This window comes from Diospyros lotus, chromosome 2, assembly GCF_014633365.1.
Source record: "Diospyros lotus cultivar Yz01 chromosome 2, ASM1463336v1, whole genome shotgun sequence".
NCBI classification, from domain to species: Eukaryota; Viridiplantae; Streptophyta; class Magnoliopsida; order Ericales; family Ebenaceae; genus Diospyros; species Diospyros lotus.
Genome location: NC_068339.1, coordinates 14,855,193 through 14,999,371, shown reverse-complemented (window position 1 = coordinate 14,999,371; position 144,179 = coordinate 14,855,193). Strand labels below are relative to the sequence as shown.

The window sequence follows — 144,179 nt, the reverse complement described above, 5'->3', positions numbered from 1 at the left end:
CTCTAACCGAACCATAAATAAATCTAAGAAAAACTGTAAATAAACCCAATAAAATCGTAATTAAACCCTCACGTCTAGGAACCTAGTCCCCAAACTGGTTCAGCATCATTCCCGAAAGGAGTGGGGGCGGTACAAACCCCCGTAGGCTCACAACGGATAAAATTATAGAAGCCTCGAATTTAATATAAATTAGAACAAATGAATAATAATTTAACAAATAAGGTTAGGAGCCGAATTAAAGTAAGGGAGAGAATAAAGTACAGGAAATCACGGGGTGTTTCACGGGAATTAAAGATCAAGAAGAGGGGGTTAAGAGCTTGCCTTTACACGGCCGTTCCTTACTTTTCTTACGCACCCGCTGCGAAGTAAAACGTTCGCTGGCAATAAATAAAATCGCGACTTTAATTAAATAAATCTACCGTGTAATATAATTAATTTAACCGTCTAAAATCCCACGTAAGCGCACCACAATTAATATCTCAACGAGTCTCATATTTATTTTAAATTAAATCACGCTAATAAAGTCCTCGAAGCCAGCTTAATAAATTAAATTTAAATCAACGACTCAAAATTCCATAATTAATAAACGAGTCGAAACAGACGAAGGGAGGGTATAAAATACGAGAAATCACAGGGTTTCTCACGGGAATTAAAGAATACGAGGAAAGCATTAGGAACTTGCCTGAAATTAGCTGATTCCGACCTCTCTCAAGCTCCCGAGATAAATTAAATCATTTCCTGGCAAATAACACAATCGGGACTCAAATTAATTAATTTTAATCACGAAAAATTTATAATTTAAACATGACATGCTTCGACTAATTTTTACCCACGTACCTGATCACTTCCTTTGCCAAAAAAATCCCAAAATCCCTTATTTTTCCTCTTCTTTTATTTTCTTCTCCTTTTCTTCTTCTTCTTCTTCTTCTTCTTCTTCTTCTTCCGCGCCCACTGCTCCAGCGCCTTCTCCTTCTCCTTCTTCTCTTCTTCTTTCCTTTCCTCTTCTCTTTCTTCTTCCTTTTCTTCTTTCTTTTCTTCTTCTTCCTTTCTTCTTCTCCTTCTTCTTCCTTTCTTCCCCGCGGCTGCTGCCTTCTTCTTCTTTCGCGCTGCCTCCCCTGCACCTGCGCGCGTTGCGGCCATGGCCGACGCTGCCCCAGCCGCTGCCTCGGCCAGCTCCGCCCTCGCCGCTCGCCTCTGGCCGGACACCGGCTGCCATCGCGCCTGGCTTCCTCCACCGCGCTCGCTGCAACCGCCATAGCCGACGCTGCTGGTTGCTCGGCTGCCATGGCCGAGCGAAGCTCGGCCAGCCTCCCATGGCCGCCATCTCCTTCTCCCTCCCTCGATCGATCTCTCTTTCTCACTCTCTCGGTCTCGATCTCTCCCTCTCAATCTCTCCCTCAGCCGATCTCTCCATCTCACTCTCTGCTCACTGTTCTTCTCTGTTTCCATTTGACAGAAAAGTGGCCACTTTGCTTAACCCCTACGCACACGCGCACAGCCACAAAATTTTAACAAATTAATTAATTTAATTTATTAGTTTATTATTATTTTAGTTATATTATTATTCTTATTATTATTTTTTTTTTTTGGGATATTACAATTCTCCCCTCCTTAATAGAATTTCGTCCTCGAAATTCGCGTTCGATCCTTATCCTCAAGATATGCTCACAACTCTCATGAGATTACCTAACATCTCTTTCAGGATATTCCATATCATCATTTTCCAGTTCTCACAAGTCTGAGTCTACTACTAGACTTAATACACTAGCATATCTCCCATAATCCATCACCTCATTGGGACCACGTTATGACCACTAATATCTTAACCGACGTAAGGAACGTCGTCAACCATAACTCAACATGGTTCTTCTATTACGATATCGTAATCCAACTGTTCCTCAAAGCTATCTCACATATCATCCTGAGGCAAACTCAAAGGTCAGAGATATTAAATCTCAATGATTAACTAGTTTGCAACACAAACCTCAATGCAACTGCAGCTAACTTTAAGTGCATTCGGTAACGATAGGAGTGGGGCCACCCTCGAGAAGCTAATATTCGATAACGCGACCTAAACCTGCCACGTACTTACGACGCACTGGAACACGAAAACGATACGACATCCTCAATCAAGAATTCAGCAGTAATATCCTTTAGTCTGACTTTTGCCAACTGATTCTTAACCAGATACACATCATTTTCTCGGCAGTACTTTCTCCCACAATTTGTCGCGTACGTTCGGGGTCCTGTTAATAAACATGAGTAGCCATTTAATCAGGACTATCAAGGGATATACAGTCTCCACTCATTACATCTTGAGATCTAAATGTCACCAGATCTCCCCTCCTTAAAGGAATTGGCACTCCTCAAAGACTCAATAGGCTAGCTAGAACATAAGCTTTAAAACCAACGTTATCCGCTCTGTAGCCTACTAGGCTGAAAGCACCTCACCGTGTCAGTAACTATCTAATCTCCAAGGCATCTTATAAGTCTCATCAACCACGAAAAGTAACTGAAGTGGGTTAAGCATTCTTTTGGCTGGCATAATAGACCATCTCATGTTTTTGCCGATGTACCACTTGACCAGCACCCAAAGGAGTCTCATCTCCTCTCTCGGTCAATAATCCGACCCTAGGGCATGTGGTCCGTGATTAGCACCGCGCGTACTCATAGCAACTACTATCCTTGCAGCAGAACCCAATAGTTACTTAGACCTGTATCCAATTTCGGCCGTGGCCATACACCGGGGTATCTCCCACAACACCAAACGTAGAGGGGTTTTCCTTACTTCTAATTCACATTATCACGGATGCACCACGATAGCCTAAAACACCTGTTACCACCTTTACTTTACCCTATTTGTTACAGAACCTCACAGCCTTAGCTCTTCGTCACGCCAACCGCGACGTCACCTGTACTCCGCTCCACTTGTGAAAACTAAACACCTACACACCATAGCCAGGTCGTGATGCTAAATCTCCAAACAGCATAACCACTGTAAACTCCAAGTTCATAAGTCCATAATAATCCCTCAATAAATTCTCATCATAGATCTCTCTTGAGACTTCGTATTAATGTTCCAATTTATCCTTCTAGATTCGATTAAACTTAGGGTGGATGCCCTAAACCTCCAAGAAAATGCAAACCCCTCATAACCTCAATTTACCTCCATACCTCATCAAATAACACGTCTCTCGACCAAATAAGTACAGACAATTTAACTGTTACACACGAGTGACCGCACTACCCAACCTTCAGTTTCTCATCTCAGTACACCCTATACACATCTCGGTACCTACGGATCTACCATTTACCATCAGACTCCTATAGCACATTTTCCACCATGTGGGACCTTCCCGTACCACCCCTAGCAAAATCCAATCATGGGCCTCCATCTCACATTTTACCATGACCTCATCTCTCATGACATTGACGCTAGCCTTAATAGGACGTCGACAACACCTAGCGAGACCACGGAACTCCAGACCTCTTTAGAAAACACCTCAGAGTTAGCCCGGCAAATCATCTGCCAAGTAAGCTAAGTCCAACAAGTCCCTCCGGTGGTTATGACGACACCCTCACAGTGGCTCAGACTGACTGAGTGTCAGGTAGTGTTCCAATCCTGGGCACACTCTGTATCAATCCCTAGTAAGGCTCCCATCATTCATCACTACTTTAGTCAGTCGCCTCCACATGTCCTTCATGTGCTCACGGGAAAACAGGACTTGTCTCTCCGATAATCCCCAAAAAATCTCGTGAATCGACTCTTGAAACAATTCATCAAGCTAATACATATAACTCACTAGGTACTCCTCTTCGTCTTGCCCGCCTCCCCATCTAGAAGCAAACTCCTGTTCCCACTGACACCATAAACAATGCAATTCTGAGAGCACATCCGAGTTGGGTAAGGGTACATTGGGAATCTAGGCCTTCGGGTCTTATTGGGAATACTCAAAATCTGCATACAACACTAAACATCCGACAACTTTGGTGTACAGGAACTCGTCCCCAAAATTGACTCAAACTACGCTCTGATACCAACAATGTAAGCACCCCCACCCGGATATCCCAGCCGCCCGGACTACCCGAACGGGAGCGCCTACGGAAGGAGAAAAGTAATAAACACCAGACAAAGACCACCCCGGCATGCATACACGAAAATAAGAACAGCGGAAGCAAAGGTCAAGACATGCATGCACTATGGGTACCCCGCTAACACAGCGGTCACAAGATAAATAAATAAACACAAACTCCTGTGCCGACATACATAAGACTCGAGAAAACACCCGGCACAGTACGAAATAATAGAGTAAATTCTACTTAGACATCAGAGTGGATAGGGATTGACGAGACTGCCTGTACACCACACCGACTCTGCCGCAAAAGCTGACTCCCTTGCTCGGACCTACGCTGGCACTACCTGGAATGATGGAAAGCAAAGTGAGTCGAGAGACTCAGCAAGCATAAAGAAGAAAAGGCTGAAGGCTACACAAAACCAGAAATCTCACCCCAGAATAAACCCCCAGGTACACACAAGCCATGAGACGCTACAACACAACAGCTCAACAGCATAACAAAATAAAAGCACATACCGGTCCTTGGGGCCCACATAAGACACTTGGCACTCAAGTCCCATACCAACCTGCCGCTGCCCTGAAAGGCAACAAATGTCTCCACAAACCTGCGCGCGCTGTCCCAGGCCGGTACTCCCGTCACCTGTATCCGTCGGTACTCCCGACAACCGAGCCATAGGCTCCCTCGGAACGGTACTCCCGTCCGAGAACTAAATACTACTAGTATCCATGCAATGCACATAAAAATGCAATGGCGTAGTGAGCATCAACGTGATACAAGGCGCCCATACATCCAGGCATCAGACCATGCTCCGCCCACATAGTAAACCACACGCCATGCATATGCTCGCGGTGGATGCAACCTAACCAAACTAGAATGTCCGTGTCCAAGCATTCTCAATAAATGGATATCCCAATATGCATCCCGTACCCATGTGCATATCAAATCATGAACAGCAATACAATGTATCTAATCATGCAGTAAATCACATACCGGCAGAGCTAGTCAGCAATGCCCGGCACCGGTCAACGGCCAGTGACTAGGGGTGTCCATCCGACGGTCCACATCAGGGCCGTACCATAGTCTACCCCAACGTCACCAACAACCAACCCCTGCCCTACTGCTCGATAGCTCTAACCGAACCATAAATAAATCTAAGAAAAACTGTAAATAAACCCAATAAAATCGTAATTAAACCCTCACGTCTAGGAACCTAGTCCCCAAACTGGTTCAGCATCATTCCCGAAAGGAGTGGGGGCGGTACAAACCCCCGTAGGCTCACAACGGATAAAATTATAGAAGCCTCGAATTTAATATAAATTAGAACAAATGAATAATAATTTAACAAATAAGGTTAGGAGCCGAATTAAAGTAAGGGAGAGAATAAAGTACAGGAAATCACGGGGTGTTTCACGGGAATTAAAGATCAAGAAGAGGGGTTAAGAGCTTGCCTTTACACGGCCGTTCCTTACTTTTCTTACGCACCCGCTGCGAAGTAAAACGTTCGCTGGCAATAAATAAAATCGCGACTTTAATTAAATAAATCTACCGTGTAATATAATTAATTTAACCGTCTAAAATCCCACGTAAGCGCACCACAATTAATATCTCAACGAGTCTCATATTTATTTTAAATTAAATCACGCTAATAAAGTCCTCGAAGCCAGCTTAATAAATTAAATTTAAATCAACGACTCAAAATTCCATAATTAATAAACGAGTCGAAACAGACGAAGGGAGGGTATAAAATACGAGAAATCACAGGGTTTCTCACGGGAATTAAAGAATACGAGGAAAGCATTAGGAACTTGCCTGAAATTAGCTGATTCCGACCTCTCTCAAGCTCCCGAGATAAATTAAATCATTTCCTGGCAAATAACACAATCGGGACTCAAATTAATTAATTTTAATCACGAAAAATTTATAATTTAAACATGACATGCTTCGACTAATTTTTACCCACGTACCTGATCACTTCCTTTGCCAAAAAAAATCCCAAAATCCCTTATTTTTCCTCTTCTTTTATTTTCTTCTTTTTTCTTCTCCTTTTCTTCTTCTTCTTCTTCTTCTTCTTCCGCTTCCGCGCCCACTGCTCCAGCGCCTTCTCCTTCTCCTTCTTCTCTTCTTCTTTCCTTTCCTCTTCTCTTTCTTCTTCCTTTTCTTCTTTCTTTTCTTCTTCTTCCTTTCTTCTTCTCCTTCTTCTTCCTTTCTTCCCCGCGGCTGCTGCCTTCTTCTTCTTCCGCGCTGCCTCCCCTGCACCTGCGCGCGTTGCGGCCATGGCCGACGCTGCCCCAGCCGCTGCCTCGGCCAGCTCCGCCCTCGCCGCTCGCCTCTGGCCGGACACCGGCTGCCATCGCGCCTGGCTTCCTCCACCGCGCTCGCTGCAACCGCCATAGCCGACGCTGCTGGTTGCTCGGCTGCCATGGCCGAGCGAAGCTCGGCTAGGGGTGGCAATTCGTGTTGGCGGGTCATAATCGTGTCGTGTCGAGACACACGTATAACACGTGTCAGGCTAACCCGAACACGACCCGTTTAATAATCGTGTCAAATTCCTTAAACCCGAACACGACACGTTTATTAAACGTGTAACACGACACGACCCGTTTAACCCGTTTAACTAAACGTGTTGTATCGTGTCGTGTCACCTGTTAACCTGTTTAACCCGTTTAATTTAAATGGGTCATGTTGTGTCACCTGTTAAACGTGTTATTTAGTTTTAAACGTGTTATTTCGTGTATAATCGTGTTAACGTATTCAGATCAACTCACTAACCCTTTTAATTAAACGTGTTATTTCGTATATAATCGTGTTAACGTGTTCGGGTCAACCTGTTAACACGTTTAATTAAACGTGTCATTTCGTGTCTAAACGGGTTAGACGGGTTGACCCACCTAAGACACGAAAATAATCGTGTCATAAACGTGTTGACCCGTTTATGACCCGAACCCGATTAAGCCCAACCCTAACCCGCTTAACTCCGTGTCGTGTCGTGTCGTGTAATCGGGTCGTGTCCAAAATTGCCAGCTCTAAGCTCGGCCAGCCTCCCATGGCCGCCATCTCCTTCTCCCTCCCTCGATCGATCTCTCTTTCTCACTCTCTCGGTCTCGATCTCTCCCTCTCAATCTCTCCCTCAGCCGATCTCTCCATCTCACTCTCTGCTCACTGTTCTTCTCTGTTTCCATTTGACAGAAAAGTGGCCACTTTGCTTAACCCCTACGCACACGCGCACAGCCACAAAATTTTAACAAATTAATTAATTTAATTTATTAGTTTATTATTATTTTAGTTATATTATTATTCTTATTATTATTTTTTTTTTTTTTGGGATATTACAGTGATGGTGAATTTTTATGTATGTTTCAACGCCCTACTGGGATTAAAGATTTAAGTGACATCGAAATTCTTGCAATTCTTAAAGCATAGGAGTTGTCTATCATCTGACCATACAAGAATCGTGGGTGCCAATAATAATTGAATCTGATTAGTATAATAAAGTAAGGTGGTTCTGGGATAATGAACATTTTTCCAACCTTGGGGAATGTGAGACTCCTTAAACAAGATTGGCAGTTTGCATCAGTTCTACAATCACAGCGAGGTTTCAGCATGTATTCCACAAGATCAATTTTGTTGCAGATAATCTAGCAGGACTGCAGTTAAAAGAAAAGAGGACTTTGTGGCTATGTTGTTAGAATTTAGATGTAATCGTACCTGTTCAGCTAGTTTTGGAGTTGGTTTCTTGCAGCAAGGCTGCTGTTAGTTAGAGAGTTCAGATGTTGTGGGGCAAATTCATTGGTTGTGTCTGGTTTTGTTGTCTTCAGCATGGGACCTGTTCTGCTAAAGGTAAATGCATAGAGGTAGCCAAATCTGGTTGTTTGGACTTGAGGGCTATGTACTGGTGCTGTTCTGGTGCTTTACACAGAATTCCTTTTCCCGGTTCTCTTATGTGGCTTGGTTTATGCTTTTGTTCTAGTGTATTCCATATGCTAGTCTTCTGTTCTTAACCTTGCTGCTTTTCATTTTTTTTTTAGTATCTCTCTGTTTTGTTCAAATGGGAGGAACAAGGGTGGGTGCTAATTAGAAGGAAAGGTGCTGCTATTGTGATTTTTACTTATTGCCTCACTGTAGGTTGAAGTGGGATGTTAGGATGTTTGTTGAACTTGTATGTTGGTTTTATATCGATAATATTTTCATCGTTTATCAAAAAAAGATTGTTGAACAAAGTACAAACTTGTTTCATCCATGATTATATGTGACATAACATGTGGATCAAGTTTCAGTTAGATGGCCAGATGCTGACAGAAACACTAGCATAAAATAGTACCACACGAAAAGAATTATCTACTACACTTGTCCCAAAACAAATGTTAATCTTCAAGAGGAAGACACTTTTCTATAGATCATCAAAGTTCTAATGATTGAAAGATGTATATATATATATATTGCTATTTTTACCTTATCAAATAGTCTGCAATCAACATCTCAAAGAAATAAAGATTCAGGCTAAGAATTTAGCTTAAGAATCAATATCCAAATATGTTGTCTTCCAAATATGTTAGCAACAGTCAAATATACTCCAAGTAATCAATATCCATAAGATCTTTGTAACACTATTTTTTTCTTGATGATAGGAGCCTCTGTAAGTCACGGTCATACTGAACCGATTCTAAAAAATAAACACTGTAATATACATACTATCACTTGAAAACCACTTAAAAGTAAGCCAAACTGCTTTTCCCAAATTCAAACACCAGCTGAAACTCTATTCTAATATTACCAAATTATTTCTTGTTGCTTAGAGAGTTATAGCTATAACTGACTTCTAATATACTGCAGCAATCAAGAAAACAAAACAAAATATGCATTTGAAAAAGCACATTACAGAAAACTAATAGATTTTAGTATGATGATTATATCTCTACTAGTTTGACGTTATATTTATTAATAACAAATTCAAGTGTCCATTGTTTCAAATGCCTGCCACTTCTAGCAAGACAACTAACTTCTCAGTTAAGATGGTAGATTCCAAGGAAAAATGAGTCTACAACACAAAGTCTTGTCAAGTTTATGGACAAGAATAAAAGAGGGGAAGCAGATGTCAGTGCACATGTAAATAACAGATGCATCCTGGAATCAAGATCATAATGTCAGAATCATGTGAAACCTGGTTGTTTGATTTAATATATCATGGAGACTAGATGAGTGGTTATACTATGAACCAAAGAAATGACAAAATTCCATTGTTCAAGTCATCAATTTCTCAAATTTTCTATTTTGTAAAATTTTTATTTTGCAGTTACTTTCTCCAGACATGTCTATTTCATAAAAATTCTATGAGTTCTTACTTGATTTTAGGACTTCAAATCAGGGTTTACTGCTAGTGCATTCATTAGAGAAACAATAGTAAAGTGCATCATTTTTTTCACACTTCAACAACATGAATTTGACATGTTAAAGCCATTTATGCCTAATCCCTGCGAAGAACTTTTTTGCTTTTCAAATTTTCTCTTTAACATCTCCAAAACATTGATATTCCTCAATTAGCAGTTATTTTTAAAGAGCGTTTGTTGTTATTTAGTTGAAGCATTCAATAAAAACAAATTCGAGTATTGAGCTTAAAGACTAATAAAATTAGTTTTCTATCTTATATTTCCCATGCAAATCCCAATAATTGTAAGAAAATTTATTTGAGTCAACAAAACCCACAACAAACCTTTAAGATACTGGCTGCACTTTTCTCTTAAAACCTAAGTTAACAGTTTAACTGTTATTAGCCTAAAATTGAAGCAATATAATCCAACCAAGATGCTTTTGTCCTATTATATGCAACATGACAAAAGTAGAAACTCTTCAAAAGATCTCCTACAAAACTAAAGCAACAAGATAAGACAAGCCAAACAATCAATAGCAAGAAATTAAAAGAGCGTCCACAGAGCATGAAACTCCCCACTTTGAGAGGGTTAGGACAGGATTGCCTTTGTACACAGTTTTATCCTTGTTTTATAAAGAGGCTGTTTCACATCTGTAATGATAAATTAAAGAGAAAAATGCTTCCAGTACACCAAACAAACTACTACTATTGATATAAATTTTTTCAAGATTGATATCATCCATAAATTAAGTACTCGTCCCACATCACGGCAAAGGGGAGCATAAAAAAAGGTACTCAAAGCTTTTCCAACTAGGATATGTACTCCAAACAGTGAGGTAGAAAGTTACTCTCTTGCAAGCGCTTTCCAATTTTTCCTGTATTCCTGTCAACTAAGATCTTATCCCCAAATATATACCATCTCCTCTCTAAAAATAAGGCAATCAAAATGAGAAGCAGAGAGTACCAATTAGGATTTTATGGATTAATGGAGGAATTAAATAAGGTAAATACTCAAGACATATCTACTTATAGAAAACCAATTTCCCAGGGCAGAGCAATGCAGACAGGATAGAATTAAAAAAAAAAAAAATACCATGATGAATTGTCAGTTTTTGATGCTCAAAAGAATGTCAAACATTACAAAATTATGTATATCACCTCAAGCATTTTGGATCATTGACAGTCTTCGGTTTCACTGTCATCCCTCTCCAAGCAAATCAGGGACTGAAGAATAACTCAATACTCCATAAGTTCAAATCAGGGACTGAAGAATAACTCAATACTCCATAAGTTCTATCAAGTAAAATTAGGCTTCCCGTGTAAGTATTAACATTCAATGAGGTTGTGCTCTTACGAATTCCAAGATCCTTGACCTGTTCATCATCTGGGTCATAAGAAACTAGTTTGTTATCACTTGTTACCACTAGAAGTTCACCATTCTTCCTGGATCCTAATACTGCGCTCACTCCTTGCAACAATTCTATATTGAAAAGTTTAGTCCAAGAATTATCCATGCCATACTTTTCCATCACCCAAACACCACAACATCTAACCGGTGAACTTAGATTGTAGTGGAACAAAGAAAGCAATTCACCACATGCTGCAATAGACAAATCCGCCGGATACTCATGGGATAAAGTTTTCGGCAACCTCATCTCCTTAAAGACGTCATCACTCAAGTCAAAAGCCACAATCAAACTACGAAGACCATTGATCTTGGTTGGACTATATGCAATCCAGTGCACTGCACCATTCATATTAGCCTGCAACGAATAGTCACACATCTCGTATGGAGGCGCAACAATACTAATCCCCCTCCAAGTACCAGTACTCAGCTCATAAAGCTCGACCTCAGGCGGAACCTTATTGAACCCATTTCTTCCTTGAAGATAAACAATTCTCACCACCTTGTAATCACGCCTCTTGGAATCAAACCCGAATCCCAAAGCAAGCATATATGCACCGTGGGATTTAAAAGTGATTCCAGGCGTTGGAAGGGTCAAAATTCTCCTAATAGAAGGGTTCCATAGAAACAAATCACTTGCACATGAAACCAAATTACATCCCACGCAAATCAACCCATTACAAGAACCCACAATTCGATAGTACCTACTGAGCCTCTCAAAAGGGAATTCAATCTTAGTATCCAATTCAAACGCGTCATTGTCATAGTGTAGAAGAGCACGGAGCTCAGACGGGTAGTAACTAACCAACACGCGAGTGTTGTTGATGTTGTGATTCCTGTGAAGAGTTATGAATTCTGGGCTGCTGATTGTAGAGCGCCATGATTTGGAAACAGACCTGAACCGCAGCAACGATTTCGCGGGCAGTCTCTTCAAGATCTCAACCAGCAGTTCTTGAGGAAGATGGGCTTCGGTCATTCTCTGCATCTGTATAAAAAGATGGACACTATGGATTTGGGGATTTAGGGTTCCGACAAAGCTTGCTATGAGATTTGGAAAATATTTGGAACGAGAAGACAAAGGGAGAGTGTTGAGAGGAAAAACTGATATTTAACCACTTTGATTTTATTTTATATTTTTTTATTTTTTACATTCTCCTTTATAAAATTCAAATAAAAACAAAAGATGTTTGGTTACTTATTTATGAAAAAGGAGCAAAATATTGAATATTTTTACAAATATTTCATAATTAATTAACTTTATATATACTAGATTGTACCTGTGTGATGCACGACTGTAGTGACTCGCGATAGTGATTTTTATAAAAATTTATGAAATTCCGATGATTATAATTAAATTAAATTAAAAATAAATAAATAAATAACATTCTATTAAATATTGATATTGAAACTTTTAAAATCAACATTGCTAATCTAAATTTTGAAAAACTTCTCTAAGATTACATTTGTAGTTGAATTGGTTAGTTGTTCATCTCTATTACAAATTAGAAATTAAACCATACTTTTCTAGATTAAAAACAACATATAGTCCAATCGTAAGTTTTTGACAACGCACTTAAGAATGCAAACACATTTCAAAAGATAATCATACATCAAACACAATAAAACTCAAAAATGTTGTTAATTTACATTTCCCCTCATACTTGATCTTTTTCTTCCTTAACGATCTTCCTTAATTTGTTACTTGACATTTGGGTTGTTAGGTCGCCATTTTCATTTGTCAAAGGATTTGATCTTTTGGTTGGTGTTTTGTTTAGGGTATTGATATCACTGTCAGACACTGAATCCTATCTATCATATGAAAATGATTATGAGTTTAGTATTCTATAGATTGTACAATTATAGCTAAATTTCAAAAAGAAAACCTATCTTCAGATCAATAAAATCAGTTTGCTCAAGTCGTGAAAGCACATCGAAGTCTTGAATTTTTTTTTTTCCCGTAGAAGCATAAAATACATGTTAAACATTGAAAGAATATTATCAAAAAAATAATAACAAATGTATTTTATACTAACTTGACTTTCGATGAACCAACTGATGTTTTGCCTTTGATATAATTTTGATGATGAAAAATAATTACATTTTGATGATGAAATAAAGTTAAGAGAGTTCAATGTTAAAGAATTTTATTATTCAAATATTCTTTTTTCATGTTATCATTTATCGATTCAATTTTTATAAAAAGAATAGTCGACTATGTGTTTATATTCTGTTAACTATGTCTATGGATTGTCGACTATGTGTATTAGTGCTGTTGACTATGCCTGTCAATAGTCGACTATATTTGACTTCTGTCGACTATTTTTCATTCTGTTGACTATCATGTAAGGATAGTCAACTATGATTTTTCTTCTGTCGACTATGTTTGTATATGATTTTCAAAATCTCCTTCATATTTTTATATCTGTCGACTATGTGAGTGTGTTTGTCGACTATGGGTAATTTGTGTTAGAAGATAGTCAATTATGTATTATTTTTTGTCAACTATCTCTTTTGCAGAAAACTTCCAACGGCTAGTTTTTCAAACTCCAACGGTCACAAACGGCTAATTTCCTCTTCAATCTTTATGGATGTCTATATATACAACTCATGGATGATAAAGAAGAGGCTAATGGACGGAAATGAAATGATTTGAGTCTACTGTTATTCTCATTTGTATTTAAAATCGTCTGTGCTTTATTTTTCTCTCTTCAAGGCTGTGATCTTAATCTGTATACATTCATTTAAGCTTTGTATCATTTTTGAGAGACATTGTAACTAAGAGATTCATCTCTTAGATTCTCTCCAATTGTACATTTTTTTTATTTCCTAATTTGTGTAGCTAGAGGGCCTACTTGGTTTAAGTAGGAGGTTGTATTTCCTAACTTGTGTAGCTAGAGGGCCTACTTGTGTAACTAGGAGGTTTTAGTGAATTGGTTTAAAATTCTTAGTAGGAGATAAGGTAGTGGATTAGACTTGGTTTAAGTCGAACCACTATAAATTCTTTGTGTCATTTATCCTTTTTGCTTTTACGTTCATTGAGCTTTATATTTGTCATTTCATATGTTCAATGTTTTAAATCACTAAAACCTCAATTGGGTCAAAAAGATTTAAAGTTCTATCAAGTTTTTAAAATAACCAATTCACCCCTCTTGGTGTGTGCCATAACACCTCTCGGTCTAACAATTGGTATCAGAGCCTCGTTCTCACTGTTTTTCATTGGTTTAACAACCTAGGGAAAAAGATCTTGTCAAATGGCACATATTTTCGGCTCATCAAAAGTTGAGGGTCAAAGCACCACTCGTCCACCTTTCTTTAATGGTACTAACTTTAATTTTTGAAAAACAAAAATGCTCATCTATCTTATGCAGGATACAAGCCTTGTGCAAGTGATTAAGAAAGGGGTTACATCGGTCGATATGGAAAATATGTAGACTTGGACAGTAAAGGAAAGAAGAGATATGGAGATAAATCCAAGAGCCATGAACACTTTGTTTTGTGCTCTTTGCGTCGAAGAGTTCAACCGAGTCTTAGCATGCAAAACGACCAAAGAAATTTGGGACAAATTAGAGGTCACTCATGAAGGCACAAGTCAAATTAAGGAATCAAAGGTAAATCTACTAATTTATGAGTATGAACTTTTTTCTATGAAATCTTGGGAACCTATTAATGAAATGTTTACTAGGTTTAATAATATTGTCACAAATTTAGAGGCCTTAGGAAAAACTTTTTCAAATGGAGAGAAAGTTAGAAAAATCCTTAGAAGTCTACCCAAGAAATGGGACCCCAAAATGACGGCTATTCAAGAGGTTAAAGACTTAGATAACTTATCTCTTGATGATTTGGTTGGATCTCTCATGACTCACGAGATCATGATGAAGAGAGATGATGATGAGATAAATAGAGATAAGAATCTTCTTTTCAAAGTTTCACACTGATCTAGTGATGATGATGATGAAGATGAAGATGATAATGATGATGATTTGATGATAATTACTAGGAAATTCAAAAGGTTCTTTAGTAAAAAAAGGTTGAAAGAAATGGAAAGAAGAAACCTAAGGAAGAAGAAGAATAAGTTTGAGGGGGAGAAATATAGAAATGCAGTTAAATGTTATGGTTGTAATACCCTTAGTTATTGTGATTTATAAATCGAAATTTTGTGTTTTTTAAGACCCTAAAGAAATTATTAGAATTTTAAGATAAGTATAAATTATTTTATTTAGTGTTTAAATAGGATTTTGTTGTGTGTTGCTGTATATAATTTAGTATGTATGTATATAGCTATGAAAAATTATTTTTATTTTGTGTTTAAGTAGGATTTTTTTTGTGTGTTGCTGTATATAATTTAGTATGTATGTATGTATGTAGCTATGAAAATTCGTATGTATATATGATATATAGGTATATATATATGTAAAAAAAAAAAATCCAAAAAATCTGGATTGTACAGAGCAGACACGCAGCCAGAGCATGGCCGTGCCTGCAATCGAACATCTAGGGTTAAGGGAGGGTTTTAATGCTTGCAAGGACGTCGGGTATGGCTTCTAGGGCACGTGGGTGCCTTGATGGGACATTCTGCAGCGGAGTTTTGGCTATAAATAGTAGAGGTCGAGTGAAGCTTCTCATCTGAAAATTTCATGGCTTAGATCGAGCGTTTGGGTAAGTGTTTGAGAGATTTGAGAATAGGGTTTTAGTCCTTACTTCGTGGGCAACATTTCTGGTAACTTTGGTGGCCAACGGAGCAGTGAAGGAGGAATCGAGCTCGCCGGAAAACACGTAACTCGCCGAAGCCGCGCCTTCAATCGACGAATCAAGATATTTTTTATGCTTTTCTCTCGTTTTTAAGGTTGTTTTTGGAATCAGAGGGTCGAATATAAGGGGAAGAGGAGTTTTTTTTTGAAACTCGGAGCAACCGAGGCGTCGTCGGCGGTGAAGTGGCCGCCGGAGAAGACGCCCCCAGTCGAGCGCGTGTAGCCACGCGCCCGCGAGTAGGAAGAAAATGCGTGGCCTTCATGCGCCCGGTAGAAAATAAAATAAGAAAAGAAAAAGAAAGAAAAGAAAATAAATAAAGAAAAAATAAAAATAAAAGAAATAAAATTTTTAAATTTTTTTATTAAATCTGGAATTTTGTTTATGTCATATTTTGTGAAAAATATTTCTGGAAAATGTTAAATTAGCCATTTATTTAAATAGTTCTTTTATTATGGAAATAAGGAAAAATAGGAATTTAATTCAAAAATTTCCAAGAAAATTCCAGAATATTAGAAATATTATTTAAGGAATATTAGTAAGGAGAAAATATATTTTATGAAAGTCTAGATAATTTTTATGCAATATTTGAAGAAATAAGGCTTAAAAATAAATAAAAATTATGGAAAAATAGTAAATGATATTCTAAAAATAAGTTTAAATGTTTTAGGAGTCCTTGGGGGCGAGAAGATTAAGTAATAGCCGCTCGGCATGATTTTCAAGGCCGACACAATTTTTTAGGCAACTTAGCGATAAGTGTACCGTTTCAAGCTTAGTACGATTATATCTTTGAGGAATGTTTACATCATATTGACATACTATGAAATGTACCCATCACGTAGATTGCATCATTGACATGACTATGAAATGCATCAATACACGTTGATGTCATTGATCACTCGCATATGAGGTCGTAGGGAGTACGAACTGGCACCGCTGCCTTACCAAGAGTGCATCCATACACCCTAATTTTGATAGAGGTGGCCGTTAAAATGGTAGGTAGCATGAGGGTGCAGTTGACACCTACGAGGTAAGATATTGCATACACACATGACATAAGCATTATGTACACTTACTTAGATGATTCATCATCTAACTTGGGTTCGCCCCTGGAACATTCAACGTTCCAGTCGGGATTTGCAGTGATGATACAGAGGTTGGAGATGTGTAGTGACGCGAGACGTCAAGAAACGAGTAAATGTATCATGATATGTTGAAGTATTAATAGTTCAAGAATTATGTACGCTTTAATTTATTTTCAATAACTGATGTATCAATTTTGTAATAAAAGTCATGTTCAGCTATTATGTAATGTCATGAGCAAGTTCGATTCAGCTTCCTCTTTGTATTTATTTTCTAGTGTAAATATCTCGTTTAGCACTAGATAGGTCTTAAGAAATTTTGGAAGTAATATATAAAAAAAAAAAAAATAAGACTCAAATTTCCTAAGGCATAACACGTCCTCAACTATGCCTGTCAATAGTCGACTATGTGCTTGAGGATAGTCGACTATATTTGGTTTCTGTCGACTATTTTTCATTCTGTCAACTATCATGTAAGGATAGTCAACTATGGTTTTTTTTCTGTCGACGTGTTTGTATATGATGATTTTCAAAATCTTCTTCATATTTTTGTATATGTCGACTATGTGAATGTGTTTGTCGACTATGGGTAATTTGTGTTAGAAGATAGTCGACTATGCATTATTTTCTGTCGACTATCTCTTTTGCTGAAAGCTTTCAACGGCTAGTTTTTTAAACTCCAACGGTCACAAACGGCTAGTTTCCTCTTCAATCTTTATGAATGTCTATATATACAACTCATGGATGATCAAGAAGAGCCTAATGGACGAAAATGAAATGATTTGAGCCTACTGTTATTCTCATTTGTATTTAAAATCGTCTATGCTTTATTTTTCTCTCTTCAAGGCTGTGATCTTAATCTGTATACATTCATTTAAGCTTTGTATCATTTTTGAGAGACATTGTAATTAAGATATTTATCTTTTAGATTCTCTCCAATTGTACATTTCTTTTATTTCCTAACTTGTGTAGCTAGAGGGCCTACTTGGTTTAAGTAGGAGGTTGTATTTCCTAACTTGTGTAGCTAGAGAGCTTACTTGTGTAAGTAAGAGGTTTTAGTGAATTGGTTTAAAATCCTTAGTAGGAGCTAAGGTAGTGGATTAGACTTGGTTTAAGTCGAACCACTATAAATTCTTTGTGTCATTTATCCTTTTTGCTTTTACGTTCATTAAGCTTTATATTTGTTATTTTATATGTTCAATGTTTTAAATCACTAAAACCTCAATTGGGTAAAAAAAATTTAAAATTTTATCAAGTTTTTAAAATAACCAATTCACCCCCTCTTAGTGTGTGCCATAGCACCTCTCAGTCTAACACCAACTTGGCATGTGTTTCGATATTAAATCACTATTATCAGTCAACCTCATTACTGTGTAGATATCAGAATGCTAGCTAATATTCAAAATTTTAATTTGAATCTTAAATAATATTTTCCTTTCAACCAGATTGTCAATTTTTACAGGATAACATCCATCAACGGACTTTTGAAAATATTTGTTAAGTTATATTTGAAGTCTTGTTTATTAAATTACTTAAATGTAGACAAATCGATACTAAGGATATGTAATTTTACCAAATTATCCCTCAATTCTTGCACATTCCTGCCAATTAGTTGCAAGCATTCACGATCCCACAACAGAAATGATGCAGTGCTAGTCCCATCAATAACTCTTACTTGAACCTTGAATTTAGTAAATCCACCAAATAATCACCAAATACAACAAATATAAAATGTTACTAACAAATATTATGAGTTAGCAAATTATTATAATTTTTCTACCTAGGAGCTCCTGTGATGTCAAATTTCTTACAGTAGAATTGCTTGCCAACATGATTGACTTTCTTTGGAGACTTTGTAATTGACAAATACCACCAATTTTGATCACTCTCAATAGCAATGATTGTAGCAAAAACCCACAAACTGCCAACCTAATAAAAAATAATAAAAAAAGATTATATTTAAAAAAATATTTTAAAGTTAAATATCAATTCACATATGATATAAATAGTTTACCTCAATAGATTTCAACAGTTCTTCAATTATTTTAACTTCAGTATCTTCACTTGCTAGGTATTTGAGATAGAATAAATGGACGAAGATGAAATTTGACTTATCCTTTGAGAATTGCAATCTCCTTCATTCCTAATTCTTTTCAAGATTTTGAATAGTTTGAACCATAGGGAAGGAATCAGTACAAATAAGAACAAACTATTAAAGTGTTGAATGCTGAAGAATGAACATTGTAGCATACTTGTTTCAAAATTCACTAACTTCCTTCAAAACTTCCTTGATTGAAGCGTTAACCAGTAATTTAATAATATAATATGTATTTGAAATCTTAATTTCACCTGTGATTAAATATTGGTTTGAAGTTAGTAGTGTGATTAATCACATTACATGTATATTTAAAAATTATCCCTATAAATACCTTTGAATTTATTTACTCGACACATCTGTAGAATAATTACTACGGGTTTTAGTTTTTCACACTCTAGAATTCTTCCACATAGTCACCCCACAATGTACACTGGAGCTTATTCTTTCTACAATAAACAAATAAAAAATTATTGCATTGGTGTGACTATAATTTTTTATTAATTTTAAAGAAAAAAACAATTATAGAAATGCATACTCCAAGTCTTCAATCACAATATCAATGAGCTTGCTTGACCTCCCACAAGATTCTAGGATTTTAGCTTTGTCTTTGCCAACAACTTCCCCAATTATATCTATAATAGAAGTGCAGATATTACATAAGTTCAAAAATTAATATAAATAATTCAAGTATATTTATTTAACTTACCAAACAATTTACTTTCGTCAAGGTTTGGTGCAGTCAAAATATAAAAAAAGATTGAAAATTAAAATTTCCAACTGGGAAAGCCTCGCCAATTGCATCTACAACACGTGTCTTTGGCATAAAATTTAGTTTGTATTTGTGGCTGGTTATTTTATATTTCATGTTGTTGTAGCTAACGACAAAATTTTTCATAATGTATAATTGTCCTTCACGGATCAATGACTTGAAAGATCGAACCAATAATCGCTTAATTGTGGCATGAATCCCTCCACCCTACAAATAAAATAGAAAAAAAATGTAACATATAAAAAATTTAATATTTATTGTCAAGCAAACATAAATTTATGTATGCTACTAATGTGATCCATCAGGGGTTTTTCATCGTTAGTTCTGCTATATCGTTAGTTCTGAATTGATTAAATAACTTTATCAGATATGATTCAAAAGTTTTATATTTTTTTAATTTTGAGTCTGAATTGAAAATTTTTCTGTCAGATGTTTCATGTTTTTTTAATTTTATCTTAACTGAAAATTTTTCAGTTTAGACTCAATCAGTAGCATCTTAAAAGTTATTCTTTCCATTAATTTTTTATTTTTTGACTTTTTTTTTATTTTACATATTTGAAGCATAGAAGGCTACGTTTATTACAAAAAAAAAAAAAAAAAAAGAATCACTCAAATATCAATTTTTTCAAACTGAAAAGGAAATTTCCATATTAGTCACAGTATTTTTGCTTTATAATTTGTGTGGAAACCCTAGAAAAAATTATTAAAGATACAAAAAATTCTAATTAAAAGTTATTCTTTCCATTATACTTTTCTTTTTTGACTTTATTTTATTTTATTTTATTCAATTATGTCACAGAATATAATAATTCAATTCTAAAGTGTTTTAGAATAAAAATTTAGATTATTATTTCATTATTATTAGTTACATAATACAAAGATAAAGATGGACATAAGTAAACTTGTTGATCGATGAATACCATTTCTATGTCGCTAATCTGATCCTTCTCGTCGTAGCCTAGAACTTCCCATAATCTCACAACACATACCTTGAGCTTCCATTAAGTCTTCGTGGAGTTTTTGTCGTTCATCTGATCAACCATGATTTTTCTTTTCTTTTTTATTTATCTCCTTCTCAAACGGAACTGTTGTGAATATGGGTACATTTTCTGATATATTACACTGTTTCGTTTAGAAGGAAGGAATTGGTGTAGCACAATTATATAACTTCAGTTAGAGTGTTGTAGAATACGAAGAGCAAGCATGCAATTAAAAAAATATGTACATCAATTAATAAGAAGCTCATTTTTCAGATTTTGAATTTTAAAATAATTAACTCTGCGCAACTATAATTATTAATGACTATCTGTCTATTTCAAATATTATCATAATAATAATAATAATGAATATAACAAATAATAATCATTATGAGCCAAATATTATCATATTAAAGTAATATAATAATATTATAACATATAATATAAAATATTTAATATATAATATATAATATAAAATTTTAAAGTGTTGAGAAATCATAATTTTTGTATACGGTTATGAGCTTTTAGAAGATCGTTATTTGAAAAAAAAATGCGCAGTCAATAATTAGCCTTAGAATAACTTTAAGTTTTTAATAAGCTAATCAAAACAAACTAATATAGCACCCAACCAACATAAAGTTTATCCAAAATCTCTCTCTCTCTCTCTCTCTCTCTCTATATATATATATATATATATTAAACTGGGTCAGTCTAACCAAGAAGGTTAGCAGTTTTTCTCACATTTTTTTAGTTTAAATGTGTTCCTGGTTTTCAACCAATTAGTTTTAACTGTGTTTCTGATTTGTCAATGTGAAAAAATTTTGTGTAACTGATTAATTCTTTGGAAGTCATCCTAACATTAAGTTTTCCAGTTAATATTATTTTTTAACTTTTTTTTTTGTTGCTTTCAAAAAAAATTAATCTGTTTTGAATGTGATAATTAATTGCCAGAAGGGATATGCCAAGTCATATATGAATAATCAACCCATTCATCTACCGCCACTTTGAATGTCAAAATTTTCTTGTGAACTGTGTGTTGGATTGTGTGTTGTATTGTATCTAATTGGTTGAAAACACAATTTAAGCCCACTTTTATCACTTCACACATTTGCTTTGACTCATTTCAGTAGAGTTACAGGAGAAAGTTCTGAGTTTGTTCATTTGCATACTTTTTCGTCCAGGTTTGTGACCATATGTATTTGTAATTATGTAATATCTTTATCTTGTTTATAGTGTTGCAATCTGGAATAGTTGCTACGAATGTTTTTCTTATATTGATTTTTAATTTTTTTTCCAATTTGGTCTTCAAATATAACATGGCACCACTATTTAGTCAAGTGAGGGATGTGAACGCAATTAAAAAAAATTGGACCTTAAGGGTTCATGTGGTACGCGTGCATGAGACAATTACACGTGAAAATCTGGAAGAGACGTCTACTCTTGAATACATATTTCAGGATAAAGAGGTTGGTTATTGTTTCTCTTTTTCTTTTTTTTTGTAACTTTTGTATTTTTTTTATGCATTTCTTATTGTATTACATGTTAATTTAGATTTACATGGTTTTGGTATTGAGTTATGTGCTTTTAACTAGTCGATTTTTTTTAAAAATTGTTTTGTGTACATTAGTGTTGTTTGCTTTCTTTCATTATTTTAAGCTTTCTTTTATTATTTTAATTTTCTATTATCGTCCAATTTTTATATTTTCTGTGTTTTTGTTATTTGAATGCATGTTATTTTAGTTTTTTTTTCCCTTTTAAATATTTTCGTGTTTTATATGTGCGCTCTTAATTGTTTCTGTAATTTTTTTTATTTATTTTGTGTGGATTAGTGTTGTTTTTTGTATTACAGAATATTTTCTGTAATTTTTTCAAAAATTGTTTACTTTGATGCAGAATATTTTCTTTAATTTTTTACTTTACAGAATATTTTCTTTAATTTTTATGAATTCTGTTGTTTAGTCTTTATTTAATATAGATTAGTATTATTTATTTACTGTTTTCTAACGTTCCTTTAGGTATGGATTCTGTGGTTTTAGTTGTTCGATGGTGTTTTTTCTTTTTTACTTTATTTAGTTTCTAGAGATTAATGTTGTTTCTTTTGATACATATTTGTTACTATTGTTTTATTTAATTCTATGGATTTTGTAAGTTAATTTTAAGCCCTCCTATTCGGACGCTCTTTCGGGTTTAAGATGTGTGCTTTAAGTTGTTCATTAATTTTTTCTATTTTTTTTATTTAATATTCAGTACACTTTTTGTTTTTGCCTGTTTTCGTTGGGATTTTCTTTTAAATTTTTTAAATGGTTTAGTTAGATTTGAAGTTATTGTTTATCTTTTCATTTGTTAATTAATATTTCTATTATTCGTAAAATTCCTTAATCTATGATTTTTTTGTAGGGTAAGAGGGTTCACGCCACTATTAGGCAAGTGTTGATTCGAACTTTTAAGCCATTGCTCAAGGAAGGAAATCTATATGTTGTGCGCAGCTTCGTTATTGCCTCAAACAAAATGTTGTTCAAGACAACAACTCACAAATACATAATCTTTTTCCAAAATAATACACAAGTTGCTGAATTTTTTGATGACAAATTTCTTAATTAGATATACATGTTTAAGCCTTTTAACGAAATCATTGCATTGACTGAAAAAAACAATACCGAGTTATTTGGTAGGCTTCAACGGTTATTTTACTATAGGGAATCATCTTAATCTATTTTATGTGTGATAATTCGTTTAATTATTGATGATACATTTTTTTTTTTGTTACCAGACCTAATTAGTGAAGTCATTGCCAAGGAGAACCTTAAGACTAAGGAAATATCTGGACAAAAGACTAATTTATTGACATTGTGGTTCAGAATGCCGAGTTAGATTTACGTCTGATTGTTTTGTTCTGGTCGATATAATTATTTTTTTCCTGGTATTTTTTGTTCCTTGATCTAAGTTAATTTTATCTTATAGGAGGAATCGACTATCATGTACCTTATGGGGTGACTACGCATGTGAGATAAGTTTCCATTTGGATATTGCCAATGGAGAGTCAGTTGTGCTTAATATGCAGCTATGTAGTGTGAAAAAATATAATGGTCTTTATACTTTTATATGTACAAGTTATTTTTGTTGATTTGATTTTTTTATGATTTTCAAGTGCATGTTTAAATCACATTTTTTATTGCAGAGATTATGAGGGTTTGCAATACCTTTCACATAACTAAGGTGGTGGTGAATGTGCCGATTGATGAGATCAATGAGTTTCGTAAAGGGTATATTATGTTTCCATTATAAAAGACTTCTTTAATGACAAATATTTTTTTTTTGGTATGAAAATAAAAGAAATGATTAAGGCTAAGTGGATAATTAATATTTTGTTTTTTTTTAAATAGACGTAAGATTGATTATTGATAAGGATGGTAGCTCCCAAAGAATTAGTCATTTATCTTCATCGTCAGTCTACACTATTACTGATAAGTTTGCTAGTGAGAATGGAGTCATAAAAATAATTAATCAACTTACTGAGACTAGGGAGGTAGCCTATGTTGGATTTATATTGCCTTGTCTTTGATAGCTTAATTTGTGTACTGATTTCTTTCCCTTCTCAAAATTTTTAAATATATATATTTTTTATTTCCTAGCTTGGAAGTTTTTGGGTACTTGCCTGTTGAGACCAATCAAGAATAGTGCTACTTATCTTGCAAAAAATGTCCTAAGAAAGTTAACTCTATTGGGAAAAAGTTCTACTATGAGTGTTGTGACTACTACTATAAGACGGGTTATGAAAGATCATCTACATTCAATTGTCATGTTTCAAGTTTTTTTTTACCATGATGAATGAAGTACTAACAAATGTGCCTTGCGTTTAATTGAATTTTATGCTAGGTTCAAGTTCCAACTAAGGGTTGTTGACTGTAGTAGCAATGCACCCTTCTTGGTATGGGATCGTGAGTGTGTGGAATTGTTTGAAAAAATTGTGGCCAATGTAAAGGATGAGTTGTGTAAGGTATTGGTAAATGTGTATAATTTTTTTTCCCCAAACATGTGCTTGATTTTTTTTCATTAAAACAACGTTCCTTTATTGTTTCAGTAAGGGAATGAAAAAGGTATCCTAGTTAAGTTTGAGTCATTGAAAGAGAAAGAAATTTTGTTTAGGATTCAAGTTCGAGCTAAGAATATTTGCAAACGTAGTGAAGCTTTTAGTGTGATGAAGTTGACAGTTAACCTTGTTGCCTAGAAAAATACTCAAAAGGGGGTGAATTGGATTTTTCAAAGAAATTAATAATTTTAACTCTTTTGAAAACTCTTAAATTTGTGATCTTAATATGTGATGATTGCAGTAAGATTAATAACAATAAAATCACACAACCACAAGCAATAAGAGAAATTTATAGAGGTTTGACTCTAAAGAGTCTAATCATTTCTTTCAAAACTTAGGTTGAGATTCCACTAGCGAGAATTAACATTAACTTTTAATTGGAGTTAGAATCAATACTAGCTTTTAATTAGAGCTAAAACCAACATACAATCCCTTGTCTAAGCAAGAACCATTAGCACACTACTAGCAAATACAATCTCCTCACATAACAAGTGAGTAAAAATAACAAACCTACAACTAGAGGCAATTATAAACAAGTCTCCAACGATTGAAAATTCCACCAGTCAGCACATTTCCAGCACTTCGAATCTTCTTAATCTTGTTTGAATGTTTTATCAAGTTTGTTCTATTTTGAGCCTCCATACTTACCTTATATATATATACATCTTCCAAACACACTAGTCATTAAAGAAAAGATTAATATGAAATTTGAAATTTAAAAAATGTTTAGACTTTCTTAAACAATAAGAAAACATGTATCACCTTTAATTTAAAATAAATTTACTTTTTGCATGAGAAATCAATATTTAAAAATTCAAATATAAGCTTTTGAGATATAAATGATTAAAACAAAAAAATATATCTAAAAAGCAATTCTCCTTTAATTGAAAATAAATTTACTTTTTGTATAGAAAACATGTCTAAAAACAGTTCTCATTTAATTCAAGATTTAAAAATTCAAATATAAGCTTTTAAAACATAAATGATTAAAACAAGAAAACATGTCTAAAAATAATTTTTCTTTAATTTAAAATAAATTTATTTTTTACATGAGTAGGAAAAAACATGTCTCAAAACAATTATTCTTTAATTCAAATTAATTACTTTATGCATGAGTAAGAAATGCACTTATCAAGATATAAAAATTTAAACATAAACTTTTGAAACATAAATAATCAAAATAAGGAAACATATCTAAAGACAATCCACATTTAATTCAAAATAAATTTATATTTTACATGAATAAAAAATATATTTATATCATAAAAATATTTTTGTTATCATCAAAATCATATTTACTTACCCTTGAGCTTAACAAACCTTAATTTGATCTCTAAGTGCGCAAGTATGCTAGAAGCAAGTCAGGTTAGTATAGTGTTTAAGGTTTGCAATGTGTTAAGAATTACTATGTCCTAAAACATGTTCTAATGTGTGATGCCCACATTTCTCAATAGCAAGAGTCTGATCGTTATTCAAAGACTGAAAAGATCAAAATCGAGAAGGAAAATGTGCTTCATCAATTTTTAGAATTTATTATCTATATTTGTAAAATAAATTTGGGGTTCCTAATATGTATGATGTAAGTACTAATGAATGGCATTATATTCTAGGTCTCTTCATCTAACGATAAGGTTACTACATCGCTGAAGTTGGGTCGTGAATTATCAAATACATTAAAAAACCATGAAAGGTGTTCTGCCAATAGGGTTCTCCTTGTCGATTTGTATGTTTGTTCATTTCTCATGATTGCAATACGATTATTTTGTTTATTTTTTACTTTTTTTCATTATGATGTCCATTTATTATAACTACTGAATTATACAACTTTCGCTTTAACGATTATTTTTTTCTTGCGATTTCTGTGCATCGCATGGGTGATGCACTAGTAAACTTTCTAAACTATTGCAATCATAACATCAGATTTATTTTATTTATCAATAAATCATATCCTTTGATAATATCACAGAAATGTGTTTTCCTCTGTTATCTTGCCTACAAATTTTCGCGTATCGATGATGTTATTTTTTTTTTTTTGAAACTACAACTTATTTAAATCCATTATGAGGAAACTAAAAAATACCATGGGAAATTAAATCCATTATCATAAGACTACTGCATTATTCTCATAGTTTTTTGTGTATTGATTTTTTTTTTGAATTTGCAACTTATTTAAATTCATTATGGGAAACATAAAAAAAAGGTGGGAAAATTAATTCCACTATTGGAAAACTCTTGCATTATTGCTTACTATTGTTGTGCTTTTATGTTATATTTTTTTGAAGCTGCAACTTATTTAAATTCATTATTATGGGAAACCAAAAAAAAACTATAAAAAATTAAATTCATTATCATAGTACAACTGCATTATTATTCTCCCTTGGAAAACTCTTGCATTTTAATACACATCTTAAAATGTGTATTTTTTTTTTTTGAATTGTCAATTCTTAATATTATTCTTTTCACTGAAAAAATAGATAAAATATGGAAAAACACATTTGATCGGTACATTAATTTTTATTGGAATTTTGATTACTCGTTATCCATTTCCGCTGCATTTTTATACATTAGAAATCTGACTTCTCAAGAGCTAGAATTGGAGAATTAAATTGCCTTAATAAATTCCTAATGTGTATATATGGATGATGTTTTTATATTATAATAGTAATAATGAATGTAACAAATAATAATCATCAGGAGCCAAATATTATTATATTAAAATAATATAATAATATTATAAAATATAATATAAATATATAATATATAATGTAAAATCTATTATTGGAAAACTCTTGCATTTTAATACACATCTTAAAATGTGTATTTTTTTTTGTAATTATCAATTCTTAAAATTTTTCTTTTTATCGAGAATAATAGAAAAGAAAATATGGGAAAACACATCCGGTCGGTACATTAATTTTTATTAAAATTTTGATTACTCATTATCCATTTTTGCTGTATTTTTATACATTGAAAATCTGTTTTCTCATGAGCTAGAGTTGGAGAATTAAATTACTGTAATAAATTTCTAATGTGTATATGTGAATGACGTTTTTGGAGGAAAAAATTGTTGACTTTTTCCTAATGACTACCTTTTTTTTGTATATATTAAGATTAAGATATATTTTAATAATAATTATAATATGAGACACGTTGAAATAAATATCAATCAAATTATTTGAATGATACATTTACACCTTGTAATTATTTTAAGACAATTTTCCGTTCAACCTAAATAGAATTAATGGAATGCTCAAAAAGTGAGAAAGTATAAAGATAAAAGCTAAGGATTAGGAAAATGAAGCAAAAGAAAAATCACGTTTTTAATAAAAAAATAAAAAATCTAATTATTCGCATGAGACATATAACAAGTTTTTCAAGTGTTCATTCATTATAGTTTGGATCAAATTCCAAATTTATTATTGATATGGCTTAAATAAATCTTTTTTGCCAATGACTTCATACCAATCAATAGAATATTAATTAGTACGTAATTGATCGAACACTACCTGAAAATAGTTTTTTTTTACTTAGAAACAAAATCTTTCAAATGTTATTCAAAATTCTTGCTCCCATTGGACTATGTTGTTTCTTTTTTTTTGTTTCCCAATGAGGACCAATGCTATGACGAGGGTTCGAGTTTATCTTCATAAGCTTCGGTCCGTCATTGAAGTATAGTCCAAAAGTACCACCCATTGGTAGCTCATTAAAGAAGTTGGGCCATAACCCTTTTATTAAGCCTTTGGAAGAGAAATGAGCTGAGCCCATTTGCTCAAGGCTTAAGGAAACCCAAGCCCAAGCCCAATAGCCGTCTTGCCTTGCCCTAGCATTGTCATATAAAAGAACTCATTCCCTTTTCTTGTTGTCTTTATTGACGGTCGATTCTCTTTCTCTTTCTCTCTCTCTCTGCTCTCCCGATAGTTTCCTTTGATGGCTGATCTTCGTGAGTCTATTCTTCATTTTTCAACCCAATCTCCCTTTCCATGGTGGTGGTTTTTCCTTTTCTTGGGGATCCCTTAGTCGATCAATGGGTAGTCTCTATTATTTGATTCGGAAGATCTGTCTAAGATAAGCTCTCGACCTACTATTCTTGCTTCCATTTTCTTTGTGAGTGGTGCTTTCTGTTCCTTGGTGGATCGCTTTGGTGAATAACCTTTGGGTGATTTTCTGGGTGAGATCTGTAAATCGGTAAGAGGGTTTCGAGCACTTGAGGGTTTTGGTCCTTGGGATTTTGGGGCTTTTCTATGGTTTGGTGGCCTTATTCATTTGGTGTTACCTAAGTGGTATGATCTGTACAGACTTAGATCTGAGCCTTGAATCGCCTATCAGGGAGTTCTACTTTTACTCTTTTGTGTTCTTGGTTTTCTGATCCTTTGGTTTTGTTTATTATCTATACTAACTCTCTGTTTTGATAAGTGTTCTTCCGCAACAGACCATTTGTATATATATGCATCAGAATCTCGATTCATAGATCTCTCAGTTCAAGAAATAAAAATAAGAAGATCAAACAATTTATTCCAATTCTTTTTCAATAAAGGTTGGTTGATTGTATACTTCATTGCAATTATATAATTTAGAGTATGTTTTCTTATTTGATTCCTCTGAATTTCATATTCGAAGTTGCGATCGAATCGATTCAATACATTTCTTATGTACTCATAGGTGTTATATTTGATTTGAATTAGATTTCGGATAAATCTACATTGATTGGCTGCCTCCATCATGTTATTGCTACCTTTTATAAAATGATTAATTCTCTTCATAAAAATAAAAAATAGAAGGTAGAGCCAATAAAGATTTATTTATCAAAATACATAATGCATATAAATTGATAATATGTATTATAAAGAGTAACATTAAGGAAATGTAAAATAATTTAATTTTATAAGAGATCATTTGCTTCACCAAACAAAAATCTTGTCATTTAAAAACTTTCTCATATAACTAGAATTGAAAATGACTGTTAATAAAATTAATTTACTGCTAATGAAAATCAAGAATCAAAATTATAGGGAACATTCATTTAACAAATACAATTTTTTTATTTTTTATGTTTTGAGAATAAAAAAAGGACAAATAGTAAAAAAAACTCAAACGTTTTCACAAATTTACAAATTTATCTAAGGTTTTAATTTTGACAATTATATCCCAATTGACTCAATTATGTATAATTTTATCAGACACTTGAAATTAATTTGGAAGGCACGTGTCATTGCTAACGTGCCAAATCACCTATTATAAACAAATATATATAAGAGTAGAACTCACTACATGTACAATTTTATTTTTTATTTTTTTCATATGTGTACATGTGACTTACTCATAGTTTTTTTATGATAGGTGACGTGCCGCATTAACAATGACACATGCATCCTAAATTATTTTCAAGTGTTGGAAAAAATTATATCCAGTTGAGATAAGATTATCAAAATTAAAATTTTTGGATAAATTTACAAATTCGCGAAATTATTTGAGTTTTTTTTGTTATTTGCCCTAAAAAAAATACAAAGTAGGAGAATAATACCATCTAATATGCCAATACTAGTGAGTGTTGGTTGGTACCCTTGATATCAGCTGACGAGGTAATTTTTGTTAACCAAGATATAGGTAAAAAAAAGTGAAATATGAAAATCATTTCAAACACAAATATTTTTTATTGTATTTGTTAAATTTATCTGAAAAAAATCATATGACTTCTTATTTTGAACTTTTCAAATAAATTTATCTCTCCCTTCATTCAAATAAATTATCTTAATCTTAGATCTTACAGATAAATTATCTTGATATATTCTTATCTTACTCATTTTAATAAATATTATCTCAACAAGAATGATATATAGGCCTCAAAGTACTGAAATTAAACCGGTACCGTCTAATAGAGAATGGTATTATTTATAGGTTATACCTTATCAGTTAATCTAGAACATCACAAGATTAGACACCCAATACAAATTTGCGCATACGGCATACCAAATGGAGTATTTGGAACTTCTCATCAAATGGTGCAAAGAAAGAACAAAAAGGCAATCATAAAGTTGATTCACATAACGTCACTGTAACATTCTTCAAAAGATCAATACAGAACTGACCGACATCTTCAACCATTACAGGCTAAACTTCAAGTTTTTTTAAACAGCCAGCCAACATACAAAAAAGCTACCCATACAAGCATTTTCAATATTATTGTGGTCTTGCAAAACTGAGCCTGCCGCCTTCATTTTCCCTGCCATTGTCAACAAATCTTCTCCAAAATCAGCAAGCAGATCACAGATTCAACCTGGAATGGAGATTGTAACCTAAGAATCATGTGAAATCTGATGGTTTGATTTAGCATATCAGGGAGACTTGATGAATGGCTATACTATGAACGGCATAAATTGACAAAATTCCGTTGTTCCAAGGAATCAATTTCACAAATTTTCAATTTCTTAAAACATTTTATGATAGAAACAACAGTTACAACACCATGCACCCTCTTTGCTAGAAACAAAAGATATTAGCACCATGTTAGATGCAAATCATTATTATAAGTCCTAGCTTATACCTTTTAAAGAAAAATGGAGAAGTATGCAATTTGTTTTACTGGCAAGAAGGCACTTTTTTTATGCCCCCAAATACATATGTTATTGGGTTAATAGTAAACAAAGTAAAACAGAGTAGCAAACATAAAGTGACTGCAGGCTTCAGGTTAAATACGGATTATCCAATGCCTTCACCTTATCGGAAAAAAGGATAGTCAAAGGTGTCTCGAACTACTCAACCCTTTCCTTAACACCTTGCCACAAGAAAAGGATAAAAATGATAATTCCATTTCAAATGTCCCAGAAAAGATTTCACCAAGATTAGTTCAACAAGATACAAACTTGCTTGGTCCATGACCATAGGTCATCGAAGTTATAATGATCGAAAGCAGTTACTAGACATGTAACTTGATATTTTTTACCTTTATAGAATAGCCCACAATCAACATGTCAAAGAGATAATAACTCAGGCAGGGAATTTAGCTTAAAAGTTTTCAGTGAAAGTTGTCTTAAAAAATGTTACTAACATTAAAAGAAATTCCAACAAATCAATACCCAAAAGATCATTGTAAGACTATTTCTTTTGTGAGGATGGGAACCTCTCCAAAGCATGGTTATACTGAACCAATCCTACAGAGGAAAAATCAGGTACATATAATCACAAGAAAACAACTCAAAACTAATTTTCCCAAATTATAACTGTATTATAATATTACCAAATTATTTATTTGTTGCTCAGCAAGTTATAGCTATAATTCTCTTATAATATACTGTAGCAATGAAAAAAAAACAAAATATGCAATTGGAATAGCACATTTAAGGCATCAACTATTAGTTTTCAGTATGATGATGATTATTATTTTTTTACTTGTTAAACTTTACATTTATTAACAACAAATTCAAGTATCCATAGTTACAAACACATGCCACTTCCAGTGGCCCAACTAACTGCCCAGTTAAGATAGCAGATTCCACATCAAAATGAGCCTACAGCACAAAGTCATGTCATGCTTATGGACAAGAATAAAAAAGGGGAGTTAAAACTCCATAAACAAGTAAATAACAGATGCATCTTGGAATCAAGATCATAATCTCAGAACCATGTGAAACATGGAGGGTTGATTTAATATAATTAATGAACCTATAACACAAAATTCACGCTTGCCTTTTGCTCCAGACAGAGATTGACAAAACTCTATTGTAAAAGGAATTAATTTCACAATTTTTCTATTGGGTAAATTACTAAAAAAATAGTTAATTTTTATCGTGTTCACAAATTTAGAATGATTTTTTAATTTTTTCAATAGCCACAATTAACTCCTTAAACTGTTGCAATTAACAATATAGACCACTATCAGTATAAATCACTCTCAAGTCATAACCATTTGCATGAAAACTGCATTTAGTTTGGTATGACTACTCACCTCAAATTTATCTCAGAATATCTTAATTCTCGTATTAGGCTTCTAATGTACTCAATTCAGAACCTTAACATACCTTTGACTTAGCTTCTCAGGTTTTCTCGACTTGTGTGCCCTAATCTCGAAATGCTCATTGACCTCGATAGACGTGTCGAGACCTGAAATCCCATTCTTGACCAAATCTTAATGCATCAATGATCCCTGGTTATTACATTTAATTTAGAACTTCAATATTCTATGTTTTCTAAATTTCTCATAATTTTTCTCTAATTTTGTCCCTTTTTTCTAGGTAAATCCAAACTAAATATTTCTCAAATATTTTTTCAAATATTTCTCTATAAAAATTCATAAAATAATTTTACTGATGTTCTGAAATTTTCTAGGAAATTTTACTCACCTCGATGTAGCCCCTTCTGTAACGCCCGTAAATATTAATTAATTTAATTTTTGAGGTAATTTAAATTAAAAGAAATAGTAAAATAATTGGTTGTGGTTAAATAAAAATTTAATTATATGACTTTATGGAAATAAGAAATTAAGATAATTAATTTTGTTATTTAGGAATTTTTGGAAAGAGAAAAAAATTAAAATAAATTAATTTGTGTGATTTTTAGAAAGTTCAGGCATTTCTGTAATTATTATAGGGGGTGATTGTGTGATTAATTGAAGTTGTGGGGTGCTGGCGTGAATCGCGAAAAAGGGCAAAAATCACATAAAATATAACCTAAGTCATATATAGATTAGATGCGAGCGTGGGCGCGGGCGGTTCGCGCGCGAGGGCGACCAGGCTGCGGACGCGGGATTGAATCCTCGGGCAGGCGCGCGAGGCTAAGGAATTTTGGCTGATTTAATTCAGCCCTTGACGTCAAAACGACGTCGTTTTGTCAAGGAGGCGGTGGCCTCCCCAACCGCCTGCCGCACGCTGCCACGTGGCGCCTCCCTCCTCACTCGTTTTTGGCTGCTATTTAACTCGATTTCGGGCGTGAAATTTGTGTAGTGATCAGCTAATATTTTTTCAGAAAGAACAGCAGCTCGCGGAGGAAAATTTCAGAAATTTGGGCTTCAAAATTCAAATTAAATCCCGTTTAATCCCTGATTTAATTATCCAGGTATGTAATTAACTTAGTAATTAATAATTTCTACGGTTGAAATTTCATTTGGGGCCCAATTTTATTAGTTTTGTCTATAAATGGAATATTGTAGTTGGTATAACGTTGACCGTGTTTTGTCAAATTGAGCCTAAGGTTATCTCCGAAAAGGCAAGTTCTATATACCCTCATTGTCGATTCTTTCGATGTCAATTTATTTGGCCTCCCTTCGTTAGATTTGGTTGTTAATAAATTATGGAATTTAAACGGTGTGTTTAATAATTTAATTTATTAACCTGGTTTCGAGGGTATTAATCGTTGGTTGCCTACGGGGGTTTGTATCACCCCCAATTCTATGGGAATGATGTCGTACTCACCCGGGGCTAGGTTCTTAGCTGTTGGGTATTATTATGGATTTTCGGTTATTTATTGGCTAGAGCGGTTGGGCAGTGGGGGCAAGGGTTAGCCGTTCGGTGACGGTGAAACTGTTGTATGGTCTATTTTAGGCCGTCAGATGGTCTCTCCTGGTCACTAACCGCTGACCGGTGTCAGGCACTGCTAACCTACTCTACCGTTATGTAATTATAGCATGCCTGATTATTTCATTTTTGTTGCGTGGTTTGGTATGCACATGGGTTCGGGCTGCATGATGGGATCATCATGATTTGGTTATGCTTGATCACGGACATTCTAGATTGGTCAGGTTGCATCCAGCACGGGCATATGCATCGCGTGTGATTTACTACGTGGGCGGAGCATGGCTTGATGCCTGGATGTATGGGCGCCTTGTATCACGTTGGTGCTCATTACGCCTTGCATTTTATATGCATTGCATGGTTACTGGTAGTTATTAGTTCTCGGACGGGAGTACCGTTCCGAGGGAGCCTTTGCCTCGGCTGTCGGGAGTACCGGCATGGATACGGGTGACGGGAGTACCGACCCGGGACAGTGCGCACAGGTTTGTGGTAATTTATGTTGCCTTTCAGGGCAGCGGCAGGTCGGTATGGGACTTGGGTGCCAGGTGTTCTATGTGGGCCCCAAGGACCGGTATATGTTTTATTATGCGACACTGTTGCGTTGTTGCGTCACATGACTTGTGTGTACGTGTGGGTTTATATTTGGGGTGATCTTCTCTTCTGTTTCGTTTACAGCCTTCCTTATTATATAAACTTGCTGAGTCTTGCGACTCACCTTGCTTTCCATCATTCCAGGTAAGGGTAAGGCTAAAGTCGAGGGCGAGGACCGTGCCACCTAGCAGCCAGCCGTGTCGGTAGGGTGTACAGTTAGCTGCCCCCGTTTTCTCTGATGTTTTGTTAGGAGTCCTGACTCTTATTTTTTTACTGTGCCGGGTTGTCCCTCGTTTTTCCTACTTATTGGCACAGGGTTTGTATATATTTTTATGTACCCCATGACCGCTGTTCCAGCGGGGTACTTGTAGGCGTGCATGTATATCGTTTTGCTTCCGCTGTTGTATTTTTATATGTATGCATGCCAGGGTATTTTTGTCTTGTGTTTGTTTCTCTTCTCTCATGTAGGCGCTCTCGTTCGGATAGACCGGGCGGTTGGGATATCCGGGCGGGGTTGCCTACAATGTTGGTATCAGAGCGTCATTGAGTCAATTTGGGGGACAAGTAACTGTACACCAAGGCTGTTAGGTAGAGTTAGAGTGTCAGGTGTGGGCGGGGCTGGACGGGGGCAAAGGGACAGGTGGCTTGCCGGGGGGGACACGTGGGTGGGGGATATTTTTTTAAAATAATAAAATATAAATAATAACAAAATGTTATATTTTATAATACAATATAAAATATTACATTATAAAATTAAATAATAAAATATAAATATTATTTAATTTAATATTTTATTTTAAAAATTAAAATATAATACAATATAAATAATAATAAAATATAAAATATAAAATATTTTTAAAAATAATAAAATATAAATACATAAATAAATAAATTATATAATTAAAAATTACACTTCTCATTGATTAACATTATTCCATTAAATCTCTATCTCTCTTTATTTATGTTTTTTAATTTACACTATAAATATTGGAGGCACTTGATATTAATTGTTTGATTTTTAATTTTATGTTTTAGTTTATATGACATGTCAAGTACTGTCAAATGTACAATTTCTAGTTGTGCTGATATTGGGGTTTTTCATAAATCTTGATCAATTTATTCATATATATAGAATTATAGATTATTACAAATAAAAACAATCCTAATATGGATGTTACTCAAAAAATTTGGGGCTAAAGGCATCCAGTCCCTTCACCTTTCACCATTTAACCATTTTGCCTCCTTAACTTAAACAAGGACCTATTAGCCCCCTTAACTTCCAATTTTAAACCTATTACGTATCTTAACTACTAATTTTGTAATAGTTACATACCTGAGTGCAGTAGCATTGCTACGTGAGTTGCACATGCTGTCTGATGTGGGCCCCATATCGATCAAGTCAATTGAAGTATGCCACCTGTCTCGATCTGCAAGAGAGGAAGAAGGCCGGCGACCGGCGGCGGCTGATAGCCGCCTGAAACGAGAGATATAGAGAGAAAGAGAGCGAGAGATAGATACAGAGAGAGAGAGCGAGAGATACAGACAGAGAGAAAGCGAGAGATACAGACAGAGAGATATGCGAGAGCAAGAGAGACCGACAGAGAGAAAGCGAGAGCGAGAGAGAGGAAGAAGACAACCGCGGAAGAGGAAGACGCCATCACCGCCTCCCGACCCCAATCGACACCCAACGCCCAGATCTGCCCGCGACCCACCTCTCACGCCGCCCCCCGACCCCAATCGACGCCATCGCCCAGATCTGCCCGCCCACACCTGGTCACTGCTATCGACGGCCCCCCAACCTCTGTCGACGCCTTGGACGCTGCTGGCGACCACCGACAAAGAGAGCGAGACCGAGAGAGAGGCAGCGGGCAGGAGGAGAGAGGCAGCGAGCGGAAGGAGGTCGCCGGAGACAAGAAGGAAGAAGGAGGTGACGTGCTCAACGCGCCTCAATCGCGTGTGTAATACACGCTTTGACCCAGGTGTGTGTAAGATTCAAAATTGAAAGTTGAGGGGGTTAATAGGTCCTTGTTTAAGTTAAGGGGACAAAATGGTTAAATAGTGAAAGGTGAGGGGGCTCGATATGCCTTTAGCCAAAAATTTTGTGCATCTATTCCAATGATAGAATAAATTTCTTTTAGGAATTTCTATATATTTTTTGAGAAGTACTTCTTGATTTGTATAGAGAGCATATATTAAAATTACTTGAGTAATATTATGTCCTTTTGGATGCATTTGTCTATATGAGCATTGATCAACACATTAATTTGATTTTTTTTCATGTGTGTATATATTTTTTTTTTCTAGGACGTGAATGATCATTGATCTCTGCAATCTTATTTAAAATTTAAAATAATAAAAAAATTACTTTGAGATAATAATATAATCCAAATGTTTACGATAGATTTTTTGTGTTGAATCTCTATTTATAAATTATTGTAACGTTTGTTGTTTAGATGACTGAGAATTTATTCTTATTTTAAAAAATATTTACTTGTAGTGTTTGTTAGATCTATCGTTGAACTTACCTGAACCAACAAAAAATAATAATAATAAGATTAATAAGAAGAAAAACTTACAAGCTTACTTGAAGCAACATAAAAGATAATAATAAGATTAATAAGAAGAAAAACTTACATGAGATATATAATGCATAGCATGCATGCTTATATTAAATTAAAAAAGTGTTATATGCAATATTCTTCAAAAAAAAAAATTAGTTTCATTCAATCACATTAGTCTTTTTATCATGAGTATGTGTTCATTTATCAAATGTATTGAAGATAAACAAATTGAAGAGAAATCAAAAAACTTAATTAAGAAATATGCCTAATTGGATCCAAACAATTAAATAAGTATTATTAAATATTAATTTATTATCAAGAAAATTAATGATACTTCAATAGATGAGTGAGAAAAATTTTATAAGATACATGATTTCATTTGGACCATAAACCATTCAATGGAAAATTGTTATATGAAAACTTGTATTTAATTATATATAATCTTTTTATCACTTAATCATATTTTGATTAGATGGCGACCCCAACCCACATGAATAATGTAGTGAGAGTTTTCTTCATGCTACGGGTTGCATGCCCATATCTTCTTCGACACTTGTTTTATTTAGAGTGGATAAGATTTTTGAATTATATAACTTATCAAATTGACATATATATATATATTCAGCACACAATTTGTTTTATTTAATTTTTTTAGTGACGAAATGTTACGTCACAAATTTTTTTTTTATATAGCGACGGAATTTTTTGTTGTTAAATATTTTTTATTTTTATTTAATTTTTTTATTATTTAGCGACGAAAGTGTTCAGTCGTTAAATAATTTTTATTTTTATTTAATTTTTTATTATTTAGCTACGAAATTTTTTGCCACTAAATAATTTTATTTTTATTTAATTTTTTTATTATTTAGTGATGAATGTTTCGATCACTAAATAATATTTATTTTTTTAATTTTTTTATTTAACGACAAAATTTTTCGTTGCTAAATGATTTTATTTATTATTATTTTTTTATTATTTAATGATGAAAGTTATCTGTCACTAAATTATTTTATTTTTTATTATTTAGCGATGAAAATTTCATCGCTAAATGATTTTTATTTTATTTAATGACGAAACTTTTCTGTTGTTAAATAATTTTATTTTTATTTTATTTTTTATTATTTAGTGATGGAAGATGTTCATTGCTAAATCAATTTCTTTTTATTTAATTTTTTTTTCTTATTTAGCGATGGAAGCTATTTGTCACTAAATATCTTTTATTTTTATTTTATTTTTTTATTATTTATTTGTGAAAACTTTCCGTCGCTAAATCATTTTTTTTATTTAATTTTTTTCTTATTTAGAGAAGGAGCTTTTCGTCACTAAATATTTTTTATTTTTATTTAATTTTTTTTCTTATTTAGCGAAGGGAGCTATCTGTCACTAAATATTTTTTTATTTTTATTTTGTTTTGTTATTATTTAGTGACGAAAGCTGTCTATCATTAAATCATTTTTTTTTTATTTATTTTTCTTATTTAGTAACGGGAGTTATCCGTTGCTAAATATTTTTTATTTTTTTATTATTTAGTGACGAAAGATTTCTGTCGCTAAATCATTTTTATTTAATTTTTTTGTTATTTAGCAACGAAATTTTTTGTCGTTAGCTGATTTTATTTTTATTGATTTTTTTTATTAATCAGTGACGGCAGCTGTCCATCACTAAATCATTTTTTATTTTATTTATTATTTTTATTATTTAGCGACTAAATTTTTCGTCACTAAATATAAAATTTTAATAAAAAAATTTAGTAATGGAATTTTCTGTCGCTAAATTAAAAAAATATTTAAAAAATTAGTGAGAGAAAACTCCATCACAAAAATTTAGCGACGAAATTTTCATCGCAGATCCGTCACTAATTTGCGATGAAAAATGTCCGTCGCTAGTTTCTGTCACTAAATTTAGTTTTTCTTATAGTGAAAATAAAATAATCGCAGATTCTAGATCGGCGGGTCAATGCACACAGGCGGATCCATTTCTTTCATCGAGAGAAGGCTGGTAATTACTTTTTCTATATCAATGTTTAAGAATTTTAATGACTTATATATATAGTTGTTTGTATTTTATTTTATTTACTTCATATGTATTTGTCATACAAGCAAATGAATTAAACCGCGAGTCTAACGAATTTGAGGTTTTCAAGAAAAACCACACTCGAAAAAATGATCAAGGACAAAAAATGTGGGTTGATCATAGATTACAAATCGTCGCGATAATTATTTTTACCTATATGTATGTTATTTGATGAATTTTTTATTAATTATAAATGTCAATATTAATTTTAAGTTATATAGGACATGTTCGAGAGATTGAACGCCAAGGCATCTTCACAAGCTGAGAGCGAATCGTCCTCTTCACCTGTAGTTATCAAGCTGTCTCTAGTAGGAATAAGAATGGTCATATCTATGGCCTCGACTCTCAAGGGAATCAGTCTTACCCATCTCTATCTGGTAGCACCTCCAATAGTTCATGTAGATCCATGACACAAGATTTTGAATAAATGAAACTACAATTCACCTAGATAAACGAAGAGAATCAACAAACGAGACAGATGGTGGCCCTAATGAATGCTGAGAATGCATAGCTACGACAATAGATGAGGATATGATCACATGGAGAGATCAGATGAATCAAATGATGTCCAGAGTATTAAGTAAATCAACACCTCTTGGACCATTAAGAAACTTACCGTGTGGAGATTTGTCTTATAATGACGAGGGTAATGAGGGTGAAGAGGAAGAAAATGAGAATGATGATGATGATTGTTAATTCTATTGTAGACTATTTATAATTGTAGTAATGGAATTTATGGATTTGAATTTTGTGTCTATATTTTTTATCTCACATATTTTTGTCTATTCAATTAATTAATTAAAATTTTAATTATCAATTTTTGTATTTTAATTAAAATATTTTTTAATATAATTATATAAATTATAAAAATATATAAATTAAAAATTTTAAATGTAAACATTCGTAAATAGTAATATTTATGAAAATATTTTATTTTTATATAAAAATTAATTTATATGAAATTAATTATATTTTTACCTTTGTATTTAATTTAATTAATGAAAATATTTTATTTTTTAATTTTTACATTCTTACATGATTTAAAATAATTAAATTTTAATTTAATTTAATTTAAATAAAATATATAATTTTTTTATTTTAAAATTATATTTTAGTGACTGGGTTCCCATCACTGATTACCCTATCACTAATCAGCAACGGGGTCACCCCGTCACTAAATTTTAGCTACGCCAATTTTAGTGACGGATTTTTTTCATCACTAAATTTTTTAGTGATGAATTTCCTTGTTTTAGTGACAGATTCTCCTGTCACTAAATTATAGATTTTTTATAGTGATGGATAACTGTCGAATTGAAACATTTGACAACTGCATGATATGAAATCATGCTCTAGGTAATAAATTAGCTCTCGGTACTTATCAAAATTCTTCTTTTGCTCAAAACACTCAACGCTGTACACCTTAGCATTTACAGAGCTTGATCTCTTTGACCAAATGTAAAAGTTGTTTTGCTCAACTTCCTTCTAAAACAACACAAATATATATTTCATGTATTCACTGAGATCAATATGGTTAGCAACTAATTCCTCATAGTGTTGATGAGCTAACACTCTATTAAAACATGTGATGAAGTCCATTAATGAGTTATTTTTGTTGACATATCTCTTAAAAAATGAGTGACTACTCTCAACCATTTGGTTGCAAGACATTCCTGCACTGAATACATGTTTGACATATGTTATTACCCATCGATTGTGTATTTCGTACATGTTGATCAACCATTCATTACTGCCCAAATTAGTGGTCTCTATTATCTTAGTCCATTATTGTTCAAACTTCTCGAGCGATTCAAACTGTTTAATGATATTCACTAGCCTGTGATACTGCTCCTTATACAGCATGCTGTTGATTTTTTCAGAAAATTTGTTCAAAATATGCTACAGGCAAAACCAATGCAGAGTGAACGACAACACCATTGAGATAAACTTTGAAATTGCAGTGTTTTGACAAGTGATTATAACAATAGGGGCTGCTTGGTTTGGCATAGAGATGTCAAAAAGGCCGGCCCGACCCTGCCCGAGTCGGCCTGCGGGCTTTTTAAACGGGCCAGGGCCCTGTTGCCATGGATAGGGCCTGGCCTGGCCCACGGCCCCCCTACAAAGGGGCCGGGCCAGCCTGTGGGCTAGACAGCCAGGCCGGGCCCTTAGCCCACAGGGCCTAGCGGGCCGGGCCCTTTTTTTCTGTTTTTTTAAATATTTTTTTTAAAAATAATGCATATAATATATACATATATAAATATCAAAATAATACATATATAAAAATTAATTTTTTTTCTTTTTAAAATATTTTCTATCTTAATTCTTAAGTTTTAAATATTATTTCATCATTTTATATTTCAAAATTCTATATGCCTTATAAATTTTCTTGTGAATTGATATGAAAAATAATGTACATATAAAAAGGAGAATGTTTATTTATAATTTAAATATATAAAAAATTTAACTTTAAAATTTTAAATAAATTGATGGTTATTATTTATATATATTGCGAAATTAAAATTTTTAATATCCAATATCAATAATTACTAAATAATAACAAAATTAAAAAAAATGAGTAAGGGCCTGACTGGCCCATAAGGGCCTCACGGGCCCGGCCCAATGGGCCACGGGCCGGGCCATGGGCTCAATTTCTTTGGCCCAGCCCGACCCTCTTATGGGGGCTGGGCTAGGCCCGGCCTGTTTGAACAGTAACGGGCCGGGCCAAAGCCCAGCCCATCCCGGGCTGGCGGGCCGCCCGGCCCTTTTAACACTTCTAGTTTGGCATAACTTCTAGGAACTTCAAGAACAACCAAACAAATGATTCAGTCATCTCATCACTCAATAATCCATAGCCAAAGATAATGGTCTGGCCATGGTGGTTTTATACCAACAAATGGAGAAAAAATCACCGAGTACTTGTTGGCGTTGTAGGTTGTATTGAACACCACAACATCGCCAAAGAAGGCATATGATCTTCTTGACTCAGAATCAGCTCAAAAACAATGAAGTATCCTATTGTCCAAGTTTGTATCGTAATCAAAGAAAAAGTTTGAATTTTTTTCTCTCAAATGTGAAATGCTCGATTAGTGTTTTAGTATCATGACCCATTTGTTAATGATGTAAATCCCTTTCATAGTTCCTGATATCTTTCTCAGTACAACCCATTGATGATGTATCACTCAATTTTATCGACTCTATCTACATGAGTCGCAGTCACATGACATGTTGGTATATTGACTTCTAAAAATTATTGAGCAAGTGCCTTTTTTGTGACTAAGACATTTTGGTGTGATATTAACAAATGTACTATGCTGGGAGTAGTTAGACCATAGTTATGTTCCTCCACAAATTGTCTAACCACCCAACTATTGCTAGTCTGTTGTTTCACCACCGACAATCTAGCATTGCACCTAACTCGTGTACGTTCACGGTTTCTTTTAGTAACCTGTGGCACAGCATTTTTACGATCCATTTGATAGATCTCGTTTGTTTTTCTTTCCTTAGAGCAAACAAATAACTTTCATATGGTTTCACTCGTTTCCTTATTCTTTTTGTTGTTTGTGATTTGAGTGTTAAAACTCGCTTTTCGTGCATATACATTAATGTACGCCTCTTCGTGGGATTCAAATACTTGGCCAATTTTTGGAATTTGACCAATGGAAACTTGAGGAAGATACATATTATTAGAACTTTACGATTCTATCCCTACAAAAAAAAGTTACGTTCTAGTTAGAAATAACATATTAGGGCAACACAAGACATATCAATAAATTAACCACAAAGTAGGGTTTTAATACTACCAATAAATGACAATGCTTATTAGGCAAAATGAGAGAGATAAAATTTATAAAAACTTTTTATTATGTGCTAGTTAATTAACGGTTTTCTAAGCTGGTGAAAATTAATACTTCAAAGCTTATAAAAATTAAATGTAAACAAGTGTCATTTAAGCAAAAAGATGAGCAAAAAATAAAATAAAAAATATGAATACTATATCAAAAGTAATGGCAGAATGAAATATATTAAGGTAGAAATAGATGAAAATACATTACCAAAATTAATAAAAATAATAAAGTGAGAAATCTTCAAGGGAGGTAGTGTTTAAAAGGAGAAGAGTTTCGTGAGAAAGTTGGGGCTTAAATGTTGCTAGGGGGCAAAATGAGGGTTTTAATTTGAAGGGGGCATTGACACGATTTAATTGAAAAGAAGAGGGCGAAATAAAGGTTTTGATTTTTTTTTATTTTTGAGGGGCCATTGACATGATTTAATTGGAAAGAAATGGGCGACATGAGGGTTTTGATTTTTCTTTTTGGGGGATGTGGTGTTGACATGATTTAATTGGAAGGAGAGGGGTTGAAATGAGGGTTTTGATTTTTGGGAAAGAGCTGCTAACATGATTTAATTGGAGGGGGAGGGGCCAAAGGAAAATGCTATTGGTACACCCATTTTGTACACCTTGGGCTACAAAATGGGGTATTATGACAAAAAACCCCTCATGAGGCGCATAGAGACGCGTGAGGCTCATGGAGAGGCGCAGGGTATTTTGGTCATAATACCCCTTGTGTAGCTCAAGATGTATAAAAATTGTGTACATGTAGCATGATCCGAGGCCAAAACGAGGGTTTTGATTTGGCAAGGAGCCTGTACATGAAGGGATTGTTGACATGATTTATTGGAGAGGGGAGGCCGTACATGGGGGGATTGCTAACATGATTTATTGGGGGATGGGAGATTGGGTGAAAGGTGGTAATGCCACGATCGTGTCGGGTAAGAGAAGAAATGTCGGTAAGATAAGAAATGTCCAATGCAAATAAGAGATCAAGTTTATTAAAGATCAAACCATGTATATATATTGTTCGGAGACTAATGAACAATATTTAACTTTATTACCCATGTTAAGTATATTCTCAATCAAATTATATTTTAAAAAATACACTCAAAATTACATTTCCAACCGTTTACAATCGCGATCTATGATTAATAATTTGTATAAAGTAATTTTAATACAATATACATTTATGATATAATATATACACACAATAATTTCTAGGATAATTTAATATATTTATATATTGTATACTAAAGTTTCTTCCACCCAAAATTCTCTAAATGGTAAAACAAAATTCTAAACCTGATGTCATATCTCTATTTATATTAATTCCAATATCAAATTTGTATTTATCTTTGGTCCAAAAATAAAACTTAAGAAAATATATCAAATGTATAATATTTATTATAATTTATAAGAACATGTTATAATATTATTATAATTTGTATTATATTTATCATGTTATAGTATATAATAATATTTTAATTTTAATTTTGTTTGGATTGCTGTGTAATACGTAGAATCAAAATGTAATTATTTTAAAATTTTTGGGGTCTTAAGGCATTTTTATTAAAAATAAAAAAAAAATATATGAGCCGTTGACTGTAAGACCAGCTGCTAAAGGCACAGGCTGGTACCAGAGACAGAAGGTGACAAGTATTATTTGGGGGGATTAAAGAGTTAATATATAAATAAAACATCCTTTGTATTTGTAATTGTACAAGACTTCTTCCCCCCCCCCCCCCCCCCCCCCCCTTTTTGTCATGTCTTGGTAATTAAATATATAATTTTTTCACAAGTATTGCACATGTTAGAGTTAAGATTGCAATTGGAACGAGTCAAGTTAAATTTTGCTGAGCTCAATCTTAGTTCGGCGAACCCATTTTTGGGTTTGAGCATAAACTTGAGCTTTAAAACTTTGTTTGAACTCGACTTGTTAAAAGGTTGATGAGCTGAGCTTAAATTTGGGCTCAACATGAGCTCGAGCTTAACATGAGAGAAGGAGTTATAGAGAAGGATGAGAAGTGCAGTTGCAATAAAAAAGGGAGAAAGGTGTGCAATCGTGGGCGACAATAGTGGATTGTGCTTTAGAAAGGCAGTAACAAGCAAACACAGAGGGTATGCAACAACAGCGAGGGGAAGTGGTAATAGACGACGATAATGTAGGAAAGGTGTGTGTGATAGCAGTAGGTGAAAATAACGCATAGCAGGTGACGATAGAGTGGTAGAAAACGATGCGAGATGACATCAGTTGGTGGTAGTTTAGCCTCATGTGGAGGCTTGTAGCAGCGACAAAAAGTGGTATTTCCTCTTAGTCTTTAATCTTTCTTACTTATTAGGGCTTTTAATTTAGACAACTCTTTATATGGTATTTAACTAAACCTAATTTGTTATTTTGCTTTATTAAATGCACATATATTATATTAAATGATTAAATTAATATATATAATAATTTTAGAATATTTAATTTAATTATATTATTACAATAATTTAAAATTTGTTAACTTTATGTTAAATAATATATTTATAAAATTATAAATAAATGTGTTGATGTATTTATAAATAAATTTGTTCATTAATTATTCACAAATGTTTAACCGAGTATGTTTACGAACCTCTAATCGAGTGATTAATATCTACGAGCCTCTAATTGAATATGTTCTTGAGGTTTAATAAGTTGAGTTTTACTAAACTCAAATTCAGTTCATTTACAAATCGAGATTCAAATTTAAAATTAAGTTCAGCTTATTTACCTTAACAAATAAATTCAAACAAGATTTTACCAAGTTGAATACCGATATGCTTGGAAACAACTCGACTCATTGGTAGCTTTAGTTATAACTCTATCAAGACAGTCGATTAACATTTAGTTTGTTGAGAGGTTTGCTTTATGAACCAGTATAAGTTACGTGACGTGATAAAGTTTATGGTGTATGATGGTTTGTTAAATTACTTAGAGCCATGGGGCAGGTTGCATAACACAAAAATATGAAAAATGAAGAAATAAAAACTGTCAACCAAATGAAAGCTGAAAAGTAGGGTGCTGTAAATGAAAACTATCAACTATTTTCTCCATCAAGAAGAAACTGATACCCCATTACGCCATTCTCAACTCATAATCCTAACTATCGATTCATGGTTTCACACTAGAAATTGCAATGTTTGTCCACTAAAGTCCATGCTTAGAGCCCCTAAAAAGGGGAAGAGAGAAGAGAAATGATCCGCTAGGAGAAAGATGTCAAAGAATGAAAGAGATGCTGGAGGAAGGAGACTGCGAACGTCGACAAGAGCCGAAATACCAAGAGACAATCGTTGACGAGAACAAGAAGACTAAGAGTAAGAGATGGTAGACGCCCTATCGTCGGCTAGGTTGTAATATCCCCAAAAAATAAAATAATAGGAATAATAATATAACTATAATAATAATAAGTGGAAAAAAAATGAAATTAAATTAATTGTGTGTGCTGTGCTCGTGTGCATGGAAGTTGTGGATTGGCCAGTGGCCATGTTTTTTCAAAGTGAGCAGAGGAGAGACAGGGGGAAGGCGAGCAGAGAGTGAGAGATAGAGATTGAGAGAGTGAGAAAGAGAAATAGAACAAGGGAGAGAGAGAGACTCGGCAGCCATGGAAGCTGCTGAGTGAAGCTCGGCCATGGCAGCCGAGCAAGCAACCAGCGGTAGCAACGGTGGAGACGCGAGCAGCAGCGGCCAGCAGGTGCGCGGAGGCTACAGAGGAGGCCGGCGCTGGTGCGCGCAGGCGTGCGCGCCATGGAGGAGAAGAAGGGGGCAGCGGCCGCTGGGAGAAGAACGGGAGGAAGAAAGGAAGAAGGGAAGGAGAAGAAGAAGAAGAAGAAGAAGGAGAAGAAGAAAGGAAGAAGAAGAGGAAAAGAAAGAAGAAAAGAAGAAGAAGAATGGAGTTGCAGGCGCGGGAGATGCAGGGAGGAAGAAGAAGAAAAGAAAAATAGGAAAATAATAGGATTTTTGGGCAAAGGAAGTGATCAGGTATGTGGGTAAAAATTAATAGAAGCCTGATATGTTTAAATTATAAATTTTACGCGATTAAAATTAATTAATTTGGGTCCTGATTGTGTTATTTGTTAGGAAATGATTTAATTTACCTCGGGAGCTTGAGAGAGGTCGGAATCAGCTAGTTTCAGGCAAGTTCCTAACCCTTTCCTCGTATTCTTTAATTCCCGTGAGAAACCCTATGATTTCTCGTATTTTATACCCTCCCTTCGTCTGTTTCGATTCGTTTATTAATTATGAAAATTTTGAGTCGTTTGATTTAAATTTAATTTATTAAGCTGGCTTCGAGGATTTTATTAGCATGATTTATAAATATGAGACTCGTTGAGATTTTATTTGCGGTGTGCTTACGTGGGATTTTAGACTGCTAAATTAATTATATTACACGGTAGATTTATTTAATTAAAGCCGCGATTTTATTTATTGCCAGCGAACGTTTTGCTTCGCAGCGGGTGCGTAAGAAAAGCAAGGAACGGCCATGTTAAGGCAAGTTCTTAACCCTCTCTTCCTGATCTTTAATTCCCGTGAAAGACCCCATGATTTCCTGTATTTTATCACCTCCCTTACTTGCCTTATTTGTTGAATTATTATTCATTTGATTTAATTTAAATTAAATCCGAGACTTCTAGAATTTTATCCGTTGTGAGCCTATGGGGGTTTGTACCGCCCCCACTCCTTTTGGGAATGATGCTGGACCATCTTGGGGACTAGGTTCCTAGACGTGTGGGTTTATTTACGATTTTATCGGGTTTATTTACAGTTTTCTTGGATTTATTTATGGTTCGGTTAGAGCTATCGAGTAGTAGGGCAGGGGTCGGTTGTTGGTGACGTTGGAGTAGACTATCGTACGGCCCTGATGTGGACCGTCGGGTGGACACTCCTAGTCACTGGCCGTTGACCGGTGCCACGCACTGCTGACAAGTTCTGCCGGTATGTGATTTACTGCATGGTTAGATACATTGTATTACTGTTCATGATTTGATATGCACATGGGTACTGGATGCATGTTGGGATATTCATTTATTGAGTATGCTTGGACACGGACATTCTAGATTGGTTAGGTTGCATCCAGCGCGATATATGCATGGCGTGTGGTTTACTATGTGGGCGGAGCATGGCCTGATGCCTGGATGTATGGGCGCCTTGTATCACGTTGATGCTCACTGTACCATTGCATTTTTATGTGCATTGCATGGATACTGGTAGTATTTAGTTCTCGGACGGGAGTACCGTTCCGAGAGAGCCTATGGCTCGGTTGTCGGGAGTACCGACGGATACGGGTGACGGGAGTACCGACCCGAGATTGAGCGCACAGGTTTGTGGAGATATTTATTGCCTTTCAGAGCAGCGGCAGGTTGGTATGGGACTTGGATGCCAAGTGTCTTATGTGGGCCCCAAGGACCGGTATGTGCTTTTATTTTATTATGCTATTGAGCTGTTGTGTTGTAGCGTCTCATGGCTTGTGTGTACCTGGGAGTTTATTCTGAGGTGAGATTTCTGGTTTTGTGTAGCCTTCAGCCTTTTCTTCCTTATGCTTGCTGAGTCTCTCGACTCACCTTGCTTTCCATCATTCCAGGTAGTGGCGGCGTGAGCCATGGCAAGGGAGTCAGGTTTAACGGCAGAGTCGATGTGGTGTATAGGCAGTCTCGTCAATCCCTATCCACTCTAATGTCTAAGTAGAATTTACTCTATTATTTCGTACTGTGCCAGGTCTTTTCTCGAGTCTCGTGTGTGTCGGCACAGGAGTTTGTATTCTTTTACTTATGTTGTGACCGCTGTGTTAGCGGGGTTACCCGTAGTGCATGCATGTCTTGAACTTTGCTTCCGCTATTCTTATTTTTGTGTATGCATGCTGGGGTGGTCTTTGTCTGGTGTTTATTACTTTTCTCCTCCCGTAAGCACTCTTGTTCGGATAGTTCGGACGACTGAGATATCCGGACGGGGGTGTTTACAAGGGTAGTGGCGGTGCTGCTGAATGCCTGCATGGATAGACAGCACTTTCAAATAAGATCACATGCAAGGGGCACTCTTCCCAAATCAGACAATGGTATTTAGATTTATACACTTGATAACTCTTTTTCAAACAAAAGTTATAATTGTTTAAATGACTTAAAAGTAAAGTTCATCCATAAATACTGAATTGCACAAAATTGAATTTGTCATTGATGCTGTTTCAAGTGTATTGCTACAAAGGAATTAACAAATGTGTATTAAAAATATGTATGCATGTATGTATGAATATAATAATATTTTTCTTACAAAATGACATTACATAGACATAAGGTTATTTAATTTTATACATCTGTTTTACTGCGGAAACTTATTTGATTCTCATCTCTTCATAATACATTTCGATTGGCATCAATTATAATTTATGGAAGAATCAGTAATTAAAATTATAAGGAACAATTATTTCTAAAAATAATTATTGTGCAAAGAAAACAAAGTAATTATCGTACAAAGTAATGAAATTGTAGTTGCCAGCATGCCTGTGGTGGGGACACATTCCTTAGAGCTGAGGGTCAAAAGATAATATGCAAATAACATTACCGTTTAATATTATGGTATCAGAATTCGACTAGTACAATCCGTATCAACCGATACCGGCCAATATAACTATGGGTTCATGAGCAAATTGAATATACCAATCTTTAAATGAATTGGTGCAGAAAAACAAAAGGCTTCCTAAAAGAGAATATTTTGACGGGGATAGGCTGAATTGGATAACTGCACAGTACACAGTGAAGCGAAAGAGTGCAATCATAAAAGACAAAAGTTGATTCACATAAATCACTGTAACGTCCTTCAGAAGACTAATACAGAGCTGGGTACTGTATTGGTTACATCCATAGTTGTAAAGCATGGCCATACCCACAGCAAAGACACCTAAGTATTGGGTAACTGATAAAGCAAAATACAATCCACAACTGATACTAAGGAACAATATCTTCTATTCAACCATTTAAGTTTGAACAGCCAACAAAGCAAACAAACTACTGCATACCCACACAAGCATCTTCAGTAGCTGATGCTTGTGGTCTTGTGCTCCTCTTTCATAACACAGCCTGCCTTCTATTCATTCACTTGCTACAGTTGACGATGAATCTTCTTCAAAATGGGCCAGAATCGTTATCCCTTTTATTTTTCACTTCGCTATATATATATATATATATATTCGCAGGAGGGGAGTTGATGACGGAAAACATGGGAAAACATTACATAACAATCTATTTATACTAGTACCGACCGACATGTATTGTCCGATGGATGGCAGAGCTTTCTCCTAGAGATGGCCTTATGCATTCTACTATATACTTCCAGTGATGTCTAGATATCCATCAGAGCATCACCAAAACAGAGGCTTGTACTCAAAAGCTCCCTTCAAGGATGCCCCACAATTGTAGCTTTTGCCTGCAAAATCCACGAAGTATACACTGTCAGGGTAGACCAATAAGGCCCCATAACCACCCATCCTTGAGAATAATTACGGGGCTTTTGTTCATTTAAGAAGATGTCATCAAAATAAGCTATTTATGTCATCCATCTAAATCCCAAGTCAAGAGCAAAATTCCTGAAGTTAAAACCAGTTTCAGATATGAAAACACGTCGCTATTGCCCACTCCACTGCTTCAAGAACCAGCATAATGTTCAAGTTTTTTGGTCGCAACAGATCCATAATTTTTAAAATCATTAAGCATATACAGCTGGAAGTGGTTGCAATGACCAATAGGGATTCAGGCTTTTCTGAGTAATGGTCAGCTAACAGAACTTAAATATCACAACAGGCAAGAAAATGTGCTCTTCATAGTTCTTCATACTTTAGAGAAGGAAAAAAGCCCATTCCAACTTGTAGTCTGAATTTGAAATAGATTCCTTATCTACACATCAAGTGTGCAAGTTCACATAGGAACATATTTATCATACTGTGCAGAGTTTCAGTGCAGGTGGATGTTTTCCAGTCAAATCTTTCTGCAATCAGCAAGAGAGGAATTCTCTCGGTGCACACAAATACTGAAATACGGAAAAGCCTTGCTCCTTCAAAGGTAGAGCTTTTCACTTGGTTAGCAATTCTTGGGGAATTAAACATAGAGGTAATTTGACCAGAAAGGGAATTATCAGCAGTGTTAATGTGTGCCCTTTATGTAATTAGAAACCAGAAACTTCAAATCATTTATTTCTTTGCTGTAGTATTACTTGGGAGGCTATGATGCAAAATCTTCAGTTCATGGGGAAGGCAATGGATTTCTCCACGTTCTCTAAAAGAGTTGTTTGATCAGTGGGATTCTTTGCCTAACAGGAAGTTCCAAAGGCATGGCTGACTCTTTTCTTTTCCATTTTGTGAACTACTTGGCTGGAAATAAACAAGTAATCTTCAACAAGCTGCCAGTTTCAGTTGAGGATACGATTGAAATTTCTCTTACTAGGCTCTCTATATGCCTTCAAGCTCAAGTGATTCATTTTCCCTACATCAATAACAATTTAATCTCCTATTGCAATCCTTTAAGAAATTTGGAGCCAATAAACAACTGTAGAAAGGTTGCTGAATGGACTTCTCCTGAAGAGGCGAGATGGAATGTGAAGAGGGCAGCTTGTGGCAAGCCTGATTTATCTGGAATAGGCGGTACATTGAGAAATAGTAATGGTGTGTTCTTATGTATGTTTTTGTGTCCTACCAAGATTAAAGATTCAAATGACTCTCAAACTCATGCAATTCTTAAAGCATTGAAATTATCTCTATCATATCATCATACAAGAAGGGTGCCGATAATCATTGGATCTGATTCTTACAACACTGTAAGTTGGGTCTGAGATGTTGAATATTTTTCCAAATCTTGGCAAATGTGGGATTCCTTATACAAGATTGGCAAGTTTGCATCAGTTTTACATTTGGCAAGGTTTCAACAGATATTCCATGAGATCAATTTTGATTGCTGATAATCAAGCTAAGACTGCAGTTAAAAGAAAAGAGGACTTTGGGGCATCAGGCATGGTTTTTGGAATAATAGATGTGATTGCATCAGTTTGGCTAGTTTTGGAGTTGGTTTCTTGCAGTAAGGCTGCTGTTAGTTAGTGGGATTAGATGTTGTTGGGTAAATTTATGGGTTGTGGTTGGTTTTGTTTGCTTCAACAAGGGACCGGCTCTGCTAAAGATAGATGCATAGAAGAAGGCAAATGTGCTTGCATGGACTTGAGGGTGATGGCCTGGTGCTGTTCTGGTTTTTTCCTGCTGTTCTGGTGCATTACACAGAATTCCTTATTCCGGTTATATTCTGTTGCTTGGTTTAGGATTTTGTTCCGGTGTATTCCTTATGCTAGTCTTCTGTTCTTTGCCTTGCTGCTTTTCGGTTTTGTTTTAGGATTTTGTTATGATAGTCTTTGGCTCTTGGTTTAGGATTTTGTCTTGTATTCCTCTTTCTGGTTATCTCTGTTTTGCTTGAATGAGAGGAACAGGGATGGGTGCTAATTAAAAAGGAATGGTGCTGCTGTTTTGTTTTTTGCTTACTGCCTCAGTGTACTAGGTTAAAGTGGGGTGTTAAGCCGTGTGTTGATCTTGAATGTTGGATTTTATATTAATAATATTAAAAAAAAAGTGTTGAACAAAATACAAACTTGCTTGGTCCAGTATTATAGGTAACACGAACAAATACAGACTTGCTTTGTTTCTTGCTTACTGCAAAAAAAAAAAAAAAAAAAGGAACAGAAATAGTTTTTTATTAAGTACTTGCCCCACATCACAGTAAAGGGGAACATAAAAAGGGTATTCAATGCATTTCAACTGGAATATGAACTCCAAAGAGTGAGGTAGAGAGTTAGTTTCTTGCAATCTTTTCCCAACTTTTCCAATATTCTTGTCAGCTAAGATCTTCCCCCCAAATATTCTCCAAAATTAAGGTAATCAAAATGAGATTAGGATTTTATGGATTATTGGGGGAACTAAATAAGGTAAATACTCAAAACCATATATGCTTATAGAGAACCAACTTCTTACTGCAAAGCAATGCAGACAGGATAGCATTAAAATTTAAAAGAAGGACCATGATGAATTGTCAGTCTTTGATACTCAAAAGAATGTCAAAACATTATAAAATAATGTATATTACCTGAAGCATTTTGGATCACTGACAGTCCTTGATTTCACTGTCATCCTCTCCAAGCAAACCAGGGACCAAATCATAGCCCAATACCACATAAGCTCTATCAAGTAGAACCAGGGGCGGATCTAGGAGTAGATCTGGGGGAGGGCTGGCCCCCAGATCCATAACCCATTTCAGCCCTCCTCCCTTGCAAATCTGGGGGAGGGCTGAATCTTGGGGGGGGGCTGCAGCCCGTGCCTGCCCCCCCCCCCCCCCCTAAATCCGCCCCTGAGTAGAACTAGGCTTTCAATGTAAGAATAAACATACAATGAACTTTCACGCGTAGCAGAAGTGCGCGTTCTCCCACGAATTCCAAGATCCTTAACTTGTTCATCATCTGGGTCATAAGACAGTAGTTTGTCATCGACTGTTACTATTAGAAGTTCACCATTCTTTTTGAATCCTAACACCATGTCTACTCCTCGCAACAATTCCATATTGAAAAGTTTAGTCCAAGAATCATCCATGCCATATTTTTCCAGCACCCAAACACTACAACACCCAATGGAAGAAGAACTTCAATAGTAGTGGAACAAAGCAAGGGATTCGCCACGTGCTGCAATAGATATTTCAAGAGAAGATTTGTGGGCTAATTTGTTCGGCAAATTCACCTCCTTAAACACCTCATCACTCGAGTCAAAAACCACAATCATAGTAGCAACCCCGCTGATCTGGGTTGAACTGGATGCAAGCCAGTGCACAGCACCACTCATCTTAGCCTGTAATAAATAGTTACACATCACGTAATGAGGCGCAACAGTAGCAATCACCCTCCAAGTACCAGTACTCAGCTCATAAAGCTCGACCTCAGGCGGAACCTTCTTGAACCCATTTCTTCCTTGAAGATAAACAATTCTCATCACCTTGTAACCATTGCTTTTGGAATCAAACCCAAATCCAAAAACAAACACATATGCACCGTGAGATTTAAAAGTGATTCCAGGCGTCGGAAGGGTAACAAATTTCCTGATAGAAGGGTTCCATAAAAACAAATCAGTTCCATAGGAGCCCCGATCATTTCCCACGCAAATCAAGCTCTTGCGTACGCAATTCAGATGAGTACTTGTCAAGGTGTAGGGAACAGGGCTCCGTAAAAGCAGGGCCATCTCCAACGCAGAGCCAGCAGCCTCCCTAAGTCAAAATTCGGAGAGTATTTCTCAAAATTTTTGCTCCAACGCTGCTCCCTACCTGTCAAGTCACTCCTCAAATTTTTGTGGGGCTTGAAATCGCTCCCTACAGTTGAGGAGCTATGTTTTGCTCCCCACATTTCTCAACGGCTCTATGGAATGTGGTGAGAGTAAACATAATTTTTTAGGTAAAATTAGAATAAGAAATGAATTATTATTTATAATATATCGGGGAGTGAGATAATAAGCGTGGTTGGAGATGCCTATTATTAACGAAAATGCGAGCGTTGTTGGAGTTGTAATCCATGTGAAGAGCTACGAATTCTCGGTTGGTGATTAGAGAGCACCAGGATTTGGAAACAGACCTGAACCGCAGCAAAGATTTCACTGGCAGTCTCTTGAGGATTTCGACCAGCAGGTCTCGAGGAAGCTGCTCTTCGCTCATTCTTTCTCTGCAGCTGCTGTATAAAAAGATGTACAGTTCGGATTTAGGGCTTTAGGGTTCCGACGGAGACAGCAGGGCCACCGGGATCTGGAAATTATTTGGAATGAAAGTCGGCGTTTGCCCCCCAGAGAGAGAGAGAGAGAGAGAGAGCGGAGAGAGCGACGTGACTAGGAAGAAGAGCGACCCTTTCGGGAGAAGGCATTTTCCTTTATTATTATACGGAGTTGCAAACCCACGCACCGCTTCTGCCGTCATTTAATAAATAAATCATCTACTATAATAATAATTAATTAATATATATCTTCAACAACATTGCACGTGCCAGGCCTTCGTCGAGATCGTCTCGTCTCGTCTCGTGGTTTGTTAGACCTTTACGCACGCCAATTCACAAGGTGTCACGGAAGATACATTACTCATGTGTTTGATGACACGTGTGTGTGAGATCAAGGGCGGATCCCCCCGGAAGGGGGTGCACTTTTAGCCTTTCTTTAAATTTGTTCTCAGATTTGTATTATTTTCTGCTATTTCTTTTATAAATTTTAACTATGTTTTTCACCTATTTTTAAGAAGAAAAAAAAAAAACATAATTTTATACTAAACAACTCCTAATTCGAATCCAATTAGCCACGTATCCTTTAGTCTCTTTCATCAACCTCTCCTTTTCACCCTTACTTCATTCAACTTCAGTTCCATCGACCTCTCCTCTTCACTATTTACTTCCTTCAGCTTTAGCTAATTGTCACCAATTGTCTCACATTTGTTGCTACCGTTACTTATCCTTCAGCTTTCTTTATTGACCTCTCATTTTTATTATTAAATTTTAAAATTATTATTTACTTAATATAATTTTACAGATGTCATAAAAACATAAAAATAAAAAACATTCTTCACAAATAAACAAATTTAAGGGTGTATTTGATTAAAATTATTTTTCATAAAAAATGTCACATCAATAAAAAAATTCACACTTGTATGTTTAATTACTTAATATTTAATATTTTTTATAAAAAAAATTCATAATACAACATATTGAAATATATTTTAACAGCCCATTTTTCATAAAAAATCACTAGGGGAGATGAAAATTATTTTTTATGAAATTAAAAAATATTTTCTTTTTTCACCTTTTTCCAATCAAACCCACCCTAAAGTTTACCAAGGAGAACCTTTTGGATGGACGGACCGCACGGTGAAGAGAGAGTGCAATCATAAAGTTGATTCACATAAATCACAGTAACATCCATTATCCTGAAGCCTAAGAAATGTTGTTACAGTGCATGGCCACACGCAGGATACCTGATATAACAATGGAGCAAAATACAATCCCACGATTGATATTACAGCAACAATATCTTCAATTCAACCATTAAACTAACAATAAAGTTTGAACTGCCAACAAACAAACAAACTACTACCCACACAAGCATCTTCAATAGCTGATGTTTGTGGTCTTCTCTTTCATTACTGAGCCTGCCTTCTTCATTCAGTACTTGCCATCGTTGATGATGAATCTTCTTCTGCTTCAAAATCAGCCAGAATTGCTTTTCCTTTTATTTTTCCCTTTGGCCATATTTGTTTGAAAGCAAAGGGAATGAGGAAGAGGGGGAGAGAGAAGGGGGGGAGACGCGGGGGGGGGGGGGGGGGGGGAGGGGAGTGGGTGGGGGGGGAATGGGTTAAGATTGAGGATGAAGAGGGAAAGCATGGGAAAACATCACAAGGATCTAAAAAATTATCCCATGGATGGCGAAGCTTTCTCCCATGGATGACCCTGTCCCTGTGCATTCTACTACATACTTTATACTTCCAGTGATGTCTGTATATTCATCAGAACATCACTGAAACAGAGAGGCTTGTACTCACGAGCTCCCTTCAAGAAGCGTTGATATAATACACATTTATACAGCAACAACTAAGTTTATCTTGACAGACAAAGAGTATGACAAACATTTTTTTTTTCTTTTTTTTTCCCCCCGGGGGGGCGGGGGGGGGGGGGGGGGGGGGGTAGGAAGGAGAGGGGGGAGATGGGGAGGTAGCCAATAACATTAGGCTTTGAATTGCACACCTTGCGGTTCCACTGGTCGGGTAGATTTGCGAACTGATGATGGCCCACCAAGTGCATGGTAGAACCCCACAAAGATAATTTGTAGGAACCAGGCATATATCTGCTCTCCCTTGGCTAGCTCTTCACTGATTCTGGAGTTACTCGACCGCTGCTCCCTTCATGAGCATTGATTCCAGTAACGGGCATGGATTGATGAGCAAAATCTAGCAACAGTTTCCGCTGGAGTTCATCAGTGTGTGGAAGACTGGCACGGAGAAGTTCGACCGGCATTTCTCTGCTTATGGCTCTTGCAGCCTCAGAACTAAAAATCTCAGTGGTTGGCTGGGACTGTGCGTATATGGACTGCACTATGCTATCATATTTACTAACACAGTACTTGGTCAGAAGAGTGAAAAAAGCATCGAAAGAGGCCTGCCACAGGGCAGGATTAGGTGTGCTACAATTGCTAGCACCATGAGGACCAGTTAAGAGTTGAGTTGCCCTCTCCAGAACAGATTTTAGAATAACCGAGGCCCCATCTCCAGCAGGGCTACCAAGGGGGCGGAGCGGTGGCTGCTCTGACGAACACACTACTGCAGCAAGACATGCACTAAGGGCATTAAGATCCATGCCATTAATGCAAGTGGAAACTGTCTTCGCGAGATCAGTAATTGTCTCAGCTGCTCCCACGTCGGAGGGCAGACCACCAAACAAAAACCTCAAATGACGAAAGATAGCCATGCAAACTATTCGAGCAAGGTCACTGCCTGGGAAGAGAAGCTGGAGGTACCTAGAAAGGAGCTTTCGACCCTTGGGAAGTGAAACTAACCGTAAAAACACAATATCATCCTTGAAGTCCAGCCCAACTGGGTTCCCACTTTTTCCAAGTGGGTCAACAAGCTGAAGTGAGGCTGCCAAGCCTTCCAGGAGGACTTGCCGTCTCCTTCTAAGCTGAGTCCCACCATCTTGTGGCTGACTAAATTGTAGAAGCCGGTCAATGTCATCTACATCGAGAAGAAGACAAAGGCCATCTTCGATCATGATTCGTGCTGCCAGCATCGGTTCCTGTTCCAGTGGCTTCTCAGAAACCTGCTCAGAATTGCCATTGCCAAGAGCAGAGGAAGGAGGGTCAACTTCAAGTAGAGGACTAGGCCTGCGTATGGAGGAGAAAGAGAGCCTCCCAAGCGCATCAACATGGAGATGAGGATGCGATTCTGCACTGTTACGGGATCGAGAAGTAACCTCCTTTGGGTGGACAGGGCAGAAACGGCGCTTGGAACCCAATTCAGCAGCCTTTTTTGCAAGACGAGCTTGGTGATAGTAATCATATACGTATGGATCGTTGCCATGTGTGGCTGCATGCTGCATTCTGAGAATACTCTCTATCTCTTCAGCTGTCATATATTTTGACCTAAACTGTGGGTAACAGTTATCAGTCTTCTGGTCATTAGAATCAGAGCCTTGTGGAATAGATCGCATATTCTGTCTAACCCTTTGTGAAGATTTAAGTCTTTGATCTCTCATATCTGCCCATCCATATTTACCCAAATGAGAGGGAATAGAAGGAAGGGCATTAAACACTTGTGATTGCAATGCTGAGAAATGAGCTAGAGATGGCTGAACTGGAAGATGCATCCTTTGCTGTTGGAGCTGCTGTTGGGTTGGTATTAACTGTGTTGACAATAGTCCTTTCTGGTGAGGGAACTGTTGTCGGAATCTATTGTTTAAGAGGTTGGACTGATCACCATGAAACAAACCAGCGTGGCTGGCCCAGTGGTTTTGTGTTAGGCTACTAATAGAAAGACCAGGAGGGTTTACCTGACCCATATTTCCACCATAATGCACCCCATGATGCAAGCCAGCTAAGTGTAGATTAGAGCTAGACAAAGGAGAGTTTGGGGCAGAAAAGGGCATCTGATGACCACCAGTGATAGATGAAATATTTAGGTGCTGCGAATGGTTGCGGGGTGAAGCTTGTTGAGATCTGCCACCAGGCGGAGGGAATGATGTGAAAGATGATTTGGGTACAAAAATAGGTTCACTGGAAAAGTGAGGTTGCTTTTGTTGCTGCTGAGGGTATGAAGATGTTCTGTACAAGGGAGGTTCACTGGAAAAGTGTTGCTCCTGTTGCTGCTGAGGATATGATGATGCTCTGTACAAGGGTGGCTCGCTGGAAAAGTGCTGCTGCGGTTGCTCCTGGGGATATGATGATGTTCGGCCCAAGGGTTTTGCTTCCATAAGATGGAGTGAAGATGAATGTGGCTGTGATGACCATCTCTTACCCTCCTGACAATTTTCTGTGTCAAACATATGTTGATCTAACCAGTCAGGGAAATCTGCCTCCTGTTGCCATTCAGTGACTGATGAACCTGCAGGAAATTTCAATTATGGAAGCGTAAGGGAATTGGCCCAAGGAACTAGAAAAAAAGATGTAACCATGGAAATCATCTTTATGGATTTCAAAGTGAATTAGAAACAACCATATCACCAGATAACATCAACAAATGAATTACAATTGCACTTGATAAAAGTTCAGATGGTTAATACTAATAATCATAATCCTGCATAATATTGTACTCATTATTTGTTTCTTGTGCTTGGCTACAGGGAGACCCCATAGAGTTTCTTATCTGACACTAATATTCAATTTACATCACATGAACATACTCGGGCTAAATATTCCATTGTCAGAAAGACCAAAAGACACCTTAAGATTTCCTCTAACCTATTAGAAAATGCCACAAAATTGGTGATCCAAATAAAAAATCATAATGCCTGGCGCTATGAAGGACACTAAGCCATAACTTGTGAACAATTTTAAAAGGCAATGCCACAATAGCTACAAGAAACTTAATGGAGAAGAACAGCCTCGAGTTCATGGGCATTATCACAGCACAGCATTCAGAGTTGAGCAGGTAACACCTCACATGGTCAGGAATCTACTTGATTCTTGGAAAATACCCTACCATATGTTCGTGATAGCCAAAGGCTGGGTAACAGCCTTGCATATCCAGATATGGTGTACACAGAATGAGAGAAACAACTGATATTTTTATGTAATAGAACTCTGTTAGTAGCTTGAAAGGATCTGCACCTGTCTTCTAGTAATTCATTTGAGGGGATTTCTCTCCATTCACATAATTTCATAGATCCAGGAGGGAATTAGACAATTGGCATGTAGGAGGACAGGTGCCTTCTTGTTGACTTTGGAAATTCTGTGTGTATAGTCACTATAGTCTATTGCAGCAGTCTCTTGTATTTCCTTTTAACACCACCTCTCACTAAATGGATGTCATCCTCTCCAAGCCCGTTTATGTAACTCACTTGAAAAAAGAAGGCTTAATGCATTTTTGTCCCTGGACTAATCAAAAAAATGGCTTTAAGGACCTCTACTAAAAAGTGCTCACTATTCATCCCTGGATCAAATTAATGTTTACACTTTTCGTCCCTAACTTAACAGTCGTTAAAAGAGGCGTTAAATTTACCTCATCAGCACTGCCACGTCACTCATATTATCCTTGTCAGCACTACCACATCACCACATATATATACACACATATATATACACACATACATATATATATATGTATATACACAGCACACCAGCCATGGCCGCCGCCGCCACAATTGGGCTCCCCGACCACGACCATGGGAAGGATGGGTTCCCTGACCCAGCCGTGGCTAGGTCCGGGAAACCAGCGATTGGGCGGTTGGGGGTCAAGGAACCCAGGGTTCCCCACTGGGGGCCATGGCCGCAGCCATGGCTAGGCTCCCCGACCATGGCGGCAGCCAGCTGTTGGGGGTCGGGGAACCCCCGAACCTTGGTCCCTGACCCCCAACCGTTCCTCGACCACCGGGGGTCAGGGAACAGATCTGGGCAAGATAGAGAGAGAGGGGGTGTAAAGGATTTTGAGCATAATAGAATAATGCTGGGTTTTTTATCTTTCTGATGGCGCTAGTGAGTGTTGTGCGTGTTTGCGTATAAGGATTATGTTCCCATCAGATGCGTTCTTGTGGTTGGAGAACAGATTCAAGGTTGATTTTTCAATTTTTGACTTTCCCGCCCACGCGAGAGTTGAATATGCAGACGCGTTTCTACGTTTGTGGGTTTCATGTTTGTTCCCAGAGGGATTTCCTTATTCTGGTGGTCTATCTCGATAATCTTTAAGGGTTTCCTACTTCATTCTTGCTCAATGGGCCCAACTCGTGGCGACCAGTCTCTATTTTCGCGATTTTTAGAAGCTAAAATGGGGTGGGTGTCAATCGATTTGGTCTCCTGGATCTGTTACATATTTTAACCCATCTCCTTGATGGTGTGTGAAAAGAAATCGAAGGGGGCATTAAAGTCGGTTGGCCTTGGTCGGGGAGCCCAGCTATAGCCGCGGCCATGGCTGGTGTGCTCTGTGTATGTGTGTGTGTGTATATATATATATGTATGTGTGTATATATGTGTGGTGATGTGACAGTGCTGACAAGGATAATAGGAGTAACGTGGCAGTGCTAACGAGGCAAATTTAACGCCTCTTTTAACGACTGTTAAGTTAGGGACAAAAAGTGTACCAATAAATTTGATCTAGGGATGAATAGTGGGCACTTTTTAGTAGAGGTCCTTAAAGCTATTTTTTTGATTAGTTCAGAGACGAAAAAATGCATTAAGCCAAAAAAGAACAAGACAGAAAAAAGCACTCACATAATACCCTCTCTAAACTAGATAGGTTAAATATAAGACATGTCCATATGCATACTGCACATGTCTGTGTAGAAGGAAACCTATCTAATCACCTGTGTGGCTGTGCCACAACCCTCAATGATAGACCTATTTTGTTCAAGACTATGCAAGAATATCAGGCCCAAGAACTTAGATAAATTTACTTTGTGCATGCAGAGGAAAAACAAATTGCTATATATCATTTGTGTGCCAAGGCAATTTGAATAATCAGTTTGAATCAGTAATGTGCTTGTGGAGGTATTATAGGATTGCCTCAGAAAATGTGTAAAGTCAATCCACATTTTTCCTTATATCCATACTGAGAATTATGAGAAACTATAAAAAGTCGTATTGTTTAAGTCTTAAGAATTCATCCTCCAGCAGGAAGGGTTTCCTTGACAAGTAGGGACCTAAAAAACCCTTGCCATAATGCACACCATTCATTCTGATGGAAGGACGTAGGACAATGCTTAATGCATAAAAAAACAACAATCGCAAGCATTAATCCTACTAGGAGTCAGTACAAGAATTCTAGAATCTAAATCTCTAGTCATCTCTATCCATGGTCACATCCTATTTAGGGGATTCCCACCAAATTTTCTTTGGTCTTCCTTTCCCTCTTCTGCTACAAACTTCTTCCATTTCATCTGCTCACCTCACAAGTGTCTCAGTCTTCTTCTCACATGTACAAACCATCTAAATTAAATCTCTAGCATCTTATCTTCAATAGGTGTCACTTTAACCTTTCTACATATAATCTTGTTTCTTACTTTGTCATTTCTTGTAAGGCAGAAAAGATAAGTCTTATAGCCGTACAACAATACTCAAATGTTTATGCACCTGGAAAAGACATCTGAAACCAACTTACACAAGTGATTCAGTATGACTGGAGAACCAAGAAAAACAAAATTCAGTATGATTTGAACACGTGTATAGCCAGTCACCTCAGATGCTTCTATGAACTGAGTCTGGATTCATGTATGATGGGACAAACAAAATGCCATAAAAAAATGGAATCAGCTCTCTCTTTGACTCGTGAATAAAGTACAGACAATATCAAAGACTTTATCCTGCGTATCATTCAGTTAGTCTCAACTATGTGGTCTTTAGGTTGAATGCTCCCTCTATCATGATGACAGGGTAGTCTAAATATGAAACAAAGCCACCACTCACCTCACAAGGAAAAAAAGAAAAAAAAGCTATTAAGCATTCTGGACAGCCTGATTACATTGATCAAGATGTGATCATCACAACTCTTCCTGCTCATTTTCTGTTTCAAAAAATTGATTTGGTTTCTTTAACACATATAACTTCATTCTGAACCGAACACCACACAACGATAGGACATCGCTCTGATGACAGTTCCCCAAAATCAATGATTAGGGTCAGCTCAAGATTAGGCCCCGGATATTTCCTTTTGAAATACAATTTATTTTGAACGTATGCATGTATTTGTGGTTCCAAAAAAATACACTGAGCAGGAAATGCCCTCCCAGAGAAGGAAGCCTCATGCACTGGGAATGCTGTTTATATCTAATGCTTTTATTTTATAATTGATTTTCCTTTTTTATTTTGTTAACTTACAAAGTGGTTCTAATTCGTTTAAGCAGTAAGTATACAACCCAGATGTCCTGGACTTGTGTCTCGGTTGAACATAAGGTCTTTCACCTTTACAACAAGTAAAAAGTAATGGGATATGTTTGGAAGTTTGTGTGACACATATACTTGTAAAACTGGCATGGAGTTAGAAATGCCCAACAGGCGTCATGGTTGAACACGACATTTGACACAATATGGCATCTCCATACATGCGTCTGTGCTACAGGATCCACAAATATTTAATTTCCTTACTGTTTGTAGATAAAGAGAATTCTGCCCCATGCCAAACCTTTACATATACAATGTAGTCTCGGATAGCAAAAGAGCAACCCAAGGTCAAGATCTTAATTACTTTAAATCAAAGAAATAAATAAAAATGAAGACAGACAATATATGAACAAACCACAAGGTTCATTCCCCTACTATAAGATATATTGCAGCGGAGACTTACTTTCCCTTGAAATTGACCCAGATCCTCTATCACCAATTACCCCAGGATGCCTTGGTCCAGTAACAACTTTGTTTAACTGCAAAGGAGAGCAACTATCTTATTAACTGCAAGAAGAAAACACAATCTTAAAATAATATGAATGATTCAGCTGCTGCTGGAACTATGATGATGATGGTGACGGTGATAGTCACAATCATGATGATAACCAACCACTAGAGACTTGACTTAATTATACCACATCATAAAGCACTTGAAATCTAGATTACCAGTAAGCATGAAATTTCAATTATGCAGATAAGAAATTAGGTATTATTTGACATATAATAGCTTTTTCAAAGGGGAACAAAGGAAAGGCTAGGGAGTGCTTTCACTCTATAACATAACAGATTACAATTTGTTAAATTTGCACATCCATAATTTGACATCCTAGCTGATTATACACCATCTTGGATTTCTTTAATTGGAGTTAAGGGCTGCAAAAGCATAAGCAGCTAAGGCCCATCCAATACAAAGTTCATTCAAGTTCCTCATGGCTGAAGCTGAACATTCCCTTATACTTGTTTTATCAATGAACTGATACCAGGCCTGTAAAATTTTCTGGTTCATACAATTCTCATATTATGTGGCACAACATTAGAATTTTCATAATAATAGATGAAATAAAATATCAGTTTTCAGTTTTCCATCAGAGCATCTTTAATGTTGCATTCAAATTCGAAACCCTAGGGTCTAGAACAGGGACAAAGCTTCCTGGTCTCATTAAATTGGCTGCACAGAAAACCTTAAGCTATAAGAGCTTAAAACACCGGTAGTCTTTCATGACAACTGTCGTTAACTACGTGACCTCAAACTTCTCAAGAAACAATCTTTCTTTTGCAGAGCTCCCTCAATGACTTGATTTTATTGTGCACCACATTTTCCGTTTCTCTTGCAGTTAATGTATTACATAAAAGAAATAACCCCTCTATATCTCAAGGAAGAACGGTATAACTTATTGAGAGACAAAGTGGGCATGACCAGGCAGGAGGATAAATTGATCTATATGTTTATTCACTTTTTGGATTACAAATATACTAATGTTTTGCTATAACAGTAAGGAAAAGAAGTGTGAAAAATACTTTCCCGATACCTATCTGAAGATATTTTATTCCAAAGAAAGTGATAATACACCTTTTTGTATATAGATATCATCCCTTTGAGGCTTAGTAATATTTTTCTTACGGACAAACAAGCTAAAATTAGACTGGTTTGGAGGTTTTGAGAATAAGAAGCATACATGAGAGATTAAAAGGTATAATAATTAGTTTGGATCTAATATTTGATTTTTAATGCTTTTGATGCTTGTGTAGTTTTCAGGAGATTAGAAGATGACTGTGGCATCTAATTCCAAATGCTGGTGTTTATGCCTAAATAGAACTAGCCAAACTATGCCACCTATGCTTAAGGAAAATTCTTTTATTAGCAAATCTTCAGCCCTAGCAAGCTCAAGAAGATTCAGGGAGCCTAACCTAGAGGTTTATGCTCACACCAACAATTGTGCCAAAATTTTACTCCTACCCATACTTGACAATAAATGAGAAATGTTTTTGTTGTAAATCGCTTGAATTAGATTAGCTTGTATATCTTAAGAGAGTTGTTTTTCCTTTCTGCTGTTAAGCATTTGTATATCACTTGTTTTATTCTAGAAGGTTTGTTTCTAGAATGGTTAGTTAGTAAATTTGTTAATCGGTTAGTTAGTTGTAACTGCCGATAGATTGTTTTTTTATAGCATTCTGTTACCGCCTCTGTGTTGTATAAATAGAGGTCGGGTGTTAGCTTTAGGGGATGCTTTTTATTCTGTCTTGGGAAGAGAGTAAGAGAGGAGTATGCGCTGGTTTCTACTGGAATACTTAGAGGGTATATCTTTGTAGTTTGGTAGGGAAAACTCTAAGCAATTCTATGTATAAGGCTAGAGAGATAGATTAGTGCATGTAATCCTTTCAAGTTCATTCAAGATAGTGAAGATAAAAGTGCCTAGGGCAGTCTGGATGTAGGTCTTGCAAAAGACCGAACCAGGATAAAATTCTTGGTGTTCTTGATTGTTTGGTTGTTGATTTGTTTTCTGATTTATCGAAAATCTTGTGTGTGTTTCGAGTGAGTGATTCAGGGAGTGTTTCGGTCGTGAATTAGAGTGTGATTGAGTGATTCGGAGCTGGGAATTATTCCAACAACTTGGTATCAGAGCCTTCAATCTCAATGGCATTCAAGATTCATCAAGAAACCTCAGGAGGTAGAATCAGATACTCAAAACCCGATGGCACCAACTGCAGCAAGATACGACATCAACAAATTCAATGGGACCAACGACTTCGGCCTATGGAGGATCAAGATGGAAGCTTTCCTTTGCAGTCAAGGCTTAGAAGGGGCGCTGGAATCAGAGGTAATCGAGATATCAACTGAAAGCACGACACCAGTTCTAACTACCGCGCAGAAGGAGGCTCAGGCGGAGATCAAGAAAAAGGCATACAGTCTTTTGATCCTGAGTCTTGGAGACAAAGTTTTAAGGGAGGTATCGAAGTTAAAGTCGACGATAGAAATCTGGAAAAGGCTGGAAGATCTCTACCTCAAGAAGACTCTATCCAGTCGGTTATTCCTAAAAGCCAGGTTCTTTAATCTTAAAATGCATGACAATCAAAAATTGCAAGAGCATTTAGATTACTATAACAAACTATGTTTAGATTTAGAAAACATAGATGTGAAATATGATGACGAAGACAAGGCCCTAGTTCTTCTATATTCATTACCGAAGTCCTATGAAAACTTTGTGGATATTCTCCAACACGGTAGAGATAAACTTTCTTTAGAAGATGTTATAGGGGCTCTAAACTCTAAAGAATTAAGAATCAGGATGGACAGTAAACCTAACTCTAGTGAGGCCTTCACAGTAAGATCAAGAAGCACTAAAAAGGATTGTAAAAATAAGGGAAAGTCAGGGTCTAAATCTAGGAATGGGAAAGGACCAAACAAGTGTTACTACTATCAGCAAGAAGGCCATATTAAGAGGCTGTGTCCTAAGAGGAAAAAGGATTTAGCAGAAAAGGAGAGTTCAGGAGGAGGGGCAAACTTTTGTGATAATGGCTATGATAGTTCTGAAGCTTTAGTTGTGAGTGAAAGCGTTGTAAGCCAAGAATGGGTTTTAAATTCTGGCTGCTCTTTTCACATGACTCCTAATCGTCACTGGCTGCAAAACTTTAAGAACTTTAATGGAGGTAAGGTCTTACTAGGTAATGACCATGAATGTGAGGTAAAAGGGATAGAAGACATTAGGCTAAAGCTGCATGATGGCTCTCTTAAAACCCTCACAGCCGTTAGATATATTCCAGAATTAAAGAGAAACTTGGTTTCTCTTGGGGAGCTGGATAGAAATGGCTTAAAGTTTAAAGGTGAAGAAGGAGTAGTTAAAATAACTAAAGGGTCCTTGGTATGTATGAAGGCAAAGCTAAGAAATGGAATTTATTTTTTGCAGGCTACCACAATATGTGGGGAAACCGCAGCCATAAGTCCTATAGCCAAATCTAAGGAAACTCTATGGCATTTATGGATGGCTCATATCAGTGAGCAGGGCCTTAAAGAGATTTCAAAGCAAGGTATATTGGATTTAGGACAGACCATAGGTATAGGCAAGTGTGAGTCTTGTATATATGGTAAGGCAACAAAAGTAAAATTCAGTAAAAATGCTATACATTCATCAAAAGAACCCCTAGACTATATCCACTCAAATTTATGGGTCCAGCTCAAACTGAATCCCATGGTGGCTCAAGATTTTTCCTATCAATAATAGATGATTTCTCTAGGATGCTATGGGTATATGTCCTAAAGTCAAAAGATAACACATTTGAATCATTTAGGGCATGGAAGGCTATGGTGGAAAACCAAAAAGGCAAGAAAATCAAAGTTACAAGAACCAATAACGGGTTAGAATTTTGTAATAAGGATTTCAATCAGATGTGTAAGGAATGAGGGATTATTAGACACCTAACTGCACCCGGTAATCCTAGGCAAAATGGTGTTGCAGAAAGGATGAATAGAACCCTTTTAGAAAGGGTTAGATGCATGCTAAACTATGCAAAATTGTCTAAAGAATTTTGGGGAGAAGCTGTATCAACAGCAGCCCATGTTATAAATAGATCCCCATCTACAGCTATAAATTTCTTAACTCCATATGAAAGGTGGACAAGCCATAAGCCAAACCTTGATCACCTTAGAGTGTTCGGATGCCTTGCCTATGCCCATGTAAAGCAAGGAAAACTTCAGCCTAGGGCCAAAAAATGCTTGTTTATAGGATATCCATCTGGAGTCAAAGGTTATAAACTATAGAATTTGGAATCTGAAGGTCAAAGGATTATAATAACTAGGGATGTAACATTTGATGAGAATTCTGCTATGAATGAAAATGAAGATAAAATTCATCTAGATAAGAGTCAAAATAGAGTTTTAGTTCCAGTAGAACTCTCAGAAAACTCTCCAGGTTTGCCTCAAGATTTCTCAGAAGCTGAGTTTGATTCTTCAAATCCTAGTCTTAATCCAGATCCTAAAGATAACCATAACCATGAATCATCTCAATTTGAAGGAGATGAAGATGACAGTGAGGTAGACTCTAGTATAGAAGATCAACCTAATAGGGATAGATATAGTGTGGCTAGGGACCGACGGCCTAGAGCCCGTAGGCCACCTCAAAGATATGGCTACTCAGATTTAGAGCCTATGCCCTAATTAGTGCATCTGAAATAGCAAGTGAAGAACCTTTGTCATATGAGCAAGCAGTGTCTTCCAAGGATGCTGATAAGTGGATAGATAAGTGGATAGAAGCTATGCAGTCTGAGATAAATTCCCTTTAAGAAAAACCAGACTTGGGAGCTGGTGGAGAGGCCTAAAGGGCAGCGAGTAGTTGGCTGCAAATGGCTGTTTAAAATCAAGGAAGGGGGTGGAGATAATCCTAAGCCAAGGTTCAAAGCTAGGCTAGTTGCTAGAGGTTTTACTCAAGTCCCAGGAATAGATTTTAATGAAGTTTTTTCTCCTGTAGTAAGGCACTCTTCTATAAGAATTTTGCTGGCCATCATAGCTAAATTGAATCTTCATTTAGAGCAGTTGAATGTTACAACTGCCTTCCTTCATGGAGACCTTGAAGAGAGAATTTTCATGGACCAACCTAAGGGGTTTGAAGCTAAGGGAGAGGTGGAGAAAGTGTGCCTCCTTAAAAAGTCATTGTATGGACTCAAACAGTCCCCAAGACAATGGTACTGAAAATTTGATTCGGTTATGATAAATCAAGGTTATCTAAGGAGTTCCTATGATTGTTGCATATATTTTAAACATGTCTCACCTAGTATTTCTATCTACCTATTGCTATATGTGGATGACATGCTTATTGCAAGTCAATCCACTAAAGAAATCCAGCTTCTCAAGCAAAGGCTGAAAGCTGAATTTGAGATGAAGGAATTGGGTGAAGCAAAGAAAATTCTAGGGATGGAGATTTCTAGGGATAAGCAACATGGAAAAATTTATCTATCTCAAAGAACATACTTAGCAAAACTGTTATCAAGATTTGGAATGTCAACTGCAAAGGCTGTTAAAGTGCCTTTTGCATCTCATTTCAAACTGTCTTCAGAACAGTCCCCAAAGGATGATGAGAATAGAAAGGAGATGGCCAATATCCCATACTCAAGTGCTGTAGGCAGCTTAATGTATGGAATGGTTTGCACCAGACCTGACTTGGCTCATGGAATGAGCGTTATAAGTCGATTTATGGCTAATCCGGGAAAGCCCCACTGGTTAGCTGTAAAATGGATGTGTAGATATCTTAGAGGATCAATTAATTATGCTTTGTCCTATAGTGGTGAAAGTCTAGAAGATCATCCTATTATCCTAGGGTATGTAGATGCAGATTATGCTGCAGATGTTGATAAAAGAAGGTCCACAACAGGCTATGTGTTTAGGTTATGGGACTCTACTATTAGTTGGAAATCAAGTCTCCAACATGTGGTAGCATTATCAACTACCGAAGCAGAATATATAGCCCTTTCGGATGCTTTTAAAGAGACTTTGTGGCTAAAAGGATTAGTAGGAGAGATTCTAGGTGTAGATGTTAAGACTACTTTGATGTGTGATAGTCAAAGTGCAATCCACTTATCTAAAAACCAAGCACATCATGAAAGAACAAAGCATATAGATATAAGATATCATTTTATCAGACAAGTTATTGAAAATAAAACTGTTATTCTAACCAAAGTTTCAGGTGAGGAAAATGCAGCAGATATCTTTACAAAGGTTGTTCATGTTTCAAAATTAAAGCATTGCTTGAATATTTTAAAACTGATTCCATCAGATTGGCAGCAGAATCAAAGCAACATATGAAGATACGGGCAGCAGAAGAAGATCTCTTGAGGAAGCAAATCAAATCAAGTGGGTGGAGAATTTGTTGTAAATCACTTGAATTAGATTAGCTTGTATATCTTAAGAGAGTTGTTTTTCCTTTCTTCTGTTAAGCATTGGTATATCACTTGTTTTATTCTAGAAGGTTTGTTTCTAGAATGGTTAGTTAGTAAATTTGTTAATCGGTTAGTTAGTTGTAACTGCCGATAGATTGTTTTTTGATAGCATTCTGTTACTGCCTCTATGTTGTATAAATAGAGGTCGGGTGTTAGCTTTAGGGGATGCTTTTTATTCTGTCTTGGGAAGAGAGAAAGAGAGGAGTATGCGCTGGTTTCTACTGGAATACTTAGAGGGTATATCTTTGTAGTTTGGTAGGGAAAACTCTCAGCAGTTCTGTGTATAAGGCTGGAGAGATAGATTAGTGCATGTAATCCTTTCAAGTTCATTCAAGATAGTGAAGATAAAAGTGCCTAAGGCAATCTGGATGTAGGTCATGCAAAAGACCGAACCAGGATAAAATTCTTGGTGTTCTTGATTGTTTGGTTGTTGATCTGTTTTCTGATTTATCGAAAATCTTGTGTGTGTTTCGAGTGAGTGATTCAGGGAGTGTTTCGATCGTGAATTAGAGTGTGATTGAGTGATTCGGAGCTGGGAATTATTCCAACAGTTTTGCAACAAGGTCCCAAAAAATTGGTCGGGTTAGAGCATCCATAAACATGACGAACAAAAATGGGGTAAAGGGGTCCCTTGGCCCAAGGCCTCTAAAGGGGTGGGTTGAAAAAGCCTTTTGGGAATTCTACCCCCTTCCCAAGAAACAGAAACTAAACTTTAGATGCACAAAAGCATCCATCTTCTCCTCAGGCAAAACCTCATCCTTTCCATGACATATCAAACCTTGCATTAATAAGTAACAGTTAACCAAATAAAAATTGGATGGAATTACACTTCAACAAACTCCTCTACAGTTAAACAGAAGTATCCATCTTATAAGTAACAGTTATAAGACAGAATAGTTTTCACTAATTTCGATCAAAATCCTAACAGCAGCAATGCAAAATTCCAGATCTTTTTTCTTGTTAGTGTGCTCCACATTCCAAACTAACAAAAGATAAGTTCTTCACTATGGACTGATGTGAAAGTTCCTTGAACACATTATCCAAACTGAGGTTAAACATCAGTAAACTTTGCCAAAAATCACTCTTCACAGTTTTGATACACAACTAATGTTACACTTCCATTAATTAGATCTGACTAAGACAAAATTCCTCATTCAAGACTTGACTCCCACGCTCATCCACCACAAACAATGTGCTGATCTAAAACTCTCTCAGCCAGTCCCTCCCATTTTCTAAGCATCTGAAAACATCATCATCCTGTCTGTCATTCTATCCCTTCATCTCACTTCCTTATTTTCTCCCTCTCTCCATCTATGTCTCCCTTCATCTCAACTCCTCCATCTACCCGTCTCTGCCTCTTTTGTATCTGGCCTCTTTTGTATCTGGACTTGCCTCTCATTTATACACTTTCTTCTATATTTTGAAGGCACAAGCATCACTGTCAGTAACTATTGTCAGGCCCCAACCACTTCAAATCTAATTCTCTCCAAAAGGCTACCCCCCCCCCCCCAACCCAAAAAAAGGGGTGCCCCATACACACATAATGATAGTGTTGAATTGTTAACCTTCATTTCATCTAAAAACTTAAGCTAGTAGATAACGGGTGAACTTTATCTTTTATATTACTATTTTAACTCTCAACATGCCCCCTCAACTTTGGTCAGGCTTCACTAAATAATTAGTCCAAACACATGCAACAATTTAAATATCGGGTTAGTAGTTAGGTTTTGAACTCAGGATCTTTGCCTACTTTGATACCATATCGAATTGTTAATCACCATCTCATTTAAAAACTTAAGCTATTACATAGAGAGTTAACTTTATCTTTTACATTATCAATAATTTATATTCTCAACAGATAATATAATATGCTGGTAGCCATATTTTCTTTTCAGAGTGGATACAAGATTTTTCTTGCAATTTTCTGTAAGTGGGTTATGAGTTAAATATAAACAAATTTAGCCACACCAAACATGTGTTCAGGTGCTAGCAGCACTTTTGAATGTTCAATTTGTGGAAAGACTACAAAATCTGTTGCTAAATTGGAAAAACATGGGTTTTTACAAGTTCGAATATAATTACCAGTTAGTGCATAAAGATCATATACCATGGCAAGGGCACACTTGATGCAAATCAATAATGTTAAAATCTCATAATATCCCAGGGTGATATACAAGGTGGCTACTGAATTCAAAAGGTTAGAGGAAGAAGTTCATAATCTAAATAGATGCTGTCAACTAAAGAATCCCTTGCATCCCAAGTCATCCGATGGCATAAGTTACAGTCAAACAGAAAACATCCTTTCATCAAAGAATAGAAAGGCAAAAACTAGAGTAAGTGAAAACTCCCTTGATAAAGCTTCTTGGAACCTTCTGCATAGTGAGATTATTAGAATAGAGCCATTTTCACAAGAACCCCTTGTTATCTTAGGTCTGTACTTGTTGCACCACATAAAGATATGCAACACCTCGATACAAATTGTTTAGCTCCATATTAATTCAAAAGGGAGGGCAGATGTGGAAAGATTGTTAGATCGAATAGGGGCAAATGATATGAGAAAAGATTCTATTGTTGTTGCTGATGGTTGGAGTAACCCCAATAATAGCATGCTGGATTGTAGCCCTACTTTTCTCAAACTAGTGAATTATTCAGAGAATAAAAGGATAAGTTGTTCATAGCCAGCTTGATGAATGTCAACCAAGGAGTCTGGGCATCAAAAGGCAGTTCAAGTGATTGGAAACCATACTATGAACTTTAAGAGAGCCAAACAACTAATTCACATTTCCTTAGGTTTTCACTTCTTGAAGTTTGAAAAGAATAAATATTAAAACCTTGAACGCTACAGCTAATCTCTCATACAAGGATCCCTTCAATTATTGGTACAACAGTAACAACAAAGAATAAGGAATACATCTGAGTACCAGTGTTTAAAAAAGCAGGTTTTAAACGCAAACCACAAAGCACAGCATGCATGGGGCTTTTTTTGCATGAAGCTCAACGACTTTAGTTGAGCACGATTAAAGTGTGCTTCAGAAATACGCTTGGGGTTTTTTTTATCAAACAATATGAATGCTTGGATTTGTTTAATCTTTTGTAATAGTGTGGCTGGTTGTATGGAATCCATACCCCAAAAAAGCTATTTATCTTATCTTGGAAAGATCGAAATAAAATCATATATACATTTTTTTTTTTAAAAAAAAACAAAGACTCAACTATATTTACCAACCAAAAAATATTGAAGGAAGTATGTAATTAGGTGTAAATTTGGGGTTGCTAATTTATTCCTAATTGCTGTAAATTACGGATTGATAATTGTTTCTAAATTGCCCTAAATTGGGGATTATTGACTGATTGCAAATTAGGGATTGATTGATTGAAGATTGTTGTAAATTAGGGGTTGGTTAATTAGGGATTGTTATAAATTAGGGATGATTTTTTTCCCTTATTCTTCTATCCGATTTGTATAGATCATGTTAATGAAATGGAATGGGTTTTTTTTTTTTTTTTTGCAAACTTTTACAAAAAACAAAAGAAGACTCAACAAAATAAAAATAAAAAAAACCTTAGCATATTCAAATCCTTTCAATTAAGAGTTGAGATCAGTTTGCCTTCCAAGTACAAATCAGGACTAGAAGTTGAGCAGATTGTATCCTTTTATATGTCCCCTGTGTGTTTTTGTTGTGGTTGTAAGAACTTATAAACTTATATAAAATATAAATAAAAAATGGTATCTTATCTTTTGTTAAATTTGCAGCCTTCATTCTTGTTTAGTTTTTTTAACGATTTTTTCTTAATAGTTTATATTTTTTATGCTTATAAAAGATTATACTCTTTATTTTATTTATATGTGCTTCACTTTGCTTAAGCATGTGCTTCACTTTGCACGGCCTTCTGCCCTTAGCACTTTTCAAGACACTGCATCTGATAGTTAGCACCAAGCTAGCAAAAATGAGCATTAATATATCTCGTGTAACAAAATAACATGACCTAATATTCAAACAGCTTAGGAAATGAGGACAATAGAAGTCAACTATTTTACTGCCAAAACATCACAAATTAAGGAAATTGACCTTTGAAAATGTAGTTGTCAGATCATCTATATCAGACAATGATCCAATGCCCGAACCCTAGTCGGAAGCAGGAACAAGAAAAAACAAAGTTAGAGGCAACATCACAGCACTTTCGTGCAACAAAACTTTGAAAAGGTATAGGAATCAACAATGTATAAAAGAAATCATAATGACAAGCCATAAAGCCAGCAATTTCATTTGAGCAGGGAGATATGGTGGCTTTTTCTGTTCATTTTTGCATGTGTTTTAACAAAATAAATGAAGCGCACATGCACTAAATGGCAAGGAAACAAATTTATTCACCAGAGCCACTGTTAAGTTCAAATACATGCATAAATATCTACTCCCATAAAGGATCACAGGGTTTCACATTGTCTCCTTGCAAAAAATAGTTTCATCTTTTATTCTTCCTTCATGCCATCAGTGATTCAATCATTCCACTTTTGTCCAAGCTTACCAAACATTTACAAGAGGTCCACCACAATAAACCAAGACCCAGTTGATGGATGGCATTTGTCATGTTGCATCCATGGAGCACTTACTTCATACACCACATTTTGCCAACCCATTTTGTAACCGCAGTACAACCATGACTACTGGTACTGTTAGTTTTTCCCTATGCATAATGTTCATTATGACAAAGCTACATTTGCTGGAGTACTTTTCTTTCCAGACTGTTTTGAAGTTCATCTCCTTTCATAATAATAGTGGCCCGATTTACACCACTATTGTTCATCTCCTCAACAATGAATCAGAACATTACCAAAGCTGCCACTGATACATTTTTCATTACCACTACACTGCTGCTCTATATCTCAACAAAGTGATACAAATATTGATAAATTATATCACAGATTATCTTATTCCCTTTTCTACTTAAATTATTTTCTTTAGACATGTTTACCATCAATTTTCAACAGCATTCTGCGATTGCGTATCTATGCTTACACCTGTGTATATGTTTATAATACTTTTACATCCTTCTATTAGTTTGTGACTATTAACATCTTCATCTACCAACTTGTATTGTAGTAATGAATCCAAGCTAGATCATGATTAGTATCCACTTGATCAAAGAGAAAGTTCTTCAAAACCGAGTAATGCCAATTTCCCATAAGGATTTTATGTTACCTCCTACTTGAATTTCTAGAATTCCAGATTTCAAAATTTTATGACAATAAAAGGCATTATGCCATCCCCAATCATCAAAAGGAAACACTTATTTTTGCAAGTAAAAACATAAATAAAAGGGAACCACCTTAAGGAGGCTAACCCCATACAGAAACTTGTCAGACTACTTAGAAAGGTAGATGGTCTATTGAAAGACTAAAGATTCAAGATGAGGAAAGACAAATCTTAACCACAAAAAAAAAGAAAAAGAAAAAAAGAAACCAGAACAATTTCCTTAAGAAAAGAAAGAAAACAGTAGTTGATTTTCTAGACTCTCAAAGGCTCTCAAATTCTCACGCCAAAATATACCATATGTAGCACAAAGGAATAGCCCTCACAACCTTGTGCAAGCCTTTTAGGCCAAGTCCAGCCCTATAAATGCAAACTATGTCATATGGACTCGGGATGCTCAGGCAGTGTAGCCGTATTGACACAACATGACAGGTACTGGTACAAGATACATGTCAGAGTTGGCATATCTCCAATCAGACACGGCTCGCTCAGTCCATCTTCTCTAAAAGAAAAACCTAGATTTGGGGTTGGCGGATGCAGATCTGAATTGCACAAACGCAGATCTGGGTGCCGGTGAATGACAACGAGCTGTGGAGAAATGGACAAGTGGAATAGAAAAGAAAAGAAAAGGCATACTCTCTGGCTAGATATAAGAAGGAGAAAGTTGGAGAGTAAAGAAAAGAAAGCGAAAAGGACAGGAAAGGAAATGTCACCGAAGAGTCATCTCCTCCGACCGACATCACCCTTGACCTCCTCTTCTCTCTCTCTCTCTCTCTCTCTCTCTCTCTCTCTCTCTGAACAATTACAAATGTGATGAGTTCTGCACAATAGAAGCTAATCACCTCTTTGCTCTTCTTCCATAAATGATAAAATGGATTTGAATCTTAATTTAAATCTGCTTTATCATTTATGGAGTGTGTGTTAGGAGGTGGAGTAAAGCACTTGTCAAATCAACCAATTTTTTTTTTAATTTTTAATATTTCCAATAAATTACTAGTTGCAAGGTTGAAGTTCTTTGGATTTATTTTATTGATTTTCCAATAATATATATGGCTTACTTGTTGCAAACCACATCACATCTCCCTTCCTCTTCATTTAATTTCTATCCTTATATGTATGTATATGCATGCAAATGAAAATATATACATAATCACTTAGTAGCTGAATAGTTCATCTCATACTCTCTGGTGAGTAAGCCACCTTATAAGACTGAAATTACTCAGCTTAAGAAAGAAGACAGCTCAATATATCAAGGATTTTAATTTTTAAATCATAATTTTAATTATTATATATTTATTTTTGTATGTCATATCCCCACACCTTATCCTGATTAGAATCTGTATCCTCATAACTATGTCCTGTGTTTGGACACATATCCCATATCCTTATTCATGAAATTGGCAAGTTTGACCTCTAAATAAATACTTGTATCCAACACCCATACCTGAGTCCGTGTAACATAGAATACAAAAAGTTCCATAACATAGGCCAGCACCATCCAATTTACTCCCAAAATAAGAAAGAATAACATCACAACCAGATTACTCTATCAAGTAAGTCATGCGACAGTTAGCACAGCCCCCTTGGCTGCTAAATAAGCCAACTGTGATGTGCCTCAGGTCAGGAGCAACGAAAGAGAGAGCAAGCAAAGAAAAGAAAGAAAAAATTTCAATATTACTCCTTATTCTAGATAAGTGCACTTTCTCCATTTTGTATGCATCAGCTATGCTACGAAATATCAACAAACTCATTAAAAGCAATAAGTTCCCTCGGGGCACCTTCAAATTAAAAACTACATCAAACCACTTTTGTTCTTGCAACCAAATTCTAGTCAAGAGAAGGTAAGGAATTGGGGCATCTCAGAAAGGGGGAAGAAAATTCTCACAGTAACAAAGAAATCATGTACCAAACGGTACGGGTGTCAGCTAACAATTCAATCAATCAACCATCCATAGTTGTCAGATAAAAAGGAAATATATTCATACTTTGTTCATGTTTGTCTAACATAAAAAGAGGTATGAGTAGTTGTTAGATGCATCCTTGTGCTTTTTCACATTCCAAATGTAATCATGAGGTTCTAACTGTGGTTAAATAGATTCATAGTTTCTTTTTCAAATAATAGTAGGATGATTTCCTAAAATAGTTTAGACACTTATAACAAATTAACTATTGACCATATTTTTGAAAATCGTGCGATCAGTGTTTTAAAAAGCACACTTATGCGCAAAGCACAGCATGTTTGGAGCTTTTTGTGTGTGAAGCTCACCTACTTTAGCTGAGCGCAATTAAAGCTTGCTAAGTTGCACCTTTTACCTGAGCTGTGAAGTGCTATCAAGCAGGCTTTTAATATGAATGGTTGGATTTATTTAAATTTTTGTTATGGTATGGCTGCTTGTATGGAATTCTTACCCAAAAAAAGTTGTTTATCAGATCTTAAAAAGATCTGAATACACATTTTAAAAAAAAAAAAAAAACAAAGAAGACTACAGATTCACAAAACGCCTAAACATCTTATGAAAGATGTGAAGAGTTCAGATTTCTTGTCTTTTCAATGAGGTCTATACTACTGAGATGTATATATATCCCTTATGCTTTTTGCTATGATTGTATGATTTGTAAATGGGTATAGAATATAAATCAAAAATGGTATCTCATCTTTTGTTAGGTTTGCAACCCTCATTCAATTAGAGCCTATTTGGTATTGTTGTGCTTAAAAAGCACAACAGCTTTTTATCAACTTTTCCAAAAGAGTGGCATTTGGTAAAGTATAACTTCACTTTTAAAGCACAGCTGCTTCTTCCAAAAAAGTAAGTTATAAGTAAAAAGAAGGGACCCTCTGCATTTTATAAAAGCACAGCAACTTTAAGTGGGACCCACAATCATTAAAATGCTATTTACTTTTATAATCACTCTCTCTTTTCATAGTTATGCCCAGTGTTCTAGGCGCCGCCAAGGCATTAGGCAGCCCCTGGCCGCTGCGAATACATGCAAATCAGCACCCCTAGGCACTGCCTGGGTAGCACAGACATGCGTGTTTGGATTTTGTTGTCAATCAGCCACATGGCGAAGAAGATGCGACTCAAACGGTCGGCCACACCGAACCCACGACCACAGCGAACGCACGAGGAGAAAGCGGTCACGGCAAACTGATGGCAGAGGGTTGCGACCATGGCTGCCAGCGATGGGGAAAGGTTTGAACCGATTGGCCATGGCAGATACCCACATCGAGATGCGAACTCTCACTTCGCTAACGGTTCAATTCAGACTCCCACTGGCCACGACACTGATCAAATCTATAACTATTGGCCATGCCAGATGCGAACAACAGCGGTCATGGAGAACCACAACGAATCTATCCGTCCCATCGGCCACGGCAGATGCGAACGGCCTCTATCGGCCACTCTATATATATATATATATATACACGAAAATTCACAGTATATGAAAACTACATGAATATGTGTTTGGTTTGATACCACATGTTAAAGAAATACTTTTACAAAATATATGAAATCCACATATCATATAGAACACCAAAGATTAAGGAAGAAGAATATCTCTGAAATCCATGATTAGTGTGTCATGACCCTATGGGTAATAAAAGGGTATTATAGTAATAGGGTAGAATAGTTTGTTAGGGATATTCTAGCAATTAGTTAGGTGCATATGGCTGCATGTGCAAGGCTGTTAGGGGACAAATATGCCTATATAAGGCTGATGTAAATGGAGGGGAGGGTATGCTGAAAATTATTGAATTGAATATCTGATTCTCTCTCATTTCTCTCTACTTCTCTCCCTCATTTCTCTCTACATCCTTCCCCCATTTCTGTCCAAATATTCCTCTAAACTTTTTGTTCTTAGTTCTACTCAATCGGATTCTTCCGATTGCCAATCCAGCCCCGTTATGAACCCTAGGTTCATGACAAAGTGATAAAATAACATCAAAATACATCAAAAAGTTTAAAAAAAAAAAAAACAGTTTTCCTAAGCCCCGTCTAGGTGGCCTAGGCGCTAGGCCCCAGTCTGGCGCCCAACTAGTGCCTAGCGCATTTTAGAATATTGGTTATGCCACATTCAAAAAATAACCATTTAATTTTCTAGTGTCCTTTTTAGTCCTTTTACATATCTACAACACAACAATAAAATATTAACCACACACTTATTACTTGGTTTTAACATTAACAAGTATAGCACCACACTCAATTACCAAACACTACAGTGTTAACATTACTTTCATGACACAGCATGATAAAGCACAAAAACACAGCAATACCAAACGGCCCTTTAGCTTCTTCTTTTTTTTTTATAATTGTTTTGATAATAGTTTATATTTTTTATGCTTATAAAAGTTTTATACTCTTTATTTCATTTATACGCACTTCACTTTGCTTAGGCATGCGCTTTGCACTTAAACTCCATAGGCCTTTCGCGCTTATTAAAATAAAAATAAAGTGAAACATAACATGATAACACAGGAGCAATACTAGCCAATTTAAGATATAATGTGTCTAAAATTATCAAAATTTGTTATCAGCATTAACAGTGTGCAGCTCAACTTCTCATCAAGAAAATGCAGCAAATTAATGGAAGAGAAGCTCCTGTCCTAAAGCATCATTGTCAAAAACTGAGCATCAATCAGTCAAGGAGTTGATTCACAATTCAATGCCTCCATGAAGTCCATAGTTGTTAAGAAAATAACTTTTTATTTTTTCCATGTATACAGTTAGTTTGTTAAATGTGTTAAAAATTTTGGAAGTTTAACATAAAGAAAGAGTAAGAGTAGCCAAGCGATGTGCAAACCACACTACATTTCCGTTAAAAAAGATCCTACTTATTTTAATTTACCATATTCAATGGCTTAAGCTGCCAATTCTTGTCAAAACCAGTTTCTCGACCATAAGTCAAAACAATTTACCTGAACTATCTAATTCTCCAGTTCCCAAACAAATAGTTCAATTCGATGGTCCAGTTTAGCTTTCACAAGAATGACCTAAACTCCAAATTATATGTCCCTTCTTTGTTTAGATTAGCATCTCCAAGTCCCCACAACCAAAATCAAGAATAATACTGGATATCAGTCTCCTTAGACCTCAAAGTCCCTTACAAAGCTGTTGTTGCAAACTTATTGCAACACTAAACCAACAGAAATGCAGTATACCTCCGCCAATGGGCTGCAAAAATAATTTCCATCCAACAAATGCTTTTGGCATAAACCTTGATGATGTCTACCATGCAAGCAATCCATTCATGTTGCGTCCCAATCTAAAGTCAACAGACTTCTGTCAGGAACCCTCATATTCTACGAAGGGATTCCTTATTCATTTCCTTTTTCATTTTGTATGGCTATGCAATTGTACCTTCAAGCTGATGCTTGAATTGTACCTTGCAGTTGGCTTGGCACCAATGTCAAGTTGCATCTTGGCTTAGTATATAAACACTAACCCAGCTAATGAGAAGTATAGAGAATTATCCAGTCATTTTCAGATCTCTCCCCCTCAATTTCTCTCCCTCTTGATTTTTCTTTCTCTAGCTTCCTCCTGTTCTTCTATTCTCCCCCCATTCTTCTCTCAATTCTCCCCCAAAATTTCTACCCTAATTTCCATTCATTGAGGAGAAATTGCTTCTTGGATCTTAGGATCCTGACAACTTCATCAGTCACTCGTCAACCCTGTTCTCCTTCTGAAACAAATCTTCAGGAAAAAAAAATCATCTTTCCTCAGAACATTCAATGTAATGTTTTGAAAACTTATTTAAGACTTCACATAGAAGTATATGGAAACTTTCCCTTATGGTAACTGGAAAGAAAAAAACTCCTCCAAAATTCTTAAGAATGATGCTAACTGGTCCGACAGGATCATCCAACCCGGACCGACCAGTTAGGAGGGTCCAATTCCTAATTGTCATATTTTCCAATCTCTGCCTAAATGAGTAACTTCTTCCTCTCTCTGATTCCTTGCACTATATACAGCCCCTTTATTTCCTATGTAGCTTTCAACTCTTATGGCATCAAAGACTGTTATAGCATTCTCCTTGAAGCGTTCAATATTATCTATGAGAAAGTACCAAACTCCTAAGTCTAAAACCTAAGCAAAAATCATTTTTCTTTGAGTCCTCATATTTCAACCATAATCCAACACCAGTACCCCTTCAAGGAGATCAAGTCACCAGATGGTCCATCCGGACCATTCAAGAGAACATTTTTCATCTTAGCCAATGACTTAACTCCCGTTCAAACTTCCAGCATTAAACAACAATACTAAAATATACAAATAAATGTAACACTGCTGAACTAGTTGCATGAAATGAAACCTAAGCATGCACATATTCTACATGCAAAATAAACCAGAAACACAACAATAGAAAATGAAAAGATGCCAAAGATCAAATGAATATAACCCACACACTTAGAGAGGAAAAGGACAGAGGGAAAGGAAAGCTACACTACACATCTTGAAGAGCGGACAGAGGCATAAAAACAAAGATATTTCCATGTTGAAAACTACTTAGAAAATAGGTGGTTAACCAGATCCAAATATGAAGAGAATAACAAGTAACATAAACAAGCACAATAAACTAAACTACACATGAAACGAGTAATTGGTTGCAGATGCTAAAAGCAAACAAACTTCACCTCTTCCTTATCAAAGAGATGGTACTCATCATCACCATATCCAACAACAGGAATGCCATCTTCTTCTTCATCTAATCCCCCCAACTCAACTTCCTCCACATCTTCTTGACCGAAGAAGGCATACTGTGATGCATCAAAGAGTGCATTTTCTGCATAAAAAATGAAGAAAGCTAATAGCTTCAGGAGGGGAAAAAAAAAAAAAAAGCTAATATTCTTTCCACACATTCGTTATTTATAACATGTAAACATCATCACAAGTCGAATAAGTGACAGAATTATGTAAGCAACACTTTGAAAATAGCTGGAACATGAATATCGATTAAGTATTTCTGGGATACTGAATTAAAGCACTAACAACAACAAGCACACTAACCATAATAGGAATGTTCATGCTTCCTACAGAAGTGGTCTATATTTGTAAATATGAGTGTTTTGAGTAAATGATTGGAGGACAGCCATAAGTTAGCCCTTTGTATGTAACAGGCTATGGTAGGATGTGATGAGTGAGAGCATGTGTCTTTCTCCTTCAATTACGTAAGTGAAATCTAAGTCTGGAGTTAATATTAGGGAATATAGGTGGTGCAGTAGTTGAAAACTTGGTGAGATTTTCCTTGACCTCTTTCAGTTCTAGGAATAAAGACACAAAAGCAACGGATTATCTCACCAATTTGCAGTAATCTTGTGAGGTCCCCCAGTTTAGGGGTAATTTGCAGGATTGTGAAATCAATTCCTCGGTAACTTCTTTTGATATCTTGGATGGTCACCAAGTGACTCATACAGACAAAGCAGATGGGTCCGGCATCCATATACCAGAGGGATTTTTTATACAGTGAAAGGAAAACAGACTTCTCTGGCAAGGCTTTATGAAGATCGAGGACTCCTCCCAGGACAACTCTTTTTTTCTATTAACAGCCAGTCTGACATCCATCTTGAATATTGGGAATCAAAGAAAGTAAGGTAAGGTGGTAATGGACCAGTGCTACATTTAGGAGGCGGCACCAGAATTGATTGAGCATGTTCTATATTCTGTATAGTCGCAAATTTGCGATAAACTTTTGGAGTTTAATCTATTCCATCTTTGTTGTGCAAGGCATCGTGCCAACCTCAGTTTTTGGATTTTCTTTTAGCTCAGGTTCAAGCTTGTCCAAGAAGGAGCTTGAGTCCTACCTTTTTTTTTGGATAGGTAGTCTTACTTGAAATAATGTGTTGGAATTTCGGGTAAAGATAGCAGGCAAGACTGCTGTTACAACTGTAAGTATACGGTTATTATATGGAAAGGTTAACCCTAGTGGTGCAAGGCTCTACATGGCTGCTTCTATGGCAGTAATCAAGGAAGACAACAAAGCAATCAATCTAAAATAATCGTGAATGTATATAAGTTGTAATTAGGATGTTTCTTGAATATACTTTCCTTATGTATTCTTTCCTCTTTTAGATTCCTAAACCGTAAATTCTAAGGTTATAAGTAGAGGATAATCCGAAGAGGCAAGTAGTATTTTTCCCTACACTTTCAAAGCCTAGTTGCTACTAATTTTACAAGGTATCAGAACCACAACTAGACCAGGTGCAGAAAAGACAATAGTTTGAGCGAAAATGTCCCAAGAGGAGATTAAATCATCCAGTGTTATAGGGGTTGTAGTGCCCAGCGAGGGGCTTAGAACGGCAGTACCCTTCGAAAATCCATCTTTGCTGATTAGTCCAATGAAACTAGATGGAAATAACTATCTAGCATGATCCTGCTCCTGGAAATTGTTCATCAAAACCTAAGGATTAAAAGACTACATCACTGGCACAAAAAGTCAAAAACCTGTCACTGGAGATGTACAAGAACGACAATGGAAGATAGAGAACTCCCTTGTGATGTCATGGCTGATTAACTCAATGCAACCAAACATTGCCAAGGGATATCTACTGCCTGATACAGCAGGGAAGATCTGGAATGTCGCATCCCAGACCTACTCTCAAGTAGGACATGATGCACAAATTTACGAGATCCGAAAAAGATACATGAAACAAAACAAGGTGAGTGGTTAATTTCTCAATACTTTCCAAGCAGAATGTCCTAAGGATGCTTCTACGATCCAAAAAATGATTAATAAATAAAGAGTATTTGATTTTTTGGCTAGGTTGAATGTAGAGTTTGAACAAATAAGGGTTCCAACATTAGGTAGAGAGTTTTTTCCCACCTCGAAGCAAGCTTATCTTATGTTCACCAAGAAGAGAGCACGAGGAGTGTTATGCTCCAGCTTGTTGCAACAAACAGATCAAGTGTGATGGTGAAACCATCACTTCACAAAACCTCTACTGGCCATGGGAGTATCAGTAAGAATCTACTTAGGCGTGAATATTGTGGGAAACCTAGGCATACAAAGGAGACTTGCTGGTCTCTACATGGCAGACCTATACCCCGTGTTCCGGCAAGGGAAAGGTTAGAATTGCAGATAGTACCCTCTCTCCTATTTCTAGAAAAGGGACTATTAACTACAACAAGAACCTCAAACTGTCATATGTTCTTCATATTCCTAATTTTGCAAATAACTTGCTATCTATAAGTTCTATCACAAATTCCCTAAACTCTAAAATTAATTTTTTTTCCCTACCCATTGTGTTTTCCAGGAGGTAAGCACAGGGATAATGATTGGCACTGGTAGACTGGTTGATGGCTTGTACTTGTTGGACAATAAATCATTCTCGCAACCTGAAGGCCAAGCCCTAAAGGTTAACCAACTGACCTCGGTCAAAAAGGAGCTAATGGAGTGGCATCAAAGATTAGGTCATCCTTCTTTTTCAATGATAGTGAAGATTATTCCTAGTTTGAGTAAACAATGCAATAATACCAGTGTATTTTGTGAGGCTTGTGAGTTTGGTAAACACACAAGAAATACTTACCCTATAATTAATAAAATCAGTACTAAGCCTTTCGTGATTGTCCATTCAAATGTTTGGGGACCTAGTAGGGTTAACACACTTAATGGATACGGGTGGTTTATTACCTTTATAAATTGCTTTAGTCAAACAACTAGAGTTTATCTTATGACACATAAAAGTGAAGTTGGTTGTTGTTTCAAGCCCTTTCACAAGATGGTAACTACTTAGCTAAATACAAAATTTCAAGTCCTCATAAGTGATAATGGCTTAGAATATAAGGATGCTGGTTTCTAAGGCTATCTCCGAGATCAAGGGATCATACATCAAACTAACTGTGTTGATACCCCTGCTCAAAATAGTGTAGCAGAAAGGAAAAACATATATCTCTTGGAGGTCGCCAGGTCAATACTCATTGCTATGCATGTTCCCAAAGCTTAGTGATGCAGCTCTTACTGTTGCCTATTTAATTAATGGGATGGCACTACTCTCAATTTCAGAACACCTTTGAAGCTATTAGTGGGAGTCTCTTCCTATACTTTCCCTCCCAAGGTGTTTGGTTGCACCTGCTATGTCCGAAACCACTCTCCTACAATCAGTAAATTAGACCTGTGAGCTCTTAAATGTATATTCATTGGGTAAACACAAAAAGAGTATAAGTGCTCCCATCCACCTACATGGAAGTTTTTTGTAAGTATGGATGTCACATTTAGAGAGGAGGACAGTTATTTTCAGTCCAACCAATCACCTCTTCAAGGGGAGAGTATCAGTACGTTGGTGCAAGTGCAGTGGACTGATACTGCTAATACAATTGGTCCAGTGTTGGATTTGAGGGAAGAAGGTGAAGAGACTACTGTTGATTTGAGAGCAAAAGGTGGAGAGACTGCTGTTGATTTTTATAATTAAGCTAATATTGACAAACCCAGGTAGGAGGGAGAATCAAGGAATACTGATCAACATCAAGGACCAAATAGACTAGTAATGGGGAGTTTTTGACTTACTTCCAAAGGAAACAAGCCCATCAACAAAGTCTACATAGCCAAGAAGATTCCCATAACCTCACTGATCCAGGTAAACACTTCACTGAATCTGAACAACTTCCAACTTCTAGTCAATTTCCAGCAACTAACCCTGATCTTGATGCTACAATTCCTGAAACTAAACCTGTTTTTGATCCTTAATTAAATTCTCTTATTTGAATCTCCCTATAGCTGTCAGAAAATGAGTTAGAAGCTATACGCGAGATCCTATCTCTAACTTTGTTACTTATAATTCATTGTCTGCCTCCTATAAAAATTTCCTATCCACTCTAGAATCAGTATCAGTAGCCCATGCTGGAAACATGCTATGGTGGAGGAAATGAAAGCCTAATGAAAAATAATACATGGGAACTTGCTGCACTGCCACCTGATAAAAAACCAGTTCGCTGAAAATGAGTTTGCACTGTTAAATACAAGACAGATGGAACAGTTGAAAGATACAAGGCAAGCTGGTGGCTAAGGGGTTTACTTAAACCTATGGAGTAGACTATGAAGAAACTTTTGCCCTGGTAGCAAAAATGAACATGGTACAAATTCTTCTATCACGTGCAACTATTTTAGACTGAGACCTACATCAATTGGATGTAAAAAATGCATTTTTGCATGGAGCGCTGGGAGAAGAAGTATACATGAAGATCCCACCAGGCTTCAACAATTCAAAGAAGCAAGGGAAAGTTCGTAGGTTAAAAGAGGCCCTGTATGGTCTAAAACAGTCCCCCAAAACTTGGTTTGACAGGTTTATCAAAGCTATAATAAGGCTTGGTTATCAACAAACTAATGCTGATCACACCATGTTCTTTAAAAGAAAGGAGCAAAAGCTAACTGTTCATATTGTTTATGTTGATGATGTATTGGTGACAGGAAATGACCCTGAAGGAATATATCAATTGAAGGAATACTTGGGGGGAAGAATTTGAGATCAAGGATCTTGGGCAGTTAAGGTACTTCTTTGGAATTGAAGTAGACACATCAAACAACGGCGTTTTATTTCCCAAAGAAAATATGCTCTAGATTTAGAGACTGAGACAGGTATGCTGGGAGTAAGCTTGTTGATTCACCCATTGAAGTGAATCACAGACTTAGAGCTGATGAAGGTGAAAAGGTTGATAAAAACAAGTATCAAAGGTTGGTTGGAAGGTAATATACTCGTACCATACAAGACCAAATATTGCCCGTGCAGTAAGGGTTGTAACCCAATTCATGCAAAATCCTAAGTCAATTCATATGGAGGCGGTCTAAAAGATTTTAAGATATCTAAAAACAGCTCTTTGGAAAGATTTACTGTTTTCTAATCATAACCATCTAAACATACAGGGATACATGGATGCAATCTAGGTTGGATCCCTAGTGTTGAAGCATATACTGAATAAGTGGCTAATCTCTTTTTAACTGTTGATGAGTTATATTTGTGTAGGTTGTTATATTGTTATGTTTCTATGCTGTTCATTTATTTTTCAGCTTGCTATATAAACTTGAGCAATGCTGTCATTTGTAGGCTTTGATTCACTTCGATAATTGAAAGTTTCTCTCTCTCGCATTTCCTTTCTTTCCGTGTCCTAGTTTCATTACATGGTATCAGAGCCTCTGTAACTCTACTTCGATGGCGTCCAATCCAAGAGTTAGTTCTTCTTCTTCTCCACCACCTCAATCTTCCTCTTCTTTGTCGTCTATATCGCAATATGATTTTGCAGCAACAGCTAAAGCCTTTAGCTTCATTCCATTTAAGCTCAACTCCAGCAATTACATCTTCTAGATGGCTCAAATCCTTGAGATAGTTAGGGCCTTCAATCTCACATCCTTTCTTAACAAATCGACATCTCCACTGAAGTACGTGCCAGATCCAAAAGGAGGAGAAGATGGATCTCAGATCGTAAATCCTAAATATCTGAATTGGCTCAGATCAAATCAAATCAACTTTTACTGGGTTGGTTGTTCTCCACCATTGACAAGGATGTTCTTGTGCAAGTAATTCATTATGAATCATCTGTTGAGGTATGGAATTCGTTAGAAAGTCTTTACTCAAGGCAAACTATAGCTAAGTCCTTCCAACTAAAACAACAATTACGAGCAATTAAGAAAGAATCACTCTCGATGAATGATTATATACTGAAGATAAAAACTATTGGCCATGATTTAGTAGCGATTGGTGAACCGTTGAATGATAAGAAAATGTTACTTGCTATTTTAAACGGCTTGGATCAAGAATATGAAACTGTTGTTAATTTGATTACATATCAGATAGATAATATTGACTTAGAAAAAGTATAATATCTATTGTTGATGCATGAATAGAGAATTACTGCTAAGAATTTGCCAATATCATTTGGTCAATTTGAATCGATAATGACTTCTCCTATGTCAGCAAATGTAGTCTCAAGGAATGATGGTAATTTCAGTAACACTAATGATAATAGAGGAGGTTATCCATCTAGAGGTGGTGTTTATTGTGGTCATGGAAATCGAGGAGGTGGTAGAGGTCGAGGGAGAGCCTCTGGTCGGAAGTTTTATTGCCAATTATGCGGCAAACCAACACACTTCGCTGATAGGTGTTATCACCAATATGATAGAAACTTTCAAAGACCTAATTTGAATCAAAGCTTTAACAGATCCAATGGTGTTGCTCAGAATGATCCTAGAGCTTACACGACTTTCCTTAGTGAGTCTAATGGATCTTACATGAATGAGATAGGTTCACTACAAGGAGCTTCCTATAGCAATTTTTCTTCTTTACCTGAAAATCTACCTCAATCTTCTTTGGCAGATCCTTCGTGGTTCGTTGATTTTGGTGCCACGAATCACATTACCTCACAACTTAACAATCTCTCACTACATGCTCCCTACAATGGTGCAGACAAAGTAATTGTTGGAAATGGTAAGAATTTACCAATCTCTAATGTTGGTGTTAGTCATGTTTACACTCAAACTCATCCTAAATCAGTTCTCTCTTTGCCTAATATTCTTCATGTACCAAGCATAACTAAAAATTTACCAAGTGTGTCACAGTTTACTCGTGATCACAATGTTGTTGCTGAATTTTATGCTGATTCTTATTTGGTAAAGGACAAGAGTTCAGAGCAGGAGTTACTCCGGGGACAAGACTCGAGCTAACCTGTTGTAGCTACGTTTCAAAATTCCTCATGTGGGTTCCATCCGCCATCCTCGCTTCCACTGATATACCTAGGACAGATGCTCTGATATCAATTTGTCACAAACTCAAACATGACAATATAATCCGCTCTCAGTCAGAGATCTTAGGAGAAGAAGAGGCAGATAAGAGAGAGAGACTAGAAAAGGGAGAAAAAAGAGAGAGAGAGATAACAATGAGGAATAGAATTATTTTCTTATATTCGATATCGTTACAAGCTGAGTGTAGGGATATATAAACCTCTAGCATGGGTGCTGCCACAGCAGATCCTTCCCATAATAACCAACTCTTTTGTCTTTTTCTCCAAGCCCTTTTACACGTGGATCTCCCCTCAAAATATCCTACCCCTTTACAGCTGTAATATCCAAACTAATACCAATGCATAAAGTAAATAAAACATACAATATAACATAAGGAAAATGACTAGGAAGACAGTTTAAATTCGCCAATACAGTAGATGTTGCACCAAGACCATAATGTGTGACAACGGCTACTTTCCGACGCAGTTGATTCTTGAAATTTGATCACGACAAACGGTGGTTGATTCTTGGTGTTGTAACATTTGTATTAGATTAGATTAAATGTAATCATGTATTTTGTATTGCTACATATTTTAATTCCTGATTTAGTGTTAGATTTAATTGTTCTTCTAGAAGGTCTGTTTCTAGAAGAAGGCTGCCAGCTTTATGTGTTAGTTATTCGGTTAGGATGTTAGTTAGTTTTATTCCTTGTGCTCCGCCACCCCTATATCCTATAAATAGGGGTCGTGGATAGGTTTGTATGAGAGAGAGTCTTAGTGTGCCAGAAATCGTGAAGGATTGTTTCCGATTTACTGTCTTATGTTGGGATTGAGTGCGAGAGGTTGGGAGTGGCTGGTTCTTAGCTTGTATTCCCTATTTTCCCTATAGCTTTCAGTGTATATGGGCGGGAGGGATTAAGTTCTCGTTGTAATCATCCTTGGTGGCTTCAAGATAGTGGATATCAGTGGCTCCTAAGCAGTCTGGATGTAGGTCTTGGATTTCAAGACCGAACCAGGATAAATCTTGTTGTTTTCTCATGTGGATGAGTTGTTTTCTTTTTCTGTTCTTTGTTATCAGTATATTCTTGAGTTAGGAAGCTGGTTGGGTTGAGACAATAGAGTGGAAAGCTGTGAGATAATCTAACACTTGGAAATTGCGAGTACGGAAACCGATAGCATCAGGCGAGTTCAGGTGATCTAGGTTGATTCCTCAATTTCGACAATCTCATTTTTGAAGGAAACTCAAGCCGATGGCGAATTTGGACACGATTCCACTGACAACTACATCAGTCAATTCACAATTCCGACGAATTGAGGTTAGGTGATAATCAGAGTTGTGCATCAAAACCATTTGTTCGAAGGCGATCAATAAGCAAATTCTGACGAATCTCTGCAGAATCGATTGAGCATTGGTTTCAAGTGATTCCAACAAATTCAAGAATTCTCATTATTTCAATTCGTCATGGCTATGGTAGGCAAGCACAAGCAAGTGATTCTAACAATCGACGATTCTCAATTGTTGCAATTCCAATTGGGATTCTTAACTCGAATTTGAAGGACGAAGAAGAGCTGGTGATCCTTGGTCATTGAATTGCGATCGAGTCTAAGTGCAGATTCTTAAGTAATTGTTTATCATTAGCAATTGCGAACACAAGCAAACATTTAGCCGACTTGGAGGCGATCAATTATCAACCTATCTAAGCGAATTCTGCCTGGGAGGTGGATTCCACCGAATTCTCCTGCTCGTTGATTTCCAACAATCTAGGCTGCTCATTTATGTCAGTTCTCAGTGAATTCTAAGACTGCCAAATTAGAGGAGATTCAAATCTAGAGCTGATTAGGTCACAGAAACTGTTGGATTCAGGATGTCCAAAGCCCCTTTTCCTTGGCCTTCGACTTGTCTTGCTCGTAAGATTTATGCTATGGCTAGCAGCGCACGCATGAAACAATTTGAGTCTCAATTGCAGCAGAAGAATGATGTACTTTCAGTTGTGTACAACAAAAATAATGAGGAGTTCAACCAAAATCATGAGACATGGGAAAAGAAATTTGATAATAAGTTCAATCAAATGCATGAGGACATAGGCAATATGATACACAAAACGAGCGAAGAAATAGGTAGTGTGATACACGAGCAGATGCAAGAGTTTTTCATAATGTTGCCTAGCATGTATCAGTTCAGTATTCCAGCTAAATTCTTATATAAGTCGAGAGGAGATGTTTCAGATTACTATCTCGAAAGTTCTAATCAAGAGATGATTGATTCAAACAATCAATCATCAGGATTGATCGACCATAATAGAGAACTCTTGGAGGAGAAAATTGTTGAAAGTGAGTCTCTGGAATATTCCAACAAACAGAAAGAAAAAGATGATGTTGAATTACAGATATTGGATCAAGAAGTTTCGACTGAAAAATCAGTCAATGGTGAGGAAATTGGTGTCGAAGTCCTCCCTCAGGATTCTAATTTACAGGAATCTAAGGAACAAACTAAAGTGAACCAATCAATGGTAACTCCAGATTCCAGAGATGAAGAGAGATTGGACAAGGAGATCAATGTAGACCACATTTTACAATTGCAAGAAGCTGATGATTCAATTGATATGCAGGCTATAAATTAGATTGGAGATGAGAACTACGATGAAGGTAGCTTTCCTGCATCTGACATTCCGAATAGGAATATTGATTCATCAAATATTCCGACTATAAATCATGTGGGGGATGAAAGTCGTGATGGAGGCCATGTTTTAGATATTAAGGAAGCTGCGGAACTTTCTCATCTCTTTCTATGCAATTAGGATGTTCGAACATGAATGGCAGTTACAGTAATAGTCACAGCAACACCATTGGAGGAGAAATCTGTTGAAGATAAATCTTGGGTGTACAACAGCGAGCAGGAAACAGCTCAGGAGTAAGAGTTTTTTTGTTATTTTGTTTGTTCAAATTCTAGTTGGTGAGCTGCAATATCAGATCAAATCTTGGCTGACAAAGAAGTTTGAGTCCCTTACTATTATTGGAAATGGTATGATTGGAGATATATTAGCAATTGACCTGGTATTAGAAAAGATTTAGGAAAATAAGAAACTATTGGGTAGAGTGGCAAAGGAAGCAAAGTTTATTACATCATCCCTAGTGCCAAGTCCATTGTTTGAGGGACCGGCTAAGGTCCTAAAATGGGGCCTTGAAAGGAATGATTATGGTAAAGGAGGTCCTCAAAATATTGTTCTTATGCCTATGGCTCCTTTGCTTTTGGTCCAAGAGGCTGCAAGAAGGTCTTTGGTTCATTCTGATCTATACAGGAATTCTTTCCTTGGGGAACAGATTCAAAGTTTCAAAGTAGAAAATGCTAATTTAAGCTGCAGGAGTTCATCCTCAACTGAGATATCTTCCAATGTTGTAAAGGAGCGTGGATTTGATAACGAAATATGGAGATAACATGTAATTGGAGGATAGCTATGGAAAATAACTTAAGCAAGTTTTACGGTTGGAAGCAAGGTTTTACATGAGTTGGATAATTCAATTTCTCAAGGAAGGCTATGGTATTTTGTGCCAGTAAAGCTTACTGTTCTGGAGATGCAAGAGAGCATAGCTTCAACAAATAAATCTCTAACAAGATTTCACCTGAGGGAAATAGCTGAAGAAGCCAAAAGTTTTGTTGTGGAGAACAAAGCTCGTGCTACTTTGTTTGTTCTTACTCCAGCTGGCCAATTAGGATTTCTATCTAATGTATTGAAGGAATGATTGATGACTGAAATTGGTGTTGCAGCAACTCCTAGTTTTGATGCTCTCAAACAACTTTTGTCTGAGCATCCGAAGCGAGTCTACTTTTCTCAATTGCTGCATCTAAAGGTTATTGTAGATATTTTTGCACTAGAGAAAGGCAATTGGCTTGTCCGGAATCCACTAACTGCAACTAAGGATGCGTATCTAACATCCTCAATTTTCACTAGATGGTGATGATATATTCAAGGAAGTCATTGTCACAAATAGTCAATCCTCCGGATTCAAAACAACCAACATCAAAGGAGCTATGATGGGAAAAATTTGTGTGATCAGCAATTTCCAGGTTTCAGTGGCTACCTCTAACAAACAGAGAGTGATTGATTCTGGTTTTGCTCCAGTCGATATGAGAGGTATTGACAATTTGTTATGTTTATAGAGGTTTTTCAAAATTTCTCCATCCAAGCTGTGGAAGAGAAGGAAAAAAGAGCTAAGATTAGTAAGCTTTAGCGTTCTTAAGCTATTTACAGCACTGCTACTCCATCTTTCTGAGATTTGTCTTGTGAGGCCTTGCATTTCTTGAGGACAATAAATATTTCAAGGCAGGGGGAAATGTCAGGACCTTAGGATGCATAATAACTTACAGAGTTGAGTTTAGCAAATTATCCCTCAGGAGTAATTAATTTTGTTAAGTTGTTAGTGGTAGTTATTTGCGTCTTGTATTTTCTGTTGAGCTATTGAAGTAGCTATATAAAGCTGCTAGGGTTGTTGTAGATGCATCATCCAGAAATATATCAATTGAATCTTCTGATTTCCTCTCTCCAAACTCTCTCTCCCCCTCGGATCTGTCTCTCTCTCTCCCTCAGCTTCTCTTCCTCTCTTTCTCCCTCCTGATTCTCCCTTTATTCTCCTTCTCAATCTCCCTATTTCTTCAACCTCCTTAAATTTTCCCCCCTCTTTCTCTAATTCTGCCCTAATTCCTCCTAAAATCTGCCCTAATTCTCTACTAAAACCCTAGGACCCTAATAGTTGACCCAAGCGATGCAAGGCTTTAAATGGCTAATTCTATGGCAGTAAACAAGGAAGGCAACAAAACAATCAATCTAAAACAATCGTGAATGTATATAATCTGTAATTAGGATGTTTCTTGTATATTATTTACTTATGTATTCTTTCCTCTTTTAGATTCCTAAACTGTAAATTCTGAGGTTATAAATAGAGTATAATCCGAAGAGGCAAGTAGTCTTTTTTGCCTACACTTTCAAAGCCTAGCTGCTGCTATTTTTACATAATGTGATTTTTTTGCCATGAAGTGACCCAGTGGAAAAGGAAGGGTGAGCTTATGATGGAGTTGAAAGTTTGGTGTATAGTGTGGAGCCTTCCATTCTTGTCCCTTAACTATTTGGTTAAGAGAGACCTCCAAGTTCTCTCTTGATGTGTTGTTTGGAGAAATTATTCACCTGTATGTAAATAGTTGATTTCTTTTCTTTCTTTCTTTCTTTTTTGTATAGTTCTTTGCCACCCTTTCTAGCAATTCTTTCAATACAGATCTATTATCAAAAGTTCCAAAAAACAAAAATAAAAAACAGGTGGTCTGTATCATAAAAAGAAATCGATGATTGTGGAAGCAACTTGGACATTTACAGAAATCTATTAAGCAGACAAATATGCATTCCTCATATAATTCCATACCATAGCAACAGATAGATACCATAAGCTAAACTTCTAGTCCCATTTTTACATGCAATTAAAAAATTAGCTTCCTCCAAAAATCTAGAATTGACACATGAAATAACAGTCAGATGAAGTTAGTGAATGAACTGAATTCAACCAGACTCAAATAACGCAAATCAGAATTGAAAAACGAAAGGGAAAAAACTGGCAATTATGAAATGCCTCCGGCAGTGTGAAAATTTTTCAAAGCAAACATACTGTTATTCAATTAAATAAAAGGCATCGTGATCCTCAATAGCCCAATTACAAATGGATATAAAATACTCATACTGACAATTATCCTCAACCACGGTGCCGCATTATCACGGAGTCCAAAATCTAAGTTGGTCTAATATTATGAACTTCAAAGTTTTACTGATTTGGTCCAGCAATGCCTACTTGTAATCTGGATCGCAACAAATTCATGTGAGAGTGCTTACGAAGATTGGTGTCAATTTCTTAAGATCTTTTATTTGTTCCATCAAATTTTTCAAAATCTGTACCCTTAATAATACTCCATCTGTTTTTCCAGGACATGCACCGTTCAGATCAACAACAACTTAGATTATCGCGTCAAAAAATATAAATATTTTCCGTTCAGTAACCTATTCTGCGAACTTTGTCATTTTACCCACAGGACACAAATCGATCACAAAATTTCGTGCGAGCAACATACGGAGAAGCCAAAATCCACAAATCGCCATATACCCATTAACCAAGATGCGAAAACTATCACCGAATCGTACATACATGAAACCAAAATAGCTGGCGAAGCTAGAAATCAAGGAAGAAATGATGGTTTTTACAGAGACCGTTTTTCTTCGAACCCTAGAAACATTGTCTTCCAATCGGAGACGTGGATAGACGCAAACGCGCCTAGATTCTGCATATAGAGATCAAAAACAGAGCCAGAAACAGAAAACATAAGGAGCCAAAGCTGGAGAAAGGTAGAGATGGAAACCTGGAGAGGGAAGCATGACGAAGCGCGAGCTCTCGAACTGCGATTATGATCAGAAGTTGTTGACTTCGAATCAGTGAGATTGAAGTGTACATGTAGCCCTAGCACTACGGTTTTTGCTTATATCGAAAATAATTTTCCGGTTCATCATGTAGACCGGTCTGTCTAAACCGGAGATCCCAGTTCATCCCTATTGGGTAGATTTCACGCCACCTCTACGTGTAACTGAATAGCATAAACTATTTATGAATTTTAAAAAAATAATATACATTTATTTTTTATTTTTTAAATAGTGTATTATTAAATTTTTTTACCGTTAAATAACTTTTATTATTCTATTAAAATCTCAAAAATACCTTTTATAAATGTCTCTGTTATAATTATATAATAAAAATTAAAATAACTATAATTACCTATCGTATAAATAATAAAGTGATGAGTTCTCTTAAATAAGTTAATTCATTGACAAATTATTTAGATTTTTTTACAAGATTTATTAATCATGATGAGTTGATGGAAATAACAATTCGAAAGATAATGAAAATTTTAAATATTCAAACATATATTTCAAAAATCTCTTAAATTTTAAGTTTAAAACTAAGAAACTAAATCTAAATTTGAAGTTTGTTCAAAAGATTCATTCTAGTCCAAAATCATGCTTGTCTTTTGAACCTATAATGTTTGAAGTTATGGACAGACATTAAAGTTCAAAGTTTTAGATAAGAGAAAGAGAAAGCTTTCAAGGATGATTTCGATGGCAACCAACTATGGCATGATAAGATTTTTGATGGAGAAATAAAAATAAATATATAGATGTGTTTGTGTAAACTAATTGTTGATAAAATTGTATTGAATTTTTTGTCTGAATTCTATATTAATAAACTTGATAAAAAAATTAAGATAAGGATGAGATTTTACTGAAATAGAGTTAATGGTCGATTTCATCAATTTAACTCAGCTAGTAACTGTTGAAATAAAAAATAAGAACAGAGTTTAATAAAGTCGAAAAAAACTAATAATAGATGAGAAAATAAGAGATATACACAAGAGAGGTGAGATAAATATATAATTTATTATTTAAATATATTGATAAAATGATTAATTTTCACCACCATATAATTGCAATATAAGTTTGTGTTATTTTTAAAAGTACAAAACAAATTGATGCAATTTAATCAAACTAAAAAAATGACGTATGAAATATACCTCATTCTGTTTTGTTAGATCCAAATTGGGTTCATAATCATTTTTCTTTCTTTACTAATTGCATTAACCACTCAAAGTATCCCCAAATTTCACTTAAACTCCCCTCCACAACAATATATATATATATATATATTCAAATTGATTCCTTAAATTATAGGAAGTTAGGAACAAAGAGCTTACTTTGCCCATGTTTGAAAAAACACGGAGCAGAAGATGGAATAATATATAATAAAAAGAAATGCAAAGGCAATTATTTGGGAAACATAAAATATAATTAAGCATAATATATTTTATCTATTTGAATAATGAAGAGAAAATGATGAAATATAGTAAATTTGATAAGAATATTTATAAATATTTTTCTATCATGCCCTTATTCCTCAATTTGGAGTGTAAGCAAAATAAGAGTATAAAATTTCCTTAATAATGTTTTTTTAATCGAGTAAAATTCGAACACTCTAAATCAATAAAAAATAAAAAAGTACAAAGATGGTACGGGAGTATCGTGTACCCTATTTTCCTTTACTTAAAAAATGGCCGTCATTTTCCTATTGTAATGTCTATTATTTTCGTTTAAAAAATCATCATTTTACTTCAATTATTTTCTATATTGATGGGATGGTTTTTTTTTTGTACATGTTTCTATTTTTACAACAAAATGTATTTGTTTATTGAGAGTTTAAATAATGAAATTTTTACTTCAATATATATATATATATGGGTTCACTCAAATTTTAGTTTTTTCATATATTTGTATTTAATTTATTTATATATTTTTCACTCTTTATGTTTGCACGTATATTTAAAAACAAGTAAAAATAGTATATTAATGGGATTTATTAATATTGAATTATAATCCCATAATAACTTAATTTTTTTAATTTATGTAAATTGTAATAAATGATAGAAATATTAATCTATTATTATTGAATTAATCTAATCCCATAATAACAGATTGAGGAGAACAAATTCAAGCTCTTCATATTAGTATTTTAATTAAGGATAATGATTACTTATTATACTTTAATTATTACTTAAGAATAGTAATTAATATTATTATTATTCTTATTAATTAGAAGTGTTTGTATATGTAAATCATTAATGAGATGCGTGAAGGGTTAAGAGCTCAAGTTCCCATAATCCATTCAGATCCATGCTTGCAATCAAAGTGCTTATAAATTAAGAGAACCTTTCTCTTGGTGGGTGTGGGTTTCTGTCCACTTTAGACAGCCATCTTTGACTTTACCATTTTTTATTGTAATAAGTAGCAGTTTCTAAAGAGATTGACAACAAATAAATAAAGAAATTCAATAAATAATCCGGTACAGAACGACGACGAATCATTAATAAGAGAATATTGAGAAGATAATGACATGCTAGAATAGTTTGTAGTTAGAAACTTCTTAGTGCTGTATTACCTTATTAAAGGAACCATAAAATCAACTATTGTTCCGTGCCAAAATCTATAAAGAAAGAATAAAAGGTAACAAGATTTAGAGGGTCATCGATCAAATTGGAATTTTAAATATAAATAAATTTATTTTTTTAATTAAAAAAAATATTACTATATAGTAAAGTTTACAACTACAAAGCCTGATATTCTATTTTTAAAGCCAAATTCCAATTACACCAAATTCCTAACTCTTACTGATTTATCATAAGTGATTTGTTCTCCCTGACTAACAAGTTAACAATTCCATTTATAAACTAGTTTTCTTGTTTAATAAGGTTAAGGTTTCCTTATCTACCAAGACTAAAATGTTATTATCTAACAACAATTTATAACTGACTATAAAATAGGATTACAAACTAAACAAGAAACCAATTAAGAATAAGAAATAATCTTCAAGTCTAATTAGGATTTCTCGCTGAAAATCCTAACAAACCACCACCTCAGCGAGAATTCTTAAAAACATGCGTCCATTCTCCGACGATAACCATGACTATCTATTACTGATAATCACCATGATGTTAATCACTAAGATCATTGTACCCCACCATAAAAAGTACAACCACTTAAGCATATACCGACTAAGATTTTCACGGCACAATGTCAAAAAATACTTTGCTAAAAAACTATGGTGCCACCCCCACGCTTGATTTCCTTGGGAGTTCTTCAGCCATCAACATCCTTTCCACCACACACACCTTGCATCACCACCAAGCCAATGCCCGTGTGCCAACTTTGTGGACCCGCTAGAAGTATCACAACCTCTTTCATGACAACTTTGGTGGTCTAACAGCATGCCATGAGGATGTATCCATCTCTTTAAAGAATATCTTTATCTCCCACAAAGTTGAGAGACGAACTTCCAGTGTCACAATCTTTAGAGCCATTTGCCAGACTTGCTCTACCAAATTTTTCAGAGCCTTCAGGAGTTAGTTTGTCTTTCAACACCTTGTGTAACCCACATTGGATCAAGATATTCTTGATTTATATTTGCCATAAGCCAAAATTGATATTTCCATCGAACTTTTCAAAATCAAACTTCATTATGCTTGGTATATCCTTTGCGTACTAGGTGATCGATAACCAAAGCTTTGATACCACTTGTTAAAAAAAAATAAGAAGATGAGAAACAAAAGATGATCCAATCACCACCACCAAGACTAAGGTTTACTTATCTAACAACAATTTCCAACTGACTATAAAATAAAATTACAAACTAAACAAGAAACCAATTAGAAATAAGAAATAATCTTCATGACTAATTAGGATTTATCACTGAAAATCCTAACAATTTATCAAAAATAAATGAACATGACAAGATTAAGTTAGGTGGGTTTATTATCATTGAGTAGAAATTACCTGACATATCTATTAAGAGAGTTACCAAATGGTGCCAAAAAGATAAAAAATATCCTCATCTAAATTGTAAATTTAGAAACTCTGTCATTGTCTTGCTCGCTTGCTTTCTTCTCTCTCCCTTTTCCATGGTCGTTGATGTAATCATTGACTGTCGTTGCTTTCATCTCACAACCATCACCTCGCCAATCATCACTGCATCGTTCCTTCATCGATTATGCAACAACAAGGCGACAAAGCGAATGCAATAGCGGTCAACGGTTACATCATTGGTCATGGGAAAGGAAGAGAGATGAGAAAGTAAGCGGAGAAAGCAATGACAAAGTTTATAAATTTACAATTTAAGCGAAGACATTTTTCTCATTTTAATACCCTTTGAGAACCCTCTATAAATTTGTCAGGCAGAGTAAATTAGCTCCAGTAGGAATCTATGAAGGAGCCACTAAACTCCCTTAATTGGCCACATCCTATGAGGGGAACATTAAAGATTTTTTTTTTTAAATACTTAAAAGGATAATGCTACATGGCCAATTTGCTCGACAACTTACTTGACAATCTAATATAAAATTACACATATAGCCCTTAAAATAATTACAAGTATACCCTTATTAACATTGGGCAAATACGGACGCGCATTCATCTTCATTTTCTGACTCATTCTCCCATGTACCCAAAAATCCCTTGTTGGTTTCTCAATGAACGCGAAAATATGGGCGTGTCTTCATCTTCATCTTGCTGGGTTCTCTGTGTACCCAAAAATATGGACACATCTTCATCTTCATCTTGTTGGGTTCTCGTTGTCGCTTGCATCTACAAAGTGCTCACACACACATACACACTCTCTATCTCACCTTTATTTTCTTCATCATTCTCTAACTCTCTTTGTACCCAAAAAAACAAGCTGAGACACCGCTCCACCGTTGCCGCCAGCATCTACAAGGTAAGTGCTATCTTTTTCTCTCTCTCAGATGGCCCCATTTTCGAATAGATCTCCTTCATTGTGATATTGTTTTTGCCAGATTTGGTCGCCGTTAGCTCGCTCCTCTATCGATTAGCAGTCGAGAAGATCGAGTTGCCGCCAGTCCTTCCCTATCCCTTAGCCGTCGTTCGTTCCCACTATAAGTAGAAGTAACCCCCCATCTCTCTCAGCCCTACTCTCACTTACGGGTGTTACTCATGAATAATCAATTAGATTATCCACCTGCCACTGCTATTATACTGAAGGGTCGGGCTATGTCTCATTGAGAAATGCCCTAGGTGAGAACTAGGCTTCGCCCTATCCTTCGTCCCACTCAAGGATTTGGAAATAAAATGACGAATGAACACAGCGGATCCAATCCAACATCCTGAGTGAGCATCATCCTTCTTTAGTTCAATCCGACTGTGAGCCAAGGACGACTGGCCTAGAATCCCCAACACAATACAATGCTGGCATCTTGCCCATTTAGTCAAGACTTATAACCATTTGCCAAAAATGATGGAGTTTCTTTTATTTGAAGAACACTTTAGAGTCTCGATTTTAGCTTCTAAAACCCAAGGCCTTGATTCTTAAAGGAATCCATAAGCCTGCCTCTCAAAGGAACATCACAGCTTAGCTTGCACCGAACCTATTTCCTTTTCCAAAAATTAGTAGGAAATATTTCGGGCTAAATTTCCTCTTTTTTCTTTTTTTTTTCCAAATTTTGTACTGCCAATAATTTCAAGATATTTGGCTAATTTTCCATACCTAAGGGAAGTTCCTCACTTTTTCTTAATTTTCCAAAATAATATAATTTTTTTGAAAAAAATGCCCAAAAATCCCTTTATTTTGAAAATTCCTCTAGGGCCTATAATTAATCCAAAAATGCCCCAAAAATCTCAAATTTCTAGATTTTTTTAAAAAAATTTGGCCGACGAGGCCCGCACAGGGCCCCGTGTGTGCGCTGTCGGCGCAAGCTATCTACGGGCCGCACGCAGCTGCGCACCCGTGCTCCTGCTATCACCGTGGACCTTGCAGGCCACCTGGTGTCCTTGCTGCTATGCGCCTATCGCGCGCCACTGCTCAACCATGCCCAAAATTTTCAGCTTTCATACACATAATACATACACCAAAAATACCTATTTTTTTTCCACTAAGGCTTACACAACAAAAAAATAGTACTCCTTACACCCACTCATGATACTTATCATAACATGAATCAAATACAACAAAATAGGTTTCCCTAAGCCATACAATGATCTTGGATTTTCATTCTCATGCATCGACATGCTATCCCATCTTTGCATTAACTTTCCCCATACCTTGACAACCTATATGTAAGGGTAAAACCTCATAAGCTATTAAGCTCAATAAGGATGCAATGACAATAAGCATGAATGCAAATATAAAATTTGATGTCAATGCATGCAATGAAACACAGTTAAGGCTCCCACATCCTTACAATCATCTTGGTTTGAGGCTTTAATCTACCATACCCCACACAACCTCATGGTCATAGGTCCTTGAACACAAACAACATGTCAATGCACACATATGAATTCATGAACCATACTTACAACTTTGCTAGCCACCATTCCATGGGGTTATCCCTTACCTGAAATCCTTTAGATCTTCCATAATCTTTAACTTCATAACCTTTTTTGCTTTCAATCCTTAAGAGAAAATAGAACTTTGATGACTAAAGACTTTATTGAATATTGGATAAAATGAAAGAATAAGAAGACTCTCCTCACCTTAATAAGAATAAACCAAGAGCTTACCTTTGCTCTTTCTTTTCTCTTATTCTCTTCTTCTTATTTCTTTCTTCAAATGGCCAAAGAAAGACTTGTCTTCATAACTTGCCAATTTATACAAATTTTTTCCACTTTCAATAATAGATCATAACCCTTGGATCTTTGTGGATTTAAAAGAATAAATCATACCCCTTCACCGAAAGCACAATCCATGCTTAATGGGAAGACAAAATCCTAACCCTTGGATTTCTTTGGAGATTTAATCTCCACCTTCCACCTCATATCTTCTCTTAGACCATTTCAATCCATGCCAACTTAAAGGATTTTATCTCATCCTTTAGATGATTTCCCATTTTCAAGAATAATCATCCACCCTTGGATCATCTTGAATTTCTATTTCCTTTCTCATTTAATTAAATCTCCATATTTTTCAAGGCATTAATGGTGACAAATTACCATTTTCTTTTGAATTTTTTTTAATCCAACATAATCATTAAATCCATTAATGCTTACAAGACTAATTTTTTTTTTTGAAATTATTTAATTCCACCTTTCTATTGGAGGAGGACTTGTCAAGTGTCACATTTACACACAATCCTTTGCCTCCAAGCTTCCATATCAACTATCCATTAATTATAAACATAATTTATCAATTTAGGAAAAATCAACTATTTTCTCTCATAATTGAATATTCTCTATTTTTCTTATTTTTCATAATTTAATTCCTTTATTTCCATTCCAAATTACTAAAAACGCCATTTGTGAATTATTAATCTCATTTATCTCCACATAAATACAAAAATAAAAAATTAATTCACTTTCATACTTAATTTTACTTAGGAATTATTTTAAATTTATCAAATTACCCTTTATTGGACTTCACTATCCAAATTTCCAAAATGACCCTCTCATAGGGCACTATTATTCTCAAAAATCCATCACCTTCTTAAGGGTATTTTTGGAAGTTTCTCACTTCATTTCTCATTCTTTTAACACTAGTAACACGGGATGTTACACAATATAATTTCTTTCATGAAATTCAATTTTTTTTTACTTAATAGTTGTTAAAATAAAAAATTAGTGATGTTAGCTAACACGAGTGATGTTAAATAAAAATTAGAATAGCTAACAACTAGCAAATGAACCATTTAAGGTAATGCTAATAGATTGCTCTGAGTGAAATTGTTTTTATTTTAACATATTTTTGTTGTGATATTTATTATTTACATTTGTTGTGATTAGTTTGCTGTTTAGGTTCTTGTGAACATAAATTTTAGTTGCTCTGATTTTTTTATTTTTGTTATAGTTTGTTTATGCGAATACATTTCTGTTCTTGAATTTGTTGTAAGTTATTGCCGTAAACAGAATTTATCATCTATATTTTTTTTGTAGATAATCAATTATATTTTGGAAGACGAAGGAAACAAAAAATGAGTGATAATCATATTGTGCTTGGGGAATTATTTGAAGATAATGAGGAAACTTCCATTGCTAATGAGGATATTATCGAAACTAATAAGTGTCGTACGTACTTGGATAAGATTAGGTTATAACTTGTATTTTTTAAAATTTTCGTAATCTCTTTTAGGTTTTGTCCTAGGGTTTGCGTGCATATTTTGTAGCTAATTTCTTTTGTTGCAGGCAGCTAACTGTCAATTTTGGAATCCTGCTCACGTAGTGTTTATGGTGCCTATCTTTGGCACGGCTCAACCCTTTATGCCAATGAACCCACCCTATCGACAATCTACCAGATTTTTAAGATGAAGATGCATGTTGTGCTATTAACTTTTTACAATGTTAATATGTGCTAGAGCAGAACTAGAAATGATGATTATCTTATTCTTATATTGCTATTTCCTGGCCACCGTTTAACTTTTAAGTTATTGTATTAAGAAACTATATATTTTTGTTTTGCATGGTATTGGAATAATTCATCTTAATTCTAGTGCCATTGGTATTTTCTTGATTTGATACATTTATTTGGCTTGATGCAAATGCATAAATTGTTTACTGTGGTAGATGCATAAATTCTTGATTAGATTCTTATATTGCTATTTCCTAGTTTTTTGTTCAGAATGGATTCTCAAATCAAGCATGCCCTTGTGGTGAAAGTTAAGGGCCCAGTGAGGGAAGGTGATGTGCTGACCCTACTTGAGTCAGAGAGAGAAGCAAGAAAGTTGCGCTGATTTTTTGTTTGCTGTGAACATTGTGTCATTCTACTAACGCTTTTATGCCTATGCTGTCTACGATGAGAACTTGCCTTAATGTTTCTTTCATTCTCTTTCCTCCTTTCTGTTGTTGAGGAAGACAATTGGTAGGGTTGATTGAGTTTTGTTAAACGGTTGGATTATGTATGTTTAAGCTTCCTGGTGGTATGAAATACGTTGTGAGTGTTAGATTTTTGTTCAGCTGGTGCTTAAGCGTTTGGGTCCCTTGATTTCTGGAACATGCATCAACAGTTCCTAAGCACACAGAAAAAAAAACCATTCACAGAAGTTGTTTTTGTATGCAACTTTATCATTGTGTTGGTTAGAAGTTGTCCTGTGTGTTGCATTGCAGGTGGCTGTAGATGAGAATCAATCAATCAGGGAACTGAATTTAGTTCCTGAGGGCAGTCCAAATATGGGCTTCAATGGTGGGTAGATAATACACACAGGTTTTATTGATTTGCATGTAAATTAACAATGCTTCGCCAGCTGAGCCATGTGAAGATCACATATTTGCATGTCTCTATGATAGATTTTCTTTTTGCCATTTGACAATGAATTAGGTTAGTATAACATTATTTTGTGTGTGTTATATCTATTTGCATACTATGGATTCATTCTCAACGCCATACCTCAACCTGCAGTTTCTTTAAGTTGTGCATGGCTACAACCTACTGATAATATTAGTAGCCTGTTAAGAAAGAGGCAAAGCTGGTTCTGGAGCCGCAATTTAATTGGTTTTAGTAACATTTCATAACTATAGCATCTTTACCTTGAGACAAACACCTGAAACCTGCCATTGGAATCTGCTGCTTGTGCCTAATTTTGTTAATGAAATAGAAGTTTTAATTGAAAACTTCATATCTTTATAGTAAAAGCCAAATAAAATTAATCCTAGCAACAATGGCGAACCATTTGAAATTGCATGGTTAATAGAGTTAAGAAAATTGAAATCTGTCGTATTATTTTAGATTCTATTTCTATTTGTTTCATGTGCCCAAGGCTCGCCTGGCACCACTTTGAAAGCAGATTATTGTGAGATGAAGGCAGATTATTGCCGAGCATGTGTTCAAACAAAACAAACAACATTCAACCCTAAACAATATCTCGTGCGGGCCACGGCCACGTTCAACCCCATCACAAAGAAAATGAAACTCAGAAGTACAAAATAATTGAAGTTCTGCAGGTTCGTTGGCATTTGACAGCACCCAAATATAATTCAAAACCATTAAAATATACCTTGCATTATAGATTAAGCAAAGGATAACAACTGTTTATACACTGATTACATTAAAGTCAAATACTTAAATGTAATATTTTCTTTTTTCATCAACCATAAAATCAACAAAAATTAACCCAATCCTAACACTATTAAACCCCTAACAAACTTATTTTCTCTTATCCACTCGAATTACAATTAATAATAAATTAAACTATATGTATGTGCATCATAAATTAAAATTAGTAAATCTATTCGCTGAGACAAATGTATGTAAATCAAAATTACTATATCTATTCACTTGAGACAAATTATGTGCATCATAAATTAAAATTAGTAAATCTATTCACCGAGAAAAATGTATGTAAATTAAAATTATTACATCTATTCACTTGAGACAAATGTATATAAATTTACATCAATTTAGTGAGACAAATGCATGTGCATCATAAATTAAAATTACGAAATTTATTTAGTGACACAAAATGTATATAAATTAAAATTACTACATCTATTCACTAAGATAAATTAATGTGCATCATAAACATTATTTATTAAACTTATTTGTATTTATGCTAAACTTACGGAGACCACAACTAAATGTCAGAGGTGGACGTGACACACTAAGGACCTGGAGGCTTCACGCAGTGGAGAGACAGCGAGGCTTCGCACGCCGAAAATGGAGAGAGAGAGAGAGTGAGTGAGAGAGGGGTTTCGCACGCTGAAGACATTAGATCCAGACTAGGCGAAGGTGAAGAAACAAAGAAAGACTCGCGGTGTTGGAGATGCCAAATATGGTGGTCGTTGCTGGTTGTTGTTGGAGTAGGCGACGTGGCGGCAGAAGAGAGATGAATCCGACGATTGCTGGAGACACATCGGCAAAGGTGAAGAGACAGAAAAAATGGGAGGTCGACGGCGAAAGTGAAGAGACAAAGAGAGAGACGTTGACGACGAAGGTGAAGAGACAGAGAGATAAAAGGTCAAGAGAAAGAAGGGGGAGGTCGACGATAAAGGTGAAGAGATAGAGAAATGGAGGTCGATGATGAAAGTGAAGAGATAGCGAGAATGGTAGTTCAAGATCGAGGTCGAGAACAAGAAAGAGAGGGGGAGGTCCGAGAGAGAGTCAATGTGTGGATCTCCCAATTTGGACGGGGATTCAAAATAATCAGGCAAACAATTGGCCTTCAATTTCTTTGAGAATTTGATTAAAATCTAGAGAGTATATCAGATTGTCAAGTTGTCGGCGGCCATGTAGCATTATCCTACTTAAAATAGATTTCAAGAAATTCGAGCATTAAATGAATTGAACGTTTGTCTATAGATAACTAAAAAAATCACCGCCAGCTCCGCCATGGCCGTCTGGGCTGACCACGCCGCCTTCTTCACTGCGCTGCTTTCCCATTGAATCCCTGATTTGATGATTTTCCGGATCCAGTTGCAGAACTTCAGACAACGTGCTCGACACACACACACATATATATATATATATATATATTATATGCATGGATAAGAATCATCAACTTATACGCGGTTGAATGCTGAAGCATTGAACGACGGTTTACTCCGGCGAATGGATGTCAATGGCGGCCAGATCATCTCACTTCTGATAGTATTATTGGCACTGAGTTCTTGCGCAGATAGCCAGGCCGGCTATTTCTCTATCTCAACCGATCTATCGGCGTTGCTCGCCTTCAAAGCGGCGATTAGCCACGATCCGAACAACGTATTGGCCGACTGGAGCGCTGCCGCGGGGAGCTTCTGCGACTGGGTCGGCGTCTCGTGCAGTCGGAGGCGGCAGCGAGTCACCGCCCTGCGCCTCCCGAACAGCGGCCTGGGAGGCACCATTTCGCCTCAGCTCACCAACCTCTCCTTCCTCAGGGTGCTTGATCTCCGAAACAACAGTTTCCATGGCCGCCCGCTGGAATCTCTCACGCGGCTGCGCCGCCTCGAAAGCCTCAACCTCTCGCGCAACGCAATCGAAGGGGAGATCCCGGCCAGCATTCGAAACTTCCAGAAGCTTCGCGCCATATCCATCAGCAAGAACAAGCTCTCCGGCGGGATTCCGGTGGAGCTCACTGCCTTGCCGTTGCTCACCGTTGTATTTCTCGGAACGAACAATCTCACAGGTATACCTGTTCAAATTCTTATGCGATTGAGATGAATTTTTAGGATAAAAATCCAATCTATCTGTTTATAGAGAGAAATTAGTATTCGTCTTTGAAACACCACGTCACTAACAAATTTTGGTGAGTCAAACTAATGATTTTCTCTTACTCGTGTTGATCATAAGAGTGAATCCATAAATATATTTATGTTATCAGTTTGCTTGAAACAATACATTTTATCACTAATTTATGAAATGATGTGTACGTTCTTACACTGTATTGTTTTATTGATTTGTGTGTAATTGTAAGTAAAGGTAAAATCCCGCCCTTCTTGGGCAATATGTCAAAGCTGGAATGGCTTGGAATGGAAAGAAACCAGTTTCATGGCACTGTTCCAGATGAGATTAGCCAGCTTATAAACTTGAAGGGGATTAATCTATGGGGCAACCATTTGACAGGTTCTTTACCTTCATCAATATTCAACATCTCCTCTTTAGAGCAAGTTTTACTATCGGAAAATGCTTTCACCGGAAGCCTTCCTCCGACCACCGGACTTTTGCTGCCGAACCTTCAAAAACTCAATGTAGATATAAATCAATTCAGTGGAGAAATTCCAGTGTATATTTCCAATTGTACAAAGCTTGACGAATTAGAATTGTCCAACAACCAATTTACAGGGCCAGTCCCCAGAAATCTTGGCCAGCTGAGCCTGCTTCAAAGCTTATTTTTGGCTAATAATATGCTGACAATATCACCGCCGCCGGGAAAATCTGAGCTTGAGTTTCTCACTGACTTGACAAACTGCAGCTTGTTGGAATTTCTTGTCATAGATAATAATCCCTTTAATGGAACCCTGCCCAGTTCCATTGGGAACTTGCCAAGCTCATTGGGCTATTTTGGTGCATCTGGGTGTCAACTAAGGGGCCAAATTCCTGATGGAATTGGTAACCTGAAAGTGAATCTACTTGTTTTGAGCGACAACAATTTGGAGGGAAGAATCCCAACAACAATTGGTCGGATAGACACATTGCAGAGGTTGTATCTTGGCCGGAACCGGATGGAGGGTTCGATTCCCGATGAGGCTTGTTCTTTGCACAGCTTGGGAGAATTGTATCTCCACAATAACAAGCTCTCAGGACCAATCCCAAGCTGCATTGGTAACCTTGGAAACTTGCAGGTTTTGTTCCTAGATTCTAACAAACTGAACTCGTCTATACCAAAGAGTTTATGGAACCTTGAAAATCTTTCCTTCTTGAATTTGTCATCTAATTTGTTGGTTGGGCCTTTAGATCAGGACATTAAGCCTCTGAAAGGCTTGGAGAGCATGGATTTGTCTTGGAACCGGCTCTCGGGAGAGATTCCAAGTGCTATAGGAGACTTCCAAAGCCTAGTCAGTCTAAACCTGTCGAGGAATTCGTTCTGGGGACCGATTCCTGAATTGTTTGGCAGCCTCATAACGTTGGATTTCTTGGATCTCTCCCACAACGGTCTATCCGGCACCATACCAAAGTCCCTCGAGGCACTATCACACCTCAAGTTCTTGAACCTGTCTTCCAACAAGCTAGCAGGGGAAATTCCAAGCCAAGGGCCATTTAGGAACCTGACAGTAGAGTCTTTTGTCAACAATGAAGCTCTCTGCGGCGGGCAGCCTACCCTACAAGTTCCGAGTTGTTCCAATGGAAAAACCAATGAATCATGGGCAAGAAGGTTTTTCACCATTTCTGCGCCAGCCGTCGCAGCATTGCTGGTCATATCTGTCTCTGTTCTATATGCGTTGAAGAAGTATGGCAGAACTAACATGCATAGTCTATACCCGGTTGATCTATCACCAGTCCCGGATCACAGAGTGTTTTCCTACCAAGAGCTTCGTCGTGCTACTAAAGACTTCTCTGAAGATAACTTGATTGGACTGGGAAGCTCCGGTTCTGTGTACAAAGCAATCCTTCCGGATGGCCAAACCGTGGCTGTAAAAATCTTGAACCTGCAACTCGAGGGGGCTTATAAGAGATTCGATGCAGAATGTAGTGTGTTACGCGCAGTTCGCCATAGGAATCTTGTGAAAGTAATCAGTGTGTGCTCCAATACTGAGTTAAGAGCTCTAGTTCTTCAGTACATGCCCAATGGAAGCCTTGAGAGCTGGCTGTATTCTCATGAACATTATTACTTGGGGTTCTTCCAAAGATTAAGCATTATGATTGATGTTGCATTGGCCTTGGAATACCTGCACCATGCTCAAGAAGAGCCTGTTGTTCACTGTGATCTGAAGCCCAGCAATGTGCTCTTGGATGAACATATGGTTGCTCATGTGGCCGACTTTGGCATTGCAAAGATCTTGGCAGAGAACAAAAATACAATCCAGACCAAGACTTTGGGTACCCTTGGCTACATAGCACCAGGTACTTCTTTCTAATTAATTTTCAATATTTAGTAATTACTAAAAATTATGTTTCCTTTTAGATATTATTAGCTCGTATTTTTCTGTGTTTATTGGGTATTTATAAATTTTCCGATAGACCCAAAAAGGTCTCCTGTTTGGTTATCATAACAACACATATATACATAACTCTTAAATCTCAATTTATACATTTATAAAACCAAATCTTGTATAGGACATGAAACTTGAACTAAAAACCTTGGTTTTTTTTTGGGCCTGTCACCTATAAAGCTACCACATTAGGGGCAACATATTATATGTCAAGACAATAAATTTTTAAATACCGGTTTTGTTAAAGTGGAGAAATTAATTTAAGTGTGTAAACTCCTATGATTATAATTATTTCACATTCTATCTTCTTGTCTTATTGCTGCTTGTCTTAAAATATATCACAAATTAATTCATTTATTTTTAAGCAATTAAACTGCATACAAAAACGGAAGGACAGTACAGCATAAGGTGCGTGAATAATCAAGGACCCATTTAATTCTATCATCAGATTTGATGTATTTGTCCTCTATTTCTGTTTCCAAATTTCTATCTCCAGTGTTCATTATAAATCGGAAAAAATGAAAATTGAATTAGTCGCTTAAATATAGAAACACTTGTTAATGTCTTGTCTCCTTTTAACTTGTGTTTTCATCTTCATAAATACAAAATCAAACAACGTTTTCTATTTCCATCTCAAACTTCCATAAACGAAAATTGAAAAAAACTGGGAACCGACACGAAATCAAACAAACACAAATTACACGACCCATAAACTACAAAAATGATCTGACAACAATATTATGATAATTGGCAGAGTATGGTTCAGAAGGAAAAGTATCCACAAAGGGGGATGTGTATAGCTATGGGATAATGCTACTGGAGGCATTCACAGGGAAGAAGCCAACCCATGAAATGTTCGGTGGAGGCCTAAACTTGAGGGAGTGGGTCAAGGCATCTCTGTCTGACAGTGTAATGGACATTTTGGATGGCAACTTGGTGGCGGAGACTGATTCCAGTGGCATGGTGGAGGCTAAAGACCATGTTTTGGCCATCATAGAGTTGGGTTTGAACTGTTCGAAAGAAGTGGCTGAAGAGAGAGTTCACATAGAGGATGTGTTGTCCAAGCTTAAGAAGATCAAACACCACCTTCTTTCCATGGGATATGCTTGAAATCTCCCAAGAAAGTGCTTTGTTCAATCAATTTGGATTTGGAGGTTATAGGAAATAAATGATTTCCGAGTTATTGATAAGAGTTGACTTCACACAGCGAAACTACCATTTCATGTGTTATTAGATTTTATACTCAATTTTACATTCAAAGAAGTTAGGGAAAGAAGCTTATTTAATTCAGTCATGTCTGTTTATTTTGAACCAAGTGATCCTATGGTAAATATTTTCTATGTAAAATGAATTTATATGAAAAGGTTAGGCTGCGTTGCCTTTGTTGTTTTCAAATCATTTTTAGTTTTTAATTTTCTAAAATAATGAAAATGCGTTCTTTTTACTGTTTTTTAAAATGCATTTTTGAAAACAAAAAAAAAAATTGTAAAGAAAACTCAAAACAACAAAAAGTTGTTTTGAGTATTTTCATTCAAAATAAACTCAAAACTCAAAACACATTTATTTATTTATTCATTCATATATTTATTATTATAATAGAAAAAAATATTACAAAATTAATTAACTTTAAAATGTAGATATTTTTTTAATAATTTATAAACATTAAATATTTTTAATTTACTGAATAATCAAATTTATTGAATAAAATATTATTAAAAAATTATTTTCAAAATTTCAAAGAGAACACGTTTTCTAATTTTCTGTTTTGAGAAATAGTTTTTCAAAATGACAAAGAGAATGCGTTTTCAATTTTTTAAAAATAGACTACCAAAACAGAAAACTGAAAATGAATTCAAAACTCAAAACTAAAAATTGAAAACTAAAGAGAACGCAACCTTATTTTTCTTTTATTTTTTTAAAATATTATGACAATAACAAAAATCACGACTACATTAGCCACCGGAACTATAAGGTCAGGTAAACGAGTGCCTAAGAATTGTGAAAGGGCCTACTTTCCAAATTTTATAATTTTTATTTTTTAATAATAAATACTTTATTAAAAATTTAAATTCAAAATTTAATTTTTTATATATTTTGATTTTTTTTACTTTAACTTCTATTTTTAGGTGTATAACATACGTTGTTTTTTAGGTTTTTGTATTCTTGTGTGGGTATTTTTTTAAGTTTAATTTGTTGATTGTTGTGTCATGATCATTAATTAACCTAAGTTAGCTGTCTTTTTTTTTTTATTATTTTTGTTACTTTTCAACTAACATATATCTCCAACCATTTTTTTTTTTAGATTACACGTTATCACTCGTACCCCTACCAAACCCGTCCCAAGGTTATCACGAGGGAGGTAAATCAGAAATATGTCTGAGTGACTATGATTTTGTTTTTTTTTTTTTAGTTGCGTCCACTGACACTTACCAATGACCATTCCCAAAAGGATGCAATTTTTTTGCTTCCCCCAATAATCGATCACATAGTGACAATTTCCAGCATGACTTTAGAACCCTCTCCTTTACCACCTAGTTATGCTCCTAGGGACACCATTTTTATTTAACATAAATGATTTGAGATGGACTCTAATATAAATTTATAATACATTTTTCATGAGTCTAATGTAAATATAAAAAAAAATAATTAGGTTATTTTTAATATTTAATTAAATTACTCATCTAATTTATAACTAATAATTGTAATGATTGAATTAATGTAAATTTACCCACAATATTTTTTTGCCCATAGTATGAATTTGATGTTGAATACAAATTTAGTAAAATTAAATGGTGTCTTCAATTTTTATTTAAAAAAATAATAAATAAAAATAAAAAATGACTTCAATTTGTAATTGATTGAAATAAAAAATTAATAAATTTTATAGCGGATTGAACTTCAACTTTTTTTTAATTTAATGAGATAATAAAATTTTATTGAAGAAATATGTATTATTTATTTTTTTAAAACAAAATTAATGCTTTTGAAAAAGCCTCCAAATTTTTTTTTCCACCTAGAGCCCCAAATTGGTTGGGAGGCTCTGTTAGCCACGTGAATATAACCTTTAGTATTATAATTATTTTATACCATAAATATGATGGGAGATTTTGTATAAGTTAGTTGATTTCAATAACTCAAAACTTTTGTTTAGTTAGCATTTTTTTCTCAACGAGGCTAGTTATCATGAGTTGAGTTAAGTCAAATGATTCTACACTTATGGCATAACTTCATCTTTTTAAAGGTTTTACTCAACTCTTTATAGTGAGTCAAAACGAGCTCGATAAATATGGACCCTTGATTTAGCTTTGCTTATTCACAAGCTAGTTGGACTTGACTCTTATGCTCGGATAAATTTTGATTTTTTAAAAAGTATATAAATATTTAAGTATATCTAATCTTTTAAAAATTATATAGAGTATTTAATATTACCAATTATTATTATTACAAGAATAAATTTCAAAACTTTGTGATGAAGAATTATAATAATATGAGATTAATAAGTTCAAATCTTTAAAGATGTAAATTATATAAACATCATTATTTGTAATATTAATATTGATGTGTTATGGACAAAAGCACACTAAAAGATTAGAAGTTTAAAACTAAAATGCCCAAATATAATAAGATGTGGTTTTCACGAGACATTTAAAATTGCAAGTTTGCTTTGGGAGATCAAGTCTCCTAAAAATCATTAACAATCCTGGGGAGACTCCAATCTCCTAAAAAATGTAATATGTTTCAGGAGACTAAATTCTCCCTAAAATCGATTAATAAACCCTTTTAGATAAGTTCTTAATGATGCGGGAATATGATAATTTCAATATCTACAAATTTATTTTATAATCCTATAAAGGATAACCATGATTTATCAAAATCATAATCCTTATTAATCTCAAATACGAGAGTTACTTATCTGTACCTCTATATATATATTTTTTATAAATAAATGAGTCCTAATTTTTTTTAAAAAAGCATCTAATATTGATTTCAATGTTGCATTAACGCCTTTTGTAGTGACCCATGATTAAGAATTAAATTAATTATTGATGCAGTGTGATAATATAATTTAAAGAAAATATTAAAATAATTTGTTGTGATTTAATAAAATTTAATTATGTGATTTTAAGGAAATAAGAAATTAAAATAATTAATTAATTTGTATTAGGAATTTCTGGAATTACAGGAAAATTAAAAGAAATTCAATAGTGGGATTTTCAAAAATTTCGGGAGTTAATGTAATTAATTAAGTGGGCGTTAGTGCAATTAAAGGAAGTTGGAAGGGGGCTGGCGCATTTTCCGCAAAAGGGGCCGAAGACCCCTTTAAATTTAATGGGGGGCACCATAGGGGTAAAGGCGAGCGCGGGCGCAAGCGGTCGCGCGCGAGGGCAGCCGTGGGCGAGGCGCGGGATCGAATCCGCGGGCGAGCATGCGCGCGAGGCAGTGAAATTCGGCTGATTTTAATTCAGCCCAGGCGTCCAAAAACGACGCCGTTTCGTCTATGGCGGTGGCCTCCAGCGGCCACCCGCGCGCTGCCACGTGGCCGCGCCTCAGCCGTTGCTTTTTGCCTCTTTTTAAAGCCCAAATCGGGCGTTTTTCATGCTGGTTCGAACAGTGAGCAATTACAGAAATTCCAGTGCTCGCGTGAACGTGAAAATGGATGATTTTGGTGCTTAAATCCAGATTAATTCAAGTTTAATTCAAGTTTTAATTACCCAGGTATGTAGAGCAGCTAGTAATTAATATTTTATACGGTCAGAATTTCATTTTTGCGTCCAATTTTGTTAATTTTAGCAATTAATTGGGATATTGCAGTTTGTATAAATTTTACCGTGTTGAGTCGAAACGAGCCTAAGGATATCTCTGTTAAGGCAAGTTCTTTTCACCCACCTCGTCGTTACTTTCGTTATCAAATTATTTGACCTCCCTTCGTCTGTTTCGGCTCGTTTATTAATTATAGAATTTTGAGTCGTTTGATTTAAATTTAATTTATGAAGATGGCTTCGAGGATTTTATTAGTGTGAATTAATTTAAAATAAATGCGAGACTCGTTGGGATTTTAATTGTGGTGCACCTACGTGGGATTTTAGGCTGTTAAATTATTTATATTACGCGGTTAGATTTAATTAATGCGAGCCATGGATTTATTAATCGCTATTAAACGTTTTACTTCGCAGCGGGAGTGCAAGAAAAAGAAGAAACGGCCGTGTAAAGGCAAGCTCCTAACCCTCTCCTCGTGCTTTTCAATTCCCGTGAAAGACCCCGTGATTTCTCGTATTTAGTCTTCTCCCTTACTTTGTTTTGGCACTTAGCCTTATCTATTGAATTATTATTCATTTGTTTTAATTAAATTAAATCAAATTAAATCCGAGACTTCTAGCATTTTATTTGTTATGAGCCTATGGGGGTTTGTACCGCCCTCATTCCTTTCGGAATGATGCTGAACCAGTTTGGGGACTAGGTTCCTAGACGTGAGGGTTTATTTACGATTTTATTGGGTTTACTTACAGTTTTTCTCAGATTTATTTATGGTTCGGTTAGAGCTATCGAGCAGTGGGGCAGGGGTCGATTGTTGGTGACGTTGGGGTAGACTATGGTACGGCCCTGATGTGGACCGTCGGGTGGACACCCTTAGTCACTGGCCGTTGACCGGTGCCGGGCATTGCTGACTAGCTCTGCCGGTATGTGATTTACTGCATGAGTAGATGCATTGCATTATTGTTCATGATTTGATATGCACATGGGAACGGGTTGCATGTTGGGATATTCATTTATTGAGTATGCTTGGACACAGACATTCTAGTTTGGTTAGGTTGCATCCAGCGCGGGCATATGCATGGCGTGTGGTTTACTATGTGGGCGGAGCATGGCCTGATGCCTGGATGTATGGGCGCCTTGTATCACGTTGATGCTCACTACGCCATTGCATTTTTATGTGCATTGCATGGATACTGGTAGTATTTAGTTCTCGGACGGGAGTACCGTTCCGAGGGAGCCTATGGCTCGGTTGTCGGGAGTACCGACGGATACAGGTGACGGGAGTACCGGCCTGGGACAGCGCGCGCAGGTTTGTGGAGACATTTGTTGCCTTTCAGGGCAGCGGCAGGTTGGTATGGGACTTGGGTGCCAAGTGTCTTATGTGGGCCCCAAGGACCGGTATGTGCTTTTATTTTGTTATGCTATTGAGCTGTTGTGTTGTAGCGTCTCATGGCTTGTGTGTACCTGGGGGTTTATTTTGGGAAGAGTTTTTTGGTTATACTCAGCCTACAACCTTTCTTTTCCTTATGCTTGCTGAGTCTCTCGACTCACCTTGCTTTCCATCATTCCAGGTAGTGGCGGCGTAGGCCATAGCAAGGGAGTCAGCTTTAACGGCAGAGTCGGTGTGGTGTACAGGCAGTCTCGTCAATCTCTATCCACTCTGATGTCTAAGTAGAATTTACTCTATTATTTCGTACTGTGCCAGGTGTTTTCTTGAGTCTTGTGTATGTCGGCACAGGAGTTTGTGTCTATTTATTTATCTTGTGACCGCTGTGTTAGCGGGGTACCCATAGTGCATGCATGTCCTGAACTTTGCTTCCGCTGTTCTTATTTTCGTGTATGCATGCCGGGGTGGTCTTTGTCTGGTGTTTCATTCTTTTCTCCTCCCGTAGGCGCTCCCGTTCGGGTAGTCCGGGCGGCTGGGATATCCGGGCGGGGGTGCTTACACCTTTAGTATTCAACTGCCTAATTTAAATATCATAGTGTTTGTACGGAGATTGTTTTGTACTCTCTAACTGTTTTATTTCTTATAAATTTTAAATGGCTTAAAGACAGTATTTTTAGTTAATAATTTTATTATTACGGTTGGAGTGGCAATTGAGATCAATATAATAAAATATATAATACTATATTTTAAATTATAAATGTTTTAAAATTTAAATGATCATGTATATATACTTTTAACTATTATACATATACAAATCCTTAATATGCCTAGTTTTGTCTATTTAAGGACTTGATCTCATAATTTAAGTTATTTAATATTGATAATTTTAAATTTAAAATATAAAATAATATTTAAAAGTATAATTAGAAAATATTTATAAAATTATTAAAAAAATAAATTAATATATTAGGTTGAATCGAATTATCTTTTCTAATTTATTAAATGAGCCAAGCTCGCTCAACTAATATGATAAGGGCCCAAGCCTAACCACGACGAGATGAGTCATCCCTAGTTATTTGATACATCACTAATTTAGTGTATATTATTTAGTGCTAAATTAAAATTGTAAATAAAATTGGACAGAATTATTCATAAAAATTTAAAAATTATTGGGGGGGGGGGGGGGGGGGGGGGGGGGTTTAATTAGTCCAGTCAGTTGCGTGGATTTGTCTGTTTATGCCGCATTTGGATCATCTGATTGGACGGAAGGAGAGCCCCGCCTCACGGGAAAGTCGAAAGCGAAAGCCCCCTAAAATAGCAACGACCGTGACGTCCTCCGCCGGGCCGGAATCCTGTAATCGCAACCGCACGCGACCCCAATTGAATTCGCCATTGAAGCTTCCGATCACGCGCAGAGATGGCGCGTTAAGAGAATATGCCGCTCTCGAGATAGGAAGATGCTCTGGCTCAGTGACGCCGAATCGCGCCACGTGTGACACCACCTGGCGAATGTCAGGGGCATCATCTTCTACAGAGGATTTCTCATTCGATCGATCAGACCCCTCCACCCCCCACCCCTCTCTCTACGTGTACTTTATAAAGTCGATGGACATGTATTTCGGTTCAATTAACTAGGGTTTCATGAATTTGGTCTCGTGAAACCCCCGCATCGGGATTGGCATTTCAGGTAACGATTCCGAGCATCGAATTTAATCGGTTCTGGAATTCGGATATGCGAAAGGATTGTTTTTTTGTTCTCTTTTTGAGGGTGTAATGATTTGATGTTAAATTGGAGGGATTGAGCTAGGTTTTCATTGTTTGGATTCGGACCTATTTATACAAAGGTGTTGATGGTTTTTGTTTCGAGACGAGGTCTTCAGCGTAAATCAATTGCGCGGCATAACTCATGAGGTTTGGGGGATGTTTCTTGGGGCCAATGGCAATCTGGGGCTGTTGGGCGTAAGAGATGTGCGTGCGTCATATTGAATGCACATGCTCTACACAATCGTCATTTCAGTTTGAGATCGATATTCAGCAGCAACACCATCAGGCAGTATATTGGATGGACAACTCTTTGGCGACCATGGGTTCACTCTCGAGTTCTAATGATGAAAACCCTCGTGTGAAGTTTTTGTGTAGCTTTTCAGGCAGTATTTTGCCGCGCCCCCAAGATGGGAAGCTGAGGTATGTGGGCGGTGAGACTCGGATAGTGAGTGTGCCCCGCGATATTACTTATGAAGAGCTGATGACGAAAATGAGGGAGCTTTACGAGGGGGCGACAGTGTTGAAGTATCAGCAGCCTGATGAGGATCTCGATGCTCTTGTGTCAGTTGTGAATGATGATGATGTAATCAACATGATGGAGGAGTATGATAAGTTGGGTTCGGGAGATGGGTTCACTAGACTCAGGATTTTTTTGTTTACGCACCCTGATCAGGATGCTTCATCACATTTTGTTGATGGGGATGAAAGGGATACCGAGAGGAGATATGTGGATGCTTTGAACAGTCTTAATGACTCCCCTGAATTTTGGAAGCAGGAGGGTAATGAATCAGTGGTAGCAGGTGGCCTAGACGACATCCATGCTGCAGAGCAGTACTTTAGCCAGATAAGTCTTGAGGGTGGCCTTCACAACCAGAATATCCCACAGTTTAATTTGCGCCACCTCACAATACCTCATATGGGTTCAGGACAGCTCCAACAAATGGAAGCGCCATGGAGCCCAGCATACTACTCCCCTAGGCATCCTGGCACCCATGATCCAAGGGCATCGGTGGAGTTTCCAACTTCACCTTCTTCAGCCCGGTACCGTTCATCACCATATGGAGAATTCTCAGAAAAAGGCTTGGATAGAATGTCTGACGAATACAGTCGGCAGCACGTGAATCATCAATCCCCATTGGACAACCAACCACAATTTTCGGATAACGTTGTATGGTTGTCAAACGGGCCTACACCTGGTGATAAATCTGGTTTTCCAGGCAATGTACTTCATAGCCCCAATATTTTTGATGGGAGCAGCATCTGTGAGCATTGCAGAATGGCTTTCCACAGAAATCAAGCTTATCCTGATTCACCTTGGAAGCATGGAGAACATCCACATTTGGAGCAGCCCAATGTTGCAAATGGACTTCACCAGGTTACCAGTCCAAGTGCCGAATGCCCTCCAAATAGGGAAACATTCATGCTGAGTACAGATGCGAAATATCAGCATGGGTTTTACCCCAGAGAGCCGAATGATCTGCGACCCCTCTATAATGAAGCTCACAATCACGAGCGAGCATGGATTATGCAGCCTCAATCAAATCCCAGGGTTGATGAACCGAGATCTCATATTCCTGGAGCCGGACGACTGAACGATCCCTACATTGTAGATGGTACTGGCATGCATATTCCTATTCTGCCAGGAAATTTGGCAGATGGCAACCATGTGACCTCAAATTTTGTGCATGAAGACATGAGGTACATCAGGCCTGGACCTGAACTAAGGAACGAAGTGTTTCATGACCACACTTTGGCCTCTGGATCTCATATTCACGTTCCTCCTCTTGATGAGCGTGGGGCTAGGTATGGATATCCTTATGGGGCAGATAATCTTCACCAAGCATCACATGGACATGCACCTGCACCTGCACATGGGTTATGGAGGCATGTTCATAATCCATTGCAAGTGGCTACGCCTTATGAGGTATCTGCTTCACCCCCACAGACAAATGGTGTGGTGAGTCCAGGATTTATCAAGGGTTCACTGGAGAGTAGTCCCAGATTCAGTAATGGGGTGGAGAGTCACAATCCTTGGGTTGAATCCTCACAAAAGATGGTGGGAGTTGACGCTTCCACCCCAGGTGTTTCTTATGGTCATGCCCTGAAGCTGAACCCACAAACTTATGCACAGGAAAATCAATGCCTGGTTAATGCTGAAAGTGTTCCATCCACAATTGACATGTTAAGTATGACCAATCCTAGAGATCCTGTGCAGCTATCTGATTCAGTTTCGGTTTTGACCAGTGATAGATTGGCATCTTTGACAACCCTTGTCTCAGAATTAAGAAGTGATACTCATGTTACTGAGTCTGTAAAGATGGTGGAGAAATGTATAAATCAAGAAAGGAAAGAAGCCGATTGGGTAGAGAAGGTGGGAGACTCCATTGTGGAGGACATCGCTGTTCCTGATCGAAACAAGAATCTAGGCGTAGCGTCTTCTGGCTCTATCAATTCAAATGGCTTAAGGCCTGTTGAAGAGTGCAGTGGGATTGTTAAAGCAAATGAAAATGGTGCCCATGCTCCACTTGAGGATAAAGCGCTCTGTGATCATTTGAGTTTCTTACCTGAAATCATTTCTTCTATAAAGAAGGAAACTTTAGAAGGTGTTGGGGAGGTGAAAACAAAAGCTACAGATGTTGATTCTATTATTGAGCAAGATGTGACTTCAAAAGAAGAAACTAGAAATGAGCCAGAATCAGCAGTGAGAACCCTTATTCATTTTGTTTAGAGTGGCATACAACAATAAATTGTTTCCATTTTCATATTTCCTAGTTCTTTTTGCAGGATGTGCATGGGGATGTGGAATTAGATTCTGACAATGACAATCCAAACAATTCCAAGATTGAGCCAACAAAAGCTGAAGAAGAAGCCATTAAAATGGGATTGCAGGTTGTTTAACTGCTTCAACATCTCTAATTTTGATCATGTGTATAGTCTACATCTTTAGTATCTCCACTTCATATTTTTTCCTGATAATTTGATCTCCGTCTCATCTACGATTGTTTATTCATTCTGTTATGAGTTTATCATGTGCTTCCATTTTACTGATGTGATCGGTCATTGTCTAGACTATCAAAAATGATGATCTGGAGGAGATTAAGGAACTGGGTTCAGGTACTTATGGCGCTGTTTATCATGGGAAATGGAAGGGTTCGGATGTGGCAATCAAGAGAATCAAAGCCAGCTGCTTTGCTGGAAGACCTTTGGAGAGGGAACGCTTGGTATATTCTATGTCCTTGTAATTTTTTTTTTCCCAAAACATATATTGTTGCCATGTTACTGTTTCCCAAAGTTTCATGCTTTGTTTTTTCATCCTTGTGATGAAGGCATAGAAGCATATATTTAAGGAGATTTTACTCTTAGTGTATAAATATAGAAACTAGCACATCTTAATTATTTCTTTTATTTATTCCCTATCTAATTTTTTATTTATTATGTTTCCATTTTAATTATTTAAAGTCCTAATTAGGGATTACTTCAGGTTTCCATACTAGGGTTTGGCTAATTGCCTATATAAACTCTTTTCAATGTATTTTTGAGGATAGCTTTGGTAATTGGTTTGATATTTAATTGAGATTCTCCTATTGAGTTCTTTGAGTTTGTTCTTCTTTTGTTGGTTTTGCGTTGCACTGTCGCCTTGTCTGAAAGAGATCCTATAAAGCCATTTTAAAGGTCATAAATTCTGTCATTGAGCAAGCCTGACGCAGGACGAAAGCGAAAACAAGGAAAAGAAAATTCTTGTTCGTAACGCACGAACGAGCGTTGCTCGATTATCGTTCAAACGGACAAGAAAACCGCTTGGAATCCACCAAGGAAAAAGAAATTTGGAATTTTATTTAATGGAAAAGTTGATTACAAACTCTTAACTTCTAGGTATATTTATAGTATTTGGCTAATCCAAATCTAAGTAGTACTTATAAATAAAATCCAACTAGAATCCTAATAGAAATAAAACCCTAATCAACCAAAAACAAGGAAATATTAAAACAATAAACATAATAAAAATATTAAAATAAATAAACAAAATATAAATATTAAATCGGAACCTTAAATGAAGTCTTTGATCTGCTCCGCATCAAGGCCAGTTTCTTGAGTTCACCATTTTGATCCAAGACTGCATGTTAGTGGAGCCAAAATGCGTTGCATGTAATATGAAGAAAAGAGATTCTTTTGACTTGCAGAAGATTCTTTTTGAACAAAGTCTCATCAGATGAAAAGGACTGGAATTCTCATTTGTATTAATTGAATGCATGATTTTGTGGACAAAAGTTTACTCCTCTGAGGAGAGTGCAGAAATGAACAAGTTTTTAATGAAAGAAGTAGAGGAAGAGCTAGAAAAACTTAGTGGGTGACTCTTAGCTACGATATGAGTTATAAAGGCCTTACACAAGATATGACCAAATATAGAATGAGTGGTGAGCTAGAATTCTTATAGCTGACCCCATCTAGTGGAATTAAGGCTTTCTATGTTGTTGGTATCAATAAAAGAAAATTAACTTCACATCCTTTGTTATGCTTGTGACTATGCCAAATGTTCTATTTTTGGCATTATTGAGGACATGCAAATCACATATTTCAAAAAGAAAGAATTGGATTCATGAACATACTTGTATTAAAACTAAATTATCCTTTAGAAAAGATATATTTCAGCCTCTTCTTGGCAAAAAATTATGGTAAGGCTGCATGACAAAATAGCTTTTGACTTGCTAATATTTTCCCAGTTTTTTCTAAGATAGGTCAAGATTAAGGATTAATTAGGGGATTTCACATATTGTAGTTACGAGAAGGGCAAGGAAACTGCTCAGCTAAGTAGATTTCAGACCTATGATAGCCAACAACGTTAAAAACCTGTCTGCTCAGATATTGATACAATTGAAAGCATTTCGATATGTTGGATTTGAGGTTTTAATATTCATCCATGAGAACAACATTAGAACCGTTAAATTTTGCTAAAGATTCTTAAACAGTTCCATCTCTTGGAGTAGATGAGATGTTACTGGTTGCAATTTTAAATGGAATATATCTTCTCTTTTACATTCTTTGATATCTCTAGATGCATGTGTATGACATGTAGGTGATGTGCTTTACATATCTGCATCATCATCACAAGTCTTAATCCCACCAAGTAGGGTCAGCTACATGGATTCTAGGTCTCTAGTAATCTCTACCCATAACTGTTATCTTCCCTAAGGCTATTATAGCCCAGGTCATGCCTAAAATTTTCTCACTAAATTTACTTCTGTTTTCCTCTTACCTCTTATGCTACAAATTTTTTCCATTTCATCCAACCTTTGCATAGGTGTCTAGAAGATTGATAAATTGGGCGGATCCACACCGACATAGAATGAGAGTCACTGGCAAAATCTCTAGTACAGTCTGAGAATTTTAAGTTAGGATTAAACTTGGACTTTATGGTAGCAGCTTCATGTAGAAATATACTTTGGTATGGAACAGCATTCCAAGTACACAAAAAAGTTGAAATTGGACTTGTTTTCTGCTACGGATACTAACATTTATTTAATTATCTTATTTAACTTATAGTTTTCTTAAGAGTGAGAAAACCTCTTTGCAGTATCTGGTAGTGAAATGCATGTATGGCGTACAGAGACTTGGATTGTTCCATAACCACTTATTGGAAGCTGTTCTATGATGAAACGTTGGTATCATAATCTGCTGGATTCAACATTAAGAATTATTTTATTGGTCGTAGTAGAGTGAAGAGATACATACACGAGGTGCTCATTATTGGCTTCCAATATTTGTTACAAAGAATGGGTTTATGATGCTATTCCACCTGCCAATTCCCATTTTTACTTTCTAAAAGTTGACATTTGTGGTTGTAAATGAATGTATAGTTGAAATCAGCCTTTTCTAATATATATCTATACATTTTGCCTCAACCGCAATCAGTAGTGCCACCTGTTTGAAGTGACTGATCTGTGATTACCATCATTTTCCATTCTAGATAAAGAGGATTTCAAAGCAAAATATATGTTCCAAGAAGCTATTTAATTATTACATGCTGTAAATTCTATTTCTGTGAGGTATACCATTTAGATGCTTACTACGACAATATTATAAGCATTTAAAGCTTGATATTTGTGTTCATGCACTGCTGAGTTTATCAGTCAAACCTTTTTTGCTGCCCTGCCCTTATTCCTTCACACCATGGGAAGATTTTTCTCACCTGGGCTTTAGAATGCATTATACCCATTTCTGATAGTGTATATTTGCTTTTGACCAGTAATGAAGGCTTATTATTTTTGTCATGTGTATGCAGAGTTTATGGCTTTTAATGTAATTTATTTTCTCTTTCTTTTGGGGCGGGGGGGGGGGGTTGAGTTCCCTAAGATTTCAAGGAAGGTCGTTCAAAACAGAAACTATTTCAGATTAGCTTCTATTTAAGCTCCTCCTCAGTATGAGTTACGAAGGATATTGGGCTACTACTGCACTGGAGAAACATCAAAGTAGTTCTGTAGATAGACCGGGCATAACTATAGATGGAAGTTTATGAAGTTTATTGGACCTGTGGGAATGATAAGACTTTGTGAATTGGATAAAATATTTGTTATTGTTGGTTTGGCTTATAATTCTTTACCTGTAAGCTGGTACCCTTGAGCTACAAATAGCTGGAAAATAAGAAGCTTTTTACATATTTCTAAGATCTTAAGCGACATACAGTAGGACTTGTTCAGATGGGCAAACATTTTTCGGCATGGTGACAAAATCCTAGAAGACATCAGAAAACTGTATCTGAAAGAGTTTAAAAGATACTTAGCAAAAAAGAAAGCGGTTAATAAATGATGAAAAGACCACATAAAAGAACTTTTGTTTTGAGTTGCTTTTATTGATCAAAGTCTGGGCATAAAAGGAAATTGATGTATTGGAAAGGGCACCCCCAGTGGATGTGATCCATGTGGTGGTTTACTAGTTTATTTTAACTTAGAAAGAAAAGGCTGACAGAGCACAACTATAAGGAACCCAGTTAACACAATAGGGTTGGTTGGGACTAGTTTGTCAAACTTGTGATTCTGCTCATCACTTACCTTTACTCTAGTTGATAGAACCCACATATTTCCCTAGATGACATGTTTCGTGGTTAAGTGGAAATGAATTCTCTCTATCGTATTAGCCTAATTTTGACTTATGGAAGAAATTTTTGTTTGTGTTCTATCAAAATGGCTAAAATGATGTTTCCCAAGGAACCAAAGCAAGGTAATGATAGAGAATTGAAATTCTAGTGTTCCCATCAAGACTTGCCTCTGAAACTCATTGAAACATGGTGAAGTACAACAACAACAAACAAGTACAAGTCTTAATTCCACTAGGTGGGGTTGGCTAATTTGTCTGGAATTCATTTTGTTTGATCTGACAAGTTTTATGCTGGATATGACTACCTAATGCAAGCCTATTCCGTTGTCCAGTCTTGGGACGAACCATAAATAGGAATTCACCAGTGGAGTTGAAGCATGACGAAGTATTCCAAAATAATGTGTTGTAAAACAACACCTATTAGTAGTATCTGATAAACTATGTTTAAGAAATTATTTCTATTTTTCTCATTCTTTGAGATGGAGATGATTGGGAACAAAGAAATATCTTAAATTATTAGAGAATATGAGAAAGTAGAAAGGAGAATGTTAACGTTATTCTCATATTGTTAGAAATTAAGTAAATAAAAATTAACTTTTTTTCACCATGATGACCTTGTTTGTCTCAGATTTCCTTTTGACCTTTGTCTGCCACTAATTAATGTTATTATTTCCTGCCTTATTTATTTTTATTATTTTGAACCTTATTTAGTTGGAAGCTTATAAGTAATTTGAAATATATATGATTGTGAATGACAATATTGATTTGATTAACATTACTTTGATAATGCTTCACCATGTGTACTTCCAAATTATACACACGCCGGTTTGACATGCTGTGTATGCATGAAACATGAACTTATTTAAGAACTGAGTTATAAAGCCATAAATAGTCTCTGTTTAAAAATATTTCTTAACACTCTTATAATTTTTATTGCTTTCTTTTTGTTTCTGACATGATTGCATTTCCGAACTAGCTGAAACAAAACTATGACAGTATATTTTAGTTTTCATGATCAAGTGTACAAGGCTATAGTCATTGCATGTAAGGAGAATTTGATATGCATAATCTTACTGTGGGAAGAGGCTGTTGCCATGTTCCAAATCCAAGGTACACATTTCAGAATAGAACCACCCTGGTGCTGCCACAAGGCTCGTGCTCCTTTTCACCCTATCAAAAAGAAAAATAACTTGGAAAAAAAAAAAATGGCAGGGGACTTATTAGGCGCCTTCCCAATTCTATGACATGGTAATTTGCTAGTTAAGTTTTACATTATCATATTCCACATTTCTAAGAGTGCCTTTTGTTTGATGTGTTATTTGCATTTTATACATTTTCCTTTAGCAATTAAATCTTCAAGTAGACAATTTGGTCTACTTTTTCATTGAGTAAAGATTCTGATTCCAAGGGACAAAGCTTTCAAGGAAGTGAAACCAAATTTTCATTTTTTTGCATCAAAATGGCTGACAAAATCCAAGGGACTAAATTAAGAAATTAGTGGACTAATGATACTTTAGTGGGATCTATTAAAACATACCATGAAACGCCAAAAAAAAAAAAAAAACATGAAATAGCGAAGCACTTTAAAAATAGTGCACTGAAACAATAAGTTGTTTGCAGTTGCAGAAGTGTTGTCTGGTTGAAATATAAAACTCCAAGTGCAGATGACCATGAAGATTGGTTTTGAAGGAAAACCAGAAATCCCTTTGTCACAAATGATACTATAAGAAGAATGAAAAATAAAATCCCTCTTGCAGTTGTTCGAGATCTTTTTTCACCCATTGCCTGCTTAAAGATTAATCACGGTGCAAGGGATAGAATGCTGACAAGAGTCCATTTCTCAGTACTGAGAATTGTGCCTAAAGCTTGAAAATTACACTTAGGAATTTATAAATTTAGGATTTAGGTTAGTTATTAGTTCTCAAAAATATCTATGTATTTCCAAATTAATTTGTCATTTTGAAATATTTCCAAAATGTTTCTCTTTCTCTGCTAAGTGTAGCAAAATATTAAAGTGTTCATTCATGATTTCAATTTTGTCTTGCCAAATATAACTCATATTTGTAGTTGGGAACTTCCTTTCTGATTGCCTTTCTAAAAGTTGTCTATATAGATATGCTTTTTGGGATTCTTTATTTTCTTCATCATTTACTTCTAATCTTTATTGGTTATTGTTCCCATCTGGGGGGGAATATTTTGTCTTTTATTAAATGAAGTTTGTTATCTATTCTATGGAAAAAAGAAGTTTTCATGCACATCATTCACATTTACATGTAAGGCTTTGGCTTTATTGGTACTAGACATGCCTAAATATCGTCTAACTGGGATTTGATATTATTAAATTGCAGTATGTTTATCTTTTTTGGGTAAATGAGGAACAACTGTTTCTATTTTTTAATTAGAAAGACTTATTGTACCTAATCTCTGTACTTATTCTGCAGTTAGCATTGATTCTGGTTCTATTGTATATTAACCTTTTTCATTTATTGGGATTATAGATTGCAGATTTTTGGAAGGAAGCTTTAATATTAAGCTCATTACATCACCCAAATGTAGTTTCTTTCTATGGTATAGTTCGCGATGGTCCCGACGGGTCCCTTGCAACTGTGACGGAATTCATGATCAATGGATCATTAAAGCAGTTTCTACAGAAAAAGGACAGGTACTCTTTTCTGTGGCCATATAGCCTATTACTTTCCTATGATAGACTATACTTTTTCATGTTGCAATACATGTGCTGTATATTAAGATGCTTGTTCTTTGCTCCATCTGCAAATCCTTTTAACTGTTTTTACAATTTTCATTCTTCATTAAATTATGTTGTTGAACAGAACGATTGATCGTCGTAAGAGACTCATCATAGCCATGGATGCTGCATTTGGGATGGAGTATCTTCATGGAAAGAATATTGTGCACTTTGATCTGAAATGTGAGAACCTGCTAGTGAATATGAGAGATCCCCATCGACCTGTATGCAAGGTATACTGGATCAAACATTTTTCTAACCTGATCTATATTTCGGCTTGCTTGTGTATTTCTGCAGGCACTTTAGATGCATAGGTAATGCTTTGCCACTGTAATTAGATATTTGTCTGAAGTTCCAAAGCAGTCCTGATTTCAGTATTGCCTTGGCTAAAATCTGTATTAGGTAAATAACAAAAGGCATCCCATGCATGAAGCCCCTGGTGAGGGTTGGGGAGAGTCATTTTCTTATGCAGCCTTACCCTTGCTTTACAAAAAGGCATTTCCAACAGGCAAACCTGTGTCCAATCACTGTATTAGTTAAACATTTTAGATGTAAACATTGCCAGGAATTGTAGATTACAGTGCATTTGATGGTTTGGCTCTGTTACTTGGTGATTACAAAGCTTGACTTTCTACTGCTGGCTAGACGTGATAGCTCACGCAATATCTGCATTCTGTTTTAGATTGGTGATCTTGGCTTATCAAAGGTAAAACAACACACTTTAGTGTCCGGGGGTGTGCGTGGAACTTTACCATGGATGGCACCTGAACTTCTTAGCGGAAAGAGTAACATGGTAACAGAGAAGGTAAAAACAGTCTTGGCAATGGTATAAACTTCAGACATTTTTGTTTTACATAATTATAGCTCACTTTTCTCTTGAATGTTTTTGGATTCTTTTATTTTCAATTTCTTTTTGTATATAATTACTTGTAAAAAAAGTTCCTTTTGTCTAAGGTGTTATTATTCTTATTTATTTTTGTATTGTAGATTGATGTCTACTCATTTGGGATTGTCATGTGGGAAGTGCTTACGGGAGATGAACCTTATGCAGATATGCATTGTGCTTCTATAATTGGTATGCACCATGTGAGAGTATATGCTGTTTCATACCTTATATCTTCTCAACTCTGTTATTTAGAGTACAATTTTCTAATTGTATAGTTGCCTAAACATATGACAAGTCCTTTTCTTATTGTATAATTTTCTTATCTTATATCTTCTCAATTCTGTTGTGGAGAATACAATTTTCTTATTGTGTTGCCTAAACATATGACAAGCCCTTTTAAATCTTCTAAATGTCTTGTCCTGTCTACTTAATGCTACCTACTAAATTTTCATGTTTAATTTTTTGGGGGTATACCGTGTTTTAAATGAATAAAGCAGTATGATGTTAATACTCTATGCCTTTGTGTACTGTACTAGCTCCACGACAAATCTCAAGGATAAAATTATGGATTATACTTGGTGTGAGCATGTAGGCCTCTTTGTGAGGTCTTTCCAAACATCTTTAAAAATTGCAATGGATAGAGGTACTAGTATGAGACATGCATTCTCTTTTGTACATCATGGTTGTATCGTAAGGTCATTATTGTTTAGGTGTGTTGGAAAGCTTCACACACACACGCGTGCGCGCGCACACATATATGCATATGTCACACCGTTAGGCTTGAACTAGGGTGTGAAAGGGGATTTGGAAATTAAGAGAGAAATTTGGGGAAGAAATCAGATGAGAGGGAGAGAAATAGCAGAGGAGATAAGGGAGAAGATAATCAACAGAGAGAGAGAGAGAGAGAGAAATATTAGGAGAGAACAGTAGCAAGAAGAAGAGGAGATCACAAAGAAGATTTAGAGAGAATTCAGAACATTCATCAATTCCATACCTCTTCTAACGTAGTCTGTGGCTTAATATATAAGCTCACAGCTATAGCTATAAGATAAGACATTGTAACTGCCTAAGTTACAAGACAAAAGGGGAAAATATCCTAACAACCTCTAGCTACAAGACGCATAACCCTAATAGACATAGAAATTAAAAAACAAATTACAGAAAACCAAAATTACAAATAACACTCTTGGAATGTGACAAAATTTTGCCCCTTGAAATGTTTCTTGTCCCCAAGAAACTTATTATCATTGAGCCATTGTTATTCATCAAATCCCAGCTTTTTCTATTTGTTTTATTCTTTTTTCTTTCTTTCTCCTTCTAGGCTTTTTCCTCTTTTCTTTTACGTTCCTGATCTCTTGCTCTTCCTCTGTTAGGACCAGCACCAGAAACTGGTCTGCTTTGAAATGACCGCAAGACTGTCATATTGCTCGGGATCAAACATTGGACTAGGCACCCGTGCTACTGCTATGGCCTTTGCTTCCTCTGTCAATTCATCGAATAATTCCTCATTTTTCTCCAGTACCCTCTCAATAGGCACATCTTGATCTATTAGTTCTTCTGGTTTATTGACAACTATAACCGAATTCATTTCAGCAAATTCCTTTCCCAGTGGATCCTCAATAACATCTTTGGTAGTTGCCATTCCTTCTTTGTCATCTTGTTTGCTCCAATTCAGGTCTTTCCTCAGCTACAGCAGAAAAATTCCGAGTAGACAAACTGTCGTCTGAAACTTTTCTTTTAAAGACTTAGAATGTTCCTTGGAAAAACATTTAGCTGGAATACTAACTTGGAACTTCTGTGAAAACAGAGTCAGTAAGTTATCCAACTTGTGTTTGAGGTCTATGACTTGATTGTGTGCTTCCTTGATTTATTTTCTTGTTGCAGCACATTCTTCTGTGATTCCTTTTCTGATTGCAACCCATTTTTCTCGAGAGTGACTCGCCTCCGCTTGAATCTGTCCTATGCCTGAGGGTTGCCTGCAGATCGCTTAACTCACAGCTGAGGACCGATCAGAAAATAACCGTCAAGAAGCGTCGGGAAGCAATGGTCGAGTACGTCTAGTACCGTTGGGAATTAATAGTTGGGGAGGGTTGGAAATCATCACCTTCCGATCAAAATTGTAGCATACAACAATTCTGATTTGAAGTCATTTCTAGCAGCCGCCATGAACCACCAGTCTAAATCGCTGTCAGAATTGGCTTTCAGAAATCTGAACCTAACTGTTATGGATTTGCGGAAATCCAGTTGAGGATTGAATGACTCTCATACCAATTGTCACACCCTTAGGGTTGAACTAGGGTGTGAAAGGGGATTTGGAAATTAAGAGAGAAATTTGGGGAAGAAATCAGGTGAGAGGGAGAGAAACAACAGATGAGATAAGGGAGAAGATAACCGAGAGAGAGAAATATTAGGAGAGAACAGCAGCAAGAAGAAGAGGAGATTACAGAGAAGAATTAGAGAGAATTCAGAACATTCATCAATTCCATACCCCCTCCAATGTAGGCTGTGGCTTAGTATATAAGCTCACCACTGTAGCTACAAGACAAGGTATTGTAACTGCCTAAGGTACAAGACAAAAAGGGAAAAAGACAAAAGAGAAAAATATCTTAACAACCTCTAGCTACAAGACAAATAATCCTAACAGAAATAGAAATTAAAAAATAAATTATAGAAACCAAAATTACAAATAATACCCTTGGAATGTGATTGTTTCCTTCCATATTTGTTGTGTAATCTTGTTCTTTGTGTTGCTGCACCTTGCACGTGAGGGGGAATATTAGAAAGCTTGATTTACATTGTTAAGGCCCATTCCTAATTGCTTAAGCCTTCGAGACAGGTGCTAAAAGAAGAGAGGAAACAATTTTTTTGGTTTTACCTATAGGGAAAATTTAGTCAAACACCACTAACAAGTCTAGGAGTGGGATTCATATAGGATGGTGGTGTTGATCCCTACTTTTGGTTTGACTTAAGTTGGTGCTGGTGGTTTGGGGGGGGGGGGGGGGGGGGGGGGGGGTTGTGAATTGAGTTAATAAAAATTCTAACAATTTTTTTTTTTTCATTTAATCCCTATTTATTTACTCTGTATTTCAACAGAGATTCAATTAAACAAGAGTTTATAATGGTTTAGTACCCAACTGCACCTACATCCACTCTACAAAGCAAACTCACCTTCCGCTCCACTTTCAATCCAGCAATGTTATTTTTCTATGTTTACCTCAAAAGAGTTGTTTACACACCCCTGATCAGGCTCTAGATAGCCAAACAACACAATGAAGGTTCAAATTTAAAGTTACAAATTATTTCCATGCTCAGACCAATACAAAGGAGAAGATATATTATATACACACACTTTGCAGATCATTACAAGAAGCCTTAAGATTGAATCTTTAAAGTGCTTTAATGATGCTTCTTGTTCTTTCGTGAGTGATGAGGCTTGACTAGCTCTTTCTCCAACATCTAAGCTTTTTGAGCACTTGATCAACCTTCCTGGTATCATGTATCTACCATTACACACATTGTTTGACCTACTTCATGTTTATTGTTTTTGTTGATTTGCTTATTTATTTTTTTGTACATGCAGCTATAACTATAGAAGTTGGTTTATTGAGCTTGGTATGTTGTTGTTGTTAACTAATTTTATTGAGCTTTTTGAAAGTAGGTTTATACCCTGAAAGGTGTCAGGTTAATGATGATAATGCATCTCATATTTGATAATCGGTGCTGTGCATTTTTCTTTACTACTTAACAATCTAAATGTCTTTTTGTTGCACAAACAACAGTATTGCGTGCACACACACACATTGATATCACTGTAGCCTTTAGACCCAACAACAGAGAGGAAATCGGTAATGAAAAACACAAACAACAAACACAAACATAAAATGATGAAAAGTAAATGACACGAGAGATTTTACCGTGGTTCACTCAAAAGGGCTACGTCCACGTTGAGCATACCAGCCTCACAACCACTCTATTTACAGAGATTGATTTACTAACAAAATCGCCTTAAAACCATATACAAGAGGAAGGTCAGAGGCTTACCCTATTGAACCAGAGAGAAGAATGCGAAGGAGCCAGAGAGTCTGAAACAACAATAATGAGAAAAACCCTTGAACCCCTTAGCGTCTACTCACCCTCTCTCTCAATCTCTCATCTTACAAATCCCGATGCACAATGAATAAATAAGGGTCACACGATGCATAAGAATGGCTGGGATTACAACAGATAAAAGGCAGCATTGACGGTCCAGATTGCGCACAAGGACAAGACGTTCGGCACGATCGAGAGAAGGACGACTGGGCGGTTGCCAAGCTGCCCTCCGCTGCCACGTGGCAGTGGTTGCAGCTGGTTCTCTTGCCCGGCTCCTAATTAAACGGTGTCGTTACATGCTTCACAAACAACAATTTTCTTTTATATAATATATATGTATATATATATTTACTTGTTGACCATGTAGAGCTTTTTTATGTTTAACATCTCTTTTCTTTTGCTGAATCCAGTAGCCCAAAGGAGGAGTGTGTGAAGGGTCGCGCCTCTGTCTTGGTGTCTTTCAGCAGCACGATTGTTAGTTTTTCTTACAAGCAGCTTGATAAATTGTCAAGGCATGGGCCCTTGAAGTAATAACTGGGGGGTGTAATTGCATCCGTGAATGTGTAGCATTAATCTCTCTCAAGGGACTAGAAGTTGTATGGAGGGGGAAATGATGGATATTGCTTTTGGTGGAACATTAGGTTTTATGTATTATTGACTGTTTCTGCTCGACATTGTTTGATGCTGAAACTGTTTGTTTGTTTTGATGCTTCTCTCACATCTTTATTTATTTATTTATTTTTTTGCTGAACTTCTTTCACATCTTTATTATCTTATTGCTTATGGTAATACCATAAATGAGTTCACAGAAGAACAAATTTATACTTGTCATAATTGTTCTTCTATTTTGTCAAAGGTTCTTCACACATTGAGATTATAATCTCCAGATACAACCACGTCTAGAATTTGGAGTTTACAACATTTGATATCTGGCTTATGAAATGCAACACTAGACTTCTGTTCTATTATTTAAAGCACATGGGGCTTTGGTTTTGTACTTTGATGCCATATATCCTTGATTTTCCTCGATATTGATTAGTTTTCAGAATATCATTTATTTCTCTTTTTCCTCCCTCTTTCAGGAGGAATAGTAAACAACAGTTTACGTCCGAAAATCCCAACATGGTGTGATCCTGAGTGGAAATTGTTGATGGAAAGTTGTTGGGCATCTGATCCAGCAGGGCGGCCATCGTTTTCAGAAATCTCTCAGAGGTTGAGAAATATGGCTGCAGCAATCAATGTGAAATAATGAGTCCTAGTCGTTGTGACATTTGAAGGTTCATGATCTGCTATCAATGGGGGGGAAGGCAGGATGAATTTTCTCGTTTGCCCAACTGGGAACGGTGTACAGGCTAATTAATACGTTGTCATGCCTTCATTTTGCCATGTGTACCTTTGTGACTGGCAGAAAAGGTATTGTTACTTTTATAAAGTGCAATCATATTAGCTCCAACATGGTATTATTAAGGACAAGTAGACTGTACCCCAAAGAGAACTATATGGAGATCGTAAAGTATTTCCCGTTCATCCTCGTTTGCCTCTAGTGGGTATGGTCTTTGCAGATATGATTAGGTTTTCAAACTGCTATCTGCAGGTATTCATTATTTTGGATAATGGTTGAAATTTTGTTACGATTCTTTCTGGTCTGGTGTGTTTTAGGTTCTCATTATGGAGGCAGGTCTGACATTGAATTTGTAGCATTTAAGTTGAAATCAATGCCCAAGCTTTTTGTTGGCTGGATATTGATGGTTTGGCCCTGAAATTTAAATGAGACTTTGAGAAACTTTATATTTGGGGTGCGCGCGCCCGTATATATATATATTTATGTAATCCTACAAGTTCCTTCAACATGATATGTTTCCCGGTTGACTATATTCTCTGAACCCCCTTGAAGTGAAGTTCCATTGATGTCACTGCCAAGCTTTTCTATCTATGTATATGCACAATGGACATTGATTCATAAATTCACTGGGTTTATAATTTTATGGAAGTGACGACCACGTATTATTTTTTTTATTGTTCTAGTAAATATTAATTATTGAAAGATATTTACTAGAACATAATTAAAATTTAATAAATTTAAGAAATTCTAGAGGTATGTAAAACTTTTTCCTTCGCAAAATTTATTGTTATTAAGCTAGCAGTTGCCAATCACTTTGGTCTTCCACATGGTCCAAGGTCAATATCCATGACATCACCACTCCCTTGTAAACATACAAGCATTGGTACCTAATTCACCACACACACCTGGTTTGTATTTCAAGTTATATTTCTCTTCAGGTGCCCAATCATGGGAGGCCATGTCCTGGTAGGTGGTTTGACCTTTGAGGTCCATTTTAAACTCCTAATGTACTAAAATACTTTTGTATTTGAGGGAAAATGAAATGTTACAAAAGTTTTGTATAGGAAACATTACTATATAATAATGTGATAGTTTATATTAATATAGATTCATAGAAGTTTAAAATTCATACCAACTCCATTTGGTAGGATTGTGGCAAATAAAATCTCCCCCCCCCCCCCCCCCACCTAATTTTCTCAGGGAGATAAAACAATTTTAGTTTTATTTTATGTGAAATTTTTTATTTCTAGGGCACTATATTTTGTGTTTCAAAAGTCAAAATGTGCATTTAAGGATACTAGCCTGATAAAAGAAATCATAAAATGAAAATAAGATGAAACAATACAAACAAGATCTATATGGACTAATGATGATGTTATTGAAATCCAATAGGAGTGTTATTAGTTTGATTGATGGTACGTATTTGGATATATAGCAGGAGAAAATTAATATATACTACTTAAACTTAATAGATGAGAATAGAGACAAGACTGTTTATATATATAAATGTATCTTAAAATTTATACCAACTGCTTTTATATATAAAAGAAAATAACAAACAAACAAACAAAGGAATCCATGTAGCAGGGAATGCCAAGTCGCATGAGTCAAGTCAATTAATCCTTGGATGCTGAAAGTAATGGGTTGGTTGAAACTTGGGTTGACAATTGCCAAGATTATAAATTAATTAATTAACGAGTCAGGCAATGGAGAGATGAGGGCTCCAGGTGACCTCCGCAACTACTGCTTCTTTTTCCAGCATTTATGTTGAATCTGTTGGTTAAATTACAAAAAGTGCATAGCAGAGAGTATTGTTGAGGAAGCAAAAGTCATTGTGGTCCAACCTCCTATATATTCAAAATGAAAACATTATTGTTCTTGTGTATAATTTAATTTTGTTAACATCTGTGTGAATAGCAGCATATCAAGGGAATATCTCAATTTGTCTTCAATGAGTAATTATTCAACAAAAGCCAAGATAACACACACACACACACACACACACACACACACACACGTTAAATTAGCATACTTTTTCTGTGAAGTCAATCAAGTTAGCACCAATTATTCAGCAGTACTTTCTGGTCTTTAGGTAAAATATACTGTCCAATCCTTATCTCCCTGTCAAGGAAAGCTCCACCAGCCCCCCTTTTCAACTCTTGATAATGGTATGATGATCATACATGAAATGCAATTGCTCAGAGAGAGAGAGAGAGAGATTCTGGCCATGAACAAAGACAAAGAGAAACAGTGTTTTCTTCCTAAGATCCGAGCCCATTTGATGTTAATCTGTGTTATTAAATATGTGGAATGGAGAGCTTTAAGAATTTGATAGTTTCCTCTTTGTTATCTCTATGCAAGTTTTGGTTTTGGACCTCTTTCTTCTCTCTTCTTTATTACAAGAACGACTAGAAAATTATTATTATTGTACCCCAAAAAAAAAAAAAAACAATGAATGGGTCAATGAATGGTGCTTCCCTCAAAAAGTTTTGAACTTGCGAGGCCTATCCTTCCCTGCGGCCGGGTTTTGTCTTCTTCTCATCTTTAAATATTCCCTTCAAGTATCTATTGTTAATTAATAATATACAACCTATCTAGCCAGCTTGAGTAACGTAGGCCGTAGGGTTCATATAAGTCATAACAATTATATATTTTATTAGGAAGGAAACAATATTTTTGAACACAAAATAATATAACAATGATATTTTGTTAGCAATAATGGCGCCCTCTCACATAAAATGCAATTATTTTTTTAATAAACAACACTAAGAGTAATGATTCATTATAATATCATCACTCATATGTCGTATTTTTATTGAAAGATGTGCTAAATATATGAAACAATAAAAATACTTTTATCTAAAATATTTTTTATTTTTTTACTCATATTTTAGTTAACAAATAATACCTTGGTGTATATATACATAATCGACACTATTTGCACAAAAAGCTACCATAGTAGTGTTTGACAATCATTGGAGACCATTGGCATAAACAATAATATTCAAATTCGCTTATTCCTACCTTAAAGTTGAGGTAAATTTTAAATCCTGTATTAAATTTGTTTATAATATTACATCAATTTATTTATATATTTTTAAAAATAATACACTATGAGAGGAAACACAAATGTTTACTCTGGGTTTGAACTTAAATTTGGGTTCTTTAAATGCGAGGTGGAATCAAAATTTGGGTTTGCGAACTCAGACCAAATAAACAAACTCACATATATATTTAATGTCTAAATTCTTAAAGAAAGAGAATGAAGACTCATCTTTGCATGAACAAGTTCCGAATTAAATTCAAATTGCGATGCTCGTCTTCGACGGCGGGACAGTTGCCAGATTGCCGGGATGAGAGGGAGAGGGGGACGCTGGTGGCGGTGGCTGTCGTCGCTGTATATATGGGGAGAAGAAAGAGAGGAGGAGAGAATTAAAGGAAATGCGTTTTATTTTTTTTTAAAAAATAACAAAATAATTTATGTAAAACTCATAAATAATTTGTAAAATTTATCAAACGGTTTAATGTGCAATCTATCGTAGAAACAGATTTAAAGCAATTAATTAATTATTCTGCAATATTTTTATTTAATTAATAAACTGTAATTTGATGATACGAAGATGGCCTATATATGACTGTTCATTAATTAATCTGTAAATTAATGCAAATTAATTTCCCACATTTTCAATCTGTCATCTTCCAATGCAATAATGATTTAAGAACCTTCTCAACACATTTTCTTTCTTTCTTTCTTTTTTTCCCTCAGATTCTCAATACATTTTCACAGGGATATATATGTACGTTATTGTTTCATGGGCTGTGTGTAATAGAATATTTTTTTGAAGATCGATTGGGAAGAATTCAAGAGAATATATATATATATATAGAGAGAGAGAGAGAGAGAGAGTTTTTTTTTTTTTTTTTTTTAATCCTATAAGCTTTCGCATTGCATCGCCCATTCATCCTGCTTATAAAGCTTCGTCTTCCCTTCAAAGTTTTTTCCCAACCATCAGAACATTTTCTCACTCAGATATATATATAGAGAGAGAGAGAGAGAGAGAGAAGAAGAAGAAGAAGAATGGGGAGAGCTCCATGCTGTGACAAGGCGAGCGTGAAGAAGGGGCCATGGTCTGCCGAAGAAGATGCAAAGCTCAAGGCTTATATCGACAAGTATGGCACTGGTGGTAACTGGATTGCTCTTCCTCACAAAATTGGTATAATTTACTTATAAATCTCTCTCTCTCTCTCTCTCTCTCTGCATTTGCTCTTATTTGATGCTTAATTAGTAGTATCCGATGCATCTATTTCATCAAACCATTAATCTTCAGTTCCATCCATTTGTGTACATACATATACATACACAGGGCTTAGGCGATGCGGGAAGAGTTGCAGACTAAGATGGCTGAATTATTTGAGGCCCAACATCAAGCACGGCGGATTCACTGAAGAAGAAGACAGAATCATCTGCAGCCTCTACATTAGTATTGGGAGCAGGTATATATATATTACTCTCTCTCTCTCTCCCTCTCCCCCTTTTGCATTAATTTGTCCACGGATAACAATATATATCTCTTCTGGTTGAGCTCCAGATTCATCCTCCAAGTCCACACCACACTAACCAGTTCTCACTGCATGTATGGGCCATCCCGGGAACAAACAGTAGTTCCTTTTGTTAAGCTTCAATATGATAATATCACTATTTCACTTTCTTTGAACCCAAGTTAACCAGACCCCAAATGATAAAGCAGTCTAGCTTTATCTCTTGCACTTGTTTCTTAATTATTAGTCTTGATGATAAATTAAAGTTTAATTATTTTGATCAGATGTTAATATCATCATGTGATAATGAACGTAATTAGGTGGTCCATAATTGCTGCCCAGTTGCCTGGTAGAACGGACAACGACATCAAGAACTACTGGAACACCAAGCTGAAGAAGAGAATTCTGGGAATACTTAGGCACAATAATAAACAATCCAACAATTTCACTGATCATGATCCAAAAGACAACTCTTTTGCTCGCTCAGCCCTTGAAAGGCTTCAACTCAACATGCAGCTCCAAACCCCTTTCTCTTTTGCTCCTATAATGGGGCCCAAATTGATGATTGACCAAACCCTTCAGTTGCAGAACAATCAACCCAATTCAGAAATGGACGACACGACGTTGGATAATAATTCCTTCAATCAGCAGCTGGAACATGTACAGTTCTCGACTGTGCTGCAAAGATCGCCAGAAAAAGAACAATTCCGAGCCCATCGTCAGCTTCTCAACGACAAAACGATTGGTTTTACAGAGGCAGATCATCTGGAGGATCCAGCAAATGGACTTAATTACTGGAATATTATTAATGAGTTGGACTCAAAGTCGTGGAATTCTACTTCTATTAATCTTCAGGCTGTGGACATGTATGATCAGGACTGTCTTTTAGGGTTCAATCTGCAGTGAAAAATTGTGTCTTTTAGGATTATTAATTTGAACATCAAATATAAGAAGGTTGCGCGCCAATGGTGGGAGAAGATGATCCTGCTGTTATAAATCTGTGTGAACATCATATATAAGAAGGTTGTATGTATGTGTTTATGGTCGCTATTAAAGCTTGTGTTTATATTACAATAATTATAATTATTCAGGTCGCTTGTATTTATTAGCTTTATTTTTTTAATAAAGTTAAGTAGTTATAGAATAATAATACCCAACACATAAATGGAATTTTACATGCAAAATAAATTCTTGAACTATTAAGCTTTTAAAATTGTTATTTTTCATAATTTTTATATTGATAATAAATTTTGAGATTCTTTTAGACTCTGTTTGGCACTTGTAAAACAGAAAATCACGTTGACTGGAGTTTTTTTATTTTTTATTTTTTTTATGGCATGGTTGGGTTTGCTGATATTCTTTGATCGGTGCCCCTCTTCATTCTTCATTGCCTATGTCTTTTTCACGTCCATTATTTTTGGCTCCTTTCTTATCTATTTTCTATTTTTGGTTTGGTTTTGGGGAGTACCTTCAAGGTTTAGACCTCCTGCCTCAAGTGTTTCAAGGGTGGCAAGGAAAGAGTGGCGATGTGGGCTTGTTAGAAGCAAGACACTGACAACGATAGGCCGCGAGCTGGGGTGGGCTTCCTTCATTTTGTTTCGAAATGTTTTTTGGGGTTCTCTTGAGGGCTTCTTGTTGGACCTCTTTTGAGAGTATATATTGGGTTGATGACGGTTGATGGTTTTTGTTGGGCTTGGTTGGATTTTATAGTGATATCTATATTGTTTGTTTTTCTGTCTTTATGTATGTTTTGTGGTAAGGTGATCCTACCTTTATTCATGTTCATGTTCTTCTGAAGTCATTGGCCCGAATTTCATGGATGCCCCCCTTATTAGGGCAATGTCTTTTGTATTATTAGTTCATTTGGCCTTTGTTGTAATAAGAAGAGAACAGAAAAACAGCTAATGATTTTATTAATCCCAAGCAATAACACCTCTAGTTAACTTGTACCTAGTTACATTAATAATACACTTACTCAGCAGATCACTAGTACGTAGACGTCTACGACGGTTATCTTGACAAATACATACATATATAAATATAGATTCGACTTCAACGACTAGCTAGGCACCAACCGGGGACCAGAAAATAAAAAGAAAGAGCTGAACTGAGGATGGAGAGAAAGCTTAAGCCAGCTATAATCGAGGTGAACCGAATCAAGGGCTAACTGTAATTAATTCACGCACCACCTGAAACAAAGAAGACGATGGAATATTATTATTTTCGCGAAAATATGTAATTATGAACATTGTGTGATCAATGAATTAACTTGAGAAGTGGTCATTTAGTTAATTAAAGATGTTAAACAGAATACAGCATAAGAGCGCTTAATTATTCGCACTTGTTTTGGTGAGGTTGGCGATCACGCTTCACCCACCAAAATATCGTGAGGTTCCGCATTGGAAGCATTCAGTCCTGCTAGCGTAGTTGTGGGCACCGCATCCAACTCTGTAACAACACCAACACAAACAAATGCATCAATTTGTATTGTACGGTGAGAATAACTCACCTGGTAAAAGGTATGGATCGGTTCTTGTATCGTTATTCTCAATATCATAATGTTGATGTTGTTCGGCTTGTGAATCGCAAGGAGAATTAACTAACTTAGCTAGCTTCACGAGGAAATCCAATTAATGAAAGTGAATATGCATGAAACAAACCTGGGGCACATCCAGTCACCCTTTTTCCATCCGGGAAGGCCCATACTGCCGTCGTAGGCACTAATGCTGCTGGTGTCACATGGGTCTCTCGGTGTAGCACACCTGTAGCAGCTTGTTCGGCTGGCGTAGTTGTGTGCTCCGCAGTTAATGACATTGCAGTACCAGTCCCCCGGCAGTATTCGCACCTGATTTATCGCTTCGCACCTCTGGCAAGACTCCCACCTTCGGAAGTTCTGGTACTGGCAGGTGCCGCAAATCCAGTCTCCTTCCCTGCTGCCCATTCCCAGAAGACAGTGACTGCTGACTTTCACAACAATCACACACACACATATATATCAGTTTGAGATCTAGTTTAGTTAGTTAATTTATAATCCCACGTGAATTTCATAAATCAATTAATAACTGCATTTTCAGATTGGGGTTTGATGAGAAAGGCAGCGAAGAAAGTATGCTTAACTACTGCCATGAAATGGGTGGATGAAAATGAGATTAAAATCTAGCACTGATTAAGAAGCAAGAAGAGGGAAGAACTGAATTACCAAGTAGAGGGATTATATATATATATATATATATAGCTGGAGAGTTACTACACGAATCTGAAGATATCTGTAATGGAATGGTGAACTTCATAGACATGTTCGGAAGGTTTATATACTAGTTAAAAGATTCGAATAATTGCAAGACTGTATGTGAAGTTCTGAAAAATCTAAGTTTAATAACAGTCTGCTCGTTCTACCTTCTTTTTGTGGTTATAAAATCATCAGCATAAGCCCAGAACACACCTTTTTTTTTTTTTAAATTAAATTGCAGCTATACCCTTTGAATGATAATCCACGGATCTTGCAGAATAACTCATAAATCACTCACACCGGATAAGTAATTAAAAATTTTATGCATACCCTCTTCGGAGATTTTTAAATCTTATAGTGACAGATAATACGTAAATGCATAATCTCTTACCATTAGACCAATTCTAAAATTTGTCACGAATTACACGATATTCGGCACGAAACAAAACGATGAAAATCCTTTATATGATTCCCATGCATTATTTGAGAAAAAGGTTTGATTCTTCTTACTTTGAGCCCAAGATTTTATGGGAAAAAGGTGCAGCTGCTAAGTAGGTTTCATGTAGTTCAGGCGGATATGCAGAGCCGAGATGATGCTGATGATGATGAAAAACCAAAAAGGAAACATATGGAGAACTTTCCACTAGGAATCGGTTCACTACAGTTGCCAAAGTATATTCGTCCTACCTTGTTTCTATTCCCTTTCGGCAATAATAATTCAAAAGCCATTTGCATTAATTTGCTGCAGATTCATAACGGATGCACTGTTGACATTTTCTTCCCCCTACATTGACTTGCATTTATGCTTGTAAGAAGGCCCATACACTCACAGTAGATGGAGTAATAAAACAAGTGTTTAGCAATAGAAATAGAAGAAGGGTAATTAAGAAACTTTTACTAGTATACACTTAGAGATATAGTGTGAATTATAAAGATCTTAGAGTGGATAACTGACCCTTTTGGAGTCTCCAGACATCCCTTATCGGCAACCTCCATTGAGTGACTTTAAGTGCTATCACATCATTGTTGAGACTTTATATATACAATATAAATTTATAAGAATTGTCAATTTCAATTGGTAATTTTTTCCAACCAACTTGGGTTTTGTGGGTGGTCTTTTTTTTTGTATGGTATGTTGGGCCCAAATGAACTCATATTGCACACGTGCTCTGTTGTCATCATCATTTTTTTTTTGTTAGAAGGGAATATTTAGGTATTCACTAATGAAAAACACAACATCTTAATCTAATGATAGTGTCATTAACGCTCTTTAAACCTTTTTTTTTTGGAAATTGATGAAAATATTATTGAAAAATAATCTCAAATAGAAATACATCTGTTTAAGGTGTAGAACCATTCTAATTTTGTTTAGTGTTAATTAATTAAATGCAATCATATTATGGGTATCACTTGGATGATCGTCCTTGCGCAGTTCTCTGTGCTCATACTCTTAATTATACAGAAAGAGATAAATCTTGATTGAGCTTTTAACCCTTGTGTAGTAGAGGAATCAAATTCACGATCCACTAAACTGTATCGACATATCGTTCATTCTTTTACTATCCGACCTATATCCTTGGAGCTATAATGAGTATCGCGTAATCACCACTTTTAGTGGTCACATTGTTATATTCCAAGAATATATAATTGTGTGTATATACACACACATAAATGCTTTCATGCATGAGTGGTGACAAATGCTTTGAGGATGAGGAATCTCAATCCCCAGAAAAATATTACACATCTGAATAACTTACAAATAAAAAAAAGGGGTCCAATAATCCAATTACTCTTTATTCCATGCTCTCAAAAAGCTGAAAATTCTCTCCAATAATATAAATTCAAAGTCCACATTCTAGTACTCGTCTGGTGATGCAGCAACTAGATGTTGTTCCTCCTCAATTCCCCACCACAACAACGTGTCATTATCCAATCCTACCTTGGTTATTCTTTATTTTAATTTAATATTTATTTTTAAATAATATTTTTGGATAAAGATTTCGCTTTACAAATAGTATTAAAGTCCATAAAAAATCACTACTATATGA

The 144,179-nt window shown here is 36.0% G+C and overlaps 6 protein-coding genes and 1 long non-coding RNA gene across 13 annotated transcripts in view; 3 read left to right on the top strand and 4 right to left on the bottom strand.

Annotated features, from left to right (window-relative positions):
- LOC127794408 (F-box protein CPR1-like) overlaps positions 1-11,927 on the bottom strand; it is a 15,354-nt gene extending 3,427 nt beyond the window's left edge. For 3 of the 4 annotated variants that reach the window (XM_052325463.1, XM_052325464.1, XM_052325461.1), the window contains exon 1: positions 10,601-11,927. In XM_052325463.1, the coding sequence (XP_052181423.1) occupies positions 10,660-11,832 (1,173 nt within the window). In that variant the 5' untranslated portion in view covers positions 11,833-11,927 and the 3' untranslated portion in view covers positions 10,601-10,659. Of the gene's footprint in view, positions 1-4,350; positions 4,421-10,600 lie in introns of those variants that run through there. The other variant, XM_052325465.1, reaches the window with a different exon arrangement.
- A 38,023-nt stretch (positions 11,928-49,950) lies between these two features.
- Positions 49,951-54,659, bottom strand: LOC127795950 (uncharacterized). Its single transcript, XR_008021895.1, has 2 exons — positions 53,289-54,659; positions 49,951-50,598 (listed from the first exon to the last, which is right to left on the bottom strand). It is a non-coding gene; the product is annotated as an uncharacterized LOC127795950 (long non-coding RNA).
- A 1,435-nt stretch (positions 54,660-56,094) lies between these two features.
- LOC127794248 (protein PAT1 homolog 1-like) lies at positions 56,095-95,655 on the bottom strand. The gene is made up of 5 exons (XM_052325193.1): positions 95,566-95,655; positions 82,103-82,251; positions 74,290-74,346; positions 63,693-63,768; positions 56,095-59,303 (listed from the first exon to the last, which is right to left on the bottom strand). The coding sequence occupies exons 1-5, from the start codon at positions 95,579-95,581 to the stop codon at positions 57,070-57,072; spliced, it is 2,532 nt and encodes an 843-aa protein (XP_052181153.1). The 5' UTR covers positions 95,582-95,655; the 3' UTR covers positions 56,095-57,069.
- An 11,627-nt stretch (positions 95,656-107,282) lies between these two features.
- LOC127794665 (putative receptor-like protein kinase At3g47110) lies at positions 107,283-111,449 on the top strand. Its single transcript, XM_052325912.1, has 3 exons — positions 107,283-107,838; positions 108,132-110,213; positions 111,057-111,449. Exons 1-3 carry the CDS (start codon positions 107,283-107,285, stop codon positions 111,410-111,412), a joined length of 2,994 nt encoding a protein of 997 aa, XP_052181872.1. The 3' UTR covers positions 111,413-111,449.
- A 6,263-nt stretch (positions 111,450-117,712) lies between these two features.
- Positions 117,713-134,663, top strand: LOC127794484 (uncharacterized). Of its 2 annotated transcripts, none has more exons than XM_052325614.1 (8): positions 117,713-120,909; positions 120,993-121,097; positions 121,277-121,429; positions 127,799-127,962; positions 128,132-128,279; positions 128,729-128,851; positions 129,034-129,121; positions 133,432-134,077. In XM_052325614.1, the coding sequence occupies exons 1-8, from the start codon at positions 118,411-118,413 to the stop codon at positions 133,452-133,454; spliced, it is 3,303 nt and encodes a 1,100-aa protein (XP_052181574.1). In that variant the 5' UTR covers positions 117,713-118,410; the 3' UTR covers positions 133,455-134,077. The 2 variants fall into 2 exon arrangements, with proteins under 2 accessions (XP_052181574.1, XP_052181573.1); XM_052325613.1 differs by lacking the exon at positions 133,432-134,077 and adding an exon at positions 134,104-134,663 and having other exon boundaries at positions 117,714-120,909.
- Positions 134,664-138,324: 3,661 nt separating this feature from the next.
- LOC127795533 (transcription factor MYB36-like) lies at positions 138,325-140,016 on the top strand. Its single transcript, XM_052327284.1, has 3 exons — positions 138,325-138,577; positions 138,728-138,857; positions 139,223-140,016. Exons 1-3 carry the CDS (start codon positions 138,442-138,444, stop codon positions 139,806-139,808), a joined length of 852 nt encoding a protein of 283 aa, XP_052183244.1. The 5' UTR covers positions 138,325-138,441; the 3' UTR covers positions 139,809-140,016.
- Positions 140,017-140,771: 755 nt separating this feature from the next.
- On the bottom strand, positions 140,772-142,256 carry LOC127795534 (uncharacterized). 3 transcript variants are annotated; one of them, XM_052327287.1, is made up of 4 exons: positions 142,102-142,256; positions 141,563-141,862; positions 141,280-141,350; positions 140,772-141,091 (listed from the first exon to the last, which is right to left on the bottom strand). In XM_052327287.1, exons 2-4 carry the CDS (start codon positions 141,841-141,843, stop codon positions 141,081-141,083), a joined length of 363 nt encoding a protein of 120 aa, XP_052183247.1. In that variant the 5' UTR covers positions 141,844-141,862; positions 142,102-142,256; the 3' UTR covers positions 140,772-141,080. The 3 variants fall into 3 exon arrangements, with proteins under 3 accessions (XP_052183247.1, XP_052183245.1, XP_052183246.1); XM_052327285.1 differs by having other exon boundaries at positions 141,563-141,866; positions 142,102-142,189; XM_052327286.1 differs by having other exon boundaries at positions 141,244-141,350; positions 141,563-141,866; positions 142,102-142,188.
- Positions 142,257-144,179: the final 1,923 nt, after the last annotated feature.

Coding starts and splice junctions, on each gene's coding strand:
- LOC127795534 (XM_052327287.1), bottom strand. CDS start 141,843: ATGGGCAGCAGGGAAGGAGACTGGATTTGCGGCACCTGCCAGTACCAG. Junction 141,351..141,562: donor GGTGACTGGATGTGCCCCAG/GTTTGTTTCATG, acceptor GTGTTGTTACAG/AGTTGGATGCGGTGCCCACA.
- LOC127794484 (XM_052325613.1), top strand. CDS start 118,411: ATGTGCGTGCGTCATATTGAATGCACATGCTCTACACAATCGTCATTT. Junction 120,910..120,992: donor GAAATGAGCCAGAATCAGCA/GTGAGAACCCTT, acceptor TTCTTTTTGCAG/GATGTGCATGGGGATGTGGA. Junction 128,852..129,033: donor GTAACATGGTAACAGAGAAG/GTAAAAACAGTC, acceptor TTTGTATTGTAG/ATTGATGTCTACTCATTTGG.
- LOC127794248 (XM_052325193.1), bottom strand. Junction 74,347..82,102: donor ATCTCTTTGATAAGGAAGAG/GTGAAGTTTGTT, acceptor GCTTCCGACTAG/GGTTCGGGCATTGGATCATT. Junction 63,769..74,289: donor TGACAACTACATTTTCAAAG/GTCAATTTCCTT, acceptor TCTCCTTTGCAG/TTAAACAAAGTTGTTACTGG.
- LOC127795533 (XM_052327284.1), top strand. CDS start 138,442: ATGGGGAGAGCTCCATGCTGTGACAAGGCGAGCGTGAAGAAGGGGCCA. Junction 138,578..138,727: donor TGCTCTTCCTCACAAAATTG/GTATAATTTACT, acceptor ATACATACACAG/GGCTTAGGCGATGCGGGAAG. Junction 138,858..139,222: donor TACATTAGTATTGGGAGCAG/GTATATATATAT, acceptor GAACGTAATTAG/GTGGTCCATAATTGCTGCCC.
- LOC127794665 (XM_052325912.1), top strand. CDS start 107,283: ATGGATGTCAATGGCGGCCAGATCATCTCACTTCTGATAGTATTATTG. Junction 107,839..108,131: donor CGGAACGAACAATCTCACAG/GTATACCTGTTC, acceptor TTGTAAGTAAAG/GTAAAATCCCGCCCTTCTTG. Junction 110,214..111,056: donor CCTTGGCTACATAGCACCAG/GTACTTCTTTCT, acceptor GATAATTGGCAG/AGTATGGTTCAGAAGGAAAA.